The sequence below is a fragment of the Bidens hawaiensis genome, unplaced genomic scaffold (assembly GCF_021521415.1).
Source record: "Bidens hawaiensis isolate Kalapana, Puna unplaced genomic scaffold, B.hawaiensis_p1.1 tig00011542_1, whole genome shotgun sequence".
Taxonomy (NCBI): Eukaryota; Viridiplantae; Streptophyta; class Magnoliopsida; order Asterales; family Asteraceae; genus Bidens; species Bidens hawaiensis.
Window position 1 is genome coordinate 663335 of NW_027491904.1, and position 144179 is coordinate 807513.

General features: G+C 37.1%; 7 protein-coding genes and 1 pseudogene across 9 annotated transcripts; 6 read left to right on the top strand and 2 right to left on the bottom strand.

Moving 5' to 3' along the window:
- The first annotated feature begins 30608 nt into the window (after positions 1-30608).
- LOC143538310 (uncharacterized) lies at positions 30609-46419 on the top strand. The gene is made up of 37 exons (XM_077031902.1): positions 30609-30626; positions 30773-30872; positions 31007-31114; positions 35739-35855; positions 35922-36072; positions 36173-36420; positions 36687-36875; positions 38289-38365; positions 38447-38564; positions 38644-38727; positions 39290-39385; positions 39477-39578; positions 39868-39936; positions 40031-40126; positions 40212-40319; positions 40427-40540; positions 41150-41233; positions 41323-41451; positions 41536-41734; positions 42437-42580; positions 42650-42693; positions 42779-42862; positions 42964-43032; positions 43103-43249; positions 43330-43479; positions 43580-43645; positions 43735-43879; positions 44005-44069; positions 44146-44211; positions 44453-44546; positions 44628-44664; positions 44742-44799; positions 44888-44998; positions 45094-45161; positions 45280-45346; positions 46050-46118; positions 46195-46419. The coding sequence occupies exons 2-37, from the start codon at positions 30801-30803 to the stop codon at positions 46282-46284; spliced, it is 3735 nt and encodes a 1244-aa protein (XP_076888017.1). The 5' UTR covers positions 30609-30626; positions 30773-30800; the 3' UTR covers positions 46285-46419.
- A 155-nt stretch (positions 46420-46574) lies between these two features.
- LOC143538311 (protein NLP5-like) lies at positions 46575-49650 on the bottom strand (annotated as a pseudogene). The gene is made up of 4 exons (XR_013136227.1): positions 49576-49650; positions 48570-49478; positions 47550-48402; positions 46575-47356 (listed from the first exon to the last, which is right to left on the bottom strand). The product of XR_013136227.1 is annotated as a protein NLP5-like (transcript).
- Positions 49651-59931: 10281 nt separating this feature from the next.
- On the top strand, positions 59932-63071 carry LOC143538290 (uncharacterized). 2 transcript variants are annotated; one of them, XM_077031880.1, is made up of 8 exons: positions 59932-60048; positions 60155-60230; positions 60779-60942; positions 61026-61130; positions 61233-61289; positions 61445-61525; positions 62105-62139; positions 62966-63071. In XM_077031880.1, the coding sequence occupies exons 1-8, from the start codon at positions 60001-60003 to the stop codon at positions 63048-63050; spliced, it is 651 nt and encodes a 216-aa protein (XP_076887995.1). In that variant the 5' UTR covers positions 59932-60000; the 3' UTR covers positions 63051-63071. The 2 variants fall into 2 exon arrangements, with proteins under 2 accessions (XP_076887995.1, XP_076887996.1); XM_077031881.1 differs by having other exon boundaries at positions 61445-61539; positions 62966-63002.
- Positions 63072-63209: 138 nt separating this feature from the next.
- Positions 63210-70192, top strand: LOC143538277 (G2/mitotic-specific cyclin-2-like). The gene is made up of 13 exons (XM_077031866.1): positions 63210-63299; positions 64041-64134; positions 66263-66328; positions 66442-66517; positions 66605-66661; positions 66747-66795; positions 67535-67657; positions 67738-67851; positions 68394-68483; positions 68596-68817; positions 68895-68993; positions 69601-69779; positions 69869-70192. The coding sequence occupies exons 1-13, from the start codon at positions 63210-63212 to the stop codon at positions 70017-70019; spliced, it is 1410 nt and encodes a 469-aa protein (XP_076887981.1). The 3' UTR covers positions 70020-70192.
- Positions 70193-74441: 4249 nt separating this feature from the next.
- LOC143538291 (large ribosomal subunit protein uL14mz-like) lies at positions 74442-78121 on the top strand. The gene is made up of 4 exons (XM_077031882.1): positions 74442-74589; positions 74935-75026; positions 76539-76914; positions 77893-78121. Exons 1-3 carry the CDS (start codon positions 74556-74558, stop codon positions 76911-76913), a joined length of 501 nt encoding a protein of 166 aa, XP_076887997.1. The 5' UTR covers positions 74442-74555; the 3' UTR covers position 76914; positions 77893-78121.
- Positions 78122-78982: 861 nt separating this feature from the next.
- On the bottom strand, positions 78983-80592 carry LOC143538292 (uncharacterized). Its single transcript, XM_077031883.1, has 2 exons — positions 80473-80592; positions 78983-79838 (listed from the first exon to the last, which is right to left on the bottom strand). Exons 1-2 carry the CDS (start codon positions 80585-80587, stop codon positions 79342-79344), a joined length of 612 nt encoding a protein of 203 aa, XP_076887998.1. The 5' UTR covers positions 80588-80592; the 3' UTR covers positions 78983-79341.
- Positions 80593-87455: 6863 nt separating this feature from the next.
- On the top strand, positions 87456-90284 carry LOC143538312 (butanoate--CoA ligase AAE1-like). Its single transcript, XM_077031903.1, has 2 exons — positions 87456-87662; positions 88800-90284. Exons 1-2 carry the CDS (start codon positions 87471-87473, stop codon positions 90258-90260), a joined length of 1653 nt encoding a protein of 550 aa, XP_076888018.1. The 5' UTR covers positions 87456-87470; the 3' UTR covers positions 90261-90284.
- A 49588-nt stretch (positions 90285-139872) lies between these two features.
- Positions 139873-141387, top strand: LOC143538278 (uncharacterized). Its single transcript, XM_077031867.1, has 7 exons — positions 139873-139896; positions 139997-140031; positions 140115-140303; positions 140397-140504; positions 140571-140634; positions 140724-140822; positions 141247-141387. Exons 1-7 carry the CDS (start codon positions 139873-139875, stop codon positions 141337-141339), a joined length of 612 nt encoding a protein of 203 aa, XP_076887982.1. The 3' UTR covers positions 141340-141387.
- The last annotated feature ends 2792 nt before the right edge of the window (positions 141388-144179 follow it).

Genomic DNA, 144179 nt, shown 5'->3' on the forward strand with positions numbered 1-144179 from the left:
CCTTATGCTTAACACGTAGTTAGATCCAATGTGAAACTCTGAAAAACTCAAAATAATATTAGTCAACGCTCTAAGGGGTGTTGGTGTTTGAGATTACTTATTTTACCTTTGTATAACCTTTTAATAAGTTAAAAAAAGTAACTTATTAAGAGCATTCTCAGCAGCTCCTCTAAAAGTATTGTGAGAGAAATCTAAAAAAAATTAAAGAATGGTAATTGGTTCTGAGTAAAGTAGAGAAAAAATTTAAAGAGATGGGTAAGTTTTGAGTAAATTTGAAAGAACACTGTTTATTCATTATTTATTTTTAAATATATTTAAAAGCGGTTGAGAGAGAGAGAGAAAATAATGATAAAAATGTAAAAAAAAATATTATTTAATTATATATGAGAGAGAAAATATAATGTCTTTAGTGTAATTATATAGAGAATATGTTGTGAATGCTCTAAGTTAATAAGTTGTAAAAGAGTAACTTATAAACTTTTATCTTTCACACAAAAAACAATCTCAAACACTTTATTACTTTTGAAAAAATTAAAAGTTGATAAAAATAAGCAATCACAAACACCCCTAATATGTTTAAGTTCGCTATCTATATTTTCTAACTCGTTTATTTTGTCATTTCAACTCACACGTATCGAAACATTGGCCATTTTAGTGACGTTTTAAGGTAGCCTTTTTTTTGGTCTAGGTTTTTTAAACGGTTGATTTATATTCTCTTTACATCATACTTTTTATGTACCTTGTTGAAAACTTATTATATTAAAAAAGTCATGTTCATCATTTAATTGCTTCAACGAAAATGACGTTAAAAGGTACAATATAATACACAAATTCAAATCGACAAAAATTCGTCATGCGAATGAAAGATTTCTCTTAGCATATCATAGCACCCTTCTTCCCAACTGTCCCATGCCTATATTAATGACCAACTGCTTTCGCTTTATATTTCAATATATAATAAACAAATTAAATAAAATAAATATTGAAATTATTCTGCAAAGTGAAGAAAGTAATATAAACTTAGGAGCGTACCTTTTTAATGGTTAAATTGAGTAGAATACCAAAATCTTAAAAACAGGAGTTACAAGTAGTTGAAAGGGTAAAAAAGAAAATGTTAACCTCATTGTTGATATTTTTGTTTTTAAGTCGGGAATTTTATCAGTTTTAATTTGTGTACAATATTGTCTCGTAGTTTTTTAATATAAAAAATGACTTTCTATTAAATAAATCTAATGCACCGTGCATAAAACATGTACACAGATTAAATAATTATAAGCATATAGTGTCCCGATGATTGAGTGTTATGTGTCTTATGTCCAAGGCTTGATTCAAAACTACTATCGAGCCGGGGGTCTCACCGGAAGCAGCCTTTCTATCCCTATGGGATAGAGGTAAGGCTGTCTACATCTTACCCTCCTCAGACCCTATCATAGCATTGCTATTGGTGGGATATACTGAGTACGATGATGATGATGATGATATAGTGTGTTGTAATATACATACGTTGCGTAATTTGTTTATATACATAGTGTAGTTGTTTATTAATTACGTTGCACAATATTTTATGCCGGTTACATATTGTTAGTTTATTATATATGTTGCATAAATTGTGCGTAATTATGGTGTGGATCAATATTGACGGATACTCTCATGCCGAGGATGTGTATCTGAAGAGGTAGGTCCCCGCAAAGCCCAGTTGGACCCGCAAGACTCACCTTGAAGAGGTACGTCTGCGCAAAGACCAACTTGATCCGCAGGATCCACCATGCTCAGAGAGATGAAGACCTTACACGCAGTAAGCCAGCTGTTCCCGTAGGAAAGCCTCCCTTGGTACAGTACCCTGCCTGTCCCCGCAGCTGTGGGTACAAGACAAGAAGGAAGGCTACCCGCACTAACAGTAAGGCTACACGCATAAGGCAATAACTCTTATACTTCAGCAATGTCACCTGAAGAAGGAATGAGCAGGGCGGGAATATTCCCGCCCAAAAGAGCCAGTCCGTACGCTTCCAGAAGATCTTTTGTACTATACCTACCAAGGTATGGACAAATAGACAAGATCTGACAAAAGCAGCCCATGAACCAATCACAGGGTGACAGCTCACTGACAATAGTACGAGGAGGGGCACGCTCCAGTACAAAATGTCACTATCAGCCGCTGCCTACCCACCAACTCCCATCGTGGCACGAACGTAGCCCGTAGTTGGTGGAAAAGGAATATTATACAGCTGGCCGTACCTGCTTGGAAACCTACCTTCGGCTATAAATACTCCAACACCTTGGAACGGTATGATCATCTTCTCTCTTGCTATTTCTCTCTATATACACTTATATTCAGAGCAACCTAGTCTGATTCTCACGCCGCAGGGTGGTCACAAGGAGGAACCCCCCCCCCCCTTCTCAGTGACGAGCTTACGGTGTCTGTTTTGCAGGTTGAGAAGAATAACCATCTTTGCCGGACCTAACCCTCGTGGGAAACATCTACTTAACCCTAAGATTATCCTTAATCTGCTGGGGCCATTTAATGTTTCTTCATTGGCGCCATCCGTGCATTAAGCTAGAACTAATTCTTTTTCTCAGTTTTTTCAAACTTCTGGAAAGATGGTTAAGGTTACTCCGATGCCAAAGCCACCGAGTGACCAAGAAACTCCGGTAACCACAACCCCAGCTACTGGGGGGAACACCGGTGAATACACGGTTGTTACGAACACTACCCCGGTTACCCAAGCCGGGGCAAGTGCAGTAAACAATCCTCTCCTGGGATTCATTGATACCCAGTTGGGGAAACAACAGACGAGACTTCCGCGACAAACACCGGAACAAGTTAAAGCTTGGGCGGAAGCACGTCAGAAAGAATTCCAAGCCGAGTTGGACGGACGTTTACGTTCACTCCAACAGGCCAATGACGAATTCGGAAGCACTCAACAACAGCTCAACATGAGCAATGATTGCGAGCATTTGGATGATGAAGATTGGGAAGAATCTGACAGTGACGCAAACCCTCGTCATAAGGCGAAAGGGAAGCATAAAGACGCAGACTTCCACTCGAGAAGAAATTTCGAGGGAGCCTTCAAACCAAAGAACACGGGAGGAAACCCACGTGACTTCTCCAAAACTTTCAGACCAACTGTTGCGAATGCGGGAACGTCCAAATTTGCAAGGGACATTGCGGAAGCAATCGCTCCAAAGAGTGCCAAACAGATGTCTAACATAGGCACTTACGATGGCATATCTGACCCGGACGATCACTTGAACAGATTTATAGCGGGGGCAACCGTCAGTAATTGGACGGAACCCACATGGTGTTACATGTTCCAGATGACGCTCGTCGGGGCAGCCAGAGTGTAGTTTGATCGTCTACCGGTCCACCACATCTATGATTGGGCAGACTTCCAGCACAAGTTCAGCCAGCACTTCAGTCAACAAAGAAAATATACTGAAGAGCAATGGACGATCCTCAACTGCATCCGAGAGGAAGACGAATCTTTGCTAGACTTCATCACTCGCTTCAACTCAAAGAAGCTAAGTCTGGGCACTATAAGCGAAGATCTTGTTCGCGCCGCTTTCATCCAGGACGCTGAGTACCCAGAGCTCATCCACACGTTGACAGGTAAAGATGGCATGCCATCCACGTGGGATGCCATCATGACGGCAGCTAAACGCTTTGCCGAAACGGAGAAGCAACTGGGTATAAATCTTCCCCAGAGCACAAACCTCTACACGCAGAGAACAAGAGAAAATAACGTCCGTACCGCCCGACAAAATAAAAAGAGGAAGCTTGGTATTTGGCAGTCAAGGATAAACTTTGACACCTCATCCAGCTCTCGCCCTCTCTTAGGCGGAAGGGACAACATGCACTCGTCGAACCGGAATCCCAGATGGACGCCACTCACCAAAAGCGTCACCGAGATATTTGCCACCGAGAGGCTCTCATGGCCAAAGACTCCAATAATCCGACAGCGTCAAAACGCTGATAAGAGCAAATCCTGTGACTTCCACGGGACAAAAGACCACACCACTGAGGAATGCACATCCTTGAAGGATGTCGTCGAAACATTCGTCAAGGATGGGAAACTCACACACCTCGTGGCGTCAATCAAGAACGGAGGGAGGAAAGACAATCCGTACAAGGGCAATGGAAGGAAGCCCGTCGACATCGGCATTCACATGATTCACGGCAACATCAGCGGAAGAAAACGACGAACAACAGAGCCAAGTGCGTGGAAGGAAGCAGAAGTGCGTTTCCCGCATGTGCCAGGGGGGCCAACAAAGAAGGCCCCATAGTCATCAAAAGCCAGCTAGGGCACTACATCACCTCCCGCACCCTTGCTGATAATGGCGCTTCCTCAACGGTCATGTATAGGCAGTTCTTCGACAAGCTAGACGACGAAGACAAGGAACGCCTAGAAACAGTTTACGCCTCGATGGAAGGGTTCGACGGCAGCCCAAACACCCCCTTGGGAATCTTATCTTTCCCCTTCACTCTCACGGACGGGAAGTACTCCCGCACGGAAGATGTGGACTTCGTTGTAATGAGGAAGCCACACCACACATACGACATTCTCTTCGGGAGAGACGGGATGGCAAGATTTAATGCCGTGGTGTCTTCGGTCCATGGTATGATGGGATGGCCAACAGCTGAGGGCGTCGCGATGATCACGGGCATTCCCCAGGTATGCATCGCATCCGTCTCATCTAAACCCAAACCAAAAATGGCTAAACCAACCATCTCTGAGCCAGAAGAATGGGCATTCAATGGCAAATTCCCTGACCAGGCTGTTACCATTGGCCCAACGATCACTAATCCCACACGCACCTTACTCAAACGCTTGTTGCAAAAAAAATGCCGACATCTTCGCGTGGACACCAGCTGACATGACTGGCGTACCTCGAAGTAAGGCTGAGCATAAGCTCAAGTGTGACCCGGCGTTTACACCGGTCATACAAAAGCGTCGCGTAATGGGTGCTGAGCAGGCTAACGCGTGTAGAACCCAAGTCAAGGAACTCCTTGACGCAGGCATCGTACGCGTTAGTAAATATCAAACATGGGTTGCAAATCCCATCATGGTACCAAAATCCAACAAACAATGGCGCATGTGCATAGATTTTAAAGACCTAAACAAAGCATGCCCCAAGGATTGTTACTCGTTACCCGAAATTGACCTTAAGGTAGATTCATTAGCACTGTTTCGACTTAAATGTTTTCTTGATGCGTATAAAGGGTACCATCAAATCCACATGGCTGTTGACGATTAGGATAAAACCGCATTTCGGACGCCCGATGGCACATTTTGTTACCAAATGATGCCATTCGGACTAAAGAATGCCGGATCCACATACCAACGCCTGATGGACAAAGAGTTTCATGCCCAAATCGGGAGGAACTTGGAAGTTTACATGGATGACTTGGTCATCAAAAGCCTCGAGCCAGAGGCGATGTTGAAAGACATCGAAGAAACTTTCAACACGCTCAGAAAGATAAACATGAAGCTCAACCCGAGCAAGTGTTCCTTTGGGATGGAAGAAGGGAAGTTCTTAGGAGTCATCGTTACCAAAGATGGCTTCAGAGCGAACCCTGAAAAGGTCGAAGCCATTATGAAAATGGAATCACCTGCTACCATCTAACAGGCTCAGACACTGAATGGACGACTAGTCGCACTTAACCGCTTTTTGGCAAACCATGCGGATAGGTCGTTCCCATTCGTGTCAACATTGAGAAATTGCTTGAAGAAAATGCACTTCCGCTGGACACTAGAAGCGGAAGCAGCTTTTCAAGAGATTCGGTCACGCTTGATCGAACTCCCAACGCTCGCACCACAGAAGTGGGGGAGGAATTAATTCTCTACCTCTCCGCTACAGACAGAGCAACCGGGGCAGTCTTACTAGTAGAACGAAAAGGCATCCAGATGCCCATCTACTATGTAAGCCGCGTCTTAACAGACGTGGAAACCCGGTACTCCACCCTGGAAAAATTAGTCTTAGCGCTTGTACAGGCTCCACGCAGGCTAAGACGATATTTCCAAGGCCACCCAATCACCATTCTCACCAACTTCAAACTTGCAAACATTCTAGGCAAACCCGAGTTGTCAGGGCGCTTAGCCAAATGGGCAATTGAGTTGGAAGAATACGCGATAAAGTACAAGCCAAGACCAGCCATAAAAGGCCAGGTCTTGGCCGACTTTATTGCAGAAGTCCCCACTTCGCGGAAAAAAGAGTGCCAGGAAGAGGCTCAACCCTCTCCAGCACAAGACATTAACGATGTCTGGCGACTCTATACTGATGGAGCAGCCAACAACGAAGGTTCAGGCGCAGGGTTGAAACTAACTAACCCATCAGGCCAAGAATACACTTACGCTATTTGGCTGGATTTCCCAAGTACGAATAACGAAGCGGAGTACGAAGCATTCTTGGCCGGATTAAGAATTGCGCGTAAGATGGGGGTGAAAAACTTGGAAGCCCACGTGGATTCCATGCTAGTAGCCAACCAGATAAACGGGACGTACACAGCCGTGAACGACACAATGGACCTGTACCTCGCACAAGCAAAAACCCTTATGCGCGATTTCAACGATTGCAAAGTTGTGCACATCAAGCGAAGCGAAAACAAATCTGCGGATGCGTTAAGCAAGCTTGCATCGTTAGCCTTCACCCACTTGGGAAAGGACATCCGCGTTGAACTCCTTGGAGCACCATCAGTCCCGCACAAGGAAATTTGTGTCATCCAAACCGGTACGGAAACATAGATGACACCAATCATAAATTACCTTGCGACGGGTGTACTACCAGAGTCAAAGACACAGGCAAGAAAGATACGCTGTAAATCACTAAACTATCAACTTGTTGATGAGATACTTTACAGGCGTAATTTTCTTGGCCCACTCCTCAGATGCGTTGACGACCAAGATGCCGACTACCTCCTAAGGGAAGTACACGAAGGCATCTGTGGGATACACGCAGGTCCACGCGCAGTTGTAGCTAAGCTAAACAACGCGGGATACTTTTGGCCGGGGATGCACACGGATGCGCTGGCCTACATCAGAAAATGTAGGTCCTGCCAGCTCTACGCACCCAACACGCATCGCCCGAAGAACGAACTTGTTCCAGTCACTTCTTCATGGCCATTTCAGAAGTGGGCCATCGATGTGACGGGCCCATTTCCCACAGCAGCAGGGAACGTTCAGTTCCTAGTGGTAGCCATCGACTACTTCACCAAGTGGATAGAAGCAAAACCCCTAGCCCAAACAACCGCAAAACATATCAAAAAATTTATTTGGGAATTTATTATTTGTCGTTTTGGACTTCCACAGAATTTGGTGAGCGATAACGGCACCAACTTTGCTGACCAGAAGCTACAAAAGTGGCTGAAAGAGCTTCAAATCACCCACACCTTTGCCTCAGTGGCACACCCGCAGGGTAATGGTGAGGTGGAAAGAGCAAACAAGAGCATCGTCGACGGCATAAAGAAAAGACTCTTGGAGCATAGATCCGGCTGGGTGGACGAAGTTCCACATGTCCTTTGGGCAAACAGAACGCTGAAAAAAGCAAGCACGGGCGAAACCCCGTTCAGCCTCACCTATGACACTAAAGCCATGGTTCCAATCGAGATTGGTCTACCCTCACCAAGAGTCATAACTCAAACAGAAGACAATGATGCGGAAAGGCGGTTAGACCTTATGCTCACCGAAGAGCGCAGAGACTTAGCCGCAGCGCGTGAAGAGAACTACAAGCGACAAATGCAAAAGTACTACAACACGCGGGTGAAACTCTGCAACTTCAATGTCGGAGACTAAATACTGCGTAACAACGAGGCTTCGAACCAGGAGCGTCCAGGAAAGCTGGCCCCGATCTGGGAAGGGCCATACATTATTAAAGAAGTTCTGGGAAAGGGCGCATACCGGCTCGAAAGGCTCGATGGCACCCCCATCCCAAGAACATGGAATGGAGCTCAATTACGCAGATGCTACATGTAGATCAATTTCAAACTTGTAACGAACAGGCCTAGAGCCACTTCTAATGGAAATGATTCTCCTTATCACATTGATGTTGATAGCCTTTCCTTTATACTTATGAACTGACCACACTGATATGCCGGTATTCACCGCATAAATAAGTGAGGGAGGAAGTAAGTCGTTGCGTGTGGAAAGCGGCACAACCCGCATAAACACAAAAACAGTAAAAATTTCTATGGGGAAGATGAGAAAAACCTTCACGCAGGTCAGACATAGATGAAGTTTGGTCATCCTACTAAGTGAAAGTGACGGTCCTACCCGCACAATCATGATAGAGGAAATAGAACATTAACCTATTATCTGACACGCGTCGAAAGGTTAACTTATTCAAAACACTTAGAAAACTACTAAGTTAAACTAAAATATGCATGAGCAAATCATATAATGTTTACAAGGCAAGGCGTTAACAAAACATTTATATTCACATTAAAAGCTGTTCAAACATTACAAAATGGCTGGGTATCTACCCGCCTACAAAAAGTACAAATTTATCCTAACTTGGAGGATTCTGAAGATTCAGGCTTCGGGACCACTACCTCCAAACCCACTTGAACCCGCACCATCAGTCGGCTGCGGCGGTTCGAGGAAATCTTTGACAACAGCTTGCCCGTCATCAACAGCAGCAACTTCATTAACCTTCTCCACAACCGGATGAGAGAAAGCAGCATACTGGTTCACAGCTTGGTCATAGGCAGCTTCAGTGTCAACATCGTGTAGAGGAAATTTGGAAGGCGGGATGCCTTTCTCTGCAAATCCTAGACCAAGCAAGAAACCAGCTTTCTCTCCATCCTCATGAGAAGCGTTGAGGGCTGCACTCATGGCATCATCATAGGATGTGTTCGCGAAAATCCGATGTACAACCTACACAAAAAATAAAAACTTTTCTAAGTATAAAGAAAAAAGCAAAAAGCAAAGAATAATTGAGCTATGCGTACCTGCGGCAACGCTTCTCGTAGAAGCCAATCTTTATTGGACAAGGACTCTTGAAGAGTAGCTTGAGCTTGATCGCGTGCGCGTTCGGCCTTATTCTTATTAAGGTTGGCAAGCAACACTTCCTTGGCAGCAGCCTCCTCAAAGCTTTTAAGCTTGCGCTCAGTGCGATCAAGCACACCCTTCTGATCCAAGAGCTCCTGTAGCTTCTTGGCATCCTCCAAAGCCAAAGCCTCATAAGCCTGCTGAAGCTTCTCCAGTTTGGCTTTCAGTTCTTCATTCTCAGCGCGTGGAGGCTCAGCAATGGCTTCAGCTTTTGTGGCCCTTTCAGTGGCATTACGCGCCGTTTCCTTAGCCAACCTAAGTTGTTCATTAACAACTTGAGTAGCCTTGGAACAGGCCTCATGCCTTGCTTGGATTTCGGCCTCAAGATCCTTGAAGGCCTTCTCTTTCTCAGCAGCGGTGGCGGCAAGCTTCTTGTTCTCCTCCCGCAGTGATCGCACCTGAGCCCCCTCCAAGCTACGCGCAGTCTTTAACTTATCGTTTTCACGACAAAGTAATTTGACACGCGGCTGCATCCGGGCGAGTAGAATTCGGAGCTCGGTGGACAACCGGCCTTCCTGGTAACTAACCATGGCCTCCCCCAATGCACCACTTGGAGCGGCATGGCGCGCCCAGTCGACGCAGTCTGCAGCCGTCCGGAGAGTTGTCCCTCAGCGGATATTCCACCTTGGGGCATAGACCTCATTGGAATCCGAAACTGCGGAAAACAGAAACAGTTAGGAAAAAATGACAAGGATGGATAACAGGCCAAAGTAACCCCACGCACCTGTAGGGTCGATAACAGGCCGATAGCCGCTAAACCCATCACCTGAACCTAAAGGATATCCATCCAAGAGGTCAAGGAAATGGGAAGGAGGCAAAGATTGGACTCCCTCATCAACAGAGGTAAGTCTAGAGGTACCAACTCTAAACATACCTGAAGAACCGGCCAAGGACGAGGTAGTCGCTGACGCCGAATGTGACACTGTAGAAGCCACTGAGGTAGAGACCATCGGAGATGAACTCATTTGAGATGAACTCATAACCGTGGTAGACGCTGCGGATGAGCTCACAGAAAAAGTCACCGCCGGTCCGGTGAATGATGTAGTAAAGATGGCACTGACGGCGGCGGAGAAGTTGAACTGCTCAACGCAGCAACGAAAGTGGACGCCATCGTCGGCACAGCAGCCATGACAGATGACGTCATAACCGGAACAGTCGCTTCAACAGTATAAGCAACTGAACCAGTACCAGAAACAGGCGCAGCCGCCTGGGTCATCGCCTCGGATAGGTTGACCAAACCTATCGTCGTGGGTCCTGAACCACTTCCTCCGCACCGCTCTCAAAAAGCAGATAAATCCACTCCTGCATAAAGAAAAACCAAAGATATAAAAAACAAAGGCGGAAGGAAATGCGGAGAAAGATACACAAAAAGTATACTTAATGGTTTTCCTGATCTTGAAAGCCCTGACAGGCGGAGATGGACCCGATTGAAACTGGCCTCTTCACGCCAGTTACCTTCGCAAGGCTTGGCGGCTCGGAAGGGACAACCGTTGTCTCAACCTCTTAGACAATGGTCTCGTCACCACCACCAAGATTCCCCGCCGCCTCCTCACTTTCAGTCTCGGAGTCAGACTGATTCCCCAAGTCAACGAAGGTAGCAACCTTCGTTTTGCCCTTCACGCTGGCCGCCTTCTTTTTCCTTACGATAAAAGGCCCATCTGCGGATCCCTCATCAGAAGATGACAAGATCAGAGGAATTCCAGCAGAAGTTTGAGCATCAAGAGGACGAGGATTAAAGAACTCCTTACCTGGCCGAGTGGCGCTTAAAATCTCGTGGCCTGGCGGGTAGACCTCTACGAATCTATCCGCAGTCTGCTCCAAAATGGGCAACTCGTTCTCATCAAGGTCACGAGTACCCAAACCGCGCTGGGACCACCAGTCTCCGCGGGTGCAAGAGCGACTGTAAGTTGTTCCCTTCTGAAATAAAAACGATAAAAATGTTAGAAGGAAATCCTAAACCAACACAAAAGACGGAGCATACCATAAGGAATATAGTTCAAACCGTATTCAAGAACGATGGGTATTTGTGGCGTCCCAGACCCGGCATCCTTCCACACGCGGCTCATCCCAAGCATGACCATCCCAGACTCCGCGAAGCGATAAACAGGAGTCCGAATCTGGGAAATCTTGGTGAACCATTCCGTCTCCTGGTAATTGGAGGCCGGAAGGTTGGGAAGTGCCCCTCCCATTCTTGAACGTCATCGCGATGGGAACGACACGAGCGGAAATGTAGAAAAAACTCCCGCTTTCAAGAACGAAGACTACGCTCAGTAGCGCAGATCTTCAAACCCTTGATCCGAGTGACAAGGGTATACCAACCCTGGATGCACCTCCTAGTATAGAAGGTCATCAGGCGGTCGACTCGAGGCTCGATACCCAAAATACGGCACACCCATTCGAAATGGCGAACTTTGGCAATTGCCATTGGGTGCACCTCTGTCAGATGAACACCGTGTTTCTCCAAAACACGGTATACGAACTTCGTTAATGGGAATCTTAGATTCCAATATAAGAAGAACGAAGCTTAAACCCCTATCTTGCCCTTAGGGGCATCGTACACCATCTGGTGGGCCTCCGGGAACTCTGGCTCATAGGGCTCCAGCATGAACTTCTTGACGATGTAATGGTATACATCGACAGAAAGAATACACTGACACTCGCCAGCAGTACTCTTATCGTCCTTATCGGACGTGGACGTCGGGTTCTCGAGGTAAACGTCGGACTCCTCGACGTTAACCTCCGGGTCATGAGTAGAAGAAGACATTTTTTAAATGTTAAAGATGAAAGAAAGCGGTTTCAGGAGAATGCTCGCCGGAAAAGATGAGTATTCGCCGGAAATCGCTTAAAAGGAAAAGGAGAGTGAAGTGAAGATAATGGACGAAATGCACCCTCTCCCCCTTATATACTCATCGCAATGAATGCGATGAATTTAATGCGGATGAGAGAGAAAGCGCAGGCGCAATGCCACGGCGACACATGTGGATAAAGCAAGCTGGCAACAGGTGTCGGAATGGCGCGTGTCATGAAACTCGCGCCCAAGCGCCTGAAAAAACGTCCTGATTGACCACATGCTGTCACGTCGTCATAACTTCCTGCACATCCTGAAACCGTCAGAAGACGCCAACGTCCCTTCAACCGTTTGGACTGTCCTTATCCTTTCACCAACTCTCTGAATTCCAACAGGATTCAAAAAGATTCAAAAATAAGAGGGAATATACCCCCTTACCTTGGAAAGCAAGAAACCATAAGACAAGTGCGGGTACAGTGTCAAGGCGAAACCCTTCGCATACTTAGCACTTGCAGGGAATTGAAGCCAAGAAGATCGATCTTATGGGCCATGCTTGTGGAAAGAGAAATAACACCCCCGCATGGCGGGAACGTTGAGAACTAGATTGTTAAAAGCTCCAAGGTGGATTTGGTTGTTTAACATAATTGATCATTATGTCTAAAACTACCAAAACCTCGTGGAGAATCTACAAGTGAAACTCAACGCTCCCGACTTGCGAAGAGGTTACACCTACCAGCATCATACCCAAAGATCGGGCAGAAAAGTCGGGAATTTTCTGCAAGTGACATTAGGAAAACCGCGGGAAGAATCCCCACGGAGAACCATAAAAAACGAAAATCCCTCTTTAAAACCCCTTGCTTAAAGTCCAAAAGTTCCCCTCACTTATTAACAATTCATGAGAACAACAATGGACTGGGGGGACTTGAAGAGGTAGGTCCCCGCAAAGCCCAGTTGGACCCGCAAGACTCACCTTGAAGAGGTACGTCTGCGCAAAGACCAACTGGATCCGCAGGACCCACCATGCTCAGAGAGATGAAGACCTTACACGCAGAAAGCCAGCTGTTCCCGTAGGAAAGCCTCCCTTGGTACAATACCCTGCCTGTCCCCGCAGCTGTGGGTACAAGCCAAGAAGGAAGGCTACCCGCACTAATAGTAAGGCTACACGCATAAGGCACTAACTCTTATACTTCAGGAATGTCACCTGAAGAAGGAATGAGCAGGGCGGGAATATTCCCGCCCAAAAGATCCAGTCCATACGCTTCCAGAAGATCTTTTATACTATACCTACCAAGGTATGAACAAATAGACAAGATCTGACAAAAGCAGCCCATGAACCAATCACAGGGTGACAGCTCACTGACAATAGTACGAGTAGGGGCACGCTCCAGTACAAAATGTCACTATCAGCCGCTGCCTACCCACCAACTCCCATCGTGGCACGAACGTAGCCCGTAGTTGGTGGAAAAGGAATATTATACAGTTGGCCGTACCTGCTTGGAAACCTACCTTCGGCTATAAATACTCCAACACCTTGGAACGGTATGATCATCTTCTCTCTAGCTATTTCTCTCTATATACACTTATATTCAGAGCAACCTAGTCTGATTCTCACGCCGCAGGGTGGTCACAAGGAGGAACCCCCCCCCTTCTCAGTGACGAGCTTACGGTGTCTGTTTTGCAGGTTGAGAAGAATAACCATCTTTGCCGGACCTAACCCTCGTGGGAAACATCTACTTAACCCTAAGATTATCCTTAATCTGCTGGGGCCATTTAGTGTTTCTTCATTGGCGCCATCCGTGCATTAAGCTATAACTAATTCTTTTTCTCAGTTTTTTCAAACTTCTGGAAAGATGGTTAAGGTTACTCCGATGCCAAAGCCACCGAGTGACCAAGAAACTCCGGTAACCACAACCCCAGCTACTGGGGGGAACACCGGTGAATACACGGTTGTTACGAACACTACCCCGGTTACCCAAGCCGGGGCAAGTGCAGTAAAAAATCCTCTCCTGGGATTCATTGATACCCAGTTGGGGAAACAACAGACGAGACTTCCGCGACAAACACCTAAACAAGTTAAAGCTTGGGCGGAAGTGATGTGTTGAATAACACACTTATATTTCCTTACAATTATATAATGTTTTAATGATTTAATATCAAATTTATGTAAGTTTAGGGGGTTAAGTACAAAGTGTTACAAAGTTGAAATGTTTTGTGTAGGTTATGGAAAGATGTGGAAAAAAAGGCAAGAAAAAGAGAACTTGGAGGGTTTAAGTGTCAAAGTTTCAAAGTTTAATCAAGGCCCGGTCCAAGCCCACAAGTTAGGAGCCTAATATAATATTATATTAAGTTAAAATAATCATTATTCAGTCATTATCCAGCTGCAAAACCCGATAATAAAAACCCTAACTCCAACTACAACTTCCGATCGCAACCAGCAGCCAAAGAAAAGAAAGAAAAAAGAGAAGAAGGAGGCGGCTGAGGAGCTGTGACGGCTGGAGATCAAGGAGGACATCAAGGAGGATCTTGGTACAGTAGCTAGGCTTCTTATACTTCATAAATCTCAGCCATAAACCCTAAGTAATTGGTCTTAGACTTTGTTTATCTTTCAAGAACCCTAACTCTATTGATTTGGTCTTTTGATTTGAATTGTTTTGCAATTGTTTGATAGTTTGAGTTATAATTGATTGAGTTTGGATCTTGAATGAATTTTATAATGTTTATGATGATGTTTGTGATGTTTTTACTAAGTGTTTGCTGCTGTCCAAAATCTATGTTTGGCTAAACTTGTTTGTTCTACCTAGGATAGATGATTGTTGCATAGTTTTAACTTGTTTAATGGATTGTTAATGTTCAAGACTTAAATTATTGATGTAAAGTTTAACTAAACCATGAATTAGATTGTGTGTGATGGCTGTGTTTTTTTTGTTATTACTTATAATCCTCTTGCGTTAGTTAATTGAATCGGTTTTGATTAATTGATTGCTTGTTAAGCTCTTTACTTAGTGTTTTGGGTTTATTTGCGGGAAGTACAACCGTAGGGATAAGTGGGTAATATATCATCTAAAATCAGTTAAAATACACCTTCTTTGAGACCGAGAGGTGATAAGAAGTAATATTGTCTCATTGCTTTTACTTGTTAGAATTAAGACCGCGCGAGAGCGGGTTTTTGTCTTGTCAAGTTTGAGTGTTTATGTGCAATTAGTTGGTTTAATTTGGGTTAAGTTAAATTGTTCCTCTATCCTTGGTTGCGTAGTATTCGTCTCCATTAGGATAGTGTGTCGAGGAGACCGAGAGGAGAGTCGATATTTGAACACGTTAATAATTGTTTTTCCGGTTTGTTCTTTAAAAATCAACTAAAATAAGTTAAAGTTTGTTAGAGAGACTGAGAGGTAATTTGACTTTCTTAAACAAGTTTTGGTTGTGTCATCTTTTATAACCGGTGTCTTGAATATTTTCAATCCGTTGTCTTGTTATTTCTGTCAACATGATTCATTCCTAGGTAGACGTTTTTACACATTGAATTTAAATCAAAGTTTTCTAAAAGTGTTTTGTCAAACGTTTTCGTTTAGTTAAATTAATTTAAGTAGTTAAATAAAATCTTAAAAATTAAATAAATATTATTTTGGTAAGTCTTGGTTAGAGTTTTCTTAATCATAAACGTTTTCACTTGTCTTTGAGTTCGACATCCGGACTTCCTTGATGCTATACTATTTATGATCGGTACACTTGCCGGTTTTGTGTGGTTTCTATACGATTTTCATTTTTATAAATTTAAAGCTTAATTGTGATTCGTTCTTTATTTATATTTTACATTTTCACACATCAAGTTTTTGGCGCCGTTGCCGGGGACACGGTTTGAAGCGTTTTAAGAACGACTCGAGTTAGGACTTGCTTTGTTACTACTTGTCTTTCTTATTTGTTTTGTTTGTTAGTTTAAAATAGTTTAGCTAATTATAATTTATTTTATTTACTACTTCTCGTACAAAACCGTCTTCCAGTTCATCTACATCCGTCGGTAATACGTTATCTTCCCCTACTTTTTCTGAACCTGTCATTAGGGATAGGATTTTGGGCGACGCGAATCCACTACCGAGGAGGACAGTTGCAGACCGGGCCCGTTCGGTCGATGCTGGCGCGAGATCCAGCATTGCTCCACCAGCTATAGGAGTTCAAACGACTTGGCAGATTCCATCTAACGTTCTGAACATGATTGCTCATTCTGCTCAATTTCACGGGTTGCTCCACGAGAACCCGCATTCTCATCTCACTCGTATTGCACGTATCTGCGACACGTTTCATCTTGCCGGCGTATCCGAAGACGCCATCAAACTCCGAATCTTTCCGTTCTCACTCGTGGATCATGCGAGTCTGTGGCTTGAGTCCCTCCCACAGGGATCCATTGCTACTTGGGCTACCATGCAGACCCAATTTCTTGAAAAATACGATCCTCCGGCTAAGGCCGCTCGTTTGCGTAACCAAATTCATTCTTTCCAGATGGAGGACACCGGGAGCTTCTACGAGGCGTGGGAAAGGTTCAAAAATCTACTCGCATTATGTCCAAACCACGGCCTACAAGACTGGGCGGTTGTCGAGAAGTTCTATAACGGAGTGACGTACGCAACTCAGAGTATGCTCGACACAGCTGCAGGAGGTAACCTACTGACAACGAAAGACACGGATTAGTGCATTGACTTGTTTAACGGTTTTAGCCATGAGTGGATACCAGCGACCACCAGTTAAGAGTACCAAAACCGTTGATTCCCTATCACGTGGCGTGCATTCGGTCGACACGAGCACCGCACTTACGGCACAAGTTGAAGCGTTAGCAAAGATCGTGAAGGACTTGCAGGTGAAAAGTAAGTTATGCGAGATCTGTAGAGGGGGACACGATACCGTTCAATGCCCCGTAGGTTTCCAGGAGGAGGCAGTCGACTTCGTTAATAATCCAAACCGAAATCAACATTCTTTCAATTCTTATAATTCGGGGTGGAGAGGTAACCAAAACTCAAACTGGAGGAACGAAAATCAGTCCGGCTTCCAGCAACGTCAGAGCCTATTCCAGGATTCCGGTGAGGGAACGAGTAGTAGGGAGAAGAAGCCCATGTTAGAGGAGATGATGGCACAGCAGACACAGATGTTGTCGTAGTATATGACCGAGGGGACTCCCGTCACAAAGAAACTCAAGAGAAATTCCGGAAGCACGAGTCATTCATGAGAAATCAAGGAGCGTCAATTCAAAATCTTGAGCGTCAGATGGGAGAGATAGCAAGTCGTCTAAATAAGAGGTCGCCAGGTATACTTCCAAGTAGCAATGAACAAAATCCGAAGGCGTTTGCGAAAGCTGTGACGACAAGGAGCGGTGCGGGGGCACGTAGCGAGCCCGTGATTCAAAAGGCGACGAGAGGAGTCGTTAGCGAGCCTGCGGTAGATGTAGAGGAGCAGGTAGACGAGGAGATTCAGTTGGAGTCTCCACCGGCCAGGGTGCATCAGAGGCACAGCCCAGGAAGTACAGCACAGGCCGAGAACCAGCCACTACCCAGCACACCACCGAGATTCTACAAACCTAGACTCCCGTATCCCGGGAGAGTCCGTAGGGATAGAGACGAGGAGCAGAACTCCAAATTTCTTGATCTTCTGAAGCAACTTCATCTAAATGTCCCATTCCTTAAGGCACTCACGCAAATGCCCAAATATGCAAAGTTCCTTAAGGATATTCTTTCGAATAAAGAGAAGTTAGCCGAAGTCTCTTCCATTCCTCTGAGTGCTGGTTGCTCTGCAGTTTTGCAGAGAAAGTTACCGGAAAAGATGTCCGATCCTGGGAGTTTCACGATTCCCTGCATCTTGAGTGATAATACGGTTGTTCATGCACTGGCAGATCTTGGTGCCAGTATTAATCTCATGCCGTATTCCGTGTATCGCAAGTTGGGACTAGGCGAACCGAGGCCTACCCGTATGAGTATCCAGCTTGCTAATCGTTCTGTGAAATACCCCCGAGGGGTGGTCGAGAACATGCTTGTTCGTGTCGACAAGTTCATCTTTCCGGTAGACTTTGTCATCCTAAACATGAGCGATGATGATAGTGTCCCACTTATCTTGGGCCGACCATTCCTTGCCACTGCACAGGCATTGATCGATTTCTGCGAGGGTAAATTAATCTTAAGAGTTGGGGATGAGAACGTCACCTTTGACGTTCGACAGTCACTGAAACACCCCAGGCTGCTGATGACTCCTTATATTTCATTGATACCATCATGGAGCATGTTGGGGAGTTTCTCAGTGAAATCTGTGGAGGATCTGCCTCCGACACCCAGATTCTCGACAGGGAGATTCCAGAGATTGAGATGGTTGCCGTAACTAATCAGTCCTTTGATGCCGACACCGAGTTGCATACCCCTGAATCTGGCGTGTCTGCTAAGATCGTACGAGACGATCCGATGGACCGACCTTCGGTCGAGATTCCTCCTTCTTCCTTAGAGATTAAGGATTCGCCTGCCCACCTTGAGTATGCGTTTTTAGATGAAGAGAGGAAGCTGCCGGATATCATTGCATCTACTTTGACGGAGGTCAAGAAGGCGAATGTGGTTATCTTTGATATCGAGGGTTGTCATGAAGAGCTTGTGGAGGATACCTCTATGGAAGTAGATGATACGCAATTTGACCCGGGAGGTGACATTGAAGGAATAGGAAGACTAATTTTCAGGGAGACATCACAGAAGAGGGAGCATGTATACTTGGATCAAACAAACTTGAAAGTGAGGATACGACATACGAAACAACATAAAAAGTTGACACACAACAAAGATGACATCCTCCTTCATTACACGACTCGTATAAAGTTTGATCCGGGTAAGTATAAGTCTTGGTGGTCCGACCCGTTTAAGATTTTCAAAATCTCTTTAAATTTTTCTGGTAAGTTTTTCCCAACTACTAGTAGACAAATAAAACGAAATGGGTCGAGTGGAAAACGGATAAAGGAGAAGCCACCTGATTGAAATTGAGATTTGGGGTCAGGCTGAGGACCCGTTAAACTAAGCGCTCTCTGGAGACAGCCCGAGTTGTAGAGTTTGTATTATGATTCTCTTTATTATTTGTTTTTATTTGTTTTATTTTTATTTATATTTAAAAATACAAAAAATAAATAAATAAATATTTAAAAAAAATCAAAAAAATTCAAAAACACAAAAATATGTTTATTTCTTATGTTTCTGTTTTCTGTTTGTACGCCGCTACATGCGAGCGAGTTTGAGTTTTTACAGGTATTATTATGCGCATGGTAGCTCTGATGGCGTTTTGAAACTGGTTCACCCGAGGTTGCGGCCGCGAATGAAATGCTATACGGTCGTTCGTTTGAGTCATATAAAGCCGATGAAGAATCTGCATCTAAACCAGGGGAGTAACCCGTTCTCTATTTTAATTTCTGTTCTTTAAAGTTTTAATTTCATGCTTTACGTTTTATTTTTATTTTATTTCTTTTCCTTGTTCTCATCGAGGACGATTTCGTTCTAAGTGTGGGGATGGGAATTTATTTTACTTAGTTGTAAAAAAAAATTTAAAAATAAAAAATTTAAAAAATTTAAAAAATAAAAAGTTTTCACTTGTTTTTCGTTTTCGTACGTTGTTCAAGTTTGAAAAAAAAAGAAAAAAAAAGAAAAAATGTCCCTTGTTTTTAGTTTCTTTTGCGTTAAAGTCGGAGATGATGATTTTATTCGGAAATCGGTTTTTCAAACTACTAATAATATGAGATAAATAAAAGAAAACGCACTTAACTTGGGATGTGTCGGTAGGCTCAGCCTTGAAAATGAAAGGGCAAATTCGATAAAATGGTTAAACGGAAATCTTTTGTGGGTAAAGCGTTTTGTCCGTGGAAAATAAGCAATGAAAGGTCGGGCCATACTCAAGCCTCAAATTTTGGTATGAAAAATTGGAAATATTATGAGTTTTAAAAATTTGAATACGTTATCATATGATGCTTGGGTAGGTTTAACGTTAGAGTACGCCGTGTAACCTGTGATATAAATCTTAAAATGATAGTTTAGTGTTTTACACCTCATCGGCGTATGGTTTTATAACCTTAAATCTTGTATTGATGGGATGCTTCGGGTCCGGAGACCATGGGTCTGTATGCAATCTATTTAGCTGGGTATTCACAATTCCTAAGTGGGGTTGTGAATATTTAAAATAAAGCCAAAGAGCAAACCCTTTTAAGTCTATAAACATGATCACAAAGAGTACGAAAGTACAATTACACTACAGACTTGATCATCCACGCTGTTAGTCATGTGGGGTCCCCTTGCTCGCGTCTCATTACCATTAAGAAACGGACCACAAGGGACACGCTACATGTAAGCCCTACAGATAAAATTTTGCATACTCACCTATGGTTATGGATTTGGGGTATTGCTTGATAATGGGGGTATGTCATGTTGTGGGGAGCACTGGCTATAAATAATTGAACCTTAATCATATCTAATGGCTGCTTGGTAGACTTTGATGCTTAAGCTTAGGTGGATAAACAATACCCTTGATCGTCTTAACTGTTCATAAATATTGAGCAACAAAGTTTTAATTCTGCTAATTTTGAGGTTTAAGTCAAGTTGGGGTGGTCTGGTCCGGTAAAAGCAGAAAATAAGCGGGTCTTAATTGTGTAAACCACTGAGTATTATTGTCGGATCTTATTTGTCTCGGTAAAGATTAAGGCATGGGTTTAGGTGGACAACAATATCAATGATCGCGGTTTTTGCGTTTTTCTGAGCTTTAAAATCTAACCTATATGTTTGATTTGACTTTGATTTTCCGATTCTGATCCAACTGTAGTAAAATCTTTTTCAGGGACGAAAAAGGTTTAAGTGTGGGGATGTTTGATGTGTTGAATAACACACTTATATTTCCTTACAATTTTATAATGTTTTAATGATTTAATATCAAATTTATGTAAGTTTAGGGGGTTAAGTGCAAAGTTTTACAAAGTTGAAATGTTTTGTGTAGGTTATGGAAAGATGTGGAAAAAAAGGCAAGAAAAAGAGAACTTTGAGGGTTTAAGTGTCAAAGTTTCAAAGTTTAATCAAGGCCCGGTCCAAGCCCACAAGTTAGGAGCCTAATATAATATTATATTAAGTTAAAATAATCATTATTCAGCCATTATCCAGCTGCAAAACCCGAAAATAAAAACCCTAACTCCAACTACAACTTCCGATCGCAACCAGCAGCCAAAGAAAAGAAAGAAAAAAGAGAAGAAGGAGGCGGCTGAGGGGCTGTGACGGCTGGAGATCAAGGAGGACATCAAGGAGGATCTTGGTACAGTAGCTAGGCTTCTTATACTTCATAAATCTCAGCCATAAACCCTAAGTAATTGGTCTTAGACTTTGTTTATCTTTCAAGAACCCTAACTCTATAGATTTGGTCTTTTGATTTGAATTGTTTTGCAATTGTTTGATAGTTTGAGTTATAATTAATTGAGTTTGGATCTTGAATGAATTTTATAATGCTTATGATGATGTTTGTGATGTTTTTATTAAGTGTTTGCTGCTGTCCAAAATCTATGTTAGGCTAAACTTGTTTGTTCTACCTAGGATAGATGATTGTTGCATAGTTTTAACTTGTTTAATGGATTGTTAATGTTCAAGACTTAAATTATTGATGTAAAGTTTAACTAAACCATGAATTAGATTGTGTGTGATGGCTGTGTTTTATTTGTTATTACTTATAATCCTCTTGCATTAGTTAATTGAATCGGTTTTGATTAATTGATTGCTTGTTAAGCTCTTTACTTAGTGTTTTGGGTTTATTTGCGGGAAGTACAACCGTAGGGATAAGTGGGTAATATATCATCTAAAATCAGTTAAAATACACCTTCTTTGAGACCGAGAGGTGATAAGAAGTAATATTGTCTCATTGCTTTTACTTGTTAGAATTAAGACCGCGCGAGAGCGGGTTTTTGTCTTGTCAAGTTTGAGTGTTTATATGCAATTAGTTGGTTTAATTTGGGTTAAGTTAAATTGTTCCTCTATCCTTGGTTGCGTAGTATTCGTCTCCATTAGGATAGTGTGTCGAGGAGACCGAGAGGAGAGTCGATATTTGAACACGTTAATAATTGTTTTTCCGGTTTGTTCTTTAAAAATCAACTAAAATAAGTTAAAGTTTGTTAGAGAGACTGAGAGGTAATTTGACTTTCTTAAACAAGTTTTGGTTGTGTCATCTTTTATAACCGGTGTCTTGAATATTTTCAATCCGTTGTCTTGTTATTTCTGTCAACATGATTCATTCCTAGGTAGACGTTTTTACACATTGAATTTAAATCAAAGTTTTCTAAAAGTGTTTTGTCAAACATTTTCGTTTAGTTAAATTAATTTAAGTAGTTAAATAAAATCTTAAAAATTAAATAAATATTATTTTGGTAAGTCTTGGTTAGAGTTTTCTTAATCATAAACGTTTTCACGTGTCTTTGAGTTCGACATCCGGACTTCCTTGATGCTATACTATTTATGATCGGTACACTTGCCGGTTTTGTGTGGTTTCTATAGGATTTTCGTTTTTATAAATTTAAAGCTTAATTGTGATTCGTTCTTTATTTATATTTTACATTTTCACACATCAGGAAGCACGTCAGAAAGAATTCCAAGCCGAGTTGGACGAACGTTTACGTTCACTCCAACAGGCCAATGACGAATTCGGAAGCACTCGACAACAGCTCAACATGAGCAATGATTGCGAGCATTTGGATGATGAAGATTGGGAAGAATCTGACAGTGACGCAAACCCTCGTCATAAGGCGAAAGGGAAGCTTAAAGAAGCAGACTTCTACTCGAGAAGAAATTTCGAGGGAACCTTCAAACCAAAGAACACGGGAGGAAACCCACGTGACTTCTCCAAAACTTTCAGACCAACTGTTGCGAATGCGGGAACGTCCAAATTTGCAAGGGACATTGCGGAAGCAATCGCTCCAAATAGTGCCAAACAGATGTCCAACATAGGCACTTACGATGGCATATCTGACCCGGACGATCACTTGAACAGATTTATAGCGGGGGCAACCGTCAGTAATTGGACGGAACCCACATGGTGTTACATGTTCCAGATGACGCTCGTCGGGGCAGCCAGAGCGTGGTTTGATCGTCTACCGGTCCACCACATCTATGATTGGGCAGACTTCCAGCACAAGTTCAGCCAGCACTTCAGTCAACAAAGGAAATATACTGAAGAGCAATGGACGATCCTCAACTGCATCCGAGAGGAAGACGAATCTTTGCTAGACTTCATCACTCGCTTCAACTCAAAGAAGCTAAGTCTGGGCACTATAAGCGAAGATCTTGTTCGCGCCACTTTCATCCAGGGCGCTGAGTACCCAGAGCTCATCCACACGTTGACAGGTAAAGATGGCATGCCATCCACGTGGGATGCCATCATGACGGCAGCTAAACGCTTTGCCGAAACGGAGAAGCAACTGGGTAGAAATCTTCCCCAGAGCACAAACCTCTACACGCAGAGAACAAGAGAAAATAACGTCCGTACCGCCCGACAAAATAAAAAGAGGAAGCTTGGTATTTGGCAGTCAAGGATAAACTTTAACACCTCATCCAGCTCTCGCCCTCTCTTAGGCGGAAGGGACAACATACACTCGTCGAACCGGAATCCCAGATGGACGCCACTCACCAAAAGCGTCACCGAGATATTTGCCACCGAGAGGCTCCCATGGCCAAAGGCTCCAATAATCCGACAGCGTCAAAACGCTGATCAGAGCAAATCCCGTGACTTTCACGGGACAAAAGACCACACCACTGAGGAATGCACATCCTTGAAGGATGTCGTCGAAACATTCGTCAAGGATGGGAAACTCACACACCTCGTGGCGTCAATCAAGAACGGAGGGAGGAAAGACAATTGGTACAAGGGCAATGGAAGGAAGCCCGTCGACATCAGCATTCACATGATTCACGGCAACATCAGCGGAAGAAAACGACGAACAACAGAGCCAAGTGCGTGGAAGGAAGCAGAAATGCGTTTCCCGCGTGTGCCAGGGGGGCCAACAAAGAAGGCCCCATAGTCATCAAAAGCCAGCTAGGGCACTACATCACATCCCGCACCCTTGCTGATAATGGCGCTTCCTCAACGGTCATGTATAGGCAGTTCTTCGACAAGCTAGACGACGAAGACAAGGAACACCTAGAAACAGTTTACTCCTCGATGGAAGGGTTCGACGGCAGCCCAAACACCCCCTTGGGAATCTTATCTTTCCCCGTCACTCTCACGGACGGGAAGTACTCCCGCACGGAAGACGTGGACTTCGTTGTAATGAGGAAGCCACACCACACATACGACATTCTCTTCGGGAGAGACGGGATGGCAAGATTTAATGCCGTGGTGTCTTCGGTCCATGGTATGATGGGATGGCCAACAGCTGAGGGCGTCGCGATGATCACGGGCATTCCCCAGGTATGCATCGCATTCGTCTCATCTAAACCCAAACCAAAAATGGCTAAACCAACCATCTCTGAGCCAGAAGAATGGGCCTTCAATGGCAAATTCCCTGACCAGGCTGTTACCATTGGCCCAACTATCACTAATCCCACACGCACCTTACTCAAACGCTTGTTGCAAAAAAATGCCGACATCTTCGCGTGGACACCAGCTGACATGACTGGTGTACCTCGAAGTAAGGCTGAGCATAAGCTCAAGTGTGACCCGGCGTTTACACCGGTCATACAAAAGCGTCGCGTAATGGGTGCTGAGCAGGCTAACGCGTGTAGAACCCAAGTCAAGGAACTCCTTGACGCAGGCATCGTACGCGTTAGTAAATATCAAACATGGGTTGCAAATCCCGTCATGGTACCAAAATCCAACAAACAATGGCGCGTGTGCATAGATTTTAAAGACCTAAACAAAGCATGCCCTAAGGATTGTTACCCGTTACCCGAAATTGACCTTAAGGTAGATTCATTAGCACGCTCCATACAAAATGTCAGTATCAGCCGCTGCCTAACCACCAACTCCCATCGTGGCACGAACGTAGCCCGTAGTTGGTGGAAAAGGAATATTATACAGCTGGCCGTACCTGCTTGGAAACCTACATTCGGCTATAAATACTCCAACACCTTGGAACGGTATGATCATCTTCTCTCTAGCTATTTCTCTCTATATACACTTATATTCAGAGCAACATAGTTTGATTCTCACGCCGGAGGGTGGTACAAGGAGGAACCCCCCCCTTCTCAGTGACGAGCTTACGGTGTCTGTTTTGCAGGTTGAGAAGAATAACCATCTTTGCCGGACCTAACCCTTGTGGGAAACATCTACTTAACCCTAAGATTATCCTTAATCTGCTGGGGCCATTTAGTGTTTTTTCAGTATCACATATAATTGCTTTGTACACTTCACATGTGAAAACGTAACGTGTTGTATAATAACCCCTTTGACACATACATAACTTAGGATTGTTCGTTATTAGGTTTCGGGTTATTCGAATTAAAAAAATATTGGAGCCTAAATTCCAAGTTGAACCAAATTTAAATCAAGTTAATTCGTCCAAGGATAAAAAAGGTTAAATGATATAAACAATGTGTAATTTGAGCTTGACTATCATATTGAATATGTTCAAAAATCACCGACTCAAACTCATAGTTCGATTAAGAGGGTAACCATATCAGAAAACTCAAAACCAGAATTCGAATCGATTCGTTTTTTAGTCCCAATTTGAATGATAAAAAAACATATTAAAAATTATCTTTATATTAAATGAAATTATGTTATTATCATTTTTATCACAAAGAATCTATGGGGGTGACTTTTTTGGAACAAAACGGTAAGAGTGAGGGGGGTGGAGTGACCAATCTCACATGATCAAGGCGTGGTTTAGAAAGATTAATAATAACGTCATATGAGTGCTAATCATGACGATGCCTTTTGTGTTTTTTGCCCTTTAGGAAACTTACACTTTTTACTCTAAAACTTTAAATCTCATCCTATATTGATCCCATAGCTTGCTGTAAACACGTAAAAATGTCTCTCGCATGACTCACACACTTGGTTTGTGGTTGCGCTAAACACGACTCTAGACTCAGAGTTACTTCCTTAGACATATATTATCCGATGTGTGTTGTATAATGTAATTATAAATACATATGACACGTAACTTTTTGTGATTATATATTATGTTACAAGGCGTCTTTTATATTGTTTTGCGGTCAATTACATGATTTTTACCGTTAAGAACGAGTCTAAGTTGAAGTGTGACTTTTATAAAACTGTATATATTAAGAATGAGTCTAATATATACAGTGGAACCTTAAGTTTAATGATCCATTAGTGAACTATTCTAAATAAGATAAAAATAAAAAGGAATAAAATGCTATGTTCATGTAGTGAAATGAACGGATGTGAATACATTCGTTTATACTAATTCATTCACATGCATACTCTAATGTGCGTATTTTCGTATTTCACTATGTATACGCAACTTATGCGTCCTATTAGTAATCGTGCAACTATTTCATTGTTGGTCATAATTTACCCTTATTTTTACATCATTTTCTTTTTCAAAGTTACACATAACCATGTCTCTCATTTTTTATAATTTAAATAATACTTAATCTTAAGTTCTTAACGTCATATTGTGCTAAACCTTACTCATATATTAAAAATAAATAAACATTCCTAGTTTCCTACCACAAATTTGTCACTATATTTTAAATTAATTAATAATAAAACTATAAAAGTAAGTACAAGTGTGAAAGTAAGAATGTTTGGGGGCATATGAAGGTGGTGGTCAACCTGTGAGCAGTTAGTCAACTGTCTTCTAGTACATATTTATGTCCAACACGTCAATGTTTTAAAAACCGGTACGTACCGGCCGGTTGAACCGGTTATACCGGATTTCGGTAAGACACCCGGTATTTAAATCCCGATATTTTTAGGCGGTTTGCTAGAACGTCGTACCGCCAGTTTTTTCAAAAATACCGGTTTTAAAACCAAGAGATTTTTATATATTTTTTTGCCACAAATATTTTTTAAACACGACTTTTAACCTAGAAGATAACATTAAAACGAGCAAACACACTAAACAACGATTTGTGAATCAACTAATTTTGTATCTTGCAAATCCAATGTTAGTTTATTTACATCTTTTATAATTAATTAACTTCACACATAAAATAAAACTTCATATTTGACTCGATCATATTTTACATGTAATGTTTGGTTCATGTGTAATGTTTATTAATGTATTATAGGATTATCTTTTTAGTTGGAGTTGTATTTATATGAGTTAGAAAGTAAACTATTCAATCCGGTTGAACCTTCCGACACATTCCGGTTCAACCGGTTATACTGTTTTTGAACAAAATCCGGTACGAGTAAAATACCGGTTTTTAAAACATTGCGTCAAATCTTATCTCAACTAAAGTGGTCTTGCCACTCACACTTCATCATCAACTCTAGTGTCTTGTTACATTCCAAACTTGACACCTTAGAGTCATAACCGATATGTACTAATTAAGCATATAACACGTTTTATCGACCGAAGAATGGAAACTGGAAACAAAAACAAAATGTTGTTGAGACCAGACAGTACCGACCTGTTGAACCGGTTCGACCGAGATTCGATCCACTGATCGGTCCTTTATACAGTTTGTTCGGCTCCCTGAAAATTGGCTGGCCCGGACCGGGCCGGTTGAACCAGTTTACTATGAAATATATATTTTTTTTCTTAAGAAACATTTTTCCAGTCTTAATCGTATTTTTTGGACAAAAATTGTTAGGCCGGTCCAACCAGTGAACTGGTTGCCGTACGGTTCGTTGTCTAATTTATGAAAACATTAAACAAAATAAAAATGAATTTCCTAATTTTTTTTTAATATTTCATCATAGTTTTTCTTTGTAAATATATTATTTGACATGTTCTTATTTAATCATTTGGGATCATTGAAAATTTTATGAGTGAAATTGTAGAAGAGAATAACTTAAAAAATAAAGTCGGTCAAGTGTAAGAAAAGAACATCTCGTTTCAGGGAGGCTCACTCAATGATACGTTTTTTTTGAAAAGTCAAATATCAATGAAAGAAAACAAACGGACCAATACATGAAGCGTATGCCCGCAACATACAAGGAAATAGAAACAAACACAACCGAACAAATAATAACTACAAATTAACCTGCACCATTTCTTCCAATCAAGACTATAACTTTTGCTTCTATACTTCATTGAAAAGAGAATGCTATAAAAACGAGATCGTTCCTTGGTTTTCAAATCATCCAACATGTTACCACATAAATTAATTGAACCGTAAGACATTCTGCTTTATTTCTTTTATCTTGTCTAGTACGAGGCACAAATTTTCATCCGGAATTGAAGGTGATAAACAGTGTAAAATAATTATTAGTATAAAATCATATATATATATATATATTTCAAAAACACATACAAAAATATATATAAACCAAATTTTAAAATGGTTATATTGATTTTATCATTAAATAAAATCCATTATACTTGTTAAAAAAACAAACGGGAGCTTGCTTTGTTGTTAATAATTATAAGATAATTTATAAATAAAAGAATAATTAAAAATTAGGGTCACGCTAAAAATGAACGATACTGCTGTAGCTTAAAATGCGTACCTAAACTCTTGCACTTCATAACATGACATCGTCACGTCGCTTTGGCCCCCACAATTATGGTAAAATGGAGTTTCGTAAGAAATACTATTTTCAAAAGTTTTGGTTGTATATGGTAAATGTTTTTTGCGTGTGGTGGGTTAGAAAAAAGTTTCTTTATTTTACTAACAAAAATTATATGTAAACAAATTCATCCAAGTATCAAACAGTTAATATTTTTTTTAAACGATAACACTCTTTTATTTAGGCTATCGCATCATTTAAATTTGAAAGAGGTCCCGCTCTGACAAGACTATGATGTCTTAACCGAACTCACGCTGGCTTCATAGTTTGACTTGGGTGTTGCCCCAGGAAACCATACCGCCGACTGTCACTTGACAATCGTTGTGTCACCACAAAAGCAAAAACTCTTTGCGTAATACTTTATTATTATTATTGTTGTTGTTGTTGTCAATAAGCTGATGGTGGAATAGTAAGAAATAGAGTTGGTGTTCTATGTGACACATGTTAGAACTTTGCCCTCGAGCATTTAGTTTCAGCAATACCAGGGAGATGGTGCGAGTACGTGTAATGAATTCAGGCAAGTGTTTACGGGTGTTGGCCTTAGACAAGAGTTTTCCCCATATTAAAAGACGAGTTTATCCTAATCCCGATATAATAAATTTAGCTAGTAGCTCATTTAAAAGATTCGTTACGGATAAAAAAAAAAGTTATTATGATACACTGGACAAATTAACCGAAAGCAACTAAGCAAGGACACTTATGTAACTTCCCAATCCCAATAAAAAGAACATCATCTTCTAGCTTCCACTAAATGACATAAATATCCCCCATCTTCCAACTGAAGTCATACTAGTTACTACTACATATAACTAATAATAATAATTCTCTCCACGCCAAAACCCCAACGCAAAACCTTCCGGTCACCGGATTTCTTCACCGTCTCCGGTCAGCAGCTTACAAAACAACGGCCGCAGTAGCAACGTTACGATGAAGCACCGTTCACAGCTTTACACGGCGGTTGCATGCCTTCAGGCTCGTTTTCACACTCTCTCGTTCTTCATTTCATTTACAGCTGTTAGGTTTTATAATAATAATATTATTGGTGAATCGTTCAGTAAATGCCTACCTGCATATTCATCGTCAGTGTCAAGTGTCAATTTTGACTTGATTGCACTGAGTTAGTGGAATTTGGTTGACTGTAAAAGAATTTGAAATAATAAAAATAAAAATAAATGATGTTTATCTGATTTAAAAATGAATATAAGCTTATTCACATGTTAATCACCGAATTTTGTTTTGTCTCTGCATGATCTAATTTTGTTTTTAAAATAATTTTAAGTTTTTAAGTTGTCATTTGTTTAACCTTATTCTATCATCTTTCATTTGTATGGAGCAGGAATATAGTATTGATATTTAGGATTTTTCAAGTCAAGTTGGATTTGTTAATTAATTTGCTTGGTATTTATTGAACAAATAAGTCTTGATAGAATTTGGTGTGTTGATTTTGATATGAGCATTGGATCTCTAGGATTGATAAGAACAGTTATAGAAAATTATTTAATAATGAGTTGAATAGTTGGTATTTATTATTTAAGTCTTTTTCTCTACATTTGAATTTTTTTTAAAGTATATATATATATTTTAAAAGTAAGTTATTTTTTTAAATTATTTTTTAATGTTTTTTTTAAAATGTGGTAACCCCAGTTTGTAAGCCTGAGTTCTCTCTTATGCAAATAATAATAAATAAATAAAAATCGGTGGTCTTTTTTATTTTCAAATTTTCATGTAAGATATTATTTTGTTTTACTCTGATAACGTGTAATATTAATACTTAATATTATATTGATCCATATATATAAGTTTTATTGAAAAATGGATGGATTGTATCCAAATTAAAGTATTTTTTGGTCTCCTAATATCCGAAAAAAATAAAAAATACTTTGATATAACCTAGTTTCAATATAATTTATATCAAAATGCATGAGACAAAATTGTATATATAAGGTTTATGCTAAATATTACCAGCTATTTATGAGAAAACTAGATTATATCTTAAAATGAAAAATTATATCTTGATTTCATATCGCTTAATATAATGTTGTGATAATCAAGTTTACTGTTGATATATTCTTGCAGGTGTTGTTATTTATATCTATAGGCAGTGCAGAAAGGTCCAATGCCTCACTGAGGTGAACTTTTTTTTCAATACTGCATTCTTATAGTGCGGAAACATGCTTTTTTGTAGGGAATTTGAGTTCACGTGATAGCAATGTATTTTTGTTTCATGTCATCTTTTACTTATTTGGTGAATTTGAACAACTTACATCTGTTTTAGGGAAAAACATGCTGAAAATTATTGCGCAATGTATGATATATGTGGAGAAAGGAGTGATGGGAAAGTAGTTAACTGCCCTTTTGGCTTTCCATCTGTTGAGGTACATGATAAATTCAAGATAATAAAAACAGCATAAAAAATTATCAGCACACAAACAAAATATTGGAGCATATTTGGAACTAAAATTGCACAATCTGTTTACTAGCTAATGTAGTTGTTTAACATGTTTTACAGCCAAGTGACTTATTATCATCTAAGATCCAAAGTTTATGTCCAACAATTTCTGGAAACATATGTTGTACAGAGGCTCAATTCGATACATTGCGTTCACAAGTCCAACAAGTAAGATGTTTTGCTTCAGTTCTACCTTATAAACAGTGAATCATTACAAGATAACTATAAAGATTTGATCTTGTTAGGCCATAAACAAACTGAACATTCAGTGAACTGTTGGCATCAAGTCTGTTTTTAAAAAAACACATGAACACATGTCTCCTTCGTTCATTTATATCTGTGAATGTTCGTTTACGTTCATTCATTTATGTAAAGAAGATGGTTGTAGTGAAAGTAATGTTTATTACTTGAAGGTGTGAGAAATACATAAACAACTACATCTATTTATACACAAATAAACCCTAGCTATCAAACCATAAAAGGCTCATGGGCTTTAGCCAACTATATGGGCTAAAACCCTAATTATAACTAAATACAACTAACACTCCTCCTCAAGTTGGAGCATAGATGTTAATCATGCCCAACTTGTTACAAATAAAATCTATCTGAGCTTTCCGGAGCGGTTTAGTTAGAATGTCTGCTAGCTGAAAATTTGTCTTCACATGAACTGGTTGAATGGAAGGAGGATCAGTTTGTGTGCCTACTACTCGATCTCTGATAAGGTGGCAGTCGACCTCAATATGTTTTGTCCTCTCATGAAATACTTGATTCTTGGCTATGTGAATGGCTGACTGACTATCACAGTATAACCTCATCAAGTCATTAGAAACAACCCCGAGCTCTCTGAGAAGACGACGAACCCATGTCATCTCTGATGTTACATCTGCCATGGCTCTATACTCCGATTCGGCACTCGACACACACCGTGTGTTGCTTCTTACTCTTCCATGATACAAGATTTCCTCCAACAAACACACAATATCCGGTGGTAGATCGTCGAGAAATCGGACAACCTGCCCAATCTGCATCTGAGAACCCTGATATCCGACCATCTCCTTCTTCCGTGAAGGCACCTACACGACAATGACCCTGATCGGAGTATAATATACCCAAGCCAGGTGAGGTCTTAAGATATCTTAAGACACGAATGGCAGCATCCCAGTGACCGGTGTATGGTGTAGCCATAAATTGGCTCAGAACACTGACAGTAAAGGAGATATCCGGTCGTGTGACGGTTAAATAATTAAGTTTACCAACCAACCGTCTGTATCGCTCAGGATCTTTCATTGGATCTCCTTCCTTTGGGAGGAGTTTCTTTGTAGGAAGCATTGGGGTATCAACAGGTTTACAACCCAGTAAGCCACATTCAGTTAACATATCAAGAACATACTTTCGTTGGGAGAGAAGTATTCCTTGTGGAGAGCGGGATACTTCTATGCCAAGGAAATACCTCAATCGACCTAAGTCGCTGACCTGAAACTGAGACTGAAGAAACTGCTTGAGTTCGATAATCCCGACCTCGTCATCACCTGTGATTATAATGTCATCCACATAAACAACTACGATAATCCTCTTTCCTTTCTGGTGTCTAAAGAAGACAGAGTGATCGTAGGCACTCCGAGTCATCCCAAACTGTCCCATAACACTAGAGAATCGACCAAACCATGCCCTGGGAGACTGTTTAAGACCATATAGAGAACGACGTAGTCTACAAACTTTCGAGGCCTCCTCCTCAACAACGAACCCTGGGGGCTGCTCCATATATACCTCCTCCTCAAGAACACCATTAAGAAAGGCGTTCTTGACATCAAGCTGATGGAGCGGCCAATGATTAATGGCAGCAAGAGCGATACAAATACGGACAGATGACATTTTAGCAACCGGAGAGAAGGTTTCATCGTAATCAATGCCATATGCCTGAGAATACCCTTTTGCAACCAACCGAGCCTTTAAGCGGTGTAAGGAGCCATCCGGGTGTAGTTTAACCGTAAACACCCAACGACAACCAACAATACGCTTCCCTTTAGGAAGTGTTTCAAGATCCCATGTATGATTGGACTTTAGAGCCCCAATTTCATCTTCCATAGCCTGTCTCCATCCTGGGTGAGCGAGAGCGCTCGTCACATTCTTGGGAATCGGGTAGGAATCAAGGGTAGTGGTGTACGCATGAGATTCAGGAGATAGGTGGGTGTAGGCAACATAGTCCTGAATTGGGTAACGAGTACATTTCCGGGGTTCCTTGCGAAAGGAAATAGGTATATCGGGAAGTGGGGCACCAGGAGGATCATAAACGGGTGTATCAGAGGTTGTTGGATCGGGTAAGGATGTATTAGTGAGAGGTGTGGATTGCTCAGATGTAGACGGAGTATCGGAGGGTATTTCGGGGTCGTGGCCAGGGTGTGAATCAAGAGTCGCTGATGTTTGACCCCTACCCCGCCTAGCATATGTGAAAAGCAGTGGCGGAGATTCTGTCGGTGGGTCAGAATCAGTAGAGATTGGATCGGTAGAAGGAATTGACACAGGAATGGTGGGGATGAAGGGAGATGTGGGTATATCGAGGTCGGGAAACGGGTCAGAAACAGGAGTGGAACACTCGAGAAAGTAAGGAGACTCGTGAAAAGTGACATCGGCACTGGTAAAGTATCGGTGAAGTGATGGGCTATAGCATCGATACCCTTTTTGAACCCGTGAGTAACCAAGAAAGACACAACGAATGGCTTGGGGATCAAGTTTGATGGTTTTTGGACTATGGTCATAAACATAGGCGACGCAACCAAATACTTTAGGTGCGAGAGGAAATGGATCATCATTGGGAAATAGTACAGAAAACGGTGTTTTACCATGAAGAACGGTTGAGGGCATGCGGTTAATCAGATATGTGGCAGTGAGAACGGCATCTCCCCAAAAACGATGAGGAACACGTGATTGGATCATGATTGTGCGAGCAACATCCAATATGTGACGATTTTTGCGTTTGGACACACCATTTTGTTGAGATGTATAAGCACACGATGATTCATGAATAATGCCGTTGGTTTTTAAGTATGAAGAAAAGTCGGTGGAAAAATATTCTTTAGCATTATCAGATCGAAAAGTTTTAATGGTGGTGTTAAATTGGTTTTGAACATAAGCATTAAATTCTCGAAATATGGAAAATACCTCACTACGAGATTTCAACAAATAAACCCAAGTAGTGCGAAAATAGTCATCAATAAAGGTAATAAAATATTCAAAACCCAACGTAGATTTGATAGGGCAAGGACCCCATACATCAGAATGCAACAGTTCAAAACAAGAACTGACTCGATTGGGCACCCTAGGGGGATAGGAACACCTGGTATGTTTACCAAGTTGACACGACGCACAATGAAAATTAAAAGACGAAAGTGGTAAATCTGGTCGCATTTGCCTCAGAACCGCTGTAGAGGGATGACCTAACCGACAGTGAGCCTCCCTGACAGCGGAATCACATAAGTTTGCTACAGGATGCGAAAACGGGGATATACGATAGAGACCTCCTGATTCAAAACCAGTACCAATTACCCGGTTTGTTCCTAGTTCATGAAAAACGCAGTGAGTTGGGTAAAAGGTCACAGAACAGTTGTTTTGTTTGGTAATCTGACTCACTGAACAAAGACTGGTAGGAAATTTAGGAACAAATAGGATAGAAGACAGTTTTAGGTTTTCCGAGTTACTGATGGATCCTATGCCGAGAACAGGACATGAAGATCCATCGGCAAGACGTACCGGTGCATGGGAAACATTTTGAAGACTAGAAAAAATACCCCGATTCCCAGTCATGTGATGTGTGGCTCCAGAATCAATCACCCATGATAAGTCAAGGCTAGAAGGTTTACCTGAATGTGCCGAGCTGGTTTGAGGATGAGGCAACTGGGAGGTAAGAAACCGTTGAATAAGATCATGCTCCTCTTTAGTAAATGTATACATGTATGTATTTTCGCCCATAGTGATACACGAAACTGAAAATTGACTGTGAACAGTAACAAGTGCGGGTGGAGGGCGGGAACAGATTCCGGCGTAAACAGTTAATCGTCGTGAACAGTTAATCCCGGCAGCGAACAGTAATTCCGGCAGCGAACAGTAACTTTCCGGCAGTGAACAGAAATTCCGGCAAACGAACAGTAACTTCCGGCAGTGAACAGTGACTTCCGGCGTGAACAGTGATTTCAGATCTGAAGGTTGCTGGTGACGGCTGGTCAGACTCGGGTTCGGGTCAGATCGCGGCTAGGGTTTGGATCGAGAGCCGTAGCTCTGATACCATGTAAAGAAGATGGTTGTAGTGAAAGTAATGTTTATTACTTGAAGGTGTGAGAAATACATAAACAACTACATCTATTTATACACAAATAAACCCTAGCTATCAACCCATAAAAGGCCATGGGCTAAAGCCAACTATATGGGCTAAAACCCTAATTATAACTAAATACAACTAACAATTTAAATTCGTTTATGCTCTTTTGTTTATGTCTGTTTAAGTTCGTCCATTTATATATTCCTTAGAAAAATTTAGGCCCGTTACAATTTAGTCTAATTTAATGAAATTAAAATATCACCTGTAAGAATTCAGTCTAGTTTTATGATATTTTAGGTCCAACATACTGATGTTCATGTTTTCTTTTAATTGGTGTTTGCTTACTTATGTTCATCAATATGCATTCATCTATGTTCAGTTATGTTCCTCTACGTTTGTAAACCGTTCGTTTATGTCTGTTCGGTTCGTTTACAGGCCTAGATATTGTTCTATACATTATCATGTTGTCTTTTATTGCAGGCTATACCCTTTCTGGTTGGATGTCCAGCATGCTTAAGAAATTTTTTGAACCTATTTTGTGAACTTTCATGCTCTCCAAATCAAAGTCAGTTCATCAATGTCACTTCTATTTCTCAGGTACAATTATCACATTTTATAATCCAAAAATGAATTTTCTTTTATTTTATCATATATTGCTTTCAGATGAAGAATAATTCGACTGTGGGTGGGATTGACTACTATATAACTGACACATTTGGAGAGGGTTTATTTGAATCATGTAAGGATGTGAAGTTTGGTACCACGAATTCACGGGCTATTGAGTTTGTTGGCAATGGTGCCAAGAATTTTAAAGGTAAGAAATACATTTATCTTTTTATTATACACATAGATGCATGCAAAATAATGTACATAAATCAAAATACATGAAACATGATTGTATGTTTGTTTGGCAGAGTGGTTTGCTTTTATTGGTCGGAAAGCAGGCCTTCAGGTACCAGGTTCACCCTATGCAATAAATTTTCGGTCCGATACTGATGTGACATTAGGAATGAAGCCAATGAATGTCACTACTTATTCATGTGGTGACACGTCACTAGGTTGTTCTTGTGGTGATTGCCCTTCTGCTCCAGTTTGTTCCAATTCTGCCCCTCAACCGCTTCATAAAAAGGGATCTTGTTCAGTGAAGATTGGCACACTTGAGGTTAACCAGAAATCATAAACTAATTGCAATAATGTCCAATTGGTCATTTTATCTATAATTACCTTAGATAATCAGATTTGCCATACTCTCAAACATCTAAGTATGATACTTTTACAACTTTAAATCGATTAAGTGCATTTGAATACTATCTTAACAGCTTGTTTGTTACATTTGGTTATCAGATTCTCATATTGAATATCAAATACTTACTTCCAAAACACATCCTTATACTATGCATTTAGTGATTTAGTTTTATATACTTGCAGGCAAGATGCATTGAAGTTTCAGTAGCAACGTTGTATATCTTATTGGCCTCCTTGTTTCTTTGGTGGGGCTTGTTGCATAAAAGGAAAGAAAGGAACCCGGATTTGAGAACTAAATCATTGATGCATGTGACTAAGGGTGGCCCAGTTCAGCGGGTCCATGGGAAAAAAGATGAGCATATTCCCATGCAGGTAAAATACTAACTTGCAAATTTGTATATAAATGTACATTAAAGAATATACATATATACATACATGTATACACACGCACACGCACACGCACACGCACACGCACACACACATATATGTGTGTGTGTGTGTAGATTTGGTTTCCAGTAAAAAGAGTTTTATAACCTAAAAAGTGTGATACGGTTATGGGCCATTGATAAAAGGATGGATGATCTAAGGGTGCCACATCAGCAAATTTCTCGAATCAAAAGGAATGGAGGGGTAAAACTGGAATAGCCTACAATTGTTGGCTTTTTTAAAGTTCTCTTTCTTAAAGAATACGTTAGTAATTTTTTCATACATTAATATATTTAGAAAAAAACTTATATTGTAAAACCGAGCAATATTTATCTTTAATATAAGTATCTTATTGTTATATACAGGGGCGGACCCACATAGTTCTCATCGGGGTCCCGGGACACCAATGTTTTTTAAAAATTACTTAGATACGATATATTAAATTTTGTAAGGACCCCATAAAAATTAATACTTAGAACCCATACTATTAAGGTTGAACTAGTCTAGTGGAAAGTCCCTTGTTTTTTCTTTGAGAGGTTGCAGGTTCAAGCCTCACCATACCCAGTTTTTGTTGTTTTTTTAATATTCTAGTCAATATTAGTTATTTAGTTAGGGTATTTGTGTTTTTTCTTTAGTTTATCCCATATAACCATTATCACTTTAATTTATCCGATATAACCATTATCACCATGCAACATATATAATGACAACACGAGTTTTACATATACTTAAATTATTTATCTTGTGTATGTATGTTATAATTAATCATTTATTTGTGTAAGAGTTAGTTTTTCATGTCTTGGTTATTCATGTAAGACCATATATATATAGCTTACGCTTATGTTTTTCGGGTATGAATAAAAATGAATTAAAAGTGTATGTTCTATCTAGTTTCTAATCTATATTCTTTCTACTTACTCGTTTCCAATGACACCATATTTTCGTGTTTTATTATGTTCCTCGTCTCGACCCGACCCGAATAACGACCGACCCAAAAATTTTGTAAACCGGAAAAATTGGGACCCCATTGGCAAAAAATCCTGGGTCCGCCACTGGTTATATAAAATAAAAAGAAAGCTTTTTTTAAGTGTGTTGAACTGGGTGTGAGTTCCATATGGTATTTAAATTTTCAACATGGTGTTTTATTTCTACCCAAGTGTTTTAATTATTACAACATGATGTTTTCTTGTACCCGTTTTTTTTAGGCATATACCCTTTACCCCCTCCCCCTCTTTGGACACGTGGCGCTTCCTAGCGGCTTCCTCACTTTTTAGATACAATTGGCTTTTTAGCATAATCCCACCCTGTGTTTGTATATGCATCACTTTTGTAGCTATATATATCACATTTTGTTTTTAGATGTTGGAGGATAACCCTCAAATCACAAGTGGGGTCCAGCTTTCAGTTGTGCAAGGATACATGGCTAAATATTTCAGGTTAGAGCTCATACAGTCAAATGCTAAATACCTACACATATTATCAATCTTTTAAATCTTGATCAAGATATTGATTTGTAGGTTATATGGAACATGGGTTGCTAGAAATCCAATTATTGTCTTGAGTTCGTCATTGGCTGTTGTTCTTTTTCTTTGTTTGGGTTTACTTAGTTTTAAAGTAGAGACGCGACCTGAAAAGGTATGAACAAAATTTTATTACTGCTTTTGTTATTAAAATAACTTTTATTTGTAATAATAATAAAATTCTGTTATTGCAGCTTTGGGTAGGCCATGGGAGTAGAGCTGCAGAAGAAAAACAATACTTTGACAGCCACCTGGCACCTTTCTACAGAATTGAGCAGGTGAGAAAGTATCTACATGCATGATTGTTTCACGTGAAATTAGGCCCATAAACGAACGAAGCGTTCAGTGAACTGTTCGACGGTAAGTTCGTATATTTAATAAACGAACGAAGATGAACAGAATTTTGGTCATTTAGTTAAACATACGAACATAAACACATGTCGGTTCTTTTGTTTATATTCGTTCATTTATGTTTGTTAATATATTCAGTTAATTTTTTAGGCTTGTTATAGTTTAGTTTAGTTCTTATTATTTTTAGGCCCAACACATTGTTGTTCACTTCAGTTTTTAATGATTTTATCTTAGTTATGCTTGTTCATCTATGTTTAGCTATGTTTGTTTGTTTGCGCTTGTGAATTGTTCATTTATACTGCTCATTAACGAATACAAACACGTTTATTTTCTTAACGAACGTCCACAAACAAGAAAAGCATATCGTTCAATTGTTCATGTTCGATTGTTCAGTTAAAGTTAATAGAGTTTGGTTCTTTTAATATCTGTTAGCCTTTTTTTTTTTTTTACAAAAATGTTCTCGTGTTTATGAAGTTTGTTAATTTGCAGCTGCTATTGGCAACGAAACCTCAAGGTGCGGATATGAAACCACCAACTATTGTCACAGAGGAAAATATAAAGTTACTTTTTGACATACAAAAAAAGGTACTACTTGAATTTACCTTCTAGTTATCAAGTTGATATACGCCTTCGGTTGCATAATATTAATATACAATTTGCATTATTTTAATAAAAGGTAGATGGAATTCGGGCCAATTATACTGGATCGTTGGTTTCTTTAACAGACATATGCATGAAACCTCTTGGGGAGGCATGTGCCACACAAAGTATTCTGCAGGTAGTTATTTTGTTATATTAACTAATAGAGTTAATTACGCAGATGGTCCCTTTGGTGGGCAAAGTAACATGTTTGAGTACTAACTTTGAAAAGTTGCATGTTTGGGATTCGTGGTTTTTAATTCTGTTACGTCTAGACTCTAGAACCACGAACCCCAAATATGCAACTTCTTAAAGTTAGTACCCAAATCTGTTATTTTGCCAATATTAGAATCATTAGTACGTGAATATGTTTTTCCATATGTTCTTTACTGTTGTCTGATGATTTGTTTTGGATATATATGTTGCAGTATTACAAAATGGAGCCCAAAAACTTTGATGACTTTGGGGGTGTTGACCATGCTGAATACTGCTTTCAGGTATAACACTGTTTATAGTTTCATGTGAATGGTTGAAAATATGTTTTTAATTATGTCTCTCAAGTGGTTTAATTATTCGAATAATATATTTTAGCATTACACTTCTGATGAGAATTGTATGAGTGCATTCAAAGGCCCACTAGAACCAAGCACAGCATTAGGAGGTTTTTCTGGTAACAATTACTCTGAGGTAATTTATGATTTTTATTTATTTATTATTACAAATGTAAATGTGTTTTATATATAGTGACCCTATAATGATGATTTAAAGTCAGGCATCTGCATTTATTATAACTTATCCCGTTAACAATGCCGTCGATAAAGAAAGCAATGAAACTAAAAAGGCTGTTGCTTGGGAGAAAGCCTTCATTCAGTTAGTGCAGGTTTTTAACCTTTTAGTCTTTTTTTTATCTCTCAAAATATAAATTTTTATCACATTCTTTGCAATTATATAACAATATGTTTGAAAACTCATTAATCTTTGTAACAGGATGAGCTCTTGCCAATGGTGAAATTCAAGAATTTGACATTATCTTATTCATCTGAAAGCTCCATTGAAGAAGAACTGAAAAGAGAAAGTAGTGCAGATGCTATAACAATTTTGGTGAGTGCATAGTTTATTCGTGTGTTAGTTTCATAGTCAACTTTAGGGACTTGTGCTTTAGTGGCACATGTTAAAGTAGAGGAGTGCACATAACCGAAATAACCAACCCAATAGAAAACTGATGGTTTTGTTTTATGTTTTCTGAAAATCAAATTTTCAGTTTGGTCCAAATGTGTATAATCAGTCAATAATTATTTGACAAAGAAGGCCTAGATTCGTTGTTTGGGTTTTTTTTTTCGGGCTTTTTCAAGCCCAAATGGTCAAACCAAAATCACCAAAACCATTGTGAAAACCGAAAAAAAGAAAACCGAATTGTTTTCAAAACCGAAATTTTGGTTTCAAGTTCGGTTTGAGCCCAAAACTGACCCATGCACACCCTAGTTAAAATCCAATAATATTGATCTTCTAATTTTTGTATTATACAAGCTTGCCCTTGATTTAATTTGAAAGAATTCTTTTAGGAATAGCGAGTAAAGTAAAGCCAGGACTTAAATCAGTTGAATAAAAGGATTGAACATCATTAATTTTTATTAAATGCTCCTTAAATTTTTTGCATAAAATTACACTTTTAATTTGTTCTTCAAATGTCTTCTGTTAACTCTTTGTCAGATAAGCTACCTTGTGATGTTTGCTTATATATCATTAGCATTGGGCGATACTCCTCGCTTCACTTCCTTTTATATTTCTTCCAAGGTATTAATCATTATTAATCTTTAAGATAATCACTTTATATTTTAACGTTTAGAGTTTTAATTAATCATTATTCTATATTTCTGTTCCAGGTATTGCTTGGTCTTAGTGGAGTGATACTTGTGATGCTTTCTGTTATTGCATCAGTTGGTCTTTTCAGTGCAATTGGAGTAAAATCTACACTCATCATTATGGAAGTCATCCCTTTTCTTGTTTTGGCTGTAAGTTTTCACCTTTTTTTATCATATGAACAATAATATAGTACAGTTGACCACTAACCTGAAGTCAAACTTAATTGGAGACAGGTGGGAGTAGACAACATGTGCATTCTAGTACATGCAGTTAAAAGGCAGCAGGTTGAATTGCCACTAGAAGGCAGAATAACTAATGCGCTTGCAGAAGTGGGCCCATCTATAACTCTAGCTAGTTTATCGGAGGTTTTAGCATTTGCAGTTGGGAGTTTTATTCCTATGCCAGCCTGCCGAGTATTTTCTATGTTTGCAGGTACGAGCGGGGCTTGTCTGTGTTTGTTTGATTAAGTTTATTTGAACAACTGAATGAACACAGACACTTAAAAGGACGGATTTTCTTGTTCGTGTTCGTTCTTTAAAAAAATGAACATGTTCGTGTTTATTTATGTTTGTTTGTTAATATTATAGACGAACGGTTCACAAACATAAATGAACGAATGTTCACAAATCAAAATGAACAAGTGAGGCATGTGTTCATCTTTCATTTGTTTAATCAATAAACAAAACTGTATTCATGTTCGTTCATTTATTAAATGAACAAATGTAAATGGACGAATATAAACTAGCGTTACTAAAGTATTTGAACAAAGAATTATTGAATGAACGAACATACACGATTTTCTTGTTCGTGTTCGTTCTTTAAAAAAATATAAACGGCATGTGTGCATGTCTGTCTGTTTACTTAAATGAACAAAAAAATGTGTTTTTATGCTCGTTAAATTATTGGATGAACGAACATACACGAACTTTCTACCAAACGGTTTAGTGAACGTTCGGTTCGTTTACTAATTGGTCAAACGACTTGTAGCTAATTAAGTTAACCAACAAGGATATAGGTTGAAAGTCATTTGAAGTGCATAAAATCCTCCTAAAACTCTTGACTTATAAAACATTAGATTATTGTTATCGACATATAGTTTATGTAACTTATTTATAAATTTGAGAAAAATTTCAGCGCTGGCAATACTCTTGGACTTCCTTCTGCAAGTTACTGCTTTTGTAGCTTTAATTGTTTTTGACTTTCTAAGAGCTGAAGACCAGAGGATTGACTGTTTTCCTTGTATTAGAACTTCGGGTTCACTTGCAGATACCGATCAAGGTTTGTTAAATAACTATTCTATTTTATTTTCTCATGTTATTTAGGTATCTGAAATCATTGCTATTGTAGGTAATGATCAGAGAAAATACGGATTACTTACTCGATACATGAAGGTAAACATTAATTTTCATCATTGAAAAAGTGTTATTTAACTTTCTTCTTGTGGTCTTATCATGTGAAACTTATGCTACTTTTCAGGAGGTTCATGCACCCATACTAGGTGTATGGTGGGTCAAACTACTAGTCATTTCCGTGTTTGCTGCATTATCATTGGCCAGCATTGTAGGTTATTTCATTGGTGTATTCTTGATTGTTATTCTTTACAGTTTTTATCTTTCACCCTTCTGATACTTTATTATCTTGTTTATTATAATTTTTACAAGGCGTTATGCACAAGAATCCAACCTGGTTTGGAACAAAAAATAGTTCTGCCTCAAGACTCGTATCTTCAGGTATCAGCTCTTTATAATAAAATGTAAACAATTAATCATACAAAGTATTGATCTGTCATTTTTTCTTCAGGGTTATTTCAATAATGTATCAGAGTATCTCAGAATTGGCCCACCTCTATATTTTGTTGTGAAAAACTATAATTACAGTTCAGAATTAGGTCAGACAAATCAGTTGTGTTCAATCAACCACTGTGATTCAAACTCCCTTTTGAATGAGGTATATTTGTGATTATTTAAAAAGAATTTCAGAATTACCAACCTAAGATTGTATCTATATAATTTTTTTTTAAATTGCAGATATCAAAAGCTTCTTTGGTTCCCACATCCAGCTACATTGCTAAACCTGCTGCTTCATGGCTTGATGATTTTCTTGTTTGGGTATCTCCAGAAGCTTTTGGCTGCTGCAGGAAGTTCACTAATCAAACTTATTGTCCTCCTGATGATCAGGTTAGTTAAACTACTACTTACATATTATGCAATATATGAAGTTATAAATATTATGTAACTTCTTAGTTCATGTACTTAAAAGTGAATGATGTTTTCTCAGCCTCCTTGTTGTTCTTTAAGTGATGGTTCTTGTAGTGTAAATGGAGTTTGCAAAGACTGTACCACGGTAACTACTGCATATCTGAAACCTTGTTTGCATAATAATATTTCTCTATAAAGATTAAAATACGATTAACTGCATTTTGTACATTTTAGTGTTTTCGTCACTCGGATTTACAAAACGATCGTCCGACTACAACACAATTCAAGGAGAAGCTTCCATGGTTTCTTGCTGCTTTGCCTTCTGCTGACTGTGCGAAAGGCGGGCGTGGGGCCTACACCAACAGTGTGGATCTTAACGGTTCGTGCAGCTTCATGTAGTTAATAATATCAAAGGACCACTTTTTGTCAATTTTGGCAATTTTTTTTGTTTGACCATTTGACCCATTAAAGATAGAAATATAATAGTCTATATTTTGTTGGCAGACTTTGAGGATGGTATCATTCCAGCATCCTCATTCCGTACATATCACACACCCTTAAACAAGCAGGTAGAAAACTATATATTAAAAATGAAGCGAGTTTTATAACATCCTATTAAATGATCAAAAATAATTTTAAATTCAGGTTGATTTTGTCAACTCAATGAGGGCTGCACGAGAATTTAGTTCACGGGTCTCCAATTCCTTAAAGGTAATACACATAAGCATGCAGCGGTTCATGTTTGTATTTTTGTATACTTTTTTTAGATGGTGGCAATTTCGACCCATTTACAGATTTACTTATGAATTGGTTGATTCAGGCTGTTTTTATCTCAAAACGGGTTAAAAAGAAAACTTATCTAAATCATTCTTATTCAAAGATATAGATAATACATTAACAGCATTGTTTTTATAATCGTAAGTTCATAACTAACATTTACCTCCTTTTACAGATTGAGGTTTTTCCTTATTCGGTATTTTACATGTTCTTTGAACAATATCTTGACATATGGAAGACAGCATTGATCAGTCTTGCAGTAGCTACTGGTTAGTGATTTTCCATAGTATATGGTTTGACGTTTGACTTGCTTTGCAGAACCAGTAACCTACTTTCCCATTATTTTACAGGCGCCGTATTTGTTGTCTGCCTGGTTATTACATGCAGGTAAGTTTTGGAACTTGTTTTCTTATTATTTTGAGTTAAGTTGCAATACGAAGTTTTTGCTGATGGTTTCATTTCAGCATATGGAGCTCGGGAATAATTGTTCTTGTGCTGGTGATGATTCTTGTGGATCTACTGGTATATTAACTTCTTGTTGCTTTCATATTGAAAATTATAGTAAGTTCTATCATTTTCTTGAAGAGATATATAATTTTATTGTATGCAGGGAGTCATGGCTGTTTTGAACATCCAACTGAATGCTGTGTCTGTTGTGAACCTCGTGATGTCAGTTGGTATTTCTGTCGAGTTTTGTGTACATATAACACATGCTTTTTTGGTAAGTGGCTATTTTATTTTTGTATTTTCTCAATACTGTTATCATGGTCATGGGTAGAAAGGTCATTTCTCACTGGTAGTTTACTTTCCTGACAGGTTAGTAGCGGTGATAGAGATCAACGAACCAAGGAGTCTTTGGCTACAATGGGCGCTTCAGTTTTCAGGTTTCCAATTTTATTTTTCATTTATTACTTCATTCGATTTATATAACCTTTTATTGCATTTTTTAAATAAAAAACAAAGCATGAATCTATAACATTTTTTTAATATTTTTTTCTGCAGTGGAATAACAATCACAAAGCTGGTAGGAGTAATAGTCCTTTGCTTCTCAAGGACCGAAATATTTGTGGTATTATTCTACTTTTAAATATTTTGACCCGGTTACTTATGAACGGGGGTTGTGTTTTATCTCAATTGGGTTGAAGCCCAAATTTCATTATATTCTACTTTTAAAGATTTATATTATAAGTGTAATAAATTGTTTTTTGAAGACAACAATTGTTTATATATATTTTCAAATGGACAAAAACTACTTATGGGCAACTCAACCCGGCCAACCTCTTCGACAAAGACCTTTTACCTAAAACTAATAGGGTTGTAAACTAGTTGAGCCAAACTCGGCTCTCTTAACTTACTAGAGCTCGAGATCGTTTCATGCTCTATTCCTAAAGATCGAGCTCGGCTCGTGAGTAGTTTTTCAAAGTCGAGCTTGGCTCGGGCTTCACTCATTTATTTACTAACTAATTCATATAAGTTTGTAACTTTTTGCTATATATTTACTTTAATTGTAACTTTTATATATAACATAACATATATTATTTACATATGTATAACTTTATACATAATAATATATATTATATAAATATATGTTTAGTATTTTAAATAAAAAAATTATAGATGATAGGCTTGTAAGCCAGCTTGAGCTCGTTAAGTGAAGCTCAGTCTCGTTTATTAAACAAGCTTATTTCAAGGCTCGGGCTCATTAAGCGAGCCGATCTCGAGTATGTGAGATATTTTGTCTAGTGCTAAAAACCAGTTTGTGGTATATGCAGGTTTACTACTTCCAAATGTACCTAGCCTTGGTTCTTCTTGGTTTCTTGCATGGTCTAATTTTCTTACCAGTAAGTTGGCATACATTAATATGTTCATGAAACCTATTTAACCGCGAACTACTACTGATCATCTGTTTGCATGCAGGTGGTATTAAGCATGTTCGGGCCGCCTTCAAGACGAGTTCTTGTTGAGAGGAAAGATGATAACAAGTTTTGTGCCTCACCGTCATTATAACTTGTGATGCAAGAAAAACTGTTAATATATAGGGGTACCTCAAGTTATAGATTACAGCTAGATGAAGATAGATGTAACTTAACTTGTAAGTTATAACCGCCCTTTTTTCTAATTATCAACCACTTATAGCTTTTACGCGGTTATGATATTGTTTTGAGTGTCTTAAGATCTCAATTATGTAGCTTACAAACATTTCTATTGTGTTTCTGCAACCAATTACAACAATGTACAAGTTTTTATGCATACAATACAAGTTACTACAGCTTCGGTCCATGTACCCTGGTCTCCTTTTACAAGGTGGCATTACTACCTACACTACCACCCGTATGATGCGATTCAAAAAGAGCCACTTGAATAGTCCCGCCCTTACACGATCTATAAACATCAATGCATTCCTCTAAATCGGCATCACAGGTTAAAAGAACCCATTCAGAATCATCATCGAAGTACTTGAGATGAAGACAGTTGATATCGGTTATACTAAACCGCTTTGCAATTTCTTCTAGAATTTGAACATATCCCCATTCCTTTTGCAACCGAAAACGCACTTTTTCTTCACCATAAGTTACTTTCACTCTCTGAATATTATCATCTCGAGCATTTCCGCCTTTCGGGGGTAGTGTTGAAGCAGATGGGAGCTCAGTTAACAACTTATGGCTACACGATCTTTGAAACACCTTCGGTTCTAGTTCTTGATCTTGACTATAAAGTGAAACATGAAGCTCGACATCACTCTGGGCTCGTTTCAAAACATTATCACCCGTGAACAGGTGGGTCTCACTCGAACACGATTGACCAGAACTCGAAGTTTGACTACACGACGATGAATGCGACTTCGTGACACCCTCGATGACCTTTGAAGGTGACAACGGGCTTGTTTTTGGGCCTGAAGAGGGAATATTTGAAAATTTTGAATAAAACGAGTTGATTTGGAATGAACCCGGGGCCCCATGAACCGAATCCATCACGAGCTGGATCTATCGTAACAAGTGACCGACTTTCTTGATCTTACGTGAAGGCCAACGTTGGATCCCGTGTTGTCGACATATCCTTTTTAAAGTTGTTGGACAAACTGCAATAACAAAAATGGTATAAGATACAACCATAAGCATGCGGGCCGGGTAACAGGTCAAAACAGGTTAGGCTGTGTGCATTAAAAACAGACTATGAGTTTACTCTTTTGGCTTATTGTTCTATTTGACCCTAATCATAGGTAAACAGGTTCAAATTAATATAATCAACCCGAAAAAGGCCCGAATGCTTACCGCCAAGGTTCTTAGCAGCGTCTTTCAAGCTACCAGCAAAATACTGTCTAAGCATTTCCAAAGTGATGGTCTTCTCGGTCTTTGCACCGCCCCGCCGTCTCTCGGGCCTCTTAATAACATCATTGACCAAACTACCCTCACCAGAACCCGACTCCATCTGTCGTTCAGTAACCAAATCCACAGGCTTTTCCGCCAACATTTCTTCAACTTTCACTACTTTTTCTAAACTATCCGTCACAACCGAACCTTCTTCCAATAACTCGTTATCGGTAACAACCCGTAAATTCCGGCACGCATTTTCGATAATGCCCGACAATGAGTTAAGCAAACCCATTTGCTTTTCTTGATCTTTACAATCAACTGGTAAAAAGTACTCCAAAACATAATCAACATAGCCCGTTAAAGTGCTTCTAAACCGAATTGCAACGACCCCGCACAACCCAAAAACCCGAGCATGGTGCGAAAGCGGGTACTCGGTTTTTGTCATTAACGTTACATCCGATACATAACACGATTGGTTCGTGGTGAAAGCTCTACCAACAACTCCTTCGCCTTTTAACAAGTGGTGCTCGGAACATGCTTCTTGAAAATCCTTGAACTGGGGATCGTGCACATAGCATGCGGAGTCCAAGGTTGATATACAGCGGATCAAGTTCGTGTCTGAGTGCCGGGACCCATCTTTTCCTTGTTGTATGCACGGGACCCATGTTTGAGCCAATGGGAAGTTATGCGTTTCGCATGCCGTTTTTAGGATCTTGAGAATCTCGGGTAATGCGGGTTGATACGGGCTCGAACCTTGCGTCACCTTGAATTTGGGAGAGTTTGAAGATTCAGAACTCCTGAGGTCAACCGCCTGTCAAAAACATGAACAAAAAAATCCGTTCATTTATTGTTCGTATCCGTTCGGTCCGTTTACAGGCTTATATAATACAAATATGTGCATCAGGGTTTATTGTACTATTGTTACCAAAAATTTATATTCTTTTAGTAATACTTAGCTTTTAAAAGATAACAATGTACCTCAAGAGCTTTACAACAGTCTTCAATCTCGAGTGCGTAATTACTCTTTCGAGTAGTCATAACAACCTCGATAACACCGAGACAACTTCGTCTATCCTGATAAAAAATGGGGACCACAACGCTCCCCCGAACATCATACTCTTGAGCATGAACAACCCTCGGGTACTCCACGGGTTTAAAAAACCGAACATCTGGAGTCCATTCGGGAACTTTTCCCATAAATACCCTTCCGGGCAATCCAACAATATCTTTCGAATCATCCTCGGTTGCAAACCAATAGGTTTCCGATATGTTTATAAATTTAGAAAGTTGTGGGCAACCGGGCCCGAGTGAGAAAAGTTGATCATTAGTACTCATAATTTTCGTTCCTTCTCTGGTTTCTGGTAGCCATATTTGGATAAGCGCGTGTTGGTGTAACGCGGATTGTTTAACGTTCTGGATCTCATAAACGAGTCGTTCTGTCACCCCAACATTCACACTTGGCGGGATCCACCATCTTCTCGACTGATCATGAAACCCAACTGAATTACTAACACGGGCTTTTGACCCGTCTGCAGTTTGACTTTGACTTTGACGTTGACTAACAATTTCCTGAACACCTTCTGGTATATGATCAATGTTGTTGAACTCCGAGGGTGACCACAAACACGAAGGATCGACAACCGGAATGTTAGCATTATTACTAATATTATTATAAACGAATTCGGATCCGTGTGTTGCTTGTAACCTACATCCTTCTTGAAAGAGTTCATCATCCATGTAACCGAAATCCATCATGGATTCGAATGGATACCCGAACATGTTATTAGCAGGAAATAGACCTTCATCCATAGCTATGATCTTGTACTCAATATCCCACATATGTTTATCCAATAACAAGAACTTTATTGTTTATATTTCAAGAACAATCTGTAAAAAAAAATTATTTGTATCCAAAACTATTTATACTAAAATATAAACAATTATCAGTTTATACTAAAATATTTGAACAATTATATTTTGGTACCTGATTTAGATGTCAAGTTTGGAACACTTTGTTGATATATTAATCAAAACCTGTCAAAAAGAAACAAGAACATTACTTGATGAGAATCAAACAAATTTAACTATCAAAAAATATAAACTTTACATCAAATCCCAGAAATTTAATCTGAAAATGAAGATTTTTCTGTCAAAAGTTAAATTAAAAAAATATAAGAAAAATATAAACTTGGCAATCAAATCTGTCACATAAAACAAAACAGACTTAGAACTTCAAATCCCACAAAATTCATTCAAATCTGAGTGAAAAGAAAGAAAAGAAAAAGAATGATATAAAGATTATATGCTTGGCAAATCAAAAGATTCTACCAACATGCTTATGAAAGAATAAAAGGATGGAACAATTTATGAAATTAGATTCTTGAATATTCCACGCCCTGCTTGAGGTGCGTGCATATTATGTATATATGTGTAAACCCTCGGGTGGGCAAAAGTGAAATTGCACTAATTTTGACGTTATTTTACTAACCTCGTGAAAATAACGTTAAAAGTGGCGGAAGGTTAATCAGGCATCATGTGGTGGCGTTGATAGCCGAAAGACGAGGGTACATGCACCAATCAGCCGGTATCCCGATGATTGAGTGCTATGTGCTTTATGTCCAAGGCTTGATGCAAAACTACTATCGAGCCGGGGTCTCACTGGAAGCAGCCTCTCTATCCCTGTGGGGTAGAGGTAAGGCTGTCTACATCTTACCCTCCTCAGACCCTAACATAGCTTTGCTATTGGTGGGATATACTGAGTACGACGATGATGATGATGATGATGATGATTCTTGAATATTCCATGTATTGGTTTACCAAGAAAAAAAGTTCCTAAAATGCCCATGAACAGTATATGATTAGTTTAAGTTGTTATAAGTCTGAATCAAACAGACACACATCACATGCATATATAGTAATCATCTGAGTAATAATCACCTTGCCTTGTAATAATCATCATCTCCATGAAAGCCTGCCTGCTTCTTTCTTTGTTGTTTGTTGAATATTCTTGTTTATAATAATAATCTGAGAAACCCCACCATAAAACTATAGGGAATCCCGCAGGCTAGTCAACCAGCTTAATATAAACATAAACAACAGACCACTTTGGATTTCAAACATTATTATATGTTAATTATGTGAGCGTGACAGATTCAAATTTTAAGATGTACACCCAAACTACACTAATTATATCTCTTATTAAAACTATTAATATCATCTTTACTTTTCTTAAGTGTCTCAGGTTGACCAAACACAACTCATTTGTTAGACATGTTGGATATGACAATTTAATATTTTTTGTGTCGTGTAGGCAGTTATCATTTTATTTTTTTTATTATTTCATTTTTCATACATAGTATATTGTCTATCAAATTTACAACTTGGACGTTATATTCAAGAAATGTATCATCTAATCTTTTTAAAATCTATGGTATTAGATGTAATATAAAAATGAAAATGAGAATGGCATCATAATTTAGAGCTCATGAAATATTAAAAAATGGGTGATGTAAGCAAGTTGCAAATAAAATATATGGGTCATGTTTATGGGGACTTGTTTAAAGTAGGCAAGAAATAAAAAGAATTGGATGTGGTGTGTGGATGGTGGGTGATCGATAGTGGAATGGCAAGTACTTAGCAAATGCAAAAGGCAAAAAGATTATGTTTTTAATCACAAAACTATGAAAGAATTCAATTTAAGCCCACCATTGTTCTGGCTTCTAACAATATGACATCCATACTTTGTATATTCTAGAGACTAGACAGACTCATATATAAATTGTTAAACATGTTCCATAAGTGTTAATAGTTATGGCATAAAGTTTAACATCCTACTTTCGGTTATATTAATAAAATAAAGTTCGTTTATTTTATAGCGGGTCGTTATCGGTTTAGTTGAATAGAATACGAGATGGACTTGTATTGGGTAAATGGATATGGGTTATGGACTTGGGTTATGGAGGAATGAAGGAAAGACCATGGGCTTAAGCCCATGATCAAAAATATATATACCCTTAATCCTCCATTTAATTCATTTACACATATCCCTTACACCATCCAAAACACACACTTAAGATTCTCTCTCTAGTTCTCTCTCTCTAAACCGATATCAAGAAGGAAACCGAGAACCGACCCAAGGTAATGATAGTATTTTATTGTTTGATCTTAAAACCGTTAGTTATGAACACGAAACGACGAGCCGACACCGTTAAACCGTTTAAGTCATGAGATCCGGGTGGATTCGGGTATAAACCGAACCTATGATGAGCTTAGGGGTCACCCTAGCTCAGATCTGGATCGAACGGGACGAAAAACGGTGAAAAACGAGTTAAAACACGTTTTTTCCGGCGAATCCGCGGTTTTCCGGAGGTGGCGCCGGAAAGGCGGCGCCGGAAAAGGTTGGTACGAGGTTAGCGATGTCAGGGAATGTTCTGACATTCCCTGACCTAACCCTAATTCGCTAAGGGTAACTAGCGAAGTAAGTGTGATTCGCCAGCCGATTCGCTAAGGAAAGATTAGCGAACTAGCATGTCATTCGTTAAGGAAGTAAGAGCGAACTAGGCCATTCGCTAAGAGAGGGACGAATGAACCCCTTCGTTATAGGATTCATTCGTTGACCAGATCAGTTCGTTAAGGTCCAATTCGCTATAAGGACCAGTTCGTTAAGATGCCTGATTCGTTACAAAGGCAGATTCGCTATAATGGCTAATTCGTTATGAATTCCCATTCGTTAAGAACTAAGTGACGAATTAGAACTTTGAAAGAATGACAGAACAATCCCTGGACTTAGAAAAGAATGATATAATTACAAAGTGACCCTTGGACAAAATGACAGAACTAACCGGTAATAATCCAATGAAGTAAAACCGGCTTAGATACGTAAGATTAATTAAGTATACGATAGGAAGAGTTAGAGCCGTATTTAATATATGTATGATTATACAGTTAGTCGTGCTCAGCTCAAGAAAGGATTAACTATAAACGGTGAACGCAACCGCCTTAAGGTGAGTTTCTAGCCCCACTTCCTTGTTATGTTTTCGGGGCTGTGTGCATACTCGATGTGATAGTTAATACACTTATCTTAAGTGGTAAGTGTATGCCTTGTATGATTTATGTATGATGATTGTTTGACGGTGCGTGAACGATCTTCGGATATTGCATGTACCGTCAGGTGGTAGTTAAGATATGATTGATAAGTATGATGAAAGATATGATGTATGTATGAATATATGATGTATGCATAATGTATGTATGTTATGATGATGGTACGTGAACGCTCTTCGAAGATTGCACGTATTGTCAAGGAAAGTATGTATGAACAGGTACGGTACAGTTACACGAAACAAAGGGACCAGACCCTAATAATATCTGTGATGTTATGGACCAGACCCTAATAATATCTGTGATGTTAGGGACCAGGCTCTAATAATATCTGTGATGTTAGGGACCAAACCCTTATAATATCTGTGATGTTAGGAACCAGACCCTTATAATATATGTGAGGTTATAGGGCGAAAGGCTCTTTAAAACGTATGATTATGTATGTAAAGAAAGTATGAAGGTAAGAATGAAAGTATATGCACTTATGTGTGTATGAAAGAAAGTTAAGAGGTTAAGTATGAAATGTAAGAAGGTATTGTATGATTATGTGATTAACTAGAACTCACTCAGCGTAGCTGACTTTTAGTATGCACGCAGGTGAGTAGAATGAGGCAGGTAGCTTGAGGAGGACACATGGCAGAGTTGGACGAAGCTGGCATCTGAAGATTTTGCTATGATGTTTTATTTTAAAAGACTATGTTTTGTTTTTAAATGACTGTGAATGATCGATAAGACAAGAATTATGGTTATGGAATGTAATGGTTTGAATGTTTTTAATGTTCCGCGAATGTTTTAATTAACTCTGATATTTAGAACTGTGTTTATGAGTAAATCCAACACGAAAGTAGGGTTACCGGTAACGAGGCCTTACAAAAGTTTTTGTTTCTATTTATCTATGGCGATAACTATCTACGTTGTTGATGAGATAATGTATTTTAAAATCTGTAATGGTTAACAAGTAGAAATGAGTCTAGTAATGTAACCTATGGTGATAATACATATGCTGTTGATGACTTGATGGGTGTTGATCATGATAGTTGAGATCAGTGGCGGACCCAGGATTTTTTGTCAATGGGGTCTCAATTTTTCCGGTTTACAAAATTTTTCGGGTCGGTCGTTATTCGGGTCGGGTCGAGGCGAGGAACACAATAAAACACGGAACTATGGTGTCATTGGAAACGAGTAAGTAGAAAGAATCTAAATTACAAACTAGATGAAACATACACTTTTAATTCATACCCGAAAAACATGAACATAATCTATATATATGGTCTTACATAATTGACCAAAACATGAAAAAATAACTCTAACACAAATAAATGATTAATTATAATATACATACACAAGGTAAATAATAAAAGAATATGCAAAATCCATGTTAACATTATATATGTTGCATGGTGATAATGACTATATGAGAGAAACTAACAAAAAGCACAAATACCCTAATTGAATAACTAAGACTAGGATATTAAAAAAACAACAAAAAAGGAGTATGGTGGGGCTTGAACCTACAACCTCTCACAAGTAAAACAAGGGACTTTCCACTGTACCAGTTCAATCTTAATAGTATGGGTTCCAAGTATTAATTTTTATGGGGTCCTAACAAAATTTAATATACCGTCTCTAAGTAATTTTTAAAAAACATCGGTGTCCCGGGACCCCGATCGGACCTATGTGGGTCCGCCCCTGGTTGAGATAATTATGGTAAAGGAAGCAATTCGTTGATTGGCATTGTCGTTCATGTTACATAGTCTAAACAATATTAACTCCTTTATAGTAGCAAAATCCTCAATATTAGCATGTTCTTTAATATTATCATATGCTTATGTCTACCGGCTACTACCAAGTCTATGAATATTTAATAAAAAAGAATTATCGATGATTCAAAGAATCATTGTAAGCATATGAGCTCGATCTCGAATATACTGTCGTAACATCTTGATCCTGTCTAGTTTTGTTTGAATTCGATTAATTATTACACAAAACTAAACTAGATTACCTTTGCTAAATAGAAGGACAATTTCATTAGCTGATTAAGTGGCCTATAAATAGAAATTTGAATTAGCTCTATACATGTCATTGCACTATACAAAATATGTCTATCATGTCAACTTTTGCATTAATGATTTAGTTGAAATTCTTACACATATGACTTGATTGTATAGTATTGTGGCCAAACTGAAGAAAATAAAACCAACGCTGAAAAATTGTAAAATCAATTAAAGCTTATTATTGCTTTATATTTTATTTTATTTTATAGATTATAAAATTCACAGTCGGCTACGTTTTTTTTGCTTTGATTCTTTTGGGTACCTCCCACCTTTTTAATTAATTTTATAAACATGCTTTAATAATTTATAATCAATATTTTTTTAAATGTATCAATAAAACCTGAAAATTTATTTGGCAGTATATATCTTCATTAATCATTACATATTCAATGTTATTTTGTGGATATAAATTATAAACACGAAGGGATTAGAGTTTCCTTTAAGCATAGATAATTAACAACTACGTCACATATATAAAAAATCAACATTAGGCTTTAGTGGATTTAGTTGCAAGGTTAGGTTTGGATGTTTAACCCCATTTATATTCATGTTCATATTCATAATCACAACAACTATAATATATATATATATTGTGATGTTAATCCGGTTAAGCCCAAATCTTAGCATAATAAAAATGGTGCAATATTTGAGGAGTTCATTGGCACAAAGGGATTATATATATATATATTTTTTTTTGTAATTTAATAACACTCAAAATAATGTTCACTTGTCCCAAAAAGTTTTTAAAATATATATCACACGTAGCTTTACACTATTATCCAACTAGTTTGTTGATTTTTTTATAGCAAAAGCAATATTATAATATGCAATTAATCTAAAAGTTGGGTGTAAGCTGTGATTGTGGTCCAAAAGAAACTCATAGCTAGTATAGTGTGTACAATAAGTGAGCTCGAATAAAACATCTTGATCCATCCCTAGGCCTTTGCATTCTTTATTCATATGATTGGGTGTTTTGCCTAAAAGTATGCATCACACACAAATTCTTTTATTCTTTCTTCACATTCATTGATCATTGAGTTGCGAATAGAATCACTGTCTTGTGATATCAGTTGTTGGTTTCGGGTTTACGATAATATGAGTATGAGTAAACATATAAGGAGCATATATAGATCATAGTTGAAGATTTGAGTGCTTAGATATAAACAAATAGAAATACATGGTTGATAACTTGGTATTTGCTTTATTAGTACAATGCGATTTTCTCTTTCACAGTAAATTCTTTAAAATGGTATAAAATAGTGAAGGGTGGAAATAGGATGAAGTAATTGTGACAACCTTATTACATGAGGGTAACACCACATGTGCTTAGGATTTATCAATTTTTATATCAATTGTTGTATGATCTCGTAGAAACATAAGTTACCTCAGTCTTCTTTATATCGTTGGTAGGAACATAAGTTACTTCCAGACACAAGCAACAAGCCAATAAGTATGGCGTTGGTAGAAACCAAAGTTGTTGCTGATGTTACAATTGTATCAAAAACACAATAATTATTCATAATTAATCATTCCAAATGATGAAACCATTTCGATTTAACTTCAATCTTACCTGGCTCAGAAAATGATACATGATATCAATATGATGGGTTTTAAAGTGTTGAACCAAGTTCATAAAGATGGCTAATGCGCTATAACACTTGTGTTGTTCACCATGATTTGAGTCTTTCCAGATGTCAATTTCATATACTTTTAATTGATTATGCAACCAAACGATATGACCACAACAATTATCATTTTATCTAAACACCCTATGATATAGTCTCAAGTTGTTTTATGAGCTACATGCTAGTTTTCTTTCCTTTTTCACTTATCTCTAACCTTATAACTAAAAAAATTATAATAATTGATTGATTAGTAGTAATATTTCGTAAATTTGTGGTTTCTTAAATTGATTATATTTCTTTTATAATTTTTAGTTGTATTTGAGTAGGTGTTTATTTAGATTTTATAATTGACTTTTTTTTAAAAGACCAACAAAATCATTTTATATATTTTTTTTATAATTATAGCTAGTGTACTTGACTATTTGTTGGCTAAATGGTTTTACTTTTTATATTTTTATTTTTATGATAATCAGTGAAACATAAAAAGTCAACTTTGACTATTTTTACTACGTCATTTGAATATAAAATATAACTTAAAATTTGATCCCGTCATGTATACTAAAAATGGGTTTAGCCGTTACATCCTCTTTTTTTTCCTTAGTTGTACTTATCTTTTTCTTTTTTTTCAACCAACTTATTTGTAGTTTATTCCTTCACTTGTGCTTTTGCAATCATGGTCCTTCTATCACTAGGTTTGAATATTAGTAGTTGTTGATTATAATACTAATGATATTTTTGACAAGACACGAGTGCCAATAAAAGATCATCAGGTTATGGCATATCTAAACTTAATTAATAAACGAGTCATGTTTGGATTGGTCTATCCAATTAAAAAGGAAATGTTTAAGTTGATTTATTTAACTCGTTTAATTAAAAGGTTGACCCGCTAACCCGATTAATCCAGTTTCTACAACCATCAACCCTATTAACACGTTTACAACTTGATTATTACTCTCTAACTCATTTGACATGTTAATAAGTTATAAACGGGTCATGCTCAATTATTTTATCATAAGTATGTACGTGTTAGGGTTTATGCTTTTTGCATGAATAAAATGATGGTTGTCGGTTGAATGGTTCACCCTTCCAACCCATCAACCTAATCCCGTTCTGATTGATATCGAAAAATGAAACAACAAGTTATGTTTTATAAAACCAATCTTAGCTCTCACACACATCACATCTTTTCAAAGTGAGGACGTCATTCTAGTTTTGACTGAGTGATGAAGATGAGGGCATGATTCGAACTTACGACCTAAGCTTGAACTACCTAACCACTTCATCAACTTCTTTCTTTGTATTTAATCAGTTTTCATATGTTAAAAAAAAAGGAAAATAGACCAAAGGGGAAAAGGGTAGGACTCAAGGCCATGCCCCAAACTTTAACTACATAACATTTAATCACTCTACCAACTTGTTTGTAATTAACTAGTTTTGATATGTATATATGCAAAAACTGTCAATGATATAGCACAAGTTCTCAAAATACATTGTTAACATAGATATATGAAATGGTTTTGTGTAGCCCTATTTAGCTAGCTCAAATTTAGCTTATATAAACAGACATAAAAAAGACCTTATTCGACTTGATTCGTTTACAACCCTACAGTTATAAACTTATATCACATACTTTGGATACACGGTCACATAGATAGTCTACAATGTGATGTCTTCCATGATCCTACATAATGTTATTGATCAGCATTGATTGTGTAGCCATTTTATTGAATAAGTCTCCAATAACACGATAAAATTCTCCAAAGACTTTGTAAGAAGTTCAATGTAACACCCCAGGAATCCCACATGCGTCATGGACATGAGAGGTCCTTGGCTCATAAGTAAATGTCTGGCCTCTTAAAATAACCAATGCGTTTTGGGCTTGATGGTAGCAGATGAGAGGAGAGCCCCACGTTTACGCGCGCACATGTGAAAGTAGTACTAGGACGGGTAACCTCCTGCAAAGCGGACAATATTGGTGGTACTAAATCACGTGTCTTTTATTTTTCTATTTTTTATAGACCAGCAAAACAAACTTTCATTAAACATAAAAACATTTAAAGAAACGTGTACTAGCAAGGTGCTGAACTATTATAACACCATAAACAAATAGGGGTCATGCGAATCTTATGCACCAATACACACACACACACAACTCTAATCGTAACATTTGATGAACATATTGTAAAGATAAAGTTGGTAAGTGACATATATCGATAAAAATAAAACTTTAAGATTTAGCCAAAAACTCGAATAAGACTTGTTTGTTAGAGTATTTATCAGTTTTTTTCACTTTATTCAACTTGAAAATTTTCCGGTTGACACTAAAAACTGTTTATTCATTATCAGATCAGATTAAGCCGAATAATTTAGGCTAAAGATGTAATAGGTACATAACAATTTCGGTTCAAACCGAATTCATACTTTCGAAACCGAAAACTGAAAATCCATTTCGCTTTCAACAAACCTGAATGTATAATTTGGTTCGGTGTTAAACAGTTTACTTGGTTCCAAAATCAATTATAAGGAAATTATTTAAATTATTAATTCTAACTTATCTATACTACATATAAAGCATGAGTTAAGGACCTCTTAAATTTTAAGAGGTACTAAGCTCATTGCTTTATATACAACACATAATGCATAAAAAATATAGAAGTTAGGGGTAATTAAGTCTTTACATACCTCAAAATACTTACAACTTTGGTCCCTTAACTCCACTACCTTTTTTATAAAGTTTAATAATAGTTACACATATACTCCCTAATTCTAAACCAACTACCCCACGACTTTTTAACGTTCATAACTTTTTCAAACGTTAATAGTTTTTTCAAAAATTTACATCATAAAAAAGAGAATTTAATTCTCTTTAATTCGAGTATGATATTGATATAGTTTTTTAGTTTTAAAAAAGATAGCATGTTACGCGCTTACCTTTTAGAACCGGGTTACATATCGAGTCGGGCGAGCTCGGGTCATTTGTAAAAGTACATTAGGGTCTAAATGAATCGATACAAAAAATAGTTAATTTGGTTTGGGCTCGAGTAAAAAGGGGTTAGGTCAGAATGCTATCGAGTCGGAACGGGTTTGGGGCCAAAACGGGTTGGTTTAAAAAAATAATTTATTTCAAATTATTGTATATTTCAGGTTTGCCTTTTGATTTTCGTTACAGGTTAGGTAGATACCGTTGTTTACATGTACCGGGGCCGATAAACACGAGTCCAACACAGTGTAACTCACGTAACCCAATCTTGGTAAGCGCTCAACCCAATGCCCTACGTCATTAATCGGCATGAATTACACGTGTGGTGTTGGTTAAGGATGTTTTAATGTTAGTAACGTGTATTCCCCTCCGGTTACGCGTGTTCAATCTTCGATTACACGCAACTGACCTTACACGATTTACATGCCCAATTTTAGGCTACGTGCGCACTGTCATCAGGTGACGTATGAACCGACACGAACTATACGTTCAATGTGGAGCTACGTGCGCGTCCCGCGCGATCGCGCGATCGCGCGGGCACAAGGCTAGTTTTACATATAAAATAGGAGTAATAAATAATTATCGTCATATCATTCTATCTATCCTATCCATGTGGGGAAACACAGTCTCATTCTCATCTTCTTTCTCGAATGGCTTCTTCACCTCTTCCCTTACCCTCATTTACCCCCAATTTCAAGGTATTCTATATATATGTATACATCACACAGTACGGAAATTATTATTTACAACACCAGTATGTTCACACTTCACCTCTTTTTTTAATCTTTGTGTTGTTACACTCAGGGTACAACTTGTGGGTTTGGTCTGAGGGCTCATAATATTAGGTCCATACGTAAGGGATTCAGGGTTTCTGCTGGAGGTAATATTATATTCTCTATTTTTGACTTTTTGAGTTAAAAAGGTAGGATCTTTAGCTATATGTTTCTGTTGAAATGTGGTTATGCACACCAAGTGTTTGTGCATCGTTTGGGACTGGGATTTTGGGGTTAGTTTGGTAATTTGACTAAAATCCTGTTCAAGTTAATTGGCAAAAGTTGAATTTGAGTTTCATGGGAATTAGGGCGGTAAACTAACCGAGCGAGCACAAACAAGGGCATGTTCGTCTTCGTTCATTTAACTTTAAATGAACACTTAATCGAAAAAATATCTGTGCTCATTTTCTTGCGTTTAAAAAATGAACATGTTCGTGTTTGTTTATGTTCGTACGTTTAAAATCAAAACGAACAGTTCATGAACACAAATGAACATAATTGAACAAAAGACATAATTTGGGGGGTTTTATAGTTTGAGTCACTAGCTAAAATTCATCAGTTGAATTTGAAGAGCAAACCTAAATAATCATAACTCAGAATTGGTTATTGCCATGAAGGCTATTAACTGGCAAAATTTTCTAATTTTTGTTTGCAGATTTTATAATTGAAGAAGATGATGTTCTAGTTACTTTTTTGAAGGATAGAGAGTTGAATGGAGATTTTATAGCAAGAGTGTGTGATAAACTTTGGACGAGAAACGCAATTAAGATTGATAATACTGAAACCAACTTAAAATATGACGCTAATCAACCTGATGAGGTACTTATCATCTAAAAGTAACTTAACTTCTGCTTTCATAACAAATGAATATTATGAGTTTATGACACATTTGGGTATTGTAGCCATTTGTGGATGAAAATACGGGTGGTTTTCTGAAATTGACAACAACAAATGATTGGATATTAGGGGAAAACACTGCACCGATAAACAAAAAGATGCGAGAGAAGGTATGTGTGTATTTCATCGTTGCTTTACTTATATTAATATGTCTGATTAATATGTAATACCTTTGAGTTATAATGAACTACGCATAAATGTTATTGTAACAGGAACTACGTGATGACAGCGAAAGAAGAACCAGACTGAACCTACTTCAGTATGAAGCGGTATGAAATGACCAAACTACCCTTGTCATCTTCAATCTCTATGTTATAAATCAAAATCCAAACTGTGAACTCATTAGCATTAAACCAAAATATCTCAAAATCAAACCCTAACTAGAAGAGTTTGATGCTACTGTTTGTATATACTTATCTTGCAGGTGAAACGAGAACTGTTGTATTTGACAGTTGGCATTGGAAGCGCATGCAGTGTATATTGTTTTACAGTTTTCTCCATCCAGGTATTTAAGTAGAGGTATAATTTCAGTCATTTTTGTTCTTCATATATGTACAGTACAGCCAATATGTTTTATACCTACTGAAACAAAGTTTACATGTTAATTGTTAATGAAGTTGTAAACCCTAAAAGGTATAATTATTGAAATTATATATGATAATTGTTTTAAGGCTTGTTAAAAAATATTATATAGCCTTTTATAGTTGATAAAGTAAAATTGTCATCTTTGTTAAATTTGGTAATTTTATCTAATGGGTTCTTAAATAATGAGAATTTACCAAACATTCAAGCAAGTAATTATGTTATTACAACAACTTCAAACTGAAATACATATGAACATATTACCTGCAATACATTTCAATAATCTGATTGCGATTATAATTTAATAATACATAATCAGTTTCGAAACACACATCCAAATCCCTTATCCTTCAAATGTCATTTGCAAGGAAGTTGACTTCACACACAAGTTGTTGAACCAATGAGCGAGTTTATTCTAGTTTTTTATTTATATAACTAGTTAATACAAACAAGTGTGACATCTTTATGAATGAACTTATATGTCTTCTTTTTATTTGCTTAGGCTGCTGTCAGTTATGCAACGGGTGTCCTTTTCAGGTTAGCTTAAAGTGATCAACTTGCTTATTATTATTTATTTATTTATTTGGTTTGACCTTGTGGCAATAATGAGTTTATTAATAACCATAGCATGGTTACCATCACATACACATAAAATCCAATCGGTCGGCACTTAAGTAAAAGATACAATGGATTCCATACAAAGAATGCAATCATTTTCTCAAATTTGGCCAAAAAGTAAAATTCAAAGTTATGTCTGCAATATCAAAGTCTTCTACTTAGATAAGGTGGGCATTGGGCAACTGTGTATGGGTCGGTTTTGGGTTCAAACCAAAAACCAAACTTTTTTGCTTTTTGAATTTTTGACAACCAAACAGTTTCGTGTTTCCAGTTTTGCAATTTGGGCTTAAAGTTTTTGGGCTGAAAAAATTGGCCCAAAAGAATGAATTTGGGCCTAAATCTTCTTTTTTTTTAATTAACAAATAATTGATTATTTGGGTTACACTATTTATTAAATCATAAAAAAACTTAAATGTTCAAGTAAAAAATGAAAATCCACAAATCGGTTTGGTTTTTTCGGTTTTAATTACACGCAAAACGGAAACCGAACCGCATGTTTGGTTTTTATGAAAGCATAAAACCAAATCGTCAGTTTTTCAGTTACAATTGGTTTTTTCGGTTTTATACACACTCCTAGACTTGGGAGTAACAGTAATGAGTAATCACTGTTTTTAAATGGTTTGTATAAAAACTAAATAAAAGAGAATGGAAAACTCTTCATAGTATTGTTGGGCCAAAATAGCAAGGGCCTGATATGAAAATGTTTCCTTATGCTAATGAATGTTTAGACCATTATTACATGCAGTTGCCTGTATCTTCAACTCTTGTACCGATATGTGGACAACATTTCAAGAGACCAAGTTCCACAATTTTTAGGCAAAGAAAGATAAAAAACTAAGCTACTTGACTCACATATGATTATATTATTTTTATTAAATATTCATTACATTAGGCTTAAAAGTTACACCTTTGTTTAATATGAAATTAGAATTGGAATAAGAAGTGATGACCTGGCGGATACCTTTGAACGGGTGGTGAAGGGTTGCAGCATGGCTCTATCATCCCCACGCCTTGTAATCCCGGCTGCCATTTATGGATTGTGGGGCCTGTCTCAACATTTTGCAAATGACTTTTTTCAGGTATTATAAAAAAAATATATAAATAAATCATTAATGTGTTATTCATGATTACAAAAACCACACTGTTACAATAATAATCTAATATTTAAATATTGATAGGAGATTGTATGCTGTAAATTCTAAAATTAAACTATTTTGGTTGAAATTTTGGCTTGTAAACGAACTGAACGAATGATTGAACACGAACAATTGTACGAACATGGTTTTCTTGTTCGTGTTTGTTAATGTTCATTTTTTGTTAGTATAAATGAACGCTCCACGAAAGTAACTGAATGAACATAGATGAACAAACTTAACCGAGTGAAAACCAATAAAAACTAAACGCAAACATCAATTGTTGGACCTAAAAAGTTATTTAAACTAAGTTAAATTGTAAGAGATGATAGGCTAATTTCATAGAGTTAGACTAATTTGGAATGAGCATAATATTTTTAATGAATATACAGACGATCGTAAACAAACAAACTAAAACAAATGTAAGCTAACGAAAATAAATGAATGTAAACGCGACACATAAATTAATGTATGTTTGCGAGCATAAATGAATGAACGAGACATGTGTTCATGATCCTTCATTTTACTAAACATACAAAAAGTTTTGCCCATGTTTGTTCGTTCGTTTATTAAATAAACAAACTCCCCGCTGAACAGCTCACTAAACGTTCAGTTCATTTACATGCCTAATTGAAATGACCTGAAATAATAATTTTGTTTCCTGATTGTTATGGGTGTTGGCTGTAGCTTACACCAGCAATGGTAGGTGTGTTTGCATATAAAGCTGCTGCATTGGTTCAAGTTTACAGAGATAATGAAGATCTTCAGTTAATTCTTCCCGGTAATGACGAGGATGACTGATATCTTCAACAAGACATCATTATTTTTGATATAAAGTGGTGTATTTTTGTGAGAGGTAAGATGATATTTATATAAGTAGAGAAATACTTGGATCTTCATCGATTCTCAAATTTGTGTTTTTGTAGCTTTTGTTTGTACATATGGAATCAATGTTTTAGTGAGCTTTTTGCTGAATGATCTCATAAACTTTTATATATAAAAATCCCATTTAATAAACCCAATAAACATATTGGTAATTAGCTCATTCAAATTTAAATCAAATTAATCTATTCTAAACAACAATTTAGCGGCAATTCAATTTGAGAATACCGATCGACGTTGGACTATCGTTGTCAACAAACTAAACAAAGCAGCCAGGGACCAATTTTGAGTGTCGACCAAAGCAAAAAGAACCAAGGATCGGTGATCAAGTTCAACAACCGTCATTTGAAATTCAATGGCATACGAGTTGATGATCACGAAAGCATATTGATTACCTCAATCCTCATTTGGTTTCGTTCATCATATTCCTCATTCAATTTAGGTATTTACAATTTCCAAATTCTTTGTTTGCTTAATTTGGTCATTAGATAAGTAGATTGTGGATAGTTATGTTAGTTGGATTATTGATTAGTGATTATTCATTTAGTTGATTGCTTGAATACTTGCATTCAATGCTTTGACTATTAGATTGATAGTTGATTTATACTTGAAATTAGTTGATTTATGGTTGATTCTTGATTGATTAGTTGATTTATACTTTTAAATTTTATATATACACAACAATCTAATTTGACTAGTCGCGGTTTTGATCACAAAGCGTACTATTAAGATTGTAATGAGCACTAACACACAAATGCGTGTTTAATAGTGTTTACAATCAAGCTTACAACCTCACTTCTCGTTTGCAATATTGAATCTTGATCTTGTCAATGGAATGTTTAAGAAAATAAAGATCGTTTTGGTAACTACGTGCTACTAAAAGTTTGTTTTACAAGAGGTTGGTATTAAATGCGATCAAGTGTTGGATTTACAACAGAATATAAAAATTAAGAATTAAACTTTAATTAAGGTAACTAATTTAGTCCAAATATATATGTCCTAATTTAACTAGTCAAAATAATGACCGAATTTCACTAGTCAAATTTGATAATAAATCATCCAACGGCAATAAAAAAATCATATCCAAAATTAAAAGTCAAGATTTGCTTAATAACATAAGGGTAATGCTCCCCAAATAATATGCTTGGACCTGTAAACGAACCGCATGCCACTTCAGTGAACTGTTTGTAAACGAACATGAACAAAAAAATCATGTTCAGTGAATTAAACGAACGAATATGAACACATGTTTTGTTTGTTCATTTATGTCCGTTTATTTACGTTCATTTACATAGTAATAAAAAATAATTAAATATTATCTGGATGAGTATGCAATTCTTCGATTCCTCGGGGTCGACTTTTAATTAATACTTTGGAAATGCCACACATGCAATTCCATCGACACAAGAAGATATTTTCATATTTTTTAGTACATAATTCTTGATATAATTTCTTATTTTTTAATCTTCTTGCAGACCCTCAGAATAATTTTTGGCAAATTGGAAATAAATAATCCCAACTTTTGTGTATTGGCCGAATATACTTTAAAATTCACTATCAGCGGTCCCAACTCTCAACTATTTTTGTCTCAGTGGACCTCTGTTAAAAACATTTAACGTCGTTAAGTTTTTTTTTCCAAATTTCAAACCAATGTTTTAGTGTTTTTATCATAAATCAATACGATTTGACTGATGTAAAACCTACGTGGGCCTGTTTGTAACATCAATCAACCCATACAAAAAAACGATCCAATGGCTCTTATTCATTCACTAGCCGTTGCTTTTGAAACCAAAAATAAGCGAACAAAGGCACAGACATAAATCACATCTTTACAATTCAATTTCAAAACAATATTATTATGGGTTTTTAATAAAAACTCAAGATTTCACCGTTGGGTTTATAAATTCATTCACTTTTTCACTTTTTTTTCAACCAATTTCCAAGAATTTAAAGTTTCCGGTGAGTTCTTGATCATCTTAGGGTTTATTTGTTTCTTTATCGTTAACCCGGTTATGGGTTTTGTGTAGATTGTTCAATGGCTGGATCATCACAGGAGAATTTGATGGGTATTGTTCAAACCACAACAACACAAGGTGATTTAATTAATGATCTTATTAATGCAGATAACCTGTTTGATTAAATGCCTAAGTGGTTTTATATTATAATAAACCCTAATAAAAATTTGAAATTTTGTTGTGAAAATCAGGAGGTCAAAAGAGGAGGGTACTGGGAAGTCTTGATCAGAATATTATCAGTGATCCGTATGCCAACGGTTTGCCTGGGTATTTAATCTTTTTGTTGTTGATGATGTTTGTCAGTTTTTAAATGTCCTTGTTGGTTGATAGATTGTGATATTTGTTTTTTTGTAGAAAAAGAACAAACCCTTGTAAGAAACCCTTGGTGCCGGTTTGTGGACCCGTTACAAGGTTGTTAATTAGTCTTTTTTCTGGTTTTTGGTTTTTGTCTGTGGAACAAATCACTTATCAGATCACAATATTGTTGTTTATGCAGAGGAGTAAGTGCACAAGTCACCACTAAACCGTCACCGGCCTTGCCTGAGGTATCCGGCACAATATTATTTGTTAGGAGAGTGCATGTCGGTTTGGGTTCAAACATTCGGTTTTCGGGTTTTTGAAAACAATTGTTCTCTGGTTTTTTAGGTTTTTAGTTTCACAATGGGTTTGGTTTCGGTTTTTTTGGTTTGCCATATGGACTTGGATTTTTTGGGTAGAAAAAAATGGCACAAGAGAATGAATCTGAGCCTAAAACTTCAGGCCTAATTTTTTTTGTTAAATAATGATTTATTAGTTATTATTACGCATTTGGGTCTAAAATTTTGGGCTACACTATTTATTAATCTTTTGAAAGTTACTTAACATTCACTAAATAAAAATTATAATCCTACATAAATTAAAAAATAGTCAAAAGTTTTGGTTTTTATGGGTTCAATTCGGTTATGAAAGCCGGCTCGGTTCGGTTATTTTTTGGGTTTTCGGTACACACAAAACTTAAAACAACCAAACTGGAAATTTTGTTTTTGAAAAAAAGCATTAAACCAAACATTCGGTTTTGGGTTGGGTTAGGTTTGTTATTTCGGTTACGGGTTGCTTATTTCGGTACATGCAAAACCGAAACGGAAAATCGGTTTTTGTAAAACATAAAAGCAAACCATCAGTTTTGGGTTGGGTTTAGCTATGTCGATTAATTTGGTTACAGGTCATTTAATTCGATAAAACTATAAAAGTCTAAAACCCCAATCGGTAAAAGATGCATCAACTTCTTTTATTATTTTTTTATAGGGAAAGAAGCAAAAAAACCAAACAATTCATGTTGCAGTTGACGCTGAAGGCTGCAGCATCATTAATGATGAAAATGATTTTAGTGAAAAGAAGGAAGCAATGCTGGAGGATATTGATACAATGGTATTTTTATTTTTTACTTTATTCTTATTCTTCTTAGCATATTTAATTGCATATTTTAATATGTTAAATTCTTATTACAGGATGTAGATGTATACGAGGAACCGATTTTAAACATTGATGATGAAAACGAGGGTGATCCACTTGCAGTAGTTGAGTATATTGATGAAATTTATATGCATTACAAAGAACAAGAGGTAATAGTTTCTTTAATCTTCTTTTTATGATCATTCAATAATAATATTTTGGGTAAATTACAGTTAACATCTTTTATGCATTGTAACTTGAAACTTTCATCCTTAAACTTTAATTAATACATAAAATGCCTAGTTTCCATTGACTGACTTTAAATATTCTAATAACCTTTTACAAAATGACAATTTTGCTCTTACAACCTTAAAAATTGTGTAGTTACAAAAAACGTTCCTGAAGTTCATATGTTGTCTTACTTTTCGTGCTCTTCACTAACTTATGTTCAAAACTCTGTTAACCTTTTTTACAAAAATGACTACTTTGCCCTTACGACTAAAGAACAAAATGTGTATGTAATATTTTGTTACTTTTCTTCCTTTCCATGGGTTGATGTTAAATTCTGTTAATTTTTAGAAAATGACTGCTTTGCCCTTACAATTAAAAGATACTGATCGTTTTCACAGTTCTTTTCTTTTGTATTTATTTCTTTTCTTTTTTTCTTATTCTTGAATCACAAATCGGCTTATATATATTATACAAATTGCAGATAACAAGCTGTGTTTCACATACATACATGTCACAACAACATGATATAACCGGTAGGATGAGAGCCATTCTCGTGGACTGGCTAATTGAGGTACATCATGCAACGGTTTATTTAACTGCTTTCATACTGCTAGATATTAAAGCAAAAGTTTTATATTAATTTATGATGTCATATTAATCTATCTAATAAACCACACAAACAGGTTCATTACAAGTTTGAACTCATGGAGGAGACGTTATACCTAACAGTCAATCTCATTGACCGGTTCTTGGAAAGTCAAACTGTGTCAAGGAAGCAACTTCAACTTGTTGGAATAACCGCAATGCTTCTAGCCTGCAAATATGAAGAAGTTTCCGTGCCCCTTGTTAATGACTTTGTAGTTATTTCTGATAAAGCTTACACAAGGATTGAAGTTCTTGAAATGGTACCTAAAAATCAAGATTTTATTATCGCTTTTCCGTTATTAATTATAACCTAATTATTTTCATTTTATGTTTAAAGGAGAAGCAAATGGTGAATACACTTAAGTTCAATCTTTCGGTTCCAACTCAGTATGTGTTTATCAAAAGATTTCTGGCAGCTGCAAAATCTTCCAAACAGGTTTAATATATTATTTTGTTTTGATTATATCTGTTATTTATTTTTCTGCTGCGTTTTAGGGGTGTGCATGAAAAAACCGATCACAAACAAAAAGCGACAATTTGGTTTTATGCTTTCATAAAAACTGAATTATCTGTTCGGTGTCAGTTTTGCGTGTAGCTAAAGCTGACACTACCGAGCCGAACTTATGGATTTTAATTTTAGTTTTGATATTTAAATAATTTATGAGAATTTAATATATAATAATCAACTAATTATTAATTAACTAAAAGATATAGGGCTAAAGTTTTAAGCCCTAATTCATTAGTTTGTGCCAGTTCTTTTCAACCAAAAAATTTCAAGCTGAAAAGGTAAAACTCAAAAAACTGTATTGAACCAAACCCAAAACCGAATTTTTGGTTTGAACCCAAAATCGGCACAAACCAACTCCTAATGCAGTAATTGATTTTGGATTAAAGAAAGGGACAAATACGAAGGCTTTTTAGATAAATGCAAGCTTTCTTTTTTATTTCAAATATCGCACTGATATTATATTTCATCCACTCGTTTATCATATTTCTTTTGTTTTTTTCTCATTGATGTTCTTTTTTTTTTATGAAAATAATAGTTGGCGTTACTAGCATTCTACATGATTGATATGTGCTTGGTGGAATATGAATCACTGAAGTTCTCTCCTTCGTTATTAGCAGCAGCTTCTGTTTTCACTGCTGAATGCACTCTCAACCGATCGAAAAAATGGACCAAAACATGTCAAGTTTATTCAAACTATTCTGAGATTCATCTGATGTAAGATTTTGTTTTTTAATTCTGGTTTATTATGCTTCAACTGTGTGTATCAAAATGGCATCTTGTAACACAAAACACAATGTATACAGGGAATGTTCACAGATGATGGTTACTTTGCACCAGAAGTCAGGCACAGGGAAACTTGTGGCTGTGTTCAACAAGTATGCGGCATCAAAATATGGACGGGTGGCACAAATCGAACCGGCTGACTTCGTGCTGTATCCAACGTTCTGGAGGTGACTGACAGACAGACATATTACTATGCTATAAACATATTAATTTTTTTTTGATGATTTGATTTTGGGCAGCGTATTGTGGCTGCCCGCTTGAAAGTTATTTTGGGATTATTTTCAAGTGCAACTGTTTAGATCATTGACTGTGTTTGAGGATGGCCTCAAACTGTTTAAGATGTTTTTAAGTTGCCCTTCTTAAATATTGTCATGGAAGTTTATGAACTTACAGTGTATAAAACTGTTAAATGATGCAATGATGGATCTATAAGAGAAGTTGAGGGTAGTTTAGGCTAAAAAATTTTGTTCAGGTATAGTGATACATAAAACAAAGAAGGAAAAAAAAATGGACTCAAAATATATTTCGTCAAGAAAGCTGAGGGGTAGCGCTCAACCATGGCTAGACCCACCCTAACATGATGACATGAAAAACCTTCCACGTCCATATATATTATGTGAGACGGTGCAGCTGAAAATAAACTTATATAACTTTTCATATATTATATAGTTTTTATTTTCATTAATCCCAACACAATTTTTACTTTATATGAATAGATGATTAACACCGAAAACAACTTTATGTCTAAAAATCAATCAATAATGTAGCTCAAAAAACCGAGTGTACGTAACAGATCATATTATGATCACACAGTTGTTTATTATATATGCATTCATGATCCATATTCATATATTCACATGCACTATTTTTAAAACGGCTAATACATACATCCATTAATCATAGTATAAGAGAATAAGAGAATGTAAATTGTTGTCCCTTTCATTGATGTTTACATCCCTATATATACAAGAGATATCCCGATATATTTGGGATTTGAATCAATATCAATCTCATCTAAACAAAGCTAACCAATCAATCAATGGTTCTAAATAAGCACATGATTATATAATAACTTATATGCATGCTATTACATAGTCCTAAATCTAAAGCTTCATGTGTTACAAGACTATAAACCTAACCGCCATAAGAGAAACATCACTGTTCCATTCACACAAAACATTAGAATCTATCTGTAAGTGAAATCGAAAGACATGCATTAAAAAACAATTCAAGATTTATTATACTATACTAGAATATATATATGCTTCTTATATTTTGTCAAAATATGCATCTTACAAAACAACCTCATCACTGTAACTTGATAAAACTAGAAAATATCGTACTCGCTTTCTTCTTGATCTTCTTCCGCTTCCTCACTCTCCTCCAATGCCTCAACATCCGACATTTGAAAGGTAAATTTCTTGTAAGGCGCTATAACCCTCATCTTCGGCCTTCGAGACTGACTTGGAACCACTCCAGTGTCAGATACCGCTGGAGTTCTTGGTGGGGTATCAAAATGCCATCGGCTTTGGTCCGAATGGCATCCCATCCAACTCGAGGAATCACTTGATTCATCATCTTTTTCTTTTTCATCATATCGTCCCGCAGGATAAACACCGCTATCATCATCATCATCCACCGTACTCTTCTTGGCCTTGTTGATACCACTCCCACCGTCACCACCAGAAAACCTCTTCCTCTTCCCACCGCCACTGTTTAAAACCGGCATCACGGGTTCTTTCACGTAACTTCGGGCGGTATCTTCGAGTTCGTCTTCGTAACTCATCAACGGCAACGCCTTGTTATCGTAGCCGCCCATAGCGAGAGATCTTGAGACTGCAATATTAATATGTGTAGAAAGAAGAATGTAGAAATATTAATATGAATAAAGAAATATTGAGATTGCAATAATATGTGTAACGTAGACGAATGAATGTGTGTGTGTATATATAGGAGTACTGTGTAAGGGTTTTGGCAGCTTAAGAAGATTGGCCCTCACGTAATCAAATTCGAAATAATAATAAAATTAACGCGTAAAGGTAACGGTAATATTCAAATTATGATAATATAACCTTATCTTTGTTGTTCATTTATGATTTTTTTTTAACTAATTTTATTTATTTTTTATTTTTTAAAATAAAAGGATCCAACTACAATATATAGAAACATAGATATTACATCAATATAGCAGGTAGTCGGGCAACAAGCTGCGCCGCCACCCCTTTCTGAGTTGCAAACCCTAACCTGCTAAAGACATACCCCTGCCCCTTTGGAGTCGACACATTGCTATGCACAACCTGTTGGACCCTGGTTAGGAAACGGATAGCTTCCGGTGCCAAGTAGCCAAATGTATCAAAAGCCAGAGGGACAAAAACATGTTGGTTCTCTTCGCATGCTTTAGCATGTATCTCCACCTTCTTCGTTTCAGCCCTTTTCATTGCTTGCCCATCTACAAAACTATGATTTATTTCATAGTTTAATCATGGTTATTTATTAGTCATGGATATTTACCAATCTTACTTCCTAATTTATATATGGAAACAAAACCTTTTTATTTTCCCCTTAAACTTGTTTACGTGAGGAACAATCTACTTAAGGTGGGGGGTTTTGAGAATAGTTCCGGTTTCTAGAACTTTCTATATAAAATATTTGAGTGAACCCACTATATTTTTATATTTATTTTTAACCCAAAATAAAAAATTAGGGTTCACATTTATTGCCTTTCACAATACATTGTTGCTATGAACGGAAGACACACGGGCGTAGCGTGCCACCAGCCCACCATAATCCATAGCCCCATCGATTAGACGATTAATCAAATTCAAACCCTTCAACACCCACCCTTCACCACCGCCCTCGCCTCAGCCATGAGTCGTCTGCTTTTACAGTTTTCTCAGTAGCTCATTAGTCAGCATACTTTATATATTACTATTCTTCATGTTTGATTTTTAATCCATTTTTTATAGATTGTTAACTTGATGTGTTGGTGCCATTATTCATTAACGACTATAAAATTGATGTTGTTTACTCGAACCCTCAAATTGACCTAGGAAATTTTGATGTCCCATAATATAAAATTAGAGCATTTATAACCAGTGAACCCACTAATTTATTTTATTTTACTTTTTTTAATCCACCACTGTTTATTTGCTATGTAAAACTATTTACCAAAACCAAACTTAACTCTTTTTAACATCAACGACCAACACTCTCATCCTTGTAATATAACTTAAAAAAGGCAACATCCGAAGTTGCATTTCTTATACTTTGGCCACAAACTTTCGGCATTTACACTTTTTAGTCCCCAAATTTTATTTACAAAATTTCACAAACCTTTGGCATATATACATTTGAGCCCTTAGACCTTATTTATAACTTTTAGTTTATTAGACTTTTGGTACATAACTTTTGCACATATGCTTTTTGTTCCTCAACTTTATTTACAAACTTTGGTTAATTAGACTTTTGTCATCAACCTAATTTACAAACTTTGGTTCATTAGACTTTTACCATAAAACTTTTGCATACATTCATTTTGGCCCCTCGACTTTACTGAATGAAACTTTTGTCATTACATATATATACTTTTTAACTCATTAACTTTATTTACAAATCATGGTTCATTAAACTTTTGTCCCTCAACCTTTTGAAACCAGAAACAAACCTTTTTATAAATCACCAAGTCGGGTATCTCGGGTCCTACCCGGGTTATACTCAACTCTAGTGATCAACCAAAAAAAAAAGCTACTTTCCGGAAATACCCCTATTTATGTTGGCAATTTACAAAGCCTACCCTCATTTCGACGCCTAATTCTTCCAGTCCGCCGGCAGAAGCAGCAGCATACGCTTCTTTCGATCACCGACGAAATCTGCTCAAAGGTTTAATCTTTTGTTTATTTATCTCATCTGCAAAGTTTTAATTTTGATGTTTATTTCGTAATTAGGATTTGGGGTTCGTTCTTTACGAAATTTTCTACATGTAATCACGGGACTTGATTCAATGCTATTACTTTACGTTCATAAGACTCTTGTAGTTCCATTGAATTCATAATACATGGCTGTTGTTAAAGTTAAAACCCCCAAGCCTTGATGCACAAAAGGTGTTTGATGTAATGTCTCAGTGAAGACAGGTGAGAGAATGGGTATAACAAAAGAAACCCTTTATGCACATTAGGTGTTTGATGTTATGCCCCAGAGAATGAGTGTGTAGAACTTCAATTTGCTTCACACACGGTGGTCTGGTGGCGCTAAAATGATGGGAAAGTATGTTTATTGGAAGTAAAAATCCAACTTTTGGTTATCTTAGAAGAATTATGATCCAATGGAAGAGATTATTTAATCAACAGTCTTGTGAAGTGACACAAATACTTCTGTTAATTAACTCTGTTAGATGTTGTAAGCTGCAATAATGCGCGGCCTCAAAACTTACTTTAGATTCTCATAAAAGAAATAGACAGCAGAACACATATAAAATATGTCATGTTACACAATGTTTTATAGTAATCGGTGCAAATAGTAAAAGTAAACACAGGTTTATTGATCTTTAATGAAGAATGAATTAAACTTTTATACTTGACTTCTTGTAACATAAATTTATTTTGTTCGATATTCTAACATTGCTGTAGGATATTTTTAAATTTCTTGACTGAGTTCTAAACTTGAATTTGATTTTTACAGGTACTAGAAGAAAGTTGTAGGTAGATCAAGATGGCAACAAATTCTACATCTAAATTGTTTCATGGTATGCACAAGGTTTGATTGCTCGAGTAATATAAACAAGTTTTCCAGTAGCATTCTTGTAATTCCTATGTTTTATTTGTTTTATAAAGTATCTAACTTTCTTGCTGTTTTAAGCTAAGAAATATAGGGTGTACATGTAAGAAAGTTTAACTCATAACCAACCATCGTGTGCACTCAATTCTTTAAAGTATGACTGTACTAAAGTAGGTTAATTTGTCATATCTTTATGTTGTAATCAATTAATTATATATATATTTTTTCATTAAACCTGGTTAATTTGTCATCTCTATGGTCTTTTAGTTTTCTTATATAATTTATCATATGTGCATGAAATAAACGAACCTAGCTGGACGTTCACTTTTGCGGGGCCTCAATAGTTCCTCATCAGGGATGCTAAGATCACCACAAGATACTGCCTGTAATAATTTTTTGGCCCAGGTTTGTTTTTTTGTTTTTGTTTTTTTTTCTTAATCTAGATGTGACATTTTGAACCGTTTATTTATGGCTAGATTAATCTAGGTCATGTTTTATCTCAACTTGTGTAATAAAAATATTTTCCTTGAAAGGAAACATGTCCATTGGGTCGATTGTGTGGAGAGGCTCTAAAGTGTGTTTTTAATGCATAAACCCTCTTAAGTCATTTATGTTGTCATGAAAACCAAATTTTCGGTTTCGCACCAACGTACCTGTTAAAAATGAACAGAACCAAATTTATGTGTTTTCATTTTTTATTTTGAACGAAGTTCTATACCCGCTCGTTGCGGCGCTCGGACAGGCTTTACTTCTTTCACAATATAGGTCATACTCGTGGATTACAATTACTAAATCAACATGAAAAGTTGAAAATAAGAAACATTTGGATCCAAATGTGGTTTTACATAATGAGGCAATAGTATAAGAAGCTGTGTGGGGTTAGGGCCGTCTCCGAGAATCCCTTAAAATTTCGGAGCTCGGGACAAGCATAAAAAAGGGCCTCTAATATCACGTTTTTAATTACGTGATAAAAAATTGACAATTTTAACAATCAGGTCGCATTTTCAAAGCCCGATACGATCCAAAGCAATAATAATAATAAGTTACTAAGATAGCTCATATACAACACAAAAGAAAGTTTTTTTCTAAAAAGTTGAAATCATCACCAATGGGAATTGAACCCATGACTTTGATTCCATAGACTAGCATTTTTTTCCATTGCACCAAGGAGTCATCTTGTAGACTTATGTTTTAGAAAAATATTATATAAAAAATTTAGATTATTTTTTTAAACAAACATGGGCCTCTTGGGAGACCGGGCCTAGGTCCGTCGACCTCCTCGGCTGCCCTTTGGGCCGGGCAGTTGGGGAGTGGATATGGCAACACACAGTAAGCTTTGGTTGTACAATAAGCAAAAATAGATGTTAAATACAATCCATGAATAGTGTTCATTTGTGACAACCACATTTTGACAAATGACAATTAATAGATTTTAATGTTAACTAGTTTATAAGAAAATTATAAATATTGTCATCCAAATGTATGATAATCAATTCATCATTCGATAACAAAAAGATTTAGGCTCAAATTCATTATTTCGGGCTAACTTTTTTTAGCACAAAATTTTCAAGCCCAAATGGTAAAATTGTAAAAACAGAACCGAACACATACCAAAAGAATTGAGACCGAACGGTTGACAATAACAAAGAAACCAAATTCTCAGTTTTTGGTTTGGTTTGAGTTCAAAATCGACTCATGCATGCCCCCCTAGTAATCATATTTCACATAATATTTATTGTCAAATATTTTTTGAATAAGAAGTGTTTCGCTACAATATATTTTTGGATAAAAAATGTTTCACGGGCCCCGACCAATTTGACGTATTATAAAAAAGGTTAATATGATATTATGATTTATAAACAATTTACTTCTAATCATATTTAATGTGAAACATATCTTTAATACATGTATTTTCAGCAAATAAGGACCTTCATACAAATGAGAACCAATCTGAAAGTGGTGGATAACTCAGGGGCGAAACGGGTAATGTGCATACAACCTTTGAAGGGGAAGAAAGGGGCCCGGTTAGGTGACACAATAGTTGCATCTGTTAAGGAGGCCCAACCCGGAGGCAAAGTGAAAAAAGGACAGGTGGTGTATGGTGTAGTGGTTCGGGCTGCCATGCAGAAGGGCCGTTGTGATGGTAGTGAGGTCAAATTTGATGATAACGCAGTTGTGTTGGTGAACAAGCAAGGTGAGCCAATTGGTACCCGAGTCTTTGGACCGGTCCCACATGAGTTAAGGAAGAAAAAACATGTCAAGATTCTCAGTCTTGCACAGCATATTGCTTGAGGTATGAATTTTTTTGCGGTTTCGTGTTTTGGTCCTTTTTCTTGCTGACTGTCTTTGTAAACATGTTTGCCCCTGTAAATGATCAAAACTTTCAGGGAACCGTTCAGTGGAAAGTTCGTTCATATATAAACGAATATGAACAATATGTTTTGTTCATTCTTGAACATTTGTTTATGTTCATCCATATATGTTCGTTTATTTACATCCTGTTAAACTATGTAATTATATAGTTTTTAAATATAATAAATATGTTAAGGAAATAAAATTCCGTATCGTTTGTGTTTGTTTATGTTCATGAACTGTTTGTTTTGAATGTTAACTAACGGAAAATATTGAACGTGAACACATTCATTTTCTTAACGGATGAACATGAACAAGAAAATCTGTTCGTTTAACTGTTTGTGTTCACGTTCGGTTATTGAACGAACAAGAACAAGCCCATGTTCGTCTTCGTTCAGTTCGTTTACAGACCTACTGTTAGAGATGAAACATGACCCAAATATGTTAAAAGTAAATGGGTCGAAATAGGCACCTCTTAATCTTAATAAGGTTTTAACTCAAAATATCTCATTAGTTATAACACAAGTTGTTTAGTGTTGTATCCTATAATTGGTGAAAATAATATTCTTTCGTGTATAAAGTAATAGATGCATTATAATATCTGGTAAGTATCACAACACAAACATTTGTACAAAAATTGAAAAATAACACTGTCATACTTGGATTTGTAAGCTGTTTGTGAACACTAACACAATCACTATTCGCAAATATTGTTCAAAGGTTCACAGAATATTATTATGTTCATATTGTATCATGTAATCATAGTTAAAGCGTCAGTTATATAAAAAAATTGAAATACGGACCAAAGATGTTTGTCGGTGAACCAATTTGTTTCAACCCGTTATAACTTGGCACTCTTTCTTGGATTCTTTTTCCTTTTATTGGATGATTAATTGACAGTGAAATTGTTGCGTTTCAGGTTTGAGATGGTAAAAGTGAGTAGAATAGCTCTGGTTGTAGGCGGATTCTACATAACTTAAGATTTCTACGGATTCTGCATAACTTAAGATTTCTAGTTGGTTAAGTGAACTGTAACTTGGGGTTGTCAACTCAAGATTTTGATCTGAATGTATGTACCCTAAGTTCACCATGCATCTGACATTTTGATGGTTTGGTTTTATATTACAGTTAAATGGGGTTTGAATACACTATGGACAACATTTATGTTTGACTCATTTAACCTGTTTTGTTTTCACGATTGATCCATTTTCCCCGTTAAAAGCAAAGTGTGACAAAATCGATCAATCTCCTCATAAATGAGTTGAAAACGCGTGTGCATATATGAGTCACTTGTTTAAAGCTTGTTTGGCTTCAATCCTAAAGTGGTGCTCATTAAATAAACGAGCTTGAGTCTTGATTTCACATACGGAGTTCTCAAGTGTAAACGAGTTTGTTATTTATATAAATGTTTATTCCATTAGTAAATAGTAGCAACTTTCCTTCTATAAACAAGTTATTTAGAAAACATTATCTTTCTTAGATGTGTCGATCTTAGTTATCGTCTTATTGAGGTGTGTACCTTTTGTTTTGGTGTCATGTACCACTCTGTGTGTGAATTATGGATTCCACATCACACAATAGAGTCTAAAGTTTCTTATACTAATATAAGCTCATAAGTCATATCTTCATCGGCTCAAGCATGTACCCTGTATTTGGATCCATTATCGGAGTCACTTTAAGTCATGTAAGTTTTGTCATAAACTTTATCTTGTTTCAAGATGTTTTTCTGGACGTATTAGGTCCCCTAGTCACGATCGTGCCATACTCATTAATAGTCAAGTATAGATATTTAAGCTTGCAATTCACATAAATGCACATTATTTATTGGATTAAGAGAACCGATCCCTCATATCATTTATATCCCCTTGTGAATCATGATCATAATAAGTTTCATAAAGTAATGTCAAGTATGTTATAAAAAACCGTTGTAGAAATGATACAAATTCATAAAACAAAATCAGCACCGCAGAACGAAAGTACCACAAGACCTGCCTTTTGCCACGCTCGTGACCGTGACCGTGAAAAAACCTTGAAGCCCCAAAAACTCATATCATGGATGAAGGTTGGCGACTACACGGTCGTGATAAGTTAAATAGAGTTATTATGTTTCAAATACGAGTCTTGTAAGTTGTGAGTTCACCTATGAACGAACACACTAATCATTTCATTTAAATCAAACTCCACAATCATATTTTTAAGCACTTAATGTTGTATATCATGATATGAATGTTTCTTAATGCCATTTTAAAATTTTTTAAATTTGCATTTTACAAGAACATCATCATCCATGATCAGAAACAAATCATAAAAACAAACCCAAGAACATTATCAAGATCCTAAACCATTGTCTAATGAAACCAACCATTTACTAGTACCCTTTTCTTGCAGTTTTCCTTACTGTAATCGCACCCAAGGAGCTCATTGCCAACGGCGGCTTCTTGTTTTCTTTGCAACTACTTCTTAACGAGTATCTCTGTGTCGTTGCCACCTGTTTCCTTTCAACCAATGGAGTCATCATCTTCCTAGCACTCTCAAACTTCTTGGCTTCCACAGTTGACTTCTTTGCTGACTCGACTCTTACTCCAAGATACTGTTTGCATGGAGTCTTTTTCTCAACCACAGATTCGCCTCGTTTTCTTTTCAGTCTTTCGTTTCTTCTTGCAGAATACTCATCATAAAGCTTGCCCCTTTGAAACACAGGACCCACATTTGCAGATTGGTTTGTAGTAGCGGCCCCCCACAAAGTATCTTGAACCATCTTCGATAAAGCTTTCAGTTCACAAGACATTGTGTGGTATTCGGGGCGCAGTTCACGCTCTTCTGTGACTGAAGACGGTTTAGGCAAATGGGATTTTGTGAAAGTGGCTGTAAAATCAAGAAAAACAACTTAAAATTGAGGAAAGAAGCAACGAAACCGTTTTCAAGAAACATATTTGATTGTCTTAAATTTAGTACTTTTCTATCTTAAATTTCTGAAAATTACAATTTTGATGCAACCCGTTTCGGTTTTCATTTTAGAAACTCAAAATCTTAATAAATCAACCAATTTCAAAAGATAATTAACTAAAACTAACAAATTATTATCATTCTTGAACCTCTGACAAGCTTTATTTGATACCAAACAAATGACTTCTGAACAAAAGTTTCTTCTATAAAGACACAAAAACTCACCTAGACATTTTCACAAACACCTGGCATGCTATCAATTAACCAATTTCAAAATAAATATAAACTAAAACCAACAAATCATCATCATTCTTGCATCTATGACTAACTTTATTTAAAACTAAAAATATGAATTTTTAGCAAAAATTTCTTCAATAAAAAAATCAGTTAGACATTTTCACAAACACTTGGCATGCATGGTAAACATAACCAATTTCAGTTTACCAAATAAAAACCCTAGAAACCTCAGGTAACCAAATTAACAAATTCCAACATGAACCCAGAGAAATTAAACAACTTTTACATAAAAAATTCGAAATCTTGGGAAAAGTACCTGATGGGGTTTGAAGGTTAGGTAGAGACGACTGAAGCGGGCGGCGTGGACGAAGCCTGATCGGTGATCTCAAACCCAGCGGTGGTTTCCGGTTTGTGCGAATTGTCGTCGGCATGTTCTGGAGAAACACAGATTTTGATTTCAGGTTGAATTGAAGAATATTGTATTGTATTGTAGGTGTTTGAATTCTTGAATATCTTTATTTTATGTAAAAGTGTGAAATAATTTCAAAAGGGAGCGTCTCACCAACGGTCATATTTTTTGATCAAACGGTTCCAAATGGTGGCCATCTTGTTTGTATTGCAAACCGTTGATTAATTTTAATACAACTTTAATATCTTATGTTTTAATTTAGGGAAAATTCTCAAAACTTCTTACTTTTATAGACATTTCAAATATGCCTTTCGAAAATTCAAATTCTCCCTTTTTTCTTTTACTAACTCGTCTTCATCTCTACGTTAGAAAATTGAGACGACATGTTTCTTATCTCGCCGCCTCCCCACCAAACTAGCTCATAACCCGCCGCCTCCCCAACAAACTAGCTGATAACCCGCCGTCTCCCCACCATACTAGCTCATAACCCGTCGTCTCCCCTCTATGTTAGCTCAAAACCCGTCGTCTTCCCGCTGTGTTTGCTAAAAAAAAATTCTACCTTAACTTTACTAAAAACATGGATCCAAAACATAAACAATATATGAATATTTTAAATTTTATTGGTTTTTAAGTTTTTATATATTGGATTTTGAATAATAATAATAATATGATTTAGAAAACTCATGCATACCATCAAATCATTTTATGTGTACCTTGTTTAGATATAATTTTTTATATAACAAGATTTATTAGATTTAATTTTTTAGCTAACACAGCGGGGAGACGACGAGTTTTGAATTAATATGGAGGAGAGACGATAAGTTTTGAGCTAATATGATGGGGAGACGACGAGATAAGAAACATGTCGTCTCGATTTTTTAACGTAAAGATGATTCGTCTCTGTTTGGTAGCCTCTTAACAGTCATTAAGAGGCTACCTCTCAATGGGTTATGTAGAGGTAGGGTACCAAAAAGACCCAAATACCCTTAAGTACCACCCGCGGGACAAACAGATTACTCGCATATCAAGATAGATGAGGAACTTCCGCGCGTCCTCAAAAGTCGTCCGCGGGACAAGACATATGTCCGCATAAATAACTGGAGGACAGTGCCAGTAGGACAGCTGTCACAATTCAAATACTTTCTAGAAGAAAGGCTCATGATTCTTACTTAGGGAATACGTGACATACTAACCAATGAACAAAGGACACCTGGCCAGGTTGTTATAACCGTGCACATGGTCAGGGTGTGATCCATCCTATCAGCCGGTGACACGTGTCCAGGTTGTTATACCCATGCACATGGGACGTATAGCCCAACCTATCACAAGAAGACACGTGTTCAGGCGGTTATTAAAGATCTTCTAGAAGAGGACAGCTGCCCCAATCATCTTCCATCATCCTTCGGCTATAAATACCTTGTCAAACGGTATGAGGTATTCATTCACTCACATATATTCAGACTACACTTAGTCTCTGTACTTCAGTATTTTCTTCATTACGAACGTTACTGATTCTCACGCCGGAGGGTGGTTACAGGAAGACCCCCCTCTTGTCCTTCTTGTAACGAGACTCACGGTGTTTGTTTTGCAGGTTCCGGTCACTGGACTTTAGGGAGCTTTACTCATATTGTGGTAGTAGTTATCGTATTGTACCCTGTGGACTCACTGGATCCAGGACCCATACCCGAGGAGTGGATCCGTGTTTCTTCATTGGCGCCATCCATGATTTGTGTTAGAACAACAATAGTTTTCGTTGGTTTTTTGGTTTGTTTGATATGAGTAAACTTCCTGAAGGGCCGACGGGAACCCATGCAACTGAGTCACGTGTAAATAACACAGAAGCACCTCCGGGTCTTAGTGTTTTTGCACGCATCACGACTCCGAGTGGCCGTACTCTTGAGCGAGTCACAGCTCCACGGTCACGGAACATTGACGTAACACCTGGGGGTTTTACCCTAGAGAACGTCATAGCACCAACCGGTACCACCCCCCCCAGATATGGGACGGGCCTCGGCACTGGAAGGTTCTAATTTGGGTAATCTCAGATGGATTACGGAAGAAACTCGCCGAAAGCGGTCAGTGTTGGATCTAGAAAATGATTCAGGTGACTCTGACGTGGCGAGATCTCATAGACGTAATTCCAAATCCAGAGGAGCCTTGACTCCTGAAGAGTGGCCTCATGTGCAACAACAAAGTTTGGTGGCTGAATACGAGCGTAGAAAACGTAACGAGCAACTTCACGCCCGCGCTTTGGATTATGAGGAATCCCCAAGGGGATCTCCTTCTCCTCAACCAATAGTGTGAGGAATACAATATTTAAAGGCTAACATGTACCTTCAACAGTGTCAATACGGTCAGCAAGGCTATACTGTGGCTTCTTGGGACGGTGTATCTTCCGTTTTTTCCTTGATGGTCCCGCCTCAGAATCCGCAGTCTTCACACTCGTATGACCCATCTGAGAAGCAAGGAAAGCTCTCTTCTTCTCTAATTCTGCTAATAAAGATGAGACAGAGGAAAATTCAGAAGCACCCTCATTAGAGTCCTCTTCTTCCGAAGCAGAAAACTGAGGCACATCCCCATCATCATCGCTTGATGAAAGGATGTCAAGCATTCCTTCGAAAGTAACAGCAGTAAGGGGAAGAGGATTTAGAGTGTACGCACCTGTTTCAAAGGTGGCGTTAGAAGTCAAAGGTTCAACCCGAACTTTCTTCGGAAACAAAAACCATGTTTCTTCAGGTTATAACCTCTTAATGGTTAAGAGGTAGCCTTAAGTCTGAATGGTTAAGAAGAGGTAACCTCTTAACCATTCAGACTTAAGGTTGCCTCTTAATCATTCAGATGCTATGACTCATTAAGAGATAACCTCTTAATGACTATTAAGAGGCTAGACGGGTTAGTAAAGGGACAAATGAGTAATTTGAATTTTGAAGGGGACATATTTAGAATCTTTTTCTAAAAATAAGATATTTTAGGAATTTTTAATAAAATTTAAACTATGTATCTTTAAATATTTAAATTTAAAAAGCAAAAAAAAAATGGTAAAAAAAAGGGTGTTTTTGTTGTAAAAGTAGCACATATGATATGACCACTTTTGCATTCATTATTTTTATTTAATATGCAATATACTTGAGTAATTTTAAAACATACTCTTTTGTGTTATTTTTAAATTTTTATTGAAAATTGAGTTTGTATAAAACTTGTTTTCTTGTAACAATTCTTATTTTGTATGGCTTAAGAAGTAAGAATCTTATAATCGTAAGGCTATGTGGTATGGTTCACTTCGCTCATTCTTCATCGTTCGCTACATCGAGACATCAGTTTTTTCTCCATCACTCGACCACATCATGTAACCCATGTTTTACATCATTATCCACCATTCTATTTATTTAGAATACTTAATACCAAAGGTAATGAAAAAACAAGGAAAATAAAAAAAGGGATGGGGCAAAATTTTTTTTTTTGGGGGGGGGGGGTCGTCGTCTTCATCACGTCACTAGTGAAGAGAACGAGAGGGGAATGATGTTGAGTGAGATCATTTCCATCATTTTTGTCCACATTCATTTTTCATCCTCCCTTAATCACACCCTATAGCCTAAATAGTGAAAAGTTAAAGATGATCAATATCTAGACTGGTTAGAAGTAAAGAATTAATCGCTATCTTTTTTTTTTCTTTTTTTTGTGAGAAGTCTGAAAAGGTAGTCGCCACCTTATTAGTTAGAAGCTTGTAAAGATGATTGTAACCTTGATTAGTGAGAAGTTCTTAACGATGATAAACTGTTTCTGAACGCTAAGAAGTGGATGTAAGGTTGGTTAGTTAACTATAAATCTTATGCTACGCGCGTTGAGTTTTCTTTATGTTCATACTTGTTGATTTATTGTCTTTACACTACATGTTATTAAGAAATAACTTATAAACAAGCCAAGATTTTAAATCTGATCATTGAGGTATTACTTCGACACGAGATAACTCCGTATTTTTCAGTGATGACTGTAGGAAGGGTTAAAAACAGAAGAGTGGATCTGGGTAAGACTTGGTCTATCTAGAAGGTGCTTTACTTGAGACACCTTCTTAAAATGATTCTTAAACATTAATTCCGACATTTAGTTGATTCATTCGACTGTTGATAATCCATGTCCGATACTCAATAACATTGATGTGTCATATACTTGTTGGATACCTTATACTCAATACCATTGAGTTCATGGGTATACCATGATCACTTATACCTATTTATAGTCTTATGCGATTAGAATTTATCGTTTGGGATACCTATTATCCCTAATCTTTAACTCACCTAAAAACCAATTAAAGATACAAAATATTCAAATAAACATCTAATAATTCTTTAATTTAAAAAAAAAACTCATTTTCCAAAAACTTTAAACATGCTATTTTTCATATATATTTTTTAAGATTTTAATAACATATCTAGTTTTGATGTGGCTAAACGGGTTGGAGTAATCGGACGGACAGCACGTAAGAGTATGTTTGGGATTGAGTTTGAAAATAACTTATTGACTTATTGTCAAATCACAAAAGTCTCTTTATTTAGCCTTTTGAAATGGTTAAAAATTGTTTGCAAAAAGTCTCATATTATGGCTTTTCAAAATGACTTAAAAAAAAACTAATAAGTCAATAAACTGTTTTCAAACTTAATTCCAAGATCTGTTAAAAACCCATGAATTCTTGTAAAGCTAATCTCATACCCACACACTCATCCAATTACCATCCCAAATTGTCACTGATGTATGACTTCCTTAAGTTGAAGGTTATACAAAATTGGCAAGTTTGTAAATAAACCGAGTCAAGTTTGATTGGTTTGTAAACAAGTTGAGCTCGAACCACAATAAGTTCACTCGTTTGGCTCGTTTAACTATTTAAGTTAAATCCAAATTTTAATATTTATAAGCTCATTAGAGACCATAGTCACATAATATAATTTTGGAATTTTGGATATAATTTTTTTCTCAATTTTATTATGGGAAAATTCACATAATAGCCCATTTATAGTTAATGTTTCCAAGTTTATTCCCCATAATTCAAATTTCCAATGTTATCCCTTTGTTATCTCGTCGCTGACGACATGATAGCGAACACCGACGACATGATAGCGAACACCGACGATGCGTTACCGTTGCGTTGTATAACATAGAGTTGACGATGCGTTATGTTGCTAACGTAGGGTAGCAGCGATGCGTTATCACTAACGTAGGATCCCGGCTTCATGTTATATAACCTAACATGTCGTTTCAGCGTTATCACTAACGTAGGGTCTCGGCGTCATGTTATCACTAACGTAGGGTCCCGACGTCATTTTATATAACATGTCGCGGCGACCTATTCCGGCCAACTTGTGCCACGTGTCGTTATCCTATTTGTTTCGGTAACGCATCGTCGGTGTTCGCTATCATGTCGTCGGCGGCGAGATACCAAAGGGATAAAATTGGAAACTTGAATTATGAGGGATAAACTTGGAAACACTAACTATAAATGGGCTATTTTGGAAATTTTCCCTTTTATTATCATTGCCCGAGTTGAATGACACGTTTAACTCCAATCCCGATGGTCACATTTAAGTAATTTCCTATACACTTTTTCGTCTTTTGTCTCCCATGCCTATTTAATTTGATTGCACAACTCCCAATGCATGGTGTGATGGAGGACAAAATAATTGATTGTGAAATTGGTATGATGATGTAGATAACCTATATTTTGTTTTTTTGGTAAGTGATTGTTGACGTATCACGATATGGTACCGGCTGACCTGTTTTCAATGATATTCAATCAATGTAAAAGTTTCACATATGCACATGGGCGAGCCTTGATGAACCGTGGAAAATAGTATATAATATCATTCATAAATGCAAGGTAAAGACGTGAAGGTTAGGTCTAAATTAGCATTGACACTCTTCCGGACCCCGCATATGCAAAAGTCTTGTATACCGGGTCTGCCATTCATATAGCAAGTGTCTGTTTTAGTATATGCTAGTTGAGGAAAGGGACAAATGCCAAACGGTTATGATACACGAGTGTAACTCGCTCGAGTTAGTATTATTGAAAAGATTAGAGCTTGGCTCATTTCAAACTTTAATGTTAAAGCTTAAGCTCGCATCTTGAGTAATTTTTCAAACTCGAGTTTGAGTTCGAGCTTGACTCGTTTCAACTTCTCTTTTAAAGCTCAAGCTCCAATCTCGATTAATGTCACATAATAGTAACAAAGTTTCAAAAGTGTCTCAATTAGGTCACTCGTTCAATTTATACCCAAATTGGATTGCTAAATCTTCAATCGAGGTTCGTTGGATTTTTTGTGTGTCAAGAAAGCAATGGATGAGAAGACGTGAGGGTCGGGATTTGCAATATACATACTCATATTTAAAATATAAAAAAACCTGTAATTATATTAAAAGTTTGAGTAAAAAACAAAATTCACGTCACCACTCCATATCAATATATCCATATCAATATAAAAGAATAATATAAAGATTTTCTTATTGAAACAAAATAAAAAAAAATGATAAAAAAATCATGTTAAAACCTATAATTTAAGTAAATTATAAAAATTGATTGAATTTATTTAAAGCACCTTTTAAAAATTGAGTAACCTAATCAGAACACTTCTAAAATTTGGTTGCTATGTTTTTTTAGTTATTTGTAATCATACCTTTTATTATAGTAAGCTCGAAAGCCTACTCAAGCTCGTTTAACGAAACTAAAGTCTCATTTATAAAGTAGCTTATAATTTAACCTTGAGCTCGGATTTTTAAACGGCTTGACTCGTTTACACCTTCATCACAACCCGGTTCCGAACCAGCATCTTCATGAAAGGCAAATACGTGCTGTAGCATCCAAACTCAAAACCCCAAAATATAATTCGGATCAGTCTTTGAGCGAGCAAGAAAAAGAAATGGAAGGTACGATTCGTTGCGCCGCGAACTACGTTCCTCTTTCTCCGATCAGCTTCTTGGAGCGATCTGCTGTGGTGTACCGAGACAGGTTATCTATTGTGTACGGCGATCATGCCAGCTTCACTTGGGCTGAAACCCGTGACCGGTGTGTTAAACTCGCTTCAGCTCTCCAGATTTCTCGTGGAGATGTTGTAAGTGGTTTTCAGGAATTCATTATGCTTTAAGATTGACTGTTGATTTCATGCTTAATTTGATGTGTTACGAATCATTTTGACTTTTTTGAGTCAAACATTGAACGGGTAACTTGACATTTTGTGTATTCTAAATTTCTGACACAAACACTTTTTTAATTACAAAGAAGTTTTCGTTATTCTGTAGTTTTTCTTAACTCATATTTAAAGAATTTTAATTACGGATTATTTTTATAAATTTAGGGAATGTGAATAAAAATATATCAGTAATTTATTAGGTAATTCAGTTTAACAATTTACATAAAAATATAAATACAGGAAGTTACAACAATGGAACAATAATCAAGTTTTAGTGGTTTTGTGAAATAGTATTGATTATTGAAACTTGGATATTACTTCATTATCTTATCAGAATATAGTTATCTGTAGTTGACATTTCTAAAACTAATTTTTTATGTGTTTGGTACTTGACCTGTTGTTTAAAGAATGGGTCATACTTTGGGTAATTTTTTCAGTTACAAATGATTCAGTGTGGCTCAAGTGGTCAACTAACGGGTCAATTAAGGTTTACTCAAATTATACAATGGGTCAAAAGCTGTCACTCGTATATAACTTGCTAACTTAAATCGACCCCAAATTGGTCAGCACCGCCACTGCCGCAGCCAACACTTCAGCCGCTCCACCCTGGCCACTAGCTGTGATATTTTGTTACTTTAGTTCTTTATAACGACTAATTTTAACTCGAGTCCATTTTGGTTTGATTACTGTTTGGACCGAACCAAATTCAAACCTATTCTCTATAATGATTCATTCCAGCCTGAGTCAGTTTTGGTGTTTTCCGTTTTGACCAATTACCTGCCCTGCCTGTTTTATCTGACTTAGTTCAGTCAAAGTTGAAGATGTTTTACTGAATCATACTTGAATCTCTGTTCTACTTACCGTTTCATCTAAATTAAATCATAATCAAGTCTAGGAGATTAAAGTAGAATTGCTTTTCAATATCCAAGTGAACTCATACGCTATCTTGAACTACAATTGCTCCACTTGACTAAAAAGTCACTTTTTAAAGCATGTTCATCTATTGTGTTTTCTTTTTACATTATTTCTTATTTTGTGGTTTTTTTTACTTACAACCAGGTGGCAGTCCTGGCCCCAAACATACCCGAAATGTACGAGCTCCATTTTGCAGTCCCGATGGCTGGTGCTGTCCTTTGCACCCTCAACATCCGTCACGATTCAACAATGATATCAAATTTGCTTAAACATTCAGCTTCCAAGTTAATATTCGTTGATTACCAGTTTCTAGAAGTTGCCAGAGGTGCAATCAAGATCATGTCAAAAACAACAGCCACGATTCTTCCTCAACTAATCTTAATCCCAGATTCCGGCAAAGCTCTGCACAGTCAGCATCCTGAAGTTTTAAATTATGAATCTCTATTGGCAATGGGGAATCTTGATTTTAAGATCAAAACACCGGACGACGAGTGTGATCCGATTGCGCTTAATTACACATCAGGAACGACATCGAGCCCGAAAGGCGTGGTTTACAGTCACCGAGGTGCGTATTTGAACTCGTTATCTGCGGTTTTACTTAACGAGATGCCGTCAATGTCGGTTTACTTATGGACCGTTCCAATGTTCCACTGCAACGGGTGGTGCATGACATGGGCCGTGGCAGCACAGGGCGGCACAAACGTCTGTCTCCGGGCGGTTACCGCCAAGGATGTTTTCAAATTGATATCACGACACAAGGTCACGCACATGAGCGGCGCGCCTACGGTTTTGAACATGTTGGTTAACGCGCCGGTCACCGAACGGGTCCCGCTTCCGGGACCCGTGTCGGTGATGACTGGCGGCGCCCCGCCACCGTCCCAGGTTGTGTTTAACATGGAGCAGTTCGGATTCAACGTGCGCCACTCATACGGTCTAACCGAAACATACGGTCCCGGGACCATATGCGTTTGGAAACCAGAGTGGGACGCGTTACCATTACAAACGCGAGCTAAAATCAAGTCCCTACAAGGGGTGAATCATGTGGGTATTGAACAAGTTGATGTTAAAGACCCGGTGACCATGAAGTCTGTCCCGTGGGATGGTAAAACGATAGGTGAGGTTATGTTCCAAGGGAACACGGTGATGAGTGGGTATTTGAAAGATCGAGACGCGACGCGCGAAGCGTTTAAAGACGGGTGGTTTAGAAGTGGGGATTTAGGCGTGCGGCATTCAGACGGGTACATTGAACTCAGAGACCGGTCGAAAGATATTATAATCTCTGGCGGTGAGAATATTAGTACGATCGAGGTGGAGTCGGTGCTTTTCCAGCACCCGGCGGTTCTCGAGGCTGCGATTGTGGGGCGGCCGGATGATCATTGGGGGGAGACGCCGTGTGCTTTTGTGAAGGTTAAGGAAGGGTACAAAGTAAGCGGAGATGAGTTAATAGCGTACTGTCGGGAAAAGTTGCCGCATTATATGGTGCCTCAAACGGTTGTGTTTGATGAGTTACCGAAGACGTCGACGGGGAAGACACAGAAGTTTGTTTTGAGGGAAAAGGCGAAGGCGATGAGGAGTTTAAGGGTTGGAGGGAAGAGCAAATTATGAGGCTTATGTTGTTGAATCTGGTGTTGGTGTACAATAAAAACTTTCATTATTAATATAATTAATTAATGTTTCATGTTTGAAAAAATGTGGATGAATCTATTGAACTATATATAAACATATTAGGTTGATCTTGTGGAAGTATTAGCTTTCATCTTATGAAAATTGTGGAAAGGGTTGTGGGCTGAATACAGTGAAAAATATGTGAAAGACTGAGTCGTTATATCCTTGAGCTGGTTCTTACTAATTTAAAAAAAAATCATAAGACAGAGTCCCTAGTCATATGATTATGCAGTATTTATCAGACTCGAACAAAGCTCGATCTCAATACATATACGATTTTCCTTATGGAAGTCCATGGTTTCAACATTATTAAAGAAGTTTATGGACTAGAGTAAATCAGAAGTAGCCAGTTGAAGACAGTGCAGCTTTTATTGTCAAGATCAAAGAAGACCACATCAAAGATCAAGACATGCAGCTATCACCGAAGATTGGATTCCACAAACTGAGAGATGTATGCAAAACTTAGGGGAGTAATTTACACACTGTACTCGTTTTCCTTAACTAAGTTTTTGTTTTACTGAGTTTTTCTTAGTAAGGTTTTAATGAGGCATAGCTGAACCAAAAATACCAGTTAATATCGATCCTAAAGAACTGAACCAACACCATCCAATAGTATAATATTGATATTGATAGTAGGGATGAGCAAATGGTACATGTACCAAGTTTTAAGAAAATCAGGATCGGTACCGGTACTTACCAAATTTTTGCATACGGTACAGAACCGGACATTATTAGTACTGTTACCGGTACTAAGTTTTTAAGAAAAATGGGATTGAGATATTCGGTATCGATACTGGTATGGTACTGAGCTCATCCCTAGTCGATAGTGCACAATATGAAATGTCTGAGCGGAAGTGTTATAAATGCAAACCGTAAGGCCCAGACCAATGTTAACAACTTTAGGTTTTCCATTTGTATCGCTATATAATGTAATGCATTTATGAGATAATCGAATTCGAATGAATGAATCAATTCCCCAGTTCCTTTTCAATAAATAAGAATTATAGAAGTGGGCAAATAACTAATAAGGCAATAATCACGTTATAGACAACCCCAAAGCCCAAAGATAAGTTTTAAAGAAGCCCAATTAACATATAAATAAATAATAGCTAAGTAAAAATTAAATAAAATGTTAATTTTACACAATAATTAAAAAAAAGGAAAAGGAACTATCGATAATTACCGGCTTGTTCCCAACGTTTACAACATACGCGATGCTCCGCAGCAGTCATCCCCCAGCCCATGCGACGTTGCTTCGACTCCATGAGTTGTTCAGATTTCAAAAAGCTACCAACCATTAAATCCCACCTCAACTCAACTCAATTAATCAAGATTTCGATTTTCAAAATCATCAATCATCAACCACCATCCATCATTCATCAATCTTTCAAATCTAATATGAGTAAAAATTCAATGTTAATTTTTGTTTAGTTGTATATGTTTATGAGTTTATCTATGTTATGACTTATGTTAATGTTTGATTACAGTTATATGTTCAGAGCTATGCATTTATGTGTTGATTGAATAATTGTCTAGAACTCTTGTGCTTTGATTTTGTGGTTATTGACATTATTTTTGAAAGATGTTGACGATGTTCAAGCTCTGTAAAATCGTGAACCTATAGGAAAAAGTATCATGGTATAGCCGCTAATTAAAAGTATGATCATTATAAATAGGAGTATCGAATCTAAATCTAAATCTAAACTATATAATAAAGGAAACCAATATGGGACAGTTGTCCCTTTCACAATCACCCGTATTTTTACCGCTCATCACTTATTTAGGGTTTTTATAGGAAAAAAAACCTATCATCAATTGTTCCCATTCTCTGTTTGCCTATGGGTTTTAACAATTTGGGTTCATGTACAATAAATCTATCATACCAATTCCGTTCAATCAATTCATCGCAAAGAGTAGTTACGTTTGTAATCACAAGCGACGATTTACAATTCCAATCACTATCCATCCAATCATGAGTTCTCGATTTATGCAGTAAGTTCTATCTCTATTAACCCTAAAAAGTTAGATTTCAATAGGTATGTTGTTACACATGATTTTTAGTTTTTGCTTACTAACATGATCACTTTTTTTTTTCTTTGGGTTCTAATATAAGGCCCGTAAATATTTTTTTATATTGTATCTTCATATGTAAGATTTTTATTTATCAAGGATGAATATCACACATGAATAGAATATCAACCATTACTGATCAATTTAGCTATTGGATTAGGAGTTGTATTTTCAATTTCATATGGAAAACTATGTCTTGCCTTAATGATACATTTTTTGAATTTTCTTTGATTTAATTGAAGTATTGCTGAGCATCTTTGTGCTTTGATTAAGATTAACAGTTTGAAATATAATTTGTCAAATATGGTTCATGTACGTTATACATGTGCAGTGCTTATGCTAAAGGTTAATATATCAGAGAATTGTATACATTTAAAGTAGTTTAGATTTTTTACACCATATTTTAATTTGTTTAAATATATAAGACTGTTAGTTTCCATCAGGTTCTTTGTTTTCACTTTTTATACAATTAGAGGCTGGTGCAGTTTTTTTATTAAGAAAGGTTAATCAATTGTGAAGAATTTGATCTCCTCAGTCGGACATAAATTTCTATATAAAAATATTCATGGAGTCTTTCTTTAAGTTCGTTATACTGTTTTCCGCACACGAGGACATCACAGGTGAAGAGGTTAAGCCTTATGTCCTAGGTTCACCGGGAGTTGGAGGTATTCTCAATGAGAAGGTGCATGCCACTTTCAGTGTGGTTTTTCTTAAATTTATAGCATTTCTTTAAAAGAAGTTAAATTTTGTATAATTAAATTGTGTATATTCATGTTTGCTTTGTTGTGTTATTATCTTTTACTAAATTATTTATGTTGTAACAGAAACAACTGAAATTTGAAAGGAGTTGAATGAAACAAATTTCAAGGTGAATCAACTCCAAATGATAGTAAGGGTAAGTTTAGGCATTAAGAGGGTGTTTGGGATTCCTTATTTTCATCAACTTATAACTTATAAACTTTTTAAAAAGTTAATAAGGTGTATAAGTTGCTTGATAAACCATAAGGACTTATGGATTTTAACTTATGGTGAAGGCAAAATAGAGGGGTTTTGAAAAGTTAGGAATATTTAACTTATTAACTTAGTGAGTTTGATTTACCTATTACACCCCTCTCACCCTTAAACCCCATTACACTCTAGGGATGGCAATGGGTCGAGTTTGGTTTGGGTTTAGGTATTCCCAAACCCATACCTGGTTAGTAAAGTCCATCCCAAACCCGTCCCAAACCCGCCGGGTTTTTAACGGGTAATTACCCGTCGGGTTTCGGGTTTTCCCATTGGGTTTCGGGTTTCCTATCGGGTTTTGATATAATACCCGTCGGGTATACCCGGCTCAAAACCCGCCGGGTTTTGACAAAATATAACTAATTGATTACAAAGATGGTTACCATAAAGATAAAATATCCAAAATAATTAGCATACACAAGTTTCGACAAATAATATGTTTGGAATATAGTATATATATATATAATATAATAAGCTATAACGGGTACATCGGGCATATAATCGGGTAAATGGGTTTTTGTTATCGGGTAATCGGGTCGGGTAATCGGGTATATTAGAAATCCCAAACCCGCGAAAAATTTTAAAACTAATCCCAAACCCGTCCCAAACCCTAATGGGTCGGGTATTACCCATCCCATTAATATCGGGTTTCGGGTTTTCCTATCGGGTTCGGGTTTCATTGCCATCCCTATTACACTCCTTTTAAAAAAGAGTGTCCATTATGGTCATTTGGTTTTCCTCTAACACATAAGCTAATCCAAACATTCTTTAAAAACTTATTTTCAAAATTTCATAAGTTTATAAGTCCTTTTAATAAAAAGTCATTTTTACTTAAATAAGCAATCCCAAACACACCCTAAGTATTTAATAGACTTGTAAAGTTACATCAGGTTTCAATTATCTTATGATGTATGTATGATGATACATATGATCATTGCATATTGTATCACAACTTACCTAACTTTTTGTAAAGAGGGGCAACATGTGTTTTGACTTTGTTTGTAATTTATATTGGTTAAATTTTCAATTTACATCACATGTTGTAGCATAACGAAGTTAATTTCTATCTCACGTTATCGATTATTACACACGTCTAGCCTGTGGAGTTTGTTTTCATATTTGTAGATACATTTGCTTATCATTCTTAATTATTAATTTTCTATTTATATATTTAAGATTTAAATAATTAAATTTTTTCAACCCGTGTTGTACACGGGTACCTAACCTAGCGTTTCAATATAACATATCTTTACCATTCATCCATTTTAATATCCAAATTTTTTAATACTTTCATTAAATTACAAAAATATAAAAGAATATAAATGGATGTTTTATATCGTTGTTACTTTTTTTGCTATCAATTAAAGCAGAATTAGAACAAATTGAATAAGAACAATCACGAACAAGTTTGTTTGTTAATCACATAATTAAACATATTGCAAGAAAACCACTAGTCAAACGATTAGGGCTTATTAAAAACGAAAGAAAACGAATCTCAAGAACTAACGATCAATGAAAATGATACAGAAACAAGAGAGAATTAAACTGAGAAGGAAACCCTAATTTCCTGCTTATAACGACCATAGTAGCCGTTAACAACCTTTCTTCCAGTTTAACACTTTCAGTCCTTCATGTTCACAAGAAGTGACAAGTTATTCAAAACTTAACTATTCTCACAAGTCACAAATGCCCCCATGCACTATGTAAACTTGTAACCATAGTAACTGTCATTCACTCATTTGACCGTGTTGACCATCACATAACACCTCCAACAATTTTGTATTTCATCCTACTGGTCAATAGTTATGTTCTGTACTAGTGTACTTGCTTATAATAAAAGAAAAGTCAATGGAAACACAATCCAATAAATGGCACGCATTGAATCGGACAAAAACAACATTAAACATACTTTTTTTTAATTACAATAGAGGTCGGTGTGATGCCTGTGTGAAGCGTATTTCCGCATAGTACATTCACACAATCCTAACATGTGTTGGGTTTTCACATTTGAACTCATTTTGGGTAGTTAGTTTAAACACACATTTTAACTCACTTATTTGCAACTAATTTTTTTTTTCATTTTTCGAATGTTCGAATGGCCAACAAACAGAGAATTGTCAAAATGCTCCGTACGGGGTTATCCAATGACAAAACACCACCGTTAGCTGGCCTAACCCAGCCGTGAGCCCTTAAGCACCTCCTAATTATATCCAGTTAAGGGAAAAACCCACCCGCCTAAATGCCTACTGGTGGTAAAACCCGGACGCTCTCAGGATTGAACTGGAAATCACAAAGATTACTATACATAACTGATAGTGTATGACACATAACTGCTAATAATACATCTAATTTAAGACTCAACAATTAACAAAACACCTAAAATAGGGATAGATTACAAATTATATAATAAAACAAATATACGTTTTTTTTATGGTTGACGGTGGTGTACTAGGTGGTCAATTACTCGACAACTGACTACTTGACTCTTACCTTGCTCGTCGCTTCTCTTTTTTCATTTTCATTTTCATTTTTATTCTTTTTATTTTAATTTAAACCCAATAACTCAGTAAGTTATAGTTGAGAACTTACATTATGAATAAAAAATTATTTAGCCCAATAATTAATTATAAGGTTTTAAGCTTTTAATATAATCCGATAATTTTTATAAGGTTTTATATTTTTAAATACACTAAATGTATGCCCGTGTGATGCGGTGGGTGTTTGAACGAAAACCCTGTTAATTACGTAACAATTATGAGTGTTCATGGTTCGGCTTAAAAACTTGAAACCAGTTAAATTGCTTATCAGTTTCGTTTCACGGTTGGGTTTTTTACTTTCGGTCGGTTGATCGGTTGCAAAATTTTCAAACCGTAACAAATGGTTTAGTCCGTGGTTTTTACCAGAAACCGGCCATATGAAACCAGGCCATACTGTAAATGTTGAATGCATTTGAATCTTTTTTATTATGGAAAATTGGATTTTAATAATCCCAACTTTCAAAGTAGCTGTCACTGATCCCAACTTTCACATTATTTGTTTTCATTGGACCTCCGTTAAAAAAAACTTAACGACGTTAAGTTTTTTCCAAATTTCAAACTGATATTTTAGGGCTTTTGTTCTGAATGAGGATACGAGTCGATGATGTAAAACTTACCATCAAACGGTGGGTCCAAATGACTAAATGATGCTTCAATTTCGATGTTTAAACTTTTAATTAACAAAAATTAAACTGTTTAAAGCGCCATTTCGAGTTAAGTTTTACATAAGTTGATTCATATTCTCATTCTGATCAAAAACCCTAAAATATCAATCTAAAATTTGAAAAAAACTTAACGTCGTTAAATTTTTTTTAACGGAGGTCTAATGAAAACAGATAGTGTGAAAGTTAGGACCATTGACAGCTATTTTTAAAGTTGGGATTATTATCGGCCAACTGCAATAAGTTGGGATTATAAAAATCCAAATTTCCTTTTATTATTTAGTATTACACATGTGTTGTTATATTAGATATTGTAAAAATATAATTGAACAAAGTCTTTTTAATACAATTAAACCTGGCTATTACAACTTTAAATTAACCTAATTCTAGTATAAGTTTTTGTAATCTTTGTTTTTGTTATTATTTCCCCTCCTATGTCTTCCATTAATGTTTAACATTTGTGCGGCTAAAACTTTCTTCTTGTTATGATCTCTCAAGTATCATATTTTGTTAATGCTTAGTTAGAATTGATGGTACAATTAAATTAATAATCATTTAAACAAAATTTATTATCACAACTTAAAGCGTGAAATCAAATCAGAACCAGACCGTTAGTAATAGTTTGGCTTCAATTTTTAATGGTTTAGATTTGGTTTTGGAAGAAAAAAATAAACACTAACGGTTGGGCTCACAAGTTTAACTAAAACCATCGAAACCAGCGTTGAACACCCCTATGTAACATATTATTTTTTAATTGAAAAAATTATAATATTTTCATACTCAAATTAAAGAAAATAAAATTTTTGTTTTTATGGTGTACTTTTTTTACAAAAATATTAACGTATGAAAAAGTTATGACCGTTAAAAAATCGTGGGTGGAAAGTTGGTTTAAAATTGAAATTAAAAACATAATATGGTTAAAGATAAAGAGGCAAACTTGTAAATTGATTTAATTGTGTTTAAAAGACAAGTACCCCCTTTTTACACATGTACATTATGCATTAGCACTTGTAAAACTCTTAAAATCAAGTGTCTTAATATAATCTTATCTCATTTATTACATATAGTACTAGTCAGGTGTCCACGCGATGCAGCATGGAACAACACTTAAAGGTTGTTAGCAAGCCAAGCCTAGCAGAGCCAAGGCTAGCTCGAGCTTGACTCGAACTTCGTACCGAGCCGACTCATCTCGAAAGTAGAGTTGAAATCTTAAATTCGAGTTCATCTTGATTATTGTGATATTTATATAATTTGAGTTTTTTTAACCATATATATATATATATATATAGAAAAGAGTTCAAATAAAAAACAATAGTTTTGTGAGAAGTGTGAGAAGAGCTTTAAAATAAAACAAACCACCAAAATATGACACTATACCATGTAAATAAGAAACAATACAATTAATTAGAAACTACCAATCTTAACCACTAGATCTTATATCCAAGGGCCTAGATCTACTTTTATTCTTCTCACAAAAACATTGTTTTTTATATTAACCCTACCATATATATATATCAATGTTGTAAAACTCGCTAGGCGGTCCCTAAGCGTCCGACCCCCTTGTAGGGAGTACTCGGAGTACTCGGCTTGTACTCGGACATGATAAATATAACATAAAATCATTATTGGATATTATATATATATATGTTAAGATAAGTATAATTAATGTCAAAATAAGCATAATTCATATGAAAAAAACAAAACATAATTCAAAAAATTCATGTTTTGTTGTTATTTTTTACTTTTGTACTAAAAACTAAAAAATTAAAACAAATTAGAAAAATAAAAAAATAATTTTTTTTGGCCGAGTAATCCGAGTACTCCGACTTTTGACCGAGTTGGACCTTGGCGAGTAATGGTGGCCGAGTTGGGAAAATGTGGCAAGGTTGATGTCCGAGGACCTTGGAATCGACGATTCCAAGGCCTTGGAATCCGACTTTTACAACACTGATTATGTGTGTGTGTGTATATATATATATATGTATGTATGTATGTATGTATGTATGTATGTATGTATGCATATGGGTTTAAGTTCAAGATAGAAATGCAATTATTACAAGAAATGAATATGAGTCACTAGTTTTATTTTTAGGTTTTAAAAGCTTAAAGATAAATGAAAAAGATGTTAATGCAACAATGAAAGTACACATTCTCTCCAATTAATAAACTAATATAACTATAATAAATCTCTCTCTAATTAATATATCTACCTAATTTAACTATAATAAGTAAAAAGATAAAAACACTAATTTAGTTTTATAATTTATTTACATCCTCTTGATTTTATCTAACAAAAATACAATTTATTCATATAATACTAGTTCTTTATATTAAAAAAAACAATTTCTTTCCACTCAATTTATTAGCGTATATCAACGCGTATTTTTTAACAAAAAATATTGAAACATAATATATTTTTTTCAATTGATATATCTAGAAAAACTATTGTCATAAATAATAAAAAAATGTCATACAAATGTGTTCATTAAATATGAACAATAAATATACAACATACACATAATTATATAACCTACACTTGTTTTGAGCAATAAAAACAAACAATATACAAAAAGACATACAACTTACATATTTAATTCGACATCAACTTATATAAACTACACAAACATACACATATCCTACACGTGTGTAGGTTATATGTTTTTCGTGTGTAGGTTATATGATTTTTATTCTTAGAATAAGTGTGGGTTATATGTTTTTGTGTAGGTTGTATATTTCACATTTAATGCAACACATGTGTAAGATAGTTTTTTATATTATTCATCACAATGTAACTACGTGTTGATGTATATTGATAAGTTGAGTTGGAAGAAATTGGTTTTAAATAGAAAGAAATTTTAATGTATGAATAAATTGTATTTGTGTAGGATACAATTTTTGCGTGTAGGTTATATGTTTTTCGTGTGTATGTTATATGTTTTCGTGTGTGTGTGTATTTTATTGATGATGAATTTTGTGTGTAGGTTATATGTTTTCTTATTCTTAGAACAAGTGTAGGCTATATGTTTTTGTGTAGGTTGTATTTTTTTGTTGATATTTAATACAAACACATGTAAAATAGTTTTTTGTAATATTTATCACAATATAATTACATGTTGATGGATATTAATAAATTGAGTTGGAAGAAATTTAAATAGAAAGAAATTTTAACGTATGAATAAATTGTACTTGTGTAGGAAGAAACTTGTACCTTATAATTTGCATCTCGATTCTGAATACCATTTACATCGAAAGTCAACAAGAAAAAACCATGTCGCAACACTAGTAGAAAATATACCTTTAATGACACGCCAATCATGACACATAGTATTTTTATGACGTGTAAAACCGCGTGTCACTAAATATTGTTATCTTTTATAAAAATTTGCAGAAACGAAGACACACATTTGTGTGTCAATATTTTGTGTCATAAAAGGTAAAAAAAAAACACGGGCTACACTTTGAGTGTGTGTCATTTTTAAGTGTCACTTTTTTATTTTGGTTAAAATAACAAAGTACAAAAACCCTCTCTCATCTCATACACATTTCTAGGGTTCAATCTCACTTTACAATTTGGTTAATCCATCATCTATATCTCATGGCAGTAACCTAATTCCATATCTCTCGTCATTAATATCTCATGGCAGTAAGCTAATTCCATATCTCTCATCATCGATCACTCTATTACGGCTCTGGCTTTACAATTACGGCTCTTTATTTAAGGATTTACTGCATCTAGTTCACGATTACGGCTCTAATTACTCATTGTGTACGGTATAATCTCTTACTTTTTGTGTTAAATTGGGTCATAAAGTGGCTTTACGGATCTGTTGATGCATACATTGGTTAAACTTAAACTGGTGCATAAATTGGTTAGGTTTAAGCTGCTTAATCTCTTGTTGTGTTATTATATAAGTGTTAAGTGTACATCCTTTGTACTATAATAATCTGAATAGTGAACCTATTTTACCTTCACAATAATCATGCTTATTTCCTATGTACTTAATTAACTCATAAATAGTTACGGTGTGGTTTTTTTGAATTGATTTTGTTGTTAACTGTGTTGTTTATAGAATGGAGAAACATTCTTACTCATGTCCGGATTTAACTGCATTTCAGATCAATTTCCGCCTTCAATGTTAAACTTAAACTGGTGCATAAATTCTGGTTAAACTTAAATAGGTTCACTATTCATATTATTTGGAGATGCAGAATCGTTAGGTTTAATATGAAGACATGTTTGTTCTAATGTTTCTGGTGAGCAAACTAATAAGACCGGACAGAACCGAGTGTTAACCGACCCGACCCGAAACCGAAAAATAGTTAAAATCTATAACCGAGATCAGATCCGTGTAATAAGTTTCGGTTTCGAACTTTTATAGATCTTGACCCTTTTAAACAAGTAAAACTTGAGAATATATTCAAAGTATAAAGAAAAATATGTAAATTAGCATATCGAGTTAATAATGTTTAAAAGTGAAATTACTTACTCTAAAAGCAAGGTTTGCATCAGGATGGAATACAGAAAGGGTAGCCTTTATATCTTAAGATCCCTTCATCACCATCAATGTAACAGATTGATGATCTAACAGGTGTTGTGTTAAGTAGCCTGGATCATAGAGCTTCAAACCCTTATCATTGCTTCATGTTGTTATCTGTCCCACCCATTTACAACATAACGGTCCGGTTTCGGTTTGTATTCGGTCTGGTTTTCGGGTTTTTTTGGGTTTACTCGAAATTTGCACAACCCTAGTTTCTAATATGTTTGTTAAGCATGATAGTTGATTTCCGACAAATTATCTAGGGAATATTGTTGGCATAATCTGTAGCAATGCTTGATCATGGTTTATACACTAGTAGAAAAATGCTTTTTAGATGCGGTGAAATTGATTTTTAGACGCGGTTTTAGTGCGCGTCAAAAATAGTGAAGAAAAAGCTAGCTTGGTTTTAGATGCGGTTTGGAACCGCGTCAAATGCACACTAAACTGCGTCAAAAAAGGGTGTAGCATTTTCTATTAATCATCTTTAGACGCGGTTTCGAAACCACGTCAAAAGTTTATTTAACATTTAAAAATAAATAAATTTCAATTTAGCATCAAATCCATATTTTTCATTGCAGAATTTTGGCAATTCAAATCCTCCAAAAAATCACAAAATAAACCAAAATGTATTAAATATAGAATTTTACAATATAAGCTCATCAAAATACAATTTTCTACAAGATAAAACTTATTACAAACTATACTAAAATCTATTAAGCTATATACAAAGCAAGAGTATAGATACTCAATTGAGCGAATGCCAAAGTTTGTAAAAAGTTGCAGCATCATAGATTTGATCATTAATTTATATAGTATTTTAACACTAGTTTTATTTCGTTATACTTTAATTTATATAAGTTATTTTACAAGTAATATATATATACACGTTAATAATACTTCTATAAGTGTTAAGCTCACTTAAACCAGCTTAACCATTTAAAACAGCTAACATAAGACTATAGGAGAAAAAGGAACTGCTTATAGAAACAACATTTTCACTTGCACTGTGAATGATGAACCTTAAGGCTCATAAACTATACACACCACAGAAACTTAAAAGACTTAACTGTTAGGGCCCGAAAATTTGACACTGTGGATACGTTATCCTGGCATATGTCTGGATCAGTTATCCTTAGCATGTATTCCAGATCATATCAGGATCCAGGATCTTCAGTACTTATTACTAATTAACGGTTGTTCTCACGTGTAGTCTTGTATTTAGCAGGTGTAACGGTTTAAAGACTCAGTCTATCCACTAACTCGCAGTCAAGAATATATGGCACGTGGTCAAATGGCCGTAACACGTTTAGTGGGGATAATGGCGGATTTATAGGACTTCTTGTTGTGTCACAAATATCTGAGTACTGAGGATATGTTATTCTTGAAGACATGGCTGGATCAATTATCATTCCGAAGAGTTCCAGAGCATGTCAGGATCATGGATCCTCAGTATCTGGTGTTGTTAACGGTTGTTTCTTATATGAAGGTTGATATTTATCAAGTGCAACGGTTCCAGGACTTATTCCACCGGATATCTCGCTACCAATGGTAAGCTTGGATCAGTTATCCTTTTGAAGAATTCTCTCGCTGAGCTTGGATCCTGGATCCTGAGTAGATATCACTATTGATGGACGATTGACGTATGAAGACTGAAGATTAATAACTGCAACGGCTCCTAGACCTAGTCTACCACCTATTTCGCTACTCAACATCAATTAGCACGTGGTCAAACAACACGATGGAAGAGAGTGGAAGACTAGCGGATTTTTAGGACCTAGTGGTTAGTTAGTTATTTTTGTTTCCTTTATAAACATTGAGTTGTGATCAACCCTAGGACACACACGGTTCACTAGTTTTACTACTGTAGATTTTAGCTCACAAATTCTCTGTAATATCACACACATCTAGCTCGATTGTAATCGTTGATCATCAACTCCACAACACTTGTAACCACCTTTTACCATTAATAAACTTGACGGTGATAGTTTTCACCGTCCGGGGGTTTTTTTGTGCCGGAGATTATTATAATCACGTACCATCCGACTAAAGATTACATTGTCAATCTTTGACTGAAGCAATTCGACCAAAGATTACCTTGCTAGTTTTTGACAGAAGTAAGATTATCATAATCAAGGGTTTTTTCCCTCTTGATCAAATCGTTGTGTTCATCAATATTTCAATCGTACATTCGCTATTATCGTGTTAGCACTATACCTCAATTTATAGATTTGGATACATTATCCTTAACTGATTTTTATCCAAAATAATTTGGCGCCCACCGTGGGGCAATTGGTGCTATAATCCATATTACTCATATTAATTTTCGATTTTTTCATACCCATATCACTATCAATGGCCTCTCAATCAACCTCTGCTTCATCAACCATGCCGTCATCAGTTCCTCTCTTATCAAGGACTTTTCCACCGATGCCTCCGCCAATCATGGGAGCACAACGGCCTGCTGCTGCTGGAAGTAAGACGCAATTACCAGTCTTCCAGAGTTCGAAAACCGCTGCTGCTGCGCCGGTGGATAATACTAACAATGATGTTTCATCTATGTTTTCACAGGTTAAAGCATATATGGAGCAGCATAACAAGACCAACCAAAGGATCCTTCGTGAGATAGAAGATCTAAAGAAGACTAAGAGGCTAGCGGAGGATCATACTCCTCTTATGCCCAGGATGACCAATCCAGGATCCATGGCTTAGTTCTCGCAAGGATCATCCATCCTTCAACAGGGGTTCATAGGTTAACAAGCTCAAGGATCCTCAGTATTTCAGCCAGGATCATCCATCCTTCAACAGGGGTCCATGGGTCAACAGGCTCAAGGATCCTTACTGTTTCAATCAGGATCACCTAGCCTTCAACAGGGGTCCATGGGTCATTAGGCTCAAGGATCCTCATTATTCCAGCAGGGAACGCCCACCATTCCACCAAGATCCACTGGGATATATATTCAAGGATTCTATAATTCCCAACCTCAAGGATCCTTCTTTCAGAATCAAGGATCCTCATGAGTCCAACATCAACGATCCTCCGAAGTCCATGAAGGAGATTTCATTCCCATGCAGACTATCGCGTCGGGTGGTTCTACTCCTATTGCTGACTCTTCTTATCCCAGATACTCATCCGAGATGCCAACTTTCGCCCAGCAAAGAGGTAATTTGTATGATCCCTTATCCTTAGACGCTAATCATGGTTCCACATAGGATGCAGATATTAACCAAGAAATGGCCAAGGAGCTATGAAAGCTCAAGGATATGATATCCAGCGTTCCCGGGGTGATACGACCAATCCCCGAGATACATGAGGGGATCCACAAGTTATCCAGATTTGCTCCACCTATATGTGATGCTGAAATTCTGAAGCGGTTCCAAACTCCCAATATGAAGACTTACGATGGGACCACTGATCCTGAAGAACATGTGGCACAATACAGAGAAAGGATGGAGATCAACCCCATCCCTGAGAGACTCAAGGAAGCTTGCTTGTGCAAAGGCTTTGGATCCACACTAACAGGATCAGCATTAAAATGGCTGCTAAGTCTTCCTCCCTTTTCAAATACTTCTTTTTCGCATTTAGTTAACTTGTTCAACAGTCAATTCTCCTGTAGCAGGAAATTTGAGAAGTTAACTAGTGACTTATACTGAGTTATCCAACCAAGTGATGAATCCCTTAGGGATTTTGTTACGAGGTTTGGAAGGGAAGCTTTGGAAATCCCTAATCTTGATATGGCTACGGCTGTTGAGGCCTTCAAGATGAGACTTCAAAGGGGCTCCCCCTTTTATGATGATCTTGTGATGAATCCTTGCAGGTCCTTAGATGAAGTAAGGAACAGGGCGCTCAGATTTATATGGTTAGAAGATGACAAGAGGATCCAGGATCGTCTGGGGAATCAAACAAAACAAGAATCCTCTGACAAGAAGCAAGGATTCTCGTTCAAGAACAATAACACAAAGCCGTATAACAAGTTCAACAACCAGAACGTACGAGCAGTCGAAGAGGGAGATGATGATGAAGACTATCCATGCATCTCCGACTATTGTTTCTCCGTAGATACTCACGGCTTAATCTGCGCCATGAAGGATCTGGGGGAAAAGGCAAGGTGGCCCCGAAAGAATGAGAAGACGACCACCTTCAAAGACAAGTCTAAGTGGTGTGCCTTTCACGAAGATTTTGGCCACATGACAGATGAATGCATTGGCTTGAGGAAGGAAATTGGATACCTCCTGAACAAGGGTCACTTTAAAGAACTCTTGGGAATGAAGAAATCCAAGATCCAGGATCCTAAAGATCTTCCACAGAAAGCAACACCACCACCACCAGATGCTCATGTGATCAACTTTGTCTCCAGAAACTGCTAAACATTTCGAGATTCTTGTGTTATAGAAGAAAATCCCGCAGAACAATTTGAGTTGGACGATGAAAGAAGACCGCTCATCCCCACTACTCGAGTGACTGATCAGAGAATCTTCTTCAACTCGAGGATCCAGGATCCTCAGCAGGATGAGCCGGATGTGCAAACGGTCAATTTCATCTCCGGAGGTTCGGACATATGTGGAACTTCTTTCTCAGTAGCAATGAGACTTGCCAAAGAAGTCAAGATGGATAACGGAGACCGACCAATAGTATCAACGACCTTAACAACAGACAAAAGAATCTTTTTCGATGAGGAAGACAAGCTAAACATCCAGGATCCTCATCATGACGGTTTGGTTATTACTTTATTTATCTCTAACCATTATGTACGCAGGATCCTAGTTGACGGTGGGAGCTCGGTCAACATTATCCAATATGATGTCCTCAAGAAGATGAACATTCCGGATTCAGAGATCATTCCCAGAACATCGGTGCTAGTCAGTTTCAGTGGTGAAACCAAGAACACATTGGGGGACATCAACCTCCCAATTTATATCGAAGGGTTAAATTCATACCAAAATTTTTATGTTATAGATAACCTTTCCTGTTGCAATGTTATTTTCGGTAGGCCCTGGCTCCATGGGATGAAGGCAGTAGCCTCAACTTATCACCAATGCATCAAGCTACCTACTCCTTGGAGAGTTGTAAAGATAGTTGGTGACCAAGCGGAGGCCAAAAACTATTATTCTTCATCAATGAAGCCAACAGCCAAGCAAACTATAGCATAGCAACTACAACAACATCCTAGGGACGTGCTGGAAGCTCGGGAGAAAGACCTTAAAGAAGTATCATTGGACCCCGAGGATACAGAGATAAAGGTGTTCCTAGGATCCAGTATCCCCACTAAGATTGAGGAGGATTTAGTATCCTTTTTAGGGCGAAGAAGATCTACCTTTGCCTTCAAGGACTCAGACATGACAGGTATCTCAATAGAGGTAATTACTCATAAACTAGGCCTTGATTTATCTGTTAAACCCGTCCTCAGAAGCGAAGGAAATTCACTCCTGAGAGGAACAAGATCATACAAGAAGAAGTTGAAAAACTTCTTAAGGCCGGTATGATCAGAGAGGTTCAATATCCTCGATGGCTAGCTAATGTGGTCGTTGTTTCAAAAAAAGAATGGAAAGTGGAGGGTGTGCGTCGATTTTACGATTTAAACAAGGCATGCCCCAAGGATCCTTTCCCATTACCACATATAGATTCCATGGTGGATGCAACGACAGGACATGAAATGCTTACCTTTATGGATGCCTCCTCTGGATTTCAACAAATTCAGATGGAACCATCTGATTAAGAGGATATGATGTACATAGAAATATACATCTTTTCAGCATCAAATAATCTCTAAAAACTGCAATTTCTATCTAATAACATAGCATAAAAGGCTACTTATCATAATAAAACGTAATTTAAGGTGAAACCAAACCTCAAACGAAGAAACAAGCAAAAAGAAGAAGAAAAACAGAAGAAAACACAAGAAAACAAAGAAACACGCCCCCGTGTCTCAAGAAACACGCCCCCGTGTCTCAAGAAACACGCCCCCATGCTTATGGAACAAGAAAAGACAAAATCTGAGAACAAAAGCACGGGGCCGTGCTCAGCATGCACGGGGCCGTGGATGGGAATGCAGAAAAGACAAAGAAGAATTAAGCACATGTCACTAAAAAGCACGGGACCGTGTCTGCTAACCACGGGGCCGTTGCCAGCTCACACAAAAGATAAAACAAATCTGGCACATGTCATAAAAATACACGGGGCCGTGCTCATCAAGCAAGGGGCCGTGCCTCACCATCCAGATTGCCTATAAATAGTGGCTCATGTTGCATTCATCAATTGTGCCTTGAAAAGATTTCTATCCGATTCTCTCTTATAAAAACACACAATAACACTCACCTTGAAGATCTAGTGATGAGTTTGAAGGTTTGAAGGTCATCACCACTAATCATCATCATCAACCATCATCCCCATCATTAAGAAGAAGGATTCATCTACATTTGGTTAGATCGTTCCAAGTTTAATCATGTATTTGTTATTATCAATCATCTTAATGTTCATCATAATGCTCATTATGAGCTAAACTCCTTTTACCATCTAAAATCTATGAAGAAGCTTTGTTTTACTTGATAATTAATCAAGACATGTGATGTAGTCTAGTTAAGTACATGGTTATATTACAATTATCTTTTGATGAGAAACGTTTCACCATCTTAAATCACTAATTCAAAGTTGGTGGTTGTCAATCTCTTTGGCAATCGTTCATGATCGATTCATGTTCTTGAAAGATAGAAATACTTTGATACATTATCGAAACATGGATCCTTATATTGTACTTAGAAATGATGAGATATAAGTTATGGTGTATTGTTCTAAACCTTGGTAATCCGAAAATGGCTTTGCTTAGGATATCAAATTAGCTAAAGAAGCCATATGTTAATGGAATGTGTAATCATAACCTACTTAAATCAACCAAGGGGAGGTTGTGTGATGAACTACAATCACCCGAAGTTGTTAGAATTGGTATTCGAGAAATTGAAGTCAATCCTAATCTTTCTACTTAACGAAACTACTTGCCAACTTAAATTGACATCATTGAGATGGTATGACATTAGGAAAGGGTGGACTTTAAAATGCGCATATCATCTCCTTAGTGCCAAAGATGCTCACTTTGGGTTAAGGAGTTATCTATCACATATTGCTACGGTAAGTTTATCACATGTCTACATATTAATTATCAATGCTAAAATGGAGTGGATTCTTGATCTTAGATGGTAACCTTCGTATAATTGAACAACTCGTTTAGAATTTCTTATCTTGGTCACCTATATATTATATATATATAATTATTTATATTTTATAAAAAGTTCAAAAATTAACCTCAAAATGATTAAAACCTCCGATTGAAGTAAAACAACGATTTATTATTAGAAACCTTTGTGTCCACGGATCGATACTTGGTTCTTACCAATACTATTCTACATATACGATAGGTACATTTGCCTATTTTGTGTGTGTTTAGTCTTTGTAGAAATCACCTTTATAAATTTAAAACACGATCTTGTGCAAAAGCTAAATATCCAATCTATCATATTTTATACAAGCTACACAGCACGCATCAAGTTTTTGGCGCCGTTGCCGGGGACACGGTACGTTTCTAAGAACGATCCAAGTTTTAATTTAATAATTGTTTATAGTTGTACAAATTTTTAACTTCTATTTCACTTTATTTTTAATTTTTACTAAATACTAAAATATAATTTTACGGCTAGCCTACTTGTTACCTTTATTTACCTTAACTTTACTCTAGTTTAATTAAGACCTTAGTTTAGTTTAGTTAAAAATAGCGTAGTATAACTCATAGTTTAATACTAGACTAACCTTTTAGACTAACTTTAGCTAACTTTTTCTTTAGTGTTTAATTTTGATTTAGTCCCATGTATGTCCTCTACTTTTGAGCATGAGCTTGTTTCTCCAATTTCTGAACCGGAACGACTCTTTCATCGACGAACTTGTAAACGGACTACAGAAACCGCAGAAGCAATCAAAGACGAATCAATAGACGCCACCACATCAGGAGAAAATCAAACCGAAGAAATGATGGCGGCCCAGAACAATGAGCCGAACATGAGCCAGTATGCCAAGCCAACTCTTGAAGGCTACGGCAATGGTGTGGCTCCACCCGAAATCACCGAAAATTTCGAAATCAAATCAAACACCATTCATATGGTGGAAAATTCAGTTCAATTTCATGGTCTCCTCGACGAAGACTCTCTTTCTCACATATCTCGATTCCTACGAATCTGCGGAACCTTTAAAATTCCAAACTGTTAAGACGATCAAATCAGACTTAAACTCTTTCCTTTCTTTCTCAGGGGCCAAGGCCTAGAATGGATAGAATCTATTTCCTCTGGTTCCATCACCACTTGGGACCAGATGGTTGAACAGTTTCTCCTCAAATATTTTCCGCCCGATAAAACTGCCAAATACCGAGCCAGCATTACCGGATTCCGGACCGATGATGATGAATCGTTACACGCAGCATGGGAAAGATACAAAAGTCTTCTAAGAAGATGCCCACATCATGGATTGAGCGTGTGGTTACAAGTTCAAACTTTCTTCTATGCACAATCCAGTTAAAACAAACAGGCAATCGACCAGATCGCTGGTGGAGACCTGGGATCCAAATCACCTAACGAAGCATTTGAAGTCCTGGAGAAGGCCGAAAAGAAGAGTTTCGCTTACAACCCACCAAGATCTACACCTACCCATAAAGGAATACACCGCGTTGATTCCAACACCCTTGTCACAGCACAAATTGAAGCTCTTTCTAAAAAATTCGAACAACTTCAAGCCGAGCTATCAAAAAACAGACTCACCTGTGACACTTGTGGAGGAAATCATAAGACGAGTGACTGTAAACAAGTCATTATGGCCATGGAAGAAGTCGATTTCATCACTCGACAGAACAACACTTTCAACAATAACTACAACCCAGGTTGGAGAAACCATCCAAACTTCAGCTGGAAAGACGGAGGTAACACTCAACCCCTACCAGGATTCGAAAAGAGACCGATGAATCAATCCTTCCAACCTAAAACTCAATACCAAGACCAAAGCTCGAGTAACCATCAAAACCCGAGCTACTCAAAGATCAAAGAAATGTTAATCCAATAATGACCAAAACAAATGAAGCAGAAAAGAAAGCCGACTCAAGAGCTGTTGATATCAACGGAGTATTATTAAAACATGAAGCCGATCTCAAAAGTCAACAAGCATCACTTCAGAATCTAGGAACCCAAATCGGACAAATTGCCCGACAATTATCCGAAAGACCACCTGGCGCCCTTCCAAGCAACACAATTACCAACCCGAATGCAACAGCTAACGCTGTTACATTACGAAGCGGTACGACCACTGTTGTCTCACCAACCTCAGAACCAGTTATGGAGAAGAAGTCTCCTGATGAAACGCAGGAAAGGCTGACCCCGACAAGCATAATCCAACCTAAGGAGCCAGTCCGAACTTATGTTCCACCTATTCCATATCCTGGAAGACTGAAGCAGGAGCGATTGGAAGCCCAGTATGGGAAGTTTCTAGAACTCTTCAAACAACTCCATATCAACATCCCTTTTGTCGAAGCTATTGCTCAGATGCCAAAATATGCCAAGTTTCTCAAAGAAGTGCTGACAAACAAAAGGAAGCTGGAGGAACTCTCGCATGTCACCCTAAGTGAAGAATGTTCAGCTGTCCTCCAAAGCAAGCTACCAACAAAGATGACCGATCCAGGGAGCTTTACTATCCCTTGTCTCATAGGAAATTTATCTGTTAGCAATGCCCTGGCTGACTTAGGAGCTAGTATTAATTTAATGCCTTATGCGGTTTTTGCAAAACTAGGGATAGGAGAACCAAAGCCCACCCGCATGAGCATTCAGTTAGCTGACCGATCCGTTAAATATCCTAGGGGCATTGTTGAAAACATGCTTGTCAAAATTGACAAATTTGTTTTCCCAGCAGATTTTGTGATTCTAGACATGAAGGAAGACAAAAGTGTACCTCTAATTTTAGGTAGAGCCTTTTTTGCCACCGCAAAGGCTATCATTGATGTTTGCACTGGTAAACTCACTCTCAGGGTCAATGACGAGGCAATCACTTTTGACATAGGAAAATCTATGCAATATCCGCAACAACGCGATGACACCTTATATTGTGTTGACATCATAGAATCCATCGTAAGTTGCTATATGCGAGATTCCTCCATTAATACCCCCATAGAAACACAAATCTTAGACAAAACACTCAACAAACCCATTTTAGAAAACGAAAATCGCAACAATAACTACCAAGAAGAATTAGAAATGATATGCGAAATCATTGAAAACAATGAAAAATCAAAACCATCAATTGAAGAACCACCAGCCTTAGAGTTAAAAGAACTACCAAACCATCTCGAATACGACTTTCAAGAAAAAGACTCTTAACTCCTAGTAATTATTTCATCTCACCTTTCCATAGAAGAGAAAGACGAACTTCTTAAGGTTCTCAAAAACCATAAGAAGGCTATCGCATGGAAGATCATGGATATCAAGGGCATCAGTCCCTCCTTTTGTACTCACAAAATCCTCATGGAAGAAGAATACAAACCCGTGGTCCAACATCAAAGACGTCTCAATCCTAACATGCAAGATGTGGTGAAGAATGAAGTAATCAAACTGCTTGATGCTGGATTAATCTACCCAATCTCAGACTCAACTTGGGTAAGTCCCGTTCAGGTAGTACCCAAGAAGGGAGGAATGACGGTTGTAATGAACGAGAAGGACGAACTAATACCCATGAGAACCATCACAGGCTGGTGAGTTTGCATTGATTACCGGAAGCTTAATGATGCCACAAGAAAATATCATTTTCCACTTCCTTTCATAGACCAAATGCTCGAACGATTGTCTGGAAAAATGTTCTACTGTTTTCTTGATGGATTTTCCGGATACTTTTAGATTCCCATTGCTCCTGAAGATCAGGAGAAAACTACTTTTACATGTTAATACGGAACCTTCGCCTACCGAAGAATGCCATTTGGACTATGCAATGCTCCAGCCACCTTCCAGCGTTGCATGGTATCTATCTTTCATGAAATGATCGAAAACTCTATGGAGGTTTTCATGGACGACTTCTCAGTCTTTGGAGTCTCTTTCGATCATCGCCTGAAAATCCTAGACAGAATGTTAGCTAGGTGTGAAGAAGTAAATCTAGTGCTCAACTGGGAAAAATGCCACTTTATGGTAAAGGAAGGCATTGTTTTAGGACACAAGATTTCTCAAAACGGACTAGAAGTTGATAGGGCCAAAATAGAAACCATATCCAAACTTCCGCCGCCAACTTCGGTCAAAGCCATTAGAAGTTTCCTAGGTCACGCAGGTTTCTACCGCCTCTTCATAAAATACTTCTCAAAAATCTCAAGACCTATGACCAAACTTCTAGAGAAAGACGCACCATTCGTCTTCTCTGAGGAGTGTGTTGAGTCATTCAATACACTAAAGGACAAACTTGTCAACGCACCAATCATGACCACACCCGATTGGACCCTTCCATTCGAAATCATGTGCGATGCAAGCGACTTTGCAGTTGGAGCCGTACTCGGACAACGCAAAGAAAAACACTTTCACCTAATTTGCTATGCTTGTAAAAATCTTAACGATGCACAAGAAAACTATACCACAATAGAAAAAGAGTTACTAGCGATAGTATTTGCCTTTGAAAAATTTAGATCATACCTAGTTCTTTCCAAAACCATAGTTTACACTGATCATGCCGCAATACGATTCTTATTCAACAAACAAGATGCCAAACCTAGACTCATCCGGTGGATCCTACTACTCCAAGAATTCGATATCGAAGTTCAAGACAAGAAAAGGAGCAGAAAATGTAGCCGCAGACCATCTTTCATGTTTAGAATGTCCAAGCCCCGAAGAACTTCACAAGGAAATTATCAATGATAATTTCCCATATGAATTCCTCATGCACATTCAAGACGTAAAAAGGAAAAAGACGAAAGTCCTTGGTATGCCGACTTCGCAAATTACTTAGCTTGTAGGATTCTCAGAAAATGACTTACCCATCAACAGCGAAAGAAATTCTTCTCCGATCTTAAGTTTTACTTCTGGGAAGATCCATACGTATTTAGGATAGGTGCGGATCAAGTCATTTGTAGGTGCGTAGCAGGCAAGGAGGCCATAGACATTCTCAAACACTGTCATGAATGACCAACAGGCGGACACCACGGTACCGCCACCACGGTCAGAAAAGTGTTTAATGCAGGATTTTTCTGGCCTACTATATACAAAGATACACAAACTTTGATCCAAGCATGCGATGCTTGTCAAAGAGCCGGGAACATCTCATCGAAAAATGAGATGGCTCAAAAGGGCATTCAAATTTGTGAAATCTTTGATGTATGGGGAATAGATTTCATGGGGCCGTTTCCTAACTCATTCGGAAACAAAGACATTCTTGTAGCAGTCGATTACGTATCTAAATGGGTAGAAGCACAAGCTCTTCCCACTAAAGATGCTCGAGTAGTTGTACGATTTCTAAAAAAGTTATTTTCAAGATTCGGAACACCAAAAGCCCTCATCAGCGACAGAGGTACTCACTTCTGTAACACCCTGATGGAAAAGGTCTTAGCACGATATGGGGTTCACCACCGCCTGGTAACACCATATCACCCGCAGACCAGTGGACAGGTGGAAGTGTCGAATCGAGGAATTAAGAGAATTCTGGAAAGAAGTGTGGGGATGAATCGCAAAAATTGGACAGAAAAATCAGATGACGCATTGTGGGCCCTTAGGACGGCCTACAAAACTCCCATAGGAACGACACCCTTCAAGCTCGTTTACGGGAAGGCATGTCATCTACAAGTAGAATTGAAACACAATGCCTACTGGGCCCTTAGAGCAGTGAACTTTGATCTAACGTCCGTTGGAGCAAACCGGGAAGATCAAATTCGTGAGCTCGAGGAACTAAGAACAATGGTCTATGAAAATTCCTGGTCCTACAAAGAAAAGACTAAACGCATACACGACGCTCATTTAAAATGAAATAAATAATTTAAAATCGGCGATCGTGTACTGCTATACAACGCTCGTTTACGTCTTTTCCCAGGAAAACTGAAATCCCGATGGTAGGTCCATACGTAGTGGAAACAATTTTTGACTATGGAACCATCGAAATTTCAAATTCAAACGGCCAGAAGTTCAAAGTAAATGGACATCGATTAAAACCATATATCGACGGTCCACTCGAAGAAGTGTTGGAGGTATTAACCCTCAAAACTTCTTGATTAAGAACGTGAGGAAATAAGGTCTGGCCAAGACCTTCTCAAAAGCCAGACCTTCTCAAAACTAGGCCTTGTAAATAACTAATATATATATATATATATATATTTAGAAAACATAAAAACCACGGGGGCATGCTCTCAAAAGCACGGTCCCGTGCCGAAAAATACGGGCCGGCATCTACGCTGCAAAAATCTCAGTCAGACTGGTTTGTAACTGAATTGTCAAACTAAAAACACGGGGGCGTGCTTCCATAAGCACGGTGCTGTGCTTGGTTTCCTGTTTGGTTATAAAAGGCACCTTGTGTCATTGCATTCCTTGCACAAACCAAAAACAAACCAAAAACCTCTGAAAATTCTGCATACCAACTGAGATAAATGAAGCAATTCCCGTTTCCCGACATCCGAGAAATGATGCCCGCCATGTTTTCAAAACCGAGCTTCTTTTGAAACTTCAAGAACTCGTGAAAAAACTCACCGAAATGAATCTCCTTGCGGAGATGCGTCTCGTACAACTCACCGAATCTGTGGAAAACATGAAAATGGAACTCCGAGACATCAACGAGCAACTCCAGTTTCAAGTTCTCGGTTTCACGTATTTTCCACCACCAGGACCATTCGGAGGAGGAGAGCCTTTCGGGGAACTCTAGGAAACTTAATTTTATGCTTTTATGTGTAATCAAGTGCATTAAGCCAATGTGTTAGGACTTCGGGCTTAACCTGACTATTTTCTTAGGAAACCCGTGCTTATCCCGAAATTGTTCTAGGATATTTATTTAATGAAAAGTAATTTTTAGATGACCAAACTTCCAAATTATCACAATAAACGTCATTCTAAAAATTCCGGAGAGTAAATCATGTTGAAAAATTAAAATGAAAAACACTGGGACAAAAACCACGGGGCCGTGCTTTACTAAACACGGCGCCGTGGTCACCCTAGAATCTTCAGCATGATACGCGCTGACTCCGTAAATTCTCTGACTCAGGAACATTTATTCTTCTAGTAGCACGGGGCCGTGTTTCCTAATGCACGGTGCCGTGTTCAACTTTTCAGTCTCTATATAATGCATGCATAATTTCACTATTCCATTCACACCAAATTTTTTTTTTACCTAAATGGAAGGAAAACGGGTTGAATGGAAGCCAGTGAAAAAAGGGAAACAACATGAATCTTCCTTCCTCGAGGAACAAGTCATGCGACTCCAATGCATCGTAAGAGATCAAGTTGAAAGAAATATGCAAACCGAAGCTCGAGTAGTCGAGTTGATTAACAAAGTCGACCTGCTTAGGTTCGAAAACTTCCATGTTGTGGATGGCCACCACAAGGATGTGACTTCCAAACTTAACTTTCTCAACTGAGAAATCGTCACGCTCAACAAAAAGCTTGACGAACTTTTGGAAGCCAAACGAGCACCACCACACATCCAGGACTTGTTCGGAAGTGGTGGCCGTTGAAGTTTCTGCCTTTTTTTCTCGTTTAAGTTGTTTCCGCTAGAACTATGTGTTAGGACTCGAGAATTGCTGTTTTACTTTTCATTTCATCTATCTTTAATTATGTTTTTAGTTTTATGTTCTTAATGAAATTTAGGATGTTTTTACCAAGTTTAAAATAACCAGAAAATAAAAACCCAGTTAAAAACAAACCAGCTCGGCAAATAAACAAAACAGTACTGTCTGCACTATGCAGCACGGTACCGGACTTCCTGAAGCACGGGGCCGTGTTTTTTGTGTCCGGGCAGTTAAGAGTTTTTAACTTAATAAAATAACTTTCTATCACTTCAAACCCTATTTTTCACTACGGGAACTGCCGAAACCTCAACTATTTCATGAATTTCTTCATTAAATCTTCGATTCTAAACCTAAGGTATGTTAATTTAACAATTATATTGTCCAAATTCGTCATTCTAGGTTTAGATTAACCCTAAAATTGTTCAAATCGACCAAATCGGGTCAAAACCCGAATAGGGTATGGGTTATTATGCTTGGTTATGATGAATAGATTGTTGAATGATTGATGGTTAGGGTTTAATTGAAAGAAACAAATCGGGTTTTGGGTTTTTGCACAAATACCCGACCCACCATTAAACCCAATTGATATAACCGGTTAGAAACGAGGGTTCGTGTCTGAGTAAGTTAGAAATCGATATTAGAAACACGAGCCGTGCCCAAAACAACACGAGTCGTGGTCAACCAAAAGTCAAAGGAACTGACCCAGAAGCAGCTGCACGGTACCGTGCTTCTGAAAGCACGCCGCCGTGCTTTGCTTTCTGTTTCAGCAAAATGGAAATTTAAATGAGTTTCGACTAATTTAAGTGTAAATTGCAGATGGATGAGTACGAGGAAGATTTTCATGCATTCTTGATCTTCGGAAACCGAAAGAAAAAGGACCAAATGGCAAACGAAAGATTAGCATACCTCAACAATAGATATCCAGAAGCTCACTTCCGCGCATGTGAAAACACCCTAAGACACGTAAACCAATGGGACCGCTATCGATACATTGTAGAGGGACTTTAGGGACAGATTTTTAACCAGACTGGGGATTCAGTTACAGAACTCACAAAAGAATTCCTAGCCTCGTTCAACTTCAAGAAGAAAAAGTTTGACATGTGGGATACTAAGGCGATCGAGTTTCGTTGTGGGGGTGTTTGGCATACAACTTCTGTCACTCATCTAGTAATTGATTTGGGTATTTACACAACCGAAGAAACTGACACCGATATCTGGTTCGAAGCAAAATCAACATTCACAGATGAAGGTGACGATGATGAAGCCGAAGCGGGTCTTATAAGGGAAGAAGCTTGGGAACAATTAAGCTTGGGAACAATAACGTACAGACCAAGCGTTTCTAAAAGCACGGCACTGTGTGACCCGCTGATGAGGTACATCGACCGGTTGTTGATTCATATCGTCACAGCTCGGGCTCAGAGCGAGGGGGTTGTCAACCTAAGGGACCTTTGGGCATTGTACTGCATGAAAAATAAAATACCTTGCAATATCACAATGCTTTTCTACAAACTTTTCATGTCAAATGCTACTGCCCGAGGGAACTCCCCGATTTTCGGTGGTCCCTAGATCTACAACCTTTGTAGGGCCTATGGTGCGGACACAGAGGGAACCCCAAGCCCAGACACGATCGTTCTCAACCTTGACTACTGTGAAAGCATGAATATGGTTCAGCAAATCAGCCCGGGTGTGTGGAGGTTTTGTGACAAGAACAACCAGGTGTGGGACCCAGAAGACCCGTCAGAGATGATGATTCAGGACGTGCACGAGAGACGACAGTCACCGCCCAGACAATACCGCCGCCGAACTTACCATCAGACAGGAGGCCCATCTTCATCAGGGGCCGACCCTAATTCATCACATGATAGCCGGTACTCTTTCGAGGGTATATTTGGACTTATTGATCAATTCTCAGCTAACACTACTGCCGCGTTTAACAGGATGTCAGAACAGATGGCTGCATCGGATGCACAACGAGCAGCCGAATATGCAGAGACGAGGCGAGAGATTGATCGCTTGGGCTATCGCATGGACAGTCAGTGGGGACCGTTTGACCCGGATGCGGGTAACTGATGACTGGCGGCACTGGTAGGTCGGACATGGGCACGGGTTGGTAGTATTTCATGAACTTTTTATGTGTTTTAAACAATTTACTTTTCATCGTACTTGTTTGTTTATTTTTATGTTGATTTGGATATTTTATGGCCGTTGGTGCCAAAGACATTATGATAGGTTCTAATTTAGCCCGATAGGGCTAGGGATGGATGATTCCGTACCCAATTTTCAGCAGTTTATGCTTGGTTGTTTGTGGTTGTTTGCAGTTTTATATTATACAGGTACAAAAACAGGAAAACGGACGAAAAACAGGGGACGCTCTGTCGAAATTTCGTTAACTCGTAGGGAAGTAACTCTCCATTTTAACCCATAACACTCAACTAGAATTTTTATATTTTTATGAATCTTATCACATTGAGGACAATGTGAGATTCAAGTGTGGAGCATTTGATATCCTCGACAAATACAACATGAAGCTGAATCCTTCGAAATGCCATTTCGGAGTGAAGGCTGGCAAATTCTTGGGATACATGGTCACCAAAAGGGGGATAGAGGCAAGTCCGGATCAGATACAAGCTATCTTGAATCTGAAATGCCCAAAGTCAGTCAAGGAAGTTCAAAGGCTGACCGGCAGGATAGGGGCGCTCAACAGATTCATATCCAAATCCTCAGTAAATTGCAAAGAATTTTATGATATCCTGAAGAAAAACAAGAGGTTCGAGTTGACCAGTAAGCATGAGGAAGCTTTATCATCCTTAAAAGCTTATCTTTCTTCTGCTCCTCTACTGGTAAAACCCGAGGAAGGTGAATCTCTATCTCTATATCTTGTTGTATCAAATAATGCTATAATTGCAGTTTTTGGCTAAGGATCTCGAAGGTCAACAACATCCAATATATTATTTAAGTAAAAGTCTTTTGGATGCTGAAACCAGGTATTCTTATCTTGAGAAATTAATTTTAGCACTTATTATGGTATCTACTAAACTTAGACATTATTTTGAAACTCACCCTATATGTGTTAAAACTATTACCTATTAAGTCTGTTTTGAGAAAACTAGAAATGTCAGGTAGAATGGCAAAATGGGCAGTAAAGCTAAGTGCATATGTGTAACGATTCCGACGAAACCAGGTATACCCTAACCGGTAGACGTTAGTTACGTCATATGTAATGTCGGGTACATGAGTTACCATGGTAATTATACGAGAATACATGGTTCGTTGTATTGATTGTACGTGAATACATAATTCACTGTATTGAATATGCGATCAATCGATCGATAGTTATTGAAACCCGAATGAATCGAGGGTTCAATTATAGACGAAATATATAATATTTAGCGATGTTTACAAAGTATTAAAGCTTCGGGATAAGTGAATTAAAGCATAGAAAAAGGATTTCGATTTAATGGTACGTCGGTACGTTAAACGAAACCTTTATTACCAAACCGAGCAAGAGACGATCGATCAAGCCGAAAAAGATGCACAATTATTAATACTATGATGTTTTAAGTTAACAAATGTCATGGTTTAAGTTTATAAATCGGTTTTTATATATTTCGTTTTTAAGCCGAAAAACGACCGTTTTAACCTCGTTTTAAACCAAATTTAACATTTAACCGAAAAACGAACTGAACCAGATTATCCAAAACATTATCTGGATATCCGATATCCAAATGAGTGGCCAAGAATGAAGAGGTGGGTCCCACCCCACCCCCTCCCTACTTCCGGTCGCAACCCCCTCACCCCATTTCATTTTGTTTTTCTTTTTTACAAGCAATTCCATGTTCTCCCTTTCCTCTCCACAAGATCATGATCCAAAACCGAGCTTTTGTAGCAAGAAAACAAGGTAAAGAATCGAGTTAATTTACGTTTCCATCTTCGTTTCTTGAGTTTATTTGCAAGAAAATGAGGTTTCAAAGATGAAAACCGATTCTTGCATGATCAAGTGATGTATACGGGTTATACAAGGGATCTTGGTCCAAGAAAGGAGTTAAACGAATCAAAAACGAATTTTTACGGTTAAATCTCTGTTTTAGTATCATAACCGTAACCATGAAAGAAATGGCTTGATCGTGAGTGTAACTTGCTTGGTATTGTGGTTTGTTGTTTGTAGGCTCTGTATTTAGTGGTAGATAAGGCGGAAAGATGAGTTTGTAGCTTGTAGTGGCGGAAAACGAAAGGTATATTCGGTTATGTTCGGTTTTGGGAAATTTGGACAGATTGTTGATGCTTTAGAGTTAGGTCATGAAATTTTACAGAGGTGTTAAACACATGAAAATATGAGTTCTGTGAATTTTTGGTAATTTTTGGATAAAGGATGAATATTTGGTGAATTTAATGCTCGGTTTTGGCTAAAAATGGTGAAAAATAGTTAAATATTATGAAAAATTCAGGAAAATTACAGATAAGCTTTTTATATCATGTATAAGTCACACACAAAATTTGAGGTCAGTTGGAGAAGTCTAAGTAGGCTTTTCGGTTAAACGAGTTCTAGGGTTTTCTAGCTCGGTTTTAGTTAAAATGGCATGTAAAAAAAGATTTTGGTTCTGGAAAAATTACAGGGGACTATGTGGATGGCAGGGGACATCCAGGAAAAATTTGGGATTTTTCTAAGATCGTTTGGTATTTACGACATATTTAGTGTTTAAATGGTGTTTAAAAATAGATAAATAAATTTTAAATATAAGAATTAATTCTGGAAATATTTTTATTAAATTCCCCACTGTTAAAAAGTGATTTGTGCAAAATTTCAAGATCCGAGAGTAAACGGATAATTATTTGTGCTAATTATCAAACTTTTAAAGTTAAAACGCGTAAACCGGTGAAGTTCGCTTAAGCGAGCTGACTGGTGTATAAAAACCCTAAAAATGAGCTATTTTCATATAAATGAGTTAGACAAGTAAAAATAAATCATCCGAAAATAATTCGGATGATTTGAGTAATTTTAACCTATTTTAACAGTTTCCGGTACGCCAAAGACGGAAACGGGTCCCGCGGCCAATCGGGACGTCTAAACCGAGCTATAATTTCACATCTTTAATTAAATTATCAGTCAACCACTATTTTCGGGTCGTGTGTGACCAAACTCATTTTTGAAACATAAAAACGGATAACCGTGCTAGGCACGCAAAACGAGAAAAACGACTAATAGTAGTTGTGACCATGGAACTCTAAACGACATCACAATCTGAGTCCGGAGAAGTGTTTCTGGGTTAACCTTGCCCGCAGAACGGGTACAGTGCTGGGTTAACAGTGTCCCCAGATGTACCAGTTGATACGGTTAAAGATTATATAAACAATAAGTGTATAATAACGATCTTAGGGATCATATTACAGATTGGACGTGTTAATTGATAATGATTGTTGTTACTTGCTTGCATGTGCTAAGGTGAGTTTCACGAGCCCCTTTTTCTGAATTGTTTTCAAATATCTTCCCGGGGCGGAAAGCATGTTACTATTGAAATGTTTAAATACATACTGAACGCATGGATTTGCGTGTATTTATAAATATTTGATTGTACGGGAATCGTACGGAATGGGTACAGGACTGGGTTAACAGTGTCCCCAGATGTCTTTAGAAGTGTTTCCGGGTTAACATTGCCCCCGGAGTGAGTACAGTACTGGGTTAACAGTGTCCCCAGGGGTTCCTAGAAGTGTTTCTGGGTTAACATTGTCCCCAGAGTGAGTACAGTACTGGGTTAACAGTGTCCCCAGGGGTTCCTAGAAGTGTTTCTGGGTTAACATTGTCCCCAGAGTGAGTACAGTACTGGGTTAACAGTGTCCCCAGATAATATTATATTATGATATGGATTTATCATGGTTTACTAAAATTGTGAAACTCACCAACTATTCGTAGTTGACCCGTTTTCTCACATGCTTTTCAGGTACAATTAAGATGAAGTGATTGCTTACGTGCTAAGTGCTTGATGTGTGTAAGATTTGCGTGCGGGATGTTAGGATACATTATAACAGATAGAATTATGAATCGTATTGTATGATGTGTGTATCACCTAGACGGTAATGAAAGACGAGATAATGTAATTTTGAAGTATATTAATGCATTCAGTTTTCTTTATAAACAATGTGGTTGAAATCAGAGGTGTCTGTCGCATCCCGTTTACGTTTCCGCTGCGGTTGCGGGGTGTTACAGAACTTGGTATCAGAGCCATTGGTTATAAAAGAATTAGGATGTCTTTAAAAGATACCTAAAATATAACCAGTAGCTCAAGTATTATAGGATCTGAATATCAACTAATAATTTATAGTGACGAGGTCTGGATGAACTTGGATGGACAAGTGAGTTGTTATGGTCCGGAACATAATAACAGACTTGTCCGCACGAGGGAATTCAGGGGAAGTCACGGGGTACATTAATAGGTAAAAATGGCAACATATGTGTAAAGTATATAATATTATTTATGTGTGCTAATGTGTATATATATATATACGTGCATATCTTGTGGGTACATGTATTGAGAAATGGGACCCGGATAAGGAACCGGGGGATGAAATAATAAAAGTACCAAGGATGCCGAAATTTCTAAGAGCATCGGTTGATGATGAGTCTGACTTATCGGGTCATAATTATGATAGTACCAAGTTAGATATCCCATTTGACATTAACCAGAAATATCTAGTAACCGTCACTCCCAACAAAAAATGATGAATCACTTACCCTACCAACACCGGTACCGTATATCCTAATAACCCCAGATGTTCACCCGAACCGTCGACCCTCACGTACGGACGGATCCGTACCTGAACCCATTCTTATTCCATTAAGGTAAATAAATAAATAAAATAATAGTAATAATAAATTTGATAATAAATCAGCAAATAAAAATAATATATAGAAATATATATATGTATTTCTCACTCTCAAACATATGAGTCATACCACCTCCAGATCGAGAATTACCGATTTCAACGAACCTAGAACGCCTGAGGACATTGACTGAGCAAGTGATAGAGTTTCCCATAATAGTAATTAATAATATTTGAAGGCAACCCATGTTGCGCGATTACCTTGAACCTTGCAACTCCCTATGTTATCCTTATATCCGTTAGATGCCTACGCCCATGTATGCTCGAATAGAATGATTACCCATACACAAAGAGGTGTTGGAGTCATTATAGCATAGTTGGTTGTTCGTTCGTAGATGGTATACCGTGTATGCCGGATATACAAATAGACACGGATATTATAACTCCGTGGTACGTAATCGTTTGGTGCTCACGGTGAGCATGTATCGGTTATGATGACATGCAGAAGGATATTGAAATCAAGCCTGTTAAACATTAATCTTTGTTGAGAAAGATCTATACGTCAGTTGGTGACAAGGATTATGAAACATATTTGAACGTTAACCGACGTCAGGTTAAGTCCATATGTTACTATATTTGTGGGACATATATATTAGATACTGATATTTGTAATATGTATGATAATATTTGGTGTGTATGTGTACCTGCTGTCATGATTGAGCTGGTAACGAGTTATACGGTGAGATTAGTATTGATTACTGCGTATGGGATGAGTACGGCAGAATGACATAAAAAGAGTAACTCCAATGATGGAGATTGATATGATTCAGTTGATTGCTCAAAGATAGCAGATGATGATACCGAATGTCGTATCACAGATCACTGCTAGTGTTGATGCAAATGTGATCGCAAGATTGTAGATCGAGCAATCACATGAATATGAATATTTCAATTCTTGGTGGTATTACTAAAAGTGATAATGTTCTACCGAATACTATTATGACTACAAGTATTAGTTACAAACTAAACATGAATAGTAGTCGTAATGAATTAGATCCGGTATGAGGGAAATGTCTGTTGATTGTGTTAAGGAAATTATTAATAGTTTACTGATGGTAAAGGGAGGAATAGATTAGCGAGTGGATAGAAAAGATCGAAATGGTTAAGGATATTGGTATGAGTCTAGAACATTGTGTAGTGAAATATGCTACAGATATGTTGGTAGATTATGTTGTATCGTGATGGAACACGATGGTACAAAATTATAGTTAGAAAATTGTTACTCAGATGTTATGGTCGGAATTTAAAATTCTTGGGCTAGAACACTTTTATTCGAGTAATTAAGTTCAGAGATTGGAAACTGAGCTATGAAAGGTAGAAATGTTGTGTGCTGATCACTTGGAACACGCTAATCATTTGAAGGAATTGTCATGTCTGGTAACATGGCTAATTACTCCTGAAACTAAGCGAAGTGAGCGCAATATTGGGGACTAACTCCATCGATAAAGAGTATAGTCAATCCTGTAAAATATACAACCTTTGAAAGGGTTGTGTCGCAAGCCAGCATTGATATATTTTACTCTATGGGAAGTGGACTGGAAGGACGTTAGGTGAGACGTCGAGTAATAAAGAAGAGAAATGATAAAGGTATAGTGCAAGATAGGCTTTGAATAAGTAGGTATGTCCTACAACCCAGAATTATACTAAGACTAGTTCTGGTGTGAAAACATGAACCACATGAAGGGTCCTTCCCTAACTGTGGAAAATATGGTTATCGGCAGGAAGAAGAATGTCGAGTGATAGTAGGCCACGGGTGTGGTAAAGATGGACGTAATGCCCCATTTGTAGAACCAATTGAAGCCATGTGAACCGGCAACCCCAACCCATTCATGTACAACCACTCCGAACCCAACAACTTCAATAACAATCCATCCGAAGAAATCAAATTATGCCAAACAGTTGTACTTGCTATGAATGTGGCAGTACAGAACGTTTCAAGAGAAATTGCCCAAAGTTGAACCAAGGTGTCGTGGAAGATGAACCTCATGACAAGCATCAACCTCTGATCAAGCAAGGAGCCGTGCTTTTGTGAGTAATTCAAATAAAGCACGTCATGATCCAAAAGTGGTATTAAGTACGTTGTAGTTTTAAATCAATAGGCTTCAGTGATATTTTTACGGTCGTCGATAGAAGTTAGTTCCTGCTAACCTCCTACCCTTTGGAAAGATACCGATTAGTGAAACTATAGAACCCTATACTGTAGAATCGCTAACGGTAAATCCCTAATGGTTAACTAAAATGTTCGGAATTGTCCTATTATTCTGAACGATTAACCTTTCCTTATTGACCTACGACCAGTAAAGTAAAGAAGTTTTGACGTAATAGTTAGCATGGATTGGCTAACTCAACATGAAGCTGAAATCAAATATGAAAAGAAGATGATTAGAAGATCTCCTTCGGACGATGAAGCGATTTGATACAGAGAAAAGTGTACGGTATTATGTTACCACTCTAATCTCATCTTGAGATGTTATAATATTTACGACAAGAAGACGTGGTGTATTTAACAAACGCGATTGCCAAAGTATTTAAAAGAAAACATATAGAAGATATCCCGATGGTACGCGAATTTCCACAAGTTTTCCCAGAAGAACTTCCTGGAATACCGCCAACCCGACATGTCGAATTCAGAATCGATTTAATACCTCAAGCTTGCCCTGTTGCTAAAGCATCTTACCTACTTGCACCAACTGAAATGCAAGAATTATTGGATGAAGGTTTTATACGATCTAGTTAGTCACCATGGGGTGCACCAGTGTTAATTGGGAAATGAATGACGGAAGTGTTAGGATATGTATTGATTAGAGGGAATTGCATAAAGTGACGATCAAGAATAGGTATTCACTTCTTCGAAGTGAATGATCTGTTTAACCAACTGCAAGGGGCGATTTATTTTGTTTTGAAAATTGGTCTTAAATATAGTTATCACCAAATGAAAAATCCAAGAGGAGGACGTGGCAACAACAGCGTTTCGGACTCGCTACGGCCACTATGAATTCTTAGTTATGCCTTTCAGGCTAACAAATGCGCCGGCAGCATTCATGGAACTCATGAACCGAGCCTGTAACTTTATTTTGACAAATTTGTCATAACATTCATTGATGATACTTTGATATATTCGCAACGTAAAGAAGAGCACGATCGACGGTTAAGGAAAATTGTGGAAGTGTTAAAGCAAGAGGAGTGTACGCGAAGTTTTTGAAATGTGATTTTGAATAAAGAATGCATAATCCCTTGGTCATGTTGTAAAGCAACAAGGATTTCACATAGACCCAAATAAGATAGAAACCATTAAAATTGTGCCAAGCGCCGATTTTAAGTCTCCCCGATGGAGACGATGGTTTTGTCGCGTATTGTGACGCATCGCGTAGAGGGTTAGGATGCGTGTTGACGCAGTATAATAAGGTTATAGCCTATACTTCCCGACAGTTAAAAGTACACGAAAAAAATTACACTACTCAGGACTTAAAACTGGGAGCGGTTATCTTCGCACTTAAAATCTGGAGATATTATCTCTACGGTACGAAGTACACCATCTTCACCGATCATAAAAGTTTGCAGCACATATTCGATCAGAGAACTGAATATGAGGCAACGAAGATGGGTCGAGTTGTTAAGCGACTATGACTGTGACATTCGTTATCACCCTGGCAAGGCTAACGTTGTAGCCGATGCCTTGAGTAGGAAACATCGGGTTAAGCCATTGCGAGTGCGAGCACTGGGGATGATAGTCCAGTCTAATCTTTCGGACCTGATTCGAGTCGCTCAATGTGAGGCGTTGAAAGAGGAACAATTGGAAAAGGAGGGACCTTACGGCAATGAGAAGAATTTCGAACAGCGCGTGGACGAAATTCTCTACTTCAAAAAGTCGGGTTTGGATCCCGACCCTCCATGACCTTCGTGATTTAATCATGGACGAAGCGCATAGATCGAAATATTCCATACATCTGGGATCGGATTAGACTATTGATGATGCGAATATCTGAAAGGATCTTATTAATGGCTGAGTTGGAGAAAGATATGGATACGTATGTTGGAGGATATTTGAGTTATGCGAGAGATAAAGCTGCACACCGGAAACCCTGGGGAACGCCACAACGACAGAAAAAAAAATTCGCCAATGATAGTGGGAATAAATTACAATGGATTTCGGGACGCAAATTCCCATGATATATCAAAGGCATGAGGTAAATTAGGTAATCGCGGATCGATTAACCAGTCCTCGCATTTCATCCCAATCTATGACGATTACCACAATGAATTCTCGCCCAAATTCATGATGATGAAATGGTAACTCGTCGTGGAGTACCATTTTCAATGATCTCAGATCGAAATAGTCATCCTACTTCCATTATTGGAAGGAGGGGAAGGAAGCATCGAGAGCTTGAAGCTTTCTATGGGTGAAGTAGTTATCACCAATTTGTTAAATTGAAAATGGGCGTCGATCAAGCCATAAGATTTGAATTGATTCGAGAAACAACCAATCGGATTTATAATGTTTAAGAGAAGTTGAAAGTAGCGCGAGGTTGGCAAAGGATTTATGCCAACGTTCAAAGGAAACCATTGTCACTGAATAGAGGTGACAAGGCATTTTAAGGCATCACCTTAGAGAGAGGTGATATGAGGTTTGGCAAAACCGAAAATAGCTTCTTAATATATTGGACCCCATGAGAACTATCTCCATGGTTGGTCATTTAGTTTATCGATTAAAGTACTCCAGGGGCTAAGTACTATACATGATATTTTGCCATGTATACGGATTGAAAAGTGCCTAAGCGATGAGGCAACGAAAGTACTAGTAATAGAGGTACTCATAGAAGACATGCTTGATATCATAACTAATTCCGTAGAGATAGTAGACGGGAAAACTAAACAGTTTGGACATACCAAGCTTTATTAATTAAGATTAAGTGGAATTCACGGCGATGACCAGATTATACTTGGTAACGCGAGGGTGAATTCTGAAGGAAAAACCCCCCACCTTTCTCTCGAAAGGAGATAGTGGGCGTGTAAAATTTCGAGGACGAAATTTCTTAACGGGGGGAGAATGTAACGATTCCGACGAAACCAGGTATACCCTAACCGGTAGACGTTAGTTACGTCATATGTAATGTCGGGTACATGAGTTACCATGGTAATTATACGAGAATACATGGTTCGTTGTATTGATTGTACGTGAATACATAATTCACTGTATTGAATATGCGATCAATCGATCGATAGTTATTGAAACCCGAATGAATCGAGGGTTCAATTATAGACGAAATATATAATATTTAACGATGTTTACAAAGTATTAAAGCTTCGGGATAAGTGAATTAAAGCATAGAAAAAGGATTTAGATTTAATGGTACGTCGGTACGTTAAACGAAACCTTTATTACCAAACCGAGCAAGAGACGATCGATCAAGCCGAAAAAGATGCACAATTATTAATACTATGATGTTTTAAGTTAACAAATGTCATGGTTTAAGTTTATAAATCGGTTTTATATATATTTCGTTTTTAAGCCGAAAAACGACCGTTTTAACCTCGTTTTAAGCCAAATTTAACATTTAACCGAAAAACGAACTGAACCAGATTATCCAAAACATTATCCGGATATCCGATATCCAAATGAGTGGCCAAGAATGAAGAGGTGAGTCCCACCCCACCCCCTCCCTACTTCCGGTCGCAACCCCCTCACCCCATTTCATTTTGTTTTTCTTTTTTACAAGCAATTCCATGTTCTCCCTTTCCTCTCCACAAGATCATGATCCAAAACCGAGCTTTTGTAGCAAGAAAACAAGGTAAAGAATCGAGTTAATCACGTTTCCATCTTCGTTTCTTGAGTTTATTTGCAAGAAAATGAGGTTTCAAAGATGAAAACCGATTCTTGCATGATCAAGTGATGTATACGGGTTATACAAGGGATCTTGGTCCAAGAAAGGAGTTAAACGAATCTAAAACGAATTTTTACGGTTAAATCTCTGTTTTAGTATCATAACCGTAACCATGAAAGAAATGGCTTGATCGTGAGTGTAACTTGCTTGGTATTGTGGTTTGTTGTTTGTAGGCTCTGTATTTAGTGGTAGATAAGGCGGAAAGATGAGTTTGTAGCTTGTAGTGGCGGAAAACGAAAGGTATATTCGGTTATGTTCGGTTTTGGGAAATTTGGACAGATTGTTGATGCTTTAGAGTTAGGTCATGAAATTTTACAGAGGTGTTAAACACATGAAAATATGAGTTCTGTGAATTTTTGGTAATTTTTGGATAAAGGATGAATATTTGGTGAATTTAATGCTCGGTTTTGGCTAAAAATGGTGAAAAATAGTTAAATATTATGAAAAATTCAGGAAAATTACAGATAAGCTTTTTATATCATGTATAAGTCACACACAAAATTTGAGGTCAGTTGGAGAAGTCTAAGTAGGCTTTTCGGTTAAACGAGTTCTAGGGTTTTCTAGCTCGGTTTTAGTTAAAATGGCATGTAAAAGAAGATTTTGGTTCTGGAAAAATTACAGGGGACTATGTGGATGGCAGGGGACATCCAGGAAAAATTTGGGATTTTTCTAAGATCTTTTGGTATTTACGAAATATTTAGTGTTTAAATGGTGTTTAAAAATAGATAAATAAATTTTAAATATAAGAATTAATTCTGGAAATATTTTTTTAAAATTCCCCACTGTTAAAAAGTGATTTGTGCAAAATTTCAAGATCCGAGAGTAAACGGATAATTATTTGTGCTAATTATCAAACTTTTAAAGTTAAAACGCGTAAACCGGTGAAGTTCGCTTAAGCGAGCTGACTGGTGTATAAAAACCCTAAAAATGAGCTATTTTCATATAAATGAGTTAGACAAGTAAAAATAAATCATCCGAAAATAATTCGGATGATTTGAGTAATTTTAACCTATTTTAACAGTTTCCGGTACGCCAAAGACGGAAACGGGTCCCGCGGCCAATCGGGACGTCTAAACCGAGCTATAATTTCACATCTTTAATTAAATTATCAGTCAACCACTATTTTCGGGTCGTGTGTGACCAAACTCATTTTTGAAACATAAAAACGGATAACCGTGCTAGGCACGCAAAACGAGAAAAACGACTAATAGTAGTTGTGACCATGGAACTCTAAACGACATCACAATCTGAGTCCGGAGAAGTGTTTCTTGGGTAACCTTGCCCCAGAACGGGTACAATGCTGGGTTAACAGTGTCCCCAGATGTACCAGTTGATACGGTTAAAAGATTATATAACAATAAGTGTATAATAACGATCTTAGGGATCATATTACAGATTGGACGCGTTAATTGATAATGATTGTTGTTACCTGCTTGCATGTGCTAAGGTGAGTTTCACGAGCCCCTTTTTCTGAATTGTTTTCAAATATCTTCCCGGGGCGGAAAGCATGTTACTATTGAAATGTTTAAATACATACTGAACACATGGATTTGCGTGTATTTATAAATATTTGATTGTACGGGAATCGTACGGAATGGGTACAGGACTGGGTTAACAGTGTCCCCAGATGTCTTTAGAAGTGTTTCCGGGTTAACATTGCCCCCGGAGTGAGTACAATACTGGGTTAACAGTGTCCCCAGGGGTTCCTAGAAGTGTTTCTGGGTTAACATTGTCCCCAGAGTGAGTACAGTACTGGGTTAACAGTGTCCCCAGGGGTTCCTAGAAGTGTTTCTGGGTTAACATTGTCCCCAGAGTGAGTACAGTACTGGGTTAACAGTGTCCCCAGATAATATTATATTATGATATGGATTTATCATGGTTTACTAAAATTGTGAAACTCACCAACTATTCGTAGTTGACCCGTTTTCTCACATGCTTTTCAGGTACAATTAAGATGAAGTGATTGCTTACGTGCTAAGTGCTTGATGTGTGTAAGATTTGCGTTCGGGATGTTAGGATACATTATAACAGATAGAATTATGAATCGTATTGTATGATGTGTGTATCACCTAGACGGTAATGAAAGACGAGATAATGTAATTTTGAAGTATATTAATGCATTCAGTTTTCTTTATTAACAATGTGGTTGATATCAGAGGTGTCTGTCGCATCCCGTTTACGTTTCCGCTGCGGTTGCGGGGTGTTACAATATGATATAACATATGAACCTAGGACTGCTATCAAATCCCAGGCATTAGCAGACTTTGTGGCTGATTTCACCAGTGAGCTTAAGGTAAAGGCAGACTTGGAAGTCCAACAACTTGAAGAAACCAAATATAAGTGGACTCTATACACTGATGGTGCTTCAAATGTTAGAGGAACAGGTCTCTGGATTCTGCTGAAATCGCCACAGGGGGACATTATACCTCAATCCATATCCTGTGGATTTCAAGCCACAAATAATGAGGCAGAATATGAAGCTTTGATAGCAGGATTACAATTAGCAATCGACATGAAAATCAAGTTTATTCAAGTATATGTTGATTCCTTATTATTAACTAATCATTTTAATGGTTCATATACTGTTAGAGGAGAAAGACTAATGAAATATCTAGAGCTAGTAAAAAAACTAGCAAAATGTTTCGAAATGTTTGATATTTCACAGGTACCTAGAGAAGAGAATGTTGAAGCAGGTGCCCTAGCATATTTAGCTTCATCCTTCAGGATACCAGAAGGTGTCAAGATCCCTATCATACATATCCTGAGCCCATCAATAGAAGAACAAGGTGTCAATGAAGTATCAGAAAATGGTAGAGATATGGGAGTTACGAATCCTGAGGATAATGAAGGTTCTTGGATTATTCCAATCAAGGAATATATTCAGGATGGAGTTATCCCCAAGGATGAAAACCCAAGAGCTTTTCTCACAAAGGTAATCCCATATACTATAATGAATGATATATTATACATTATACAGAAAATCTCTTGCAGGACCATATCTTAGGTGCTTGGAGAAAGCAGAAGCTCAAGAAGTTCTTCAGGATATCCATGATGGAGATTGTGGGAATCACACTTGGGGCAGAGCACTATTCTCCAAGATCCTGAGGACGGGGTATTTCTGGCCAACGATGAAGAGGGATGCGATGAATTATTCTCAGAAATGTGATGCATGCCAGAGACACAACAACATTTTGCACCAGCCAGCAGAACCATTATATCCTATTTTATCCCCTTGGCCTTTCATGAAGTGGGGGGATGGATATTGTGGGGAAATTACCAAGAGCCCCAGGAGGAAAAGTCTTTATGTTGGCTATGACGGATTATTTCTCGAAGTGGATCGAAGCGGAAGCCTTTGTTCAAGTCAGAGAGAAAGAAGTTATCTCATTCATCAAGCGCAATATCCTGACAAGATTTGGGATTCCGGCAGAGATAGTGTGTGACAATGGCTTGCAATTCATCGGCAAGAGAACAACTAACTTCTGTGCCAGTTGGGGAGTCAAGATGATCACATCAACACCTGTCCACCCTCTGGCTAATGGACAGGCAGAATCAAGCAACAAAATCATTATCAATAACCTGAAGAAAAAGTTGGGGTCTAAGAAAGGAAAGTGGGCCGAGGAACTACCTTTTGTTCTTTGGGCAGATAGGACCACTTCAAAGAATGCTACTGGTCAGACTCCTTTCTCATTAGTGTTTGGAGATGAAGCAGTTATCCCTACAGAGATGGTTATCCCGACGACCAGAGTCAGTCATCAAAATCCCGAAAATAATACCCGAAGTCTACTTGAAGATCTAGATGCGGTAGAAGAACTTCGGGATTTGGCAAAGATCAGAATGGCTTCTTATCAACAAAAGATAGCAAAGTCCTACAACAAGAATATCAGAGTTCGAAGGTTTCAAGAAGGGGATTTGGTTCTCCGAAAAGCTTTTCAAAATACTACCAATCCTACGGATGGCAAGCTCGCACCAAAGTGGGAAGGTCCTTACTTGATTGATTCGGAAGCAGGAAAGGGGGCATACAAATTGTCTACTTTGGATGGTGACTTACTACCAAGGGCTTGGAACGCTATACACCTCAAAAAATATTTCATGTAAGACTTCTATCATGAGGATAACTGTTATACTAAACAGTCAAGGTATGTACTCAAACTTATACTTTTATTCATTTTTAATATTATTATTTTTCAAACAAGGTACTGACTTAAGCATCGGAGGGGTGTTAGCAAGGCTAACACCCACCCCTCACTTAGAGTTGACTGTTTTGTAGATATGAGGGAATGAAGTTAACTTGGGCTTTCTTCACCAGTTTCTAAAGGCCTTGTCGCCAGCTTATTCCTGAGGTATAAGGGGTTTTCATCTCTTCTAAGGTTTAAGGGATTTTCATCTCTTCGTAAGGTCGCTCGTAGCGCACGTTTATTCAGCCTTAGTTTGAGAGGCGGGGCCAGCACATGAAATATAGTGACTTGTTACCTCATTATCCTCGGCTATTGGTTTGAGTCTTGAGGTTTAAGGGATCTTCATCTCTTCTTAAAGACGCCTGTAGCACATGATTTATTCGGCCTTAGTTCGAGAGGCGGGACCAGCACATAAAATATAGTGACTTGTTACCTTGTTATCCTCGGCGATTGGTTTGAATCACAAGTTTATGGTAGACGTACCATAATCTAAGGTTTAGGAGATTTTCATCTCTTCTAAAGGGCCTCGACGCCAGTTCATTCCTAAGGTTTAAGAGATTTTCATCTCTTCTAAAAGGCCTTGTCGCAAGTTCGTTTCTAATGGTTTAAGAGATTTTTCATCTCTTCTAAAGGGCTTTGTCGCCAGTTTATTTAGGCCTTGTCGCCAGTTTATTTAGGCATTGTCGCCAGAATTTCTAAAAGTATTAGCAAGATAATACTAATATTACAATTATATTGCTATATCCCCAGGATTAGAAGAATATTCTAAACAATGATCTTATTGCAAGGATAAGACAGTCTAGACAATTTCCAGATTAATTGATACACGGTTCTGGTATGATTTACTATTTGCAAATATTTTATCTTTCATATTATTTAAAGTTTATGACTTGATATTGGTTTATTAATAAAACTTAAACTATTACTAAGAAATTTTTCATAAACTTAGTTTTTTCTAAAAAACGGAAAAAGGATTCCAATATGAGTCATAAAAAGTTGTACTAATATTATGATGCAAGAAAAGATAGTCCGGGTTTCACTAAAAACGGAGCCCATCCACCCGAACTATCATAATTTTTCTAAGACAGAAAATAAAAGACAGTTTGGGTTTCGTCCTGAACCAGGATCCCTCCACCCAAACCGTTATCCTGAGCTTACTACATCATCCTTACGTAACTAAAATAGAAATTGTTCAAAACAACCATTGAAAACGCATAAAAACAACCTGGAAACCAGGTTCAAACCTTCCCACCTTTAGCATTGTTACCTTCCTTCTTCTCCAAATCCGTCGCCTCCCCAGCCTTAGACTCCTTCACATCCTCACTAGCTCCAGCATCCTTGATCACCTAAGAAGTCCCAGCCGTCTCATCCTCTTCAAGCTTCTCCCCCCTTAGCATCTTGAGCTTTTTCTTCCAAGCTACAGAATTCCAAGAATCCATTACATGACCTTTCGCTTGCGCTTCCTCTGACATCTTGATCATCGACTCCAGAATGCTGGCGGCTGCACACTTCTTGGTCTCCTCAAAGAACTCAGTCTTCTCCAACTCAAATGAGGCTTTGAGATCCGAAATCTCTTTGTCCTTCTTTTTGAGCAGCTTGTCCTTGGTGTCAGCAGCTTGTAGGAGATCGGCGAGCTTGGCTTCAGCCTCTCTCTTGGACAATTCAGCATCTTGGGATATCTGACGGTAACTTTCGGTTTTCTATTATTCCCAAATTAACATTAGTTTTTCTGCAGATTACTATTTTCAGGATAAGCGAAAAATACTTACTATTCCGAGAAAGTTATCAAGAGCTTGAAGCTTCTCTACAGCATCAGTGGTGGTCATATCAGCAAAGGGCTCGGTCTCGGCCGAAGTGGTGGCTTTCCTCTTCTTCTGTGCAACACTTTTTTGGCGAGTAGTTGGAATTCTCACCGAAGGGGAAAGTGTCTTGGAGTGTTCTTGTTTCACCACAGTTCTGTCCTCAATGAGATCATCCAAATCAACTAAGCTAAAAGGCTTTGGCTTCGGCATTCCTATACAATGATTTATCAAGTTATTTTCAAGATAACAAAATCCCTAGAAGACCTAATATCCCCAAAACACTTACCAGAATTCATGCTCTCAGTAGGTTTTGCAGCGATCACACTCGTTTCTCCTTTTCTTCCTCTAACCAAAACTCTCTTTCCTCTGCTGGAATCTTGAACAACGCCTTAAGCCTTTTCTTCGTATCCTTCCTAAGCTTTATCAAATCCTCAAACACAACTTACAAAAAACAAACCATGGTAAGAGGAATCATTTGCAAAAAGAAGTTTTATCCTACAGATTTCCTACCCTTATGAACCCATTTAGTAGGCAAGTTCACTCCATCAGGAATAGAATCACGACGAACGAAAAAGAAATGTTTCTTCCAATCAGGGTCACTACTGGACACCTTGGGAATCATATAAAGATGGCTGGATTTAGACTGAAGACAGTAGCGGAAAGATCCATGAGTCCGGAGGTTATAAGTTGCGGCTATTTCAGGTACGCCTATGGACAACCCGTGGTTTTGTTCAGTCGATCTACTGTGGCCAAAACCCTCCACACCATCGGCATGACTTGAGAGTGTGAGAACCCGGTGACATCGAAGAACTCTTTGATAAGCGAGGAAAACGGATATGAAAGGCCAATCGAAAAGGGGTAATAGAAAAAGCAGGTCCAGGTTTTAGAGGAATACTCAGCCTTGACTTTGGGATCATATGGTCTAATGACGGTTTCGGCAGGTAGTAAACCTGACTCTTTCATAAATCTAATGTCTAAATCTTTAAAAAGACACTGGTCTTCGTCGGTGGCCGGAATGAGAGCCTGGTCAACGAAATCATCCAAGGTTGCAAAAGAGAAAGGATTGGGTGCACGAGGGGTTCTTTTCCTCATTTCTTGTGTGGATCGGAATAAAAACTTCAAGAAATTAAGAAGACAAAGGGATGAGAACTAACCTGATAATGAACCGGTGGAAGAGGATTATGGTGTAGAAGATTAGGGAATGCTTTAATTATAACCTAGAGGAACGGTTGTAGAGTCTCCTCGATTCCCGCACACGTCATTTCAAACCGCGGAGATATTATTGATTATAAAATTCAAAAATTCTTACAGCTGTCACGCAGTAAAAATTGGGGGCAATTGTTGGGCGTGAAATTTTTATCCTCAGGGTGAGCTATAATTTAAGGGTTTTGAGCTATCCTGTCAACATTAATATTCTGAGGAAGGTACTTTGACTTATTCAATTGTCCTATATTATTTTTATCTGTTTTGCTGATAAGATCACGTGTTAAATATGTTAAATCAAACGTGGACTTACAACGGCTAATGCTTGAACTTCGTCAAATGGAACGTGGGCAAGCAACGGATCATGGAGGAAATAGTCTAGGGTTTCCGGAACAATCGGGATATCAATTGTAATCTTTTATTATATATTGAGCTGATAACATCATTAGGCCACACACAACTCACTTGTTTTGCTACTAGTACTCATTGTATCACTTAGCTTACGATCACTTATCAGCTCCAACCTTTGTAATCACCAGTTTTATTATTAATAATATCGACGGTGATAGTTTTCACCGTCCGGGGGTTTTTTGTGCCGGGGATCATAATAATCAAGCGTTAATCGACCAAAAGTTAAGTTCATAATCTTTAACCGAAGAGATTCGACTAAAGATTACGTTGTAAACTCTTGACCGAAATGAAGATTATCATAATCAAGGGTTTTTTCCCTCGTAATCATATCATTGTGTTCAATCTTACAATCAACAAGCACTTCACCTCACGCACTAATTTGATCAAAAGTTGCTTTGTCAATTTTTGACCGAAACAATCATAATCAAGGGTTTTTTCCCTCGTGATCAAATCGTTGTGTTCATCAAGATTTCAATCATACATTCGCTATTATCGTGTTAGCACTATACCTCACTTTACAGATTTGGATACATTATCCTTAGCTGATTTTTATCCAAAACATTAACATAAACTATGTTCTTGCAAACACGGTGTAAAACATATGTAAACACGAAGTCTCGTTATTATGTTTCTTTACGTTTTTAAACCCTGCTTTTACTGAAATGGAATGTAATACTGTAGTGTTACATAGATTTGATTATCTGAAGACCAAAGAAAAATCAACATCACTATAAAAGTATGTCTAATTAATATAAATTGATGTTAATATAAAAAAAACATATCATAATTCTGTATGTATATAAATTGGGTTTGCATAGAGGAATATGCAAACGAGCAGATCACAAGTACCATTAAAAAATAACTTACGAAAGACTGGTTAATCGCGTGAAATAAAAGTCAATTTGGTTCAAGCATTTTATCGAGCATGTGGTGTGCGTCTTCAAAAGTCACCTTTATACATCACAATAAGAACCTGCAATTAATCCCCAAAAAAATATAACAAATTCCACCTTTGATATGTACAACCGACGTTTGAATGAACAATTTAACCACAAAAATCTAACCATCAATAATCATCATTGTAGCAAATACCATGGATAAATCATGGATTACGGCTGATAGATTATCAAATGCGTATGAAGAAGGTGTGGATGTCTTTTTAGAGTTTTCCCAAAGTAATAATTCAAAATCCGATGTTATTCCATGTCCTTGGGTAAATTGCATCAACTTGTGTCACCACTCAATTGACAATGTGTGTTATCATCTATTTGCCCACGGTTTCGATGAAAGTTATACAATTTGGTCTTTCCATGGTGAAAAATTTCCCGAGGTTGATTCTAGGTACCCTAATAAATCTAGATCCCCCGAGTTTGATTATACAAAGGAAATGCTACATGATGCCTTCACATATGTAGAAGAACCTGATGCATTGAAATCACTTCTTGAAGAATGTGATAAGCTACTTTGCGTAGGGTCAAATTATAATGCACTTAGTGGATTATTGAAATTCCAACATTTGAAGGGTCAATTTGGTTGGACATATTCTAATTTTGATGCTTTGTTGGGTGCCCTAAGAGATGCCTTACCATTTAACAATACAATCCCTAGCTCGATATATGAGGCCAAGAAGTTGCTAAAAGGAGTAGGTCTACAATATGAAAAGATACATGCATGTGAAAACGATTGTGTTCTATTCTGGAAAGAACATAAGGATGCTTCTCAGTGTCCAACTTGTGGCAAATCTCGTTGGAAGGAGAATACCAAGAACGTGCCTTCAAAAGTTTTGTGGTATTTTCCTCCCATCCCTTGATTCAGAAGAATGTTTTCGTCACCAAAAATTGTAAATGACTTAACTTCGCATGCACAAGGCCGGGCCAATAACGGTAAAATAACTCGTACTCATGATTCCCCATCTTGGAAGCTTGTTGGAAACATGTGGATAGACTTCGGAAAAGAAAATCGAAATCTTAGATTAGCCTTGTCCATCGATGGCATTAGTCCTCACAAGTTATTAAGTTCCAAGTATAGTTGTTGGCCGATTATTCTAATAACATATAATCTACCCGGGCATGGGCCCTAAATAATAATAATTAATAAAAGAATTAACATAAAACAAATTACGACCCACTCTTAATAGCCAGCTGAACATTTGATCGTAAACAAGCCTAAGCCTAACTGGGCTTTAAAAAAAGATTACATCTTATGTGGTAACGTTTACTCTTTTGTATGGAAAGATCTCTTTAAATTTTAATTTATCCCATTTATTGGCTGAGCTACATCAATCAAGACATTATGAATCATGTGGAACACATGATGTGCTCACTGGGCCCTGGGTACTAAGGAACAAAGTGGACATGTGCGCGGAATGGGCAAGTTTGTAACACAAGACCGATATTTTTTATATCCAAAACTATTAAGAAGTGCATGGACTGTGAGCAAAAGAAGACCAATGAACGGTTCAACAAACTTGAAGATGAGCTAGAGAAACTTAAAAAGGTACACATAGTGTTTCCGAAGCCGCAAGTTGCCAAATGGGGGGCCATGAAGAAGAGTTTGAAGACGAACCACTTGATTAAGAATCACCTGTAAGTCTTGGGTACAAGGGTTTCTTTTTAATATAATATCTTTATGTTTTATCATAATTCATTGCAACTAATATCATATATTTGTAGGACAATTCGTGTTATCTTGCGGTTGATGATGCCACAAAATTTAGTCGCTAAAGAATCCATTGTGGATTATAGTGTCTCGGGTATTACAAAATATATTAGCTTTATATTACCGCTTCATATTCATATTTTCACATTTTTAAGAGATTTGGATCTTACTTTTTACCTTCACATAATATGTGAGAACATTGAAGTCAGAATGCAAATATGTCTACAAGGAGACGCTTTACTATCGGTTCCAATTGAAGAAGAGTTCATTGACAAGGTCAAAGATGCAGTTGGCTTCATACTAAGTTGGCCAAGACATTTAGTTATTCGATGCTCTAACTTGGTAAGTACAATTGGTGGTTCTTACTTATAAGATGAGCTCTTCGCTAAGCATTAACTATAAATAAATATATGATATTGTTACATGGATTTGAGGACTTAACCAGATTGTTTGTTGGACTAATAAATTCATGAGTTCCTTGGTCAATCAAACCAATTCAGTTTTCTTAACATATTTATAGACAACCTTTTATAACATGTCTGTTGGACTAACGAATTCCGCATGTTGTTTACTTGTTTTAATCCCCAAATTTGGCTTTTTGTTCTTTGTTGGAATTGTCTCGGATTGGTAAAAATAAAATGCTGAATCAATTTTCTTTTTGTAGGAAAAAGTGGTGCCAAAAGTACCAATGGGAAAAAATGCAAAATGGCTAAAAGAACTTGATTATGAGAATGGAAAAGACAATGAACAGCCAGCAAAACAAGAAGATGGAAAAAGAAAAGGATCAGCCAAGAAAATAAGAGATTGGAAAGGAAAAGATAAAGAAAAGAAAAAAGGATGACAAGAGAATGGAAAATAAAAAAGAGAAAGGAAAAGAAAAGGAGAATGAAAAGGTGATCATGCAAAAAAGGATGACGAGAGCATGAAGGAATACGAGGATACGAATTGAGAAAAGTAGTGTTTTGAAAATGATTGCAATGATGGCTGATGCAAAATTTTCAAAGGTTGAGTATATAAAATTGCGGTGTGAAGATGATCTCTTTGGGTACGAGAGTCGCATATGCCTATATGCGGATGATTTTGAAAGAGTTTTTTACATTGCAGGAGATTAGCGATTTTGTCATTATAATTTATATGATGTAAGTGCTTAAATTTTATTTAAATAATTGTTCGTAAAACACAATTTATTCACTCAGTTTAGTTTTTGTATCTTATCAGGCAGGCACTTGTTTGAGCAAATCAACAATGGGTCAAAAAGAAATCATGGAATTTGTTTTGTGAGCCCGACTACAGCCTCACCACGTGAACATAAATCAAAGTTCAAAAATATTGATGATTCAAGTCGAAGCATTGCAAATCGGTTGCTTAACAGAAAGGACAATGACACCATCTTGATTCCCTACAATCCCGGGTCTAATTATCAAAACCATCCAAATCGAAATCCAAGTTTTACTAGTTTTATTATTTGTTTGACTAAATTTGGTTTTTGTTTTTTTCTTTTTAGAAATCATTGGGTGTTGGGCGTACTAAACATGAAAACAATGACTTGCTATTACCTTGATTCTCTAAAGCCAGGAACTGTTATTTTGCAGTTGCAGCAAATTATCGATGGGTAAGTTATACAAATTATGGAAACATTATGTTTTAGTATTTGATATATTTCTTAACATTTTTGTAGTGCAATGAACTTGTACGGTACACAAAGTGGATCGAGGGTAAAACTCTATTGGATCAACGCTAGGGTGAGCATTTAATTCCTTATTGAAATAGTAGTTTTAACCTAATTATATGAATCTACGTTACGATGACTATTTGTTATGTATTTATGTAGTGTCCATGTCAGCCGGGAAGCACTGAATGTGGCTACTTTATGTTAAAGTTCATGAAAGAGATAGTTGATGAAGGAATTGAAATACTGGTCAATGATAATGTAAGTATAGCAGCTTTTTATATTTTCAATATTGTATCAGTTTAGTAAATTTATGACAGTAGATTTAAGTTATAGTGTTAAGGTTGACTTTTTATAGTCAAGCTGATGATTAATGCTGATCAAAATGTGACATTTAGTTAAGAACTTTTTCCCCTAAACCTAGATAAATAAGTCTCCATAACCAGTTAAGAACTTAGGATATGAAGTTATTATGTTATGTGATTAATAAAAGTTAGTATTTCTACTGTAATTAGACTCAATTCGCTTAGTGGAACTTAGGATATGAAGTTATTGATCTTGTACATTTGTCGTATTGTATATGCTAGATCAGGTTATCAAGTTGCTTAGTGGAATATCTGATTGACCACTTTTTTTTGACAAATCATTTGAACTTTAGGTTTAACTAATCTAAATTTTTTCCCAGGTTGGGGGAGGGAATAATGAATACACGGATGCTCATATTGATGGAATTCGTGAAGAATGGTCGACTTTTATGGCATCATTTATTTACCAGTGAATGTTCGTATCGATGTTAATGAAATGTTAAACGTTGAAATATCGTGAAGAATGGCCGACTTTTGAATGTTTGTTAGTATGTTGATATATTATATGAAATGAATTATTTTGCTATATATGAATTTTAGTTCTATTATGAGACGCTAATTGTCATTTTTAATGTTAAATTTATAAATCTGTCAAAAAAATATTCTTTTTTTATAATACTTAAAACCATGACACGCAAGCGCGTGTAAAAAAAAGATGTCAATAATGCTTGTCATAAAAAGATGACACACAAATTTGCATCATTTTTTCTTTATGACATGAACTTCCTTGACACGTGATATCGTGTCATCTACCCCTTTAATGACGCGCATGACGCGTCATTAAAGGACGATTTTCTAGTAGTGCAACGGTATGTTCAATATTTTTGTTTAACATAATATATTCAACCATATAGAAAGAAAAAAAAAGATAAACTTATCAAATTTATGGATAAACATTAAAGTGCAAATATATAACTATTGATAGAAATAACAAAAGTTATATAAAGTTTAAGTATCATTATTGTAGCTATCATTAAAGAATGAAAGCGTATTAAGTTTTAAATAATGCTTTATTGACTTGTACGTTAATGTTTCACTAATTTGTACCTTATAATCCAAATTTAGACGTTGAAAAGTTACATCGAAGCGTCGATAAAAATAAGAACGTTGCAATGATATGTTCGATTTTTTTAAAACATAATTATTTAATAATATGGAAAAAAATTAAAAAAAATTAAAATAATTTTGTCAAATAGAGGATTAAAGATGAGGGGAAAAACCTGTAATATATTTAGAATTTACAAAAGTTGAGTAAATTTTCGGTGAGAATATCGTAATAATCATTTATTAATTAAAGTTAACTATATTTGACTTTTTTATTAAACAAGTTTACTCTTATTCTAGATGTATTGTAGGTTTCACAATATGTTAATTAATTTGTAAAACTCTTTAAAAGTACGTCATAATTTGCCAATATCTTATGTATTAATATATATATATGTATATATTAAAAAGAGGATTCAATTCTCATCACAAATTCACTATTCAATTTACTATTCAATTTTTTAATATTTTATTAATTATTTATTATCACCATTAAATCAGTAACTATAATTCCATAGATAAATATGATGATATTTATTTATTTTATTTTACTTATTATTTCAACTAATTAAAATATTTAGCAAACTATATTTTTAAACACTAAAATTGGGCAAGTGTCACCGCTTTACATGTTTTGTTTGTCTGTTATATGATTTTTTAAAACTTTGCTTTCATATTTTTTATGGTTCGTCATTACAATGAGCAAAACTTTTTTCATGATTTGAAAATATCCAATCACATGGTTTTATATCCGCGTTTGAACGTTTGATACCTCCTATTTAAAATATTTCTTTGGCTTACTATTTGTTAGGGCATGAACTTTATGCTGGGGATCCTTTATCCTTAACTATCTTATGGATAGATTATCTTTGAAATATGTATCAGGATATAAAGGATCAAAGATCCTCGGTATTATTTGTTTACTAATGATTGCATTTAGTATGGTGATGTGTTAGACATGTATGACGAATGTAAGACATGTTGACATCAACTATCCTCGTTGGCCATTCCCTAGCTGGAATATGGATCCAGGATCCAGGATCCTTATTCAATGTAGCTGTTAATGGATGAATTCATGTGAAGGTTGATGTTTAAATATCAATAACGGCTTTGAGACTTGTTCTTCCACTTATCTCGCTACTGGATTTATGGAGCACGTGGTCAAAGGTCATGGAGCAGCTAGTGGAAGACTTCCGGATTAGTAGGGAATATTGTTATTTGTATTTTCTTATATAATCGAGCTATGATCGAATAGGAGAGACACATGTCTCATCACACACACTAGAGCAGAAGCAAACATTCTCTCTACTCACTAGTTTACCTTGTATTCTCGATCATCAACTCCACAAACCTTGTAACTACCTTTTATTATCAATATACTTGACGGTGATAGTTTTCACCGTCCGGGGGTTTTTTGTGCCGGAGATTACGATAATCACGTACTAACCGACCAAAGGTTACCTTGTTGATCCTTGACCGAAGAGATTCGACCAACGATTACCTCGTTAATCCTTGACCGAAGCAATTCATCCAAAGATTACCTTGTTAAGTTTTGACCGTAGTAAGATTATCGTGATTAAGGGTTTTTTCCCTCGTGATCAAACCTTTGTGTTCACCAATATTACGATTACACACTTGTCATTATCGTGTTAGCACTATACCTCACCTTTACGAATTTGGATACTTGATCCTTAGCAGATTTTTGTCCAAAACAATTTGGCGCCCACCGTGGGCAATTGGTGCTATAATCCATATCATTCACATCTATTTTCAACTTTTGATACCCATATTACTTTCAGTGGCCTCTCAATCAACCTCTACTTCATCAACCATGTCGTCATCGGTTTCTCTCTCATCAAGGACCTTGCCACCAATGCCTCCGCCAATCACGGGAGCACAACGAACTGCTACTGCTGGAAACAAGACGCAACTACCAGTCTTCCAGAACTCGAAAACCGCTGCTGCAGTCCCGTTGGTTAATACTAACAGTGATGTTTCATCTATGTTTTCGCAGGTTAAAGCATATATGGAGCAGCAGAACAAGACCAACCAGAAGATCCTTCGCGAGATAGAAGACATCAAGAAATCTAAGAGGCTGGCAGAGGATCTCACCCCTCTGATGCCTAACATGCTGGATTTCCCAAGTCCAGGATCCCTGGAACAGTTTCCGCAAGGATCATCTATCCTTCAACAAGGATCCATGGGTCCT

Coding starts and splice junctions, on each gene's coding strand:
- LOC143538310 (XM_077031902.1), top strand. CDS start 30,801: ATGTATGATATATGTGGAGAAAGGAGTGATGGGAAAGTAGTTAACTGC. Junction 41,234..41,322: donor CCTTTTATATTTCTTCCAAG/GTATTAATCATT, acceptor TTTCTGTTCCAG/GTATTGCTTGGTCTTAGTGG. Junction 45,162..45,279: donor ATGGGCGCTTCAGTTTTCAG/GTTTCCAATTTT, acceptor TTTTTTCTGCAG/TGGAATAACAATCACAAAGC.
- LOC143538290 (XM_077031880.1), top strand. CDS start 60,001: ATGGCTTCTTCACCTCTTCCCTTACCCTCATTTACCCCCAATTTCAAG. Junction 60,231..60,778: donor ATTCAGGGTTTCTGCTGGAG/GTAATATTATAT, acceptor TTTTGTTTGCAG/ATTTTATAATTGAAGAAGAT. Junction 61,290..61,444: donor ACCTACTTCAGTATGAAGCG/GTATGAAATGAC, acceptor CTTATCTTGCAG/GTGAAACGAGAACTGTTGTA.
- LOC143538277 (XM_077031866.1), top strand. CDS start 63,210: ATGGCTCTATCATCCCCACGCCTTGTAATCCCGGCTGCCATTTATGGA. Junction 66,329..66,441: donor TCAAACCACAACAACACAAG/GTGATTTAATTA, acceptor TGTGAAAATCAG/GAGGTCAAAAGAGGAGGGTA. Junction 67,658..67,737: donor TGGAGGATATTGATACAATG/GTATTTTTATTT, acceptor TTCTTATTACAG/GATGTAGATGTATACGAGGA.
- LOC143538291 (XM_077031882.1), top strand. CDS start 74,556: ATGGCAACAAATTCTACATCTAAATTGTTTCATG. Junction 74,590..74,934: donor TACATCTAAATTGTTTCATG/GTATGCACAAGG, acceptor AAACGAACCTAG/CTGGACGTTCACTTTTGCGG. Junction 75,027..76,538: donor GTAATAATTTTTTGGCCCAG/GTTTGTTTTTTT, acceptor ATGTATTTTCAG/CAAATAAGGACCTTCATACA.
- LOC143538292 (XM_077031883.1), bottom strand. CDS start 80,587: ATGCCGACGACAATTCGCACAAACCGGAAACCACCGCTGGGTTTGAGA. Junction 79,839..80,472: donor TAACCTTCAAACCCCATCAG/GTACTTTTCCCA, acceptor TTGATTTTACAG/CCACTTTCACAAAATCCCAT.
- LOC143538312 (XM_077031903.1), top strand. CDS start 87,471: ATGGAAGGTACGATTCGTTGCGCCGCGAACTACGTTCCTCTTTCTCCG. Junction 87,663..88,799: donor AGATTTCTCGTGGAGATGTT/GTAAGTGGTTTT, acceptor ACTTACAACCAG/GTGGCAGTCCTGGCCCCAAA.
- LOC143538278 (XM_077031867.1), top strand. CDS start 139,873: ATGGCTGATGCAAAATTTTCAAAG. Junction 140,032..140,114: donor GTCATTATAATTTATATGAT/GTAAGTGCTTAA, acceptor CTTATCAGGCAG/GCACTTGTTTGAGCAAATCA. Junction 140,505..140,570: donor TTGCAGCAAATTATCGATGG/GTAAGTTATACA, acceptor ACATTTTTGTAG/TGCAATGAACTTGTACGGTA.